The 144,179-nt window shown below is 43.3% G+C and overlaps 2 protein-coding genes across 2 annotated transcripts; both read right to left on the bottom strand.

The window, feature by feature from the left end:
* Positions 1 to 26,721: 26,721 nt before the first annotated feature.
* Positions 26,722 to 84,934, bottom strand: LOC126108344 (uncharacterized transmembrane protein DDB_G0289901-like). The gene is made up of 3 exons (XM_049913559.1): positions 84,010 to 84,934; positions 36,699 to 37,013; positions 26,722 to 26,870 (listed from the first exon to the last, which is right to left on the bottom strand). Exons 1-3 carry the CDS (start codon positions 84,932 to 84,934, stop codon positions 26,722 to 26,724), a joined length of 1,389 nt encoding a protein of 462 aa, XP_049769516.1.
* A 16-nt stretch (positions 84,935 to 84,950) lies between these two features.
* Positions 84,951 to 91,585, bottom strand: LOC126108343 (uncharacterized transmembrane protein DDB_G0289901-like). Its single transcript, XM_049913558.1, has 2 exons — positions 91,571 to 91,585; positions 84,951 to 86,564 (listed from the first exon to the last, which is right to left on the bottom strand). Exons 1-2 carry the CDS (start codon positions 91,583 to 91,585, stop codon positions 84,951 to 84,953), a joined length of 1,629 nt encoding a protein of 542 aa, XP_049769515.1.
* Positions 91,586 to 144,179: the final 52,594 nt, after the last annotated feature.

Genomic DNA, 144,179 nt, shown 5'->3' with positions numbered 1-144,179 from the left:
ACAGTTCTGTCAGAGCATTAGTGACAATGAAGCGAAGGCTAATTTCAAATGAAAAATTTAAATCTTTCATGGAAGATATCAATATTTTGTACATTAAGAAATGGCCCTGTGACATTGCAAGCCCATTGCTAGAAGTGCAAAGAAATAAGGAATATTTGAAAATTTTCAAATGTGACCAAAGGTTTTAGACATTCTGCACACCGTGGAGAGAACATTCCTGAAAACCCAAAACCAGTTTGTTTTTGGTGATGTACTCCCTGTACTACATCAGAGAAAGAGTGATTCATACAGTTTTGACAACACTGCATAATTAAATTTTTTGCAAATCTAATCTGATGTTTATTTGAGTTGTAGGACCTCTGCTACATAAAAGGAACCCCAAAAATTACATCAAAGTAGGGATGAAAACAGGCATGCTGAGGATAAGCAATGCCAAAAGGCTAATCTACATGTGCAGCAGGGAGTGATACTTTGCATCACGGGATCTTTTGGCGAGTCCTATTATTTTTAGAAACACAGCACTGCAGACAAGGTACTGAGTTAACATTAATAAGTGTTGCAGATCTGAGCACAGCAGGAACACACATTCTGCCAGCTTTCTGTGTACGAAGGGCCCAAGTTCCCTGGTATTAGCAAGCTTGTGCTCACTGAATGTTAGCCTTTGGGAAATCCTAAAACAGATGAACCGCAGTCCCAGAGTCTGATACTACTCATTCCTTACCATCGTCATCCACCTGTTGTCACATGGAAAGTGCACTCAAACCTTCGCAGCAGCTGCAACACACCCGGTTTACAGGTAATCAATTTAAGCATATCTTAAGTCTCTGTCCCCTCCTGACATTTCACAAATATGCCAATAAGTAGCTCTTTCATGGCTATACCCACACTGACGTCTAGGAGAAGCATTTTTGGCTTTACTGCAATGTGGGTTATTTCACTGTTTCAGCTATGAAGCCAACACATTTACACAGAGCCAATACAGTTAGGTTCTTTAGGAGTCACTAGTGCCATGTGTGTGGGTGATCAAGCAGCTACAGAAAGGGCAGATGGAGATAAATGCCTGTAGGTACTACTTTAGCAGGACCACATGAAAGTACCCCTACTTGATTTGGATAAGCCTGGTTTAGTTTCAGGCAGTGTCAAGCAGATGATGTGGTTGACATGGGAAAGGAAACATATGCTACCATTGCTCGACCAACTGAGCAGTTACCAAAGAAATCTATTCACAATATGTCAGCTGAAACAGTAATGAGGTCAAAAATGCAAATGACAAAATATTTGAAAAATGTAAGCACAATGAAATGTGTTTTAATTACCTGAGAGCAGCAAGTTGCATAATGTATGAGGGCAGTTCAATAAGTAATGCAACACATTTTTTTTCTGAAACAGAGGTTGTTTTATTCAGCATTGAAATACACCAGGTTATTCCCCAATCTTTTAGCTACACAACACTATTTTTCAACGTAATCTCCATTCAGTGCTACGGCCTTACGCCACCTTGAAATGAGGGCCTGTATGCCTGCACGGTACCATTCCACTGGTCGATGTTGGAGCCAACGTCGTACTGCATCAATAACTTCTTCATCATCCGCATAGTGCCTCCCACGGATTGCGTCCTTCATTGGGCCAAACATATGGAAATCCGACGGTGCGAGATCGGGGCTGTAGGGTGCATGAGGAAGAACAGTCCACTGAAGTTTTGTGAGCTCCTCTCGGATGCAAAGACTTGTGTGAGGTCTTGCGTTGTCACGAAGAAGGAGAAGTTTGTTCAGATTTTTGTGCCTACGAACACGCTGAAGTCATTTCTTCAATTTCTGAAGAATAGCACAATACACTTCAGAGTTGATCGTTTGACCGTGGGGAAGGACATCGAACAGAATAACCCCTTCAGCATCCCAGAAGACTGTAACCATGACTTAACCGGCTGAGGGTATGGCTTTAAACTTTTTCTTGGTAGGGGAGTGGGTGTGGCGCCACTCCATTGATTGCTGTTTTGTTTCAGGTTCGAAGTGATGAACCCATGTTTCATCGCCTGTAACAATCTTTGACAAGAAATTGTCACCCTCAGCCACATGACAAGCAAGCAATTCCGCACAGATGGTTCTCCTTTGTTCTTTATGGTGTTCGGTTAGACAACGAGGGACCCAGCGGGAACAAACCTTTGAGTATTCCAACTGGTGAACAATTGTGACAGCACTACTGACAGAGATGTCAAGTTGAGCACTGAGTTGTTTGATGGTGATCCGTCGATCATCTCGAACGAGTGTGTTCGCACGCTCCGCCATTGCAGGAGTCACAGCTGCGCACGGCCGGCCCGCACGTGGGAGATCAGACAGTCTTGCTCCACCTTGCGGCGATGATGACACACGCTTTGCCCAACGACTCACCGTGCTTTTGTCCACTGCCAGATCACCGTAGACATTCTGCAAGCGCCTATGAATATCTGAGATGCCCTGGTTTTCCGCCAAAAGAAACTCGATCACTGCCCGTTGTTTGCAACACACATCCGTTACAGACGCCATTTTAACAGCTCCGTACAACACTGTGACCTGTCGGAAGTCAATGAAACTATACGAGATGAAGCGGGAATGTTTGAAAATATTCCACAAGAAATTTCCGGTTTTTTTAACCAAAATTGGCCGAGAAAAAAAATGTGTTGCATTACTTATTGAACTGCCCTCGTACAAATTCCATGCATTGCTACATAGTGAATATTTTCTGACAAATGTGTGACCTACTGCAGTTTATATAGGAGGATTGTTGTTTTCTGTCCTAAGGAGAACCTTCAGGATGTGCAAGTGTCAGAAAAGAACTCACGCCACATGATATGGACCAAGATGTCAACATACTTTGACTTTTTAAGTCTACATAAGGGAAATTTTTATTCAGATATGCTATAAACTTTGTTGACTCCTCAGGCCAATGTCACTGGAGCCATGGCCCACAATTACAACAGCACACCTAACTATTCAGGTACAAGAGTTTCTGCATGCAGCAATTTTGAGACCAATAGATTGACTCTTCAGCTGCATTAAAATGGGCACAATAAGCCCAGACCTTGCCACATCAAACATCTCATTATGGGGAACAATTAAGTTCTACCTAGTCCAACATCAGTGCAAGACTAAGATTCACATCAAAGTGTACAACTTTCAGAGTAACAGATTTTCTCCAACCTCATCGAGCATGACAAGGAGATGCACAGGTATCTAAAGCACAGTTGTGCCCATACAGATCCACTGGATGTATAGCATTTTTATCCAACCATTGCAGTATACAGTATACTATCAACTTAGTGGTACAGAGGTTTATGACACCAACTAGGTATCCAGTGCTTGATCAGTCCACACTACAACTGCTAGTGCAATCAAATTAACTTACGAAATGAAAATTAAAACTTCTGCAGCCATCTCCTTTGCATGTTAATTATGAAACTAGCTCTCATGTTCCATTACATGATCTTCACTCCCCTTGACCAATGTAAACTGGGAGAAGTCCAATCCTTTGTGCAGTAACAACAGGAGCCAATATTAAATAATCCACATCTGTCAATCCCTGGTTTACATGACAAGCCCTTCATCCATCAAGGGACAACTCTTAGGACAACATTCAAACCTGAATGTCAGTTGTTGGTTGATGAACGAGGGGTAGTGTTGTGTAAGCTAGAGATCTGTGGACACCAGTTATTTAATAGCGATGCCTCTTAGGATTGTACACAAGACTGTATTCTTGTTAATTTACACTGGTCAAGGGGTCTAAATATGGGTATTATGGAACATCAGAGCCAGTTACATAAATAAAAACCTGCAGTCATCTCTTGCATTTAATTTTCATTTCATATTGTACACCTGAAGTCCTTTTAGACATCTATTACATATATGGGCATACAAAAAAAAAATTACTTACATCCAGTTGAAGCATCCTTCAACTTTCAGGTTAGCAGCATTTTGGCACTTAAAATACCAGATTCCTTTATCACAAATTTTTATAGCAATAGTGAATTGTTTATGTAGTGTGGAGAACTGAGCACTTTCCACAAAGTGCAGTTGTCTCTCACAATTACAGTGAGAGTATGAACATTTTAATTAGCTGACTATTTCAGATACCTGGTGTAAACTTTCTTTTGGGACACAGAATGGTGTTAACACACACACTGCTTTTCCTGTACCTTACAACTGGGCCTGTCTCCTAAGTGACTGCTCATAAATAGATGAGAAACATTCTACAATATTGTTGAATTGTGTGGGATCCATACTAAACACCACTAGCAGGACATTAACGTAACACAAAGAAAGGCAGCATGAACAGTTACAGATTTACTTTTATCATCCAAGAGCATTCAAAAGATGCTGAAAAACTGGCAGGATCTTGAGATACCAGCTATCCCACAAAACACTGCTTTAGAAATTTCAAGAGTAAGGAATGACAAATTTAAGAAAATATTACAGTCGTATACATATTTCACCATTGATGACCATGTGAACTGGATTATTTATTACAATATGTACAGAAGTGCTTGAGTAATCATCCATCCCAACACTGCATCAAAATACTACAGGACATAGCCAGAGCTACACAATGGGACATACTTTCTACCCTGCATTTATTAACATAAATTTGCAGACCATGGATGTAAACGTGAATGAAGTTCAGTCACAGGAAACACCTACAAATTATTAAAACCTTTTAGCCTCACTGCAGAATATTTACAGTGAAGATATGCTCAGCTTTACACCTGTAGAATAAGGAGAAGAAAGCAGTCTTGGCTGTGATGAAATTACTGTTAGTTTATTCATCAATGAATCACATCTTGCATGATTCAAGGCCTCTTCAGATTGGCTGATGTTGATAAGCAAGTTGACAGTATCTGTAATGAAACATCTACAAAAAAAAAAAAAAAAAAAAAAAAAAAAATTTGCTTCATGGGGATATTTTATTGATATCCACAACTTAACGCATATCAGCAAATCTGAAGGTGTCTTGAATTAGGCAAAATGCACATCACTGATGAATAAATAACCAGTAATTTCGACATTGCATCCAAGAATATTCTCATTCTACATACTGATTGCTACATTGGAATGCCATAAATAGTGGAAAACCTTTTGCACCTGTAGAATACTTTTGTCACTAATTTATGCAAGCCAAATTAACAGTTTAGCTATTATTACCATTATTTACCATCAGAGATAAAACTTCCTACAGTATTCTTCCCCATATCTGCCATGAAGACTCTGTCCAGGCTACTGTCATACCAGAGTGACACTAGGGCCCTGACACTTCCTCCAGCACATGGACCTGCTGTCCAGAAGTGCCCATCAGGATCTTGACCATGTCCACATGTCAAGATGAACCGAATGACACGAACATGTCCCTGCAGCAAAACACCGGCAAGTTCATGTTACTCAAGTCAATTTCTTATTTTTACAGTATGTGCAGCATTCTCACCAAAGCTAGTGGACTATACAGAACATTTAAAAAGTACAAATCATTTAAGGCAGTCTGCTTGAATCTTTTCAAACATTGCCTGCCAAATCATTTGGCTTCTACAATATTTTGAAATACACCAAAAGAGACTGCTGAATAATACAATACAGTAACAAGTACTGAGTAATGATGTTGCTTGTACCTTATTGGATTGTGCTGATTTAGTACAAACAAAAATGCTGGAAAAGGAAACACTGAACCAACCAATACCCTGTCCTCTTTATCAACTTCAAAATGGTAGACATTAACTTCTCTTGGAATTTCAGTACACATAAAGTAGGCACTATGATAATTTTAATTAAGCTCATGACCTAAAAATTTTCTTCATGAAGTTCTAACCAAATTGTCACCTATTAATATGGACACCTTGGCCCAAGCCACAGATTTGTCACTAACACCTCCACTTCACAAAATACAGGGGGAAAATTATTATCAGATATCTATCCAGTTTCTGTTTATGGGGATCAAACCACATAACCCCAAATCAGATAATGGGTTAAAGCTGAAGTTTAGTATCATGTTCAATCTACACAATAACAGTTCTGTAATCCTACGTTCACAAAACAGTGCTTGCAACATTTATGGCCAAACCCAATGAAAGTGTAAAGAGAGTTCCTGTTACTACATCCTTGCAGAATTCCAGCACTTTATATTTTCCTTTAATGCAGAGTGCTACATCAGTTATCCTATTTGCCATATAACAGTTATGACTTTCTACAAGGGCTGATCAACCGAGAGATTCTTTTCTGTTCCTTCTGTGACACTTTGCTATCTGTACTACAAATTGGAAAGAGCGGGTTTTTATGTATAATGGTCTTAGGTGGCAGCACACACTTAACATAGGTTGGTACTAATGCACTATCTTGAGGACAGTCTTTGCATTTCACAGACACCAAACAGTGGTGGTAATGGAAGAGGAGCAGTATGAGGCACTAAAATTCTGTGTTTGTTTAAACCGTACAGCCCTCAACACGTACACAAAGCTGCAGTAAGCTTACAGTCAAGATGCACTACTTTGTGCAACAATTTTTAACTATTTCAAGGACTTGAAGAAGGCCAACTTGTCTGTGCTAAACAAGGGGGCCTTGTGTTTTGGCTTGTGTTGTGACTGAAATCAACAAACCTTAGGGATCAGCAGGCAACATTGTTATGGTTGTTGTTGTTGTTGTGGTCTTCAGTCCTGAGACTGGTTTGATGCAGCTCTCCATGCTACTCTATCCTGTGCAAGCTTCTTCATCTCCCAGTACCTACTGCAACCTACATCCTTCTGAATCTGCTTAGTGTATTCATCTCTTGGTCTCCCCCTATGACTTTTACCCTCCACGCTGCCCTCCAATACTAAATTGGTGATCCCTTGATGCCTCAGAACATGTCCTACCAACCGATCCCTTCTTCTGGTCAAGTTGTGCCACAAACTTCTCTTCTCCCCAATCCTATTCAATACTTCCTCATTAGTTATGTGATCTACCCATCTAATCTTCAGCATTCTTCTGTAGCACCACATTTCGAAAGCTTCTATTCTCTTCTTGTCCAAACTATTTACCGTCCATGTTTCACTTCCATACAATGCTACACTCCATACAAATACTTTCAGAAATGACTTCCTGACACTTAAATCTATACTTGATGTTAACAAATTTCTCTTCATCAGAAACGCTTTCCTTGCCATTGCCAGTCTACATTTTATATCCTCTCTACTTCGACCATCATCAGTTATTTTGCTCCCCAAATAGCAAAACTCCTTTACTACTTTAAGTGTCTCATTTCCTAATCTAATACCCTCAACATCACCCGACTTAGTTCGACTACATTCCATTATCCTCGTTTTGCTTTTGTTGATGTTCATCTTATATCCTCCCTTCAAGACACCATCCATTCCATTCAACTGCTCTTCCAAGTCCTTTGCTGTCTCTGACAGAATTACAATGTCATCGGCGAACCTCAAAGTTTTTATTTCTTCTCCATGGATTTTAATACCTAGTCCGAATTTTTCTTTTGTTTCCTTTACTGCTTGCTCAATATACAGATTGAATAACATCGGGGAGAGGCTACAACCCTGTCTTACTCCCTTCCCAACGACTGCTTCCCTTTCATGTCCCTCGACTCTTATAACTGCCATCTGGTTTCTGTACAAATTGTAAATAGCCTTTCGCTCCCTGTATTTTACCCCTGCAACCTTTAGAATTTGAAAGAGAGTATTCCAGTCAACATTGTCAAAAGCTTTCTCTAAGTCTACAAATGCTAGAAACGTAGGTTTGCCTTTCCTTAATCTTTCTTCTAAGATAAGTCATAAGGTCAGTATTGCCTCACGTGTTCCAGTATTTCTACGGAATCCAAACTGATCTTCCCCGAGGTCGGCTTCTACTAGTTTTTCCATTCGTCTGTAAAGAATTCGTGTTAGTATTTTGCAGCTGTGGCTTATTAAACTGATTGTTCGGTAATTTTCACATCTGTCAACACCTGCTTTCTTTGGGATTGGAATTATTATATTCTTCTTGAAGTCTGAGGGTATTTCGCCTGTTTCATACATCTTGCTCACCACATGGTAGAGTTTTGTCAGGACTGGCTCACCCAAGGCCGTCAGTAGTTCCAATGGAATGTTGTCTACTCCAGGGGCCTTGTTTCGACTCAGGTCTTTCAGTGCTCTGTCAAACTCTTCACGCTGTATCGTATCTCCCATTTCATCTTCATCTACATCTTCTTCCATTTCCATAATATTGTCCTCAAGTACATCGCCCTTTTATAGACCCTCCATATACTCCTTCCACCTTTCTGCTTTTCCTTCTTTGCTTAGAACTGGGTTTCCATCTGAGCTCTTGATGTTCATACAAGTGGTTCTCTTATCTCCCAAGGTCTCTTTAATTTTCCTATAGGCAGTATCTGTCTTACCCCTAGTGAGATAAGCCTCTACATCCTTACATTTGTCGTCTAGCCATCCCTGCTTAGCCATTTTGCACTTTGTGTCGATCTCATTTTTGAGACGTTTGTATTCCTTTTTGCCTGATTCATTTATTGCATTTTTATATTTTCTCCTTTCATCAATTAAATTCAATATTTCTTCTGTTACCCAAGGATTTCTACTAGCCCTCGTCTTTTTACCTACTTGATCCTCTACTGCCTTCACTACTTCATCCCTCAAAGCTACCCATTCTTCTTCTACTGCATTTCTTTCCCCCATTCCTGTCAATTGTTCCCATATGCTCTCCCTGAAACTCTGTACAACCTCTGCTTCCTTCAGTTTATCCAGGTCCCATCTCCTTAAATTCCCACCTTTTTGCAGTTCCTTCAGGTTTAATCTACAGGTCATAACCAATAGATTGTGGTCAGAGTCCACATCTGCCCCTGGAAATGTCTTACAATTTAAAACCTGGTTCCTAAATCTCTGTCTTACCATTATAAAATCTATCTGATACCTTTTAGTATCTCCAGGGTTCTTCCATGTATACAACCTTCTATCATGATTCTTAAACCAAGTGTTAGCTATGATTAAGTTGTGCTCTGTGCAAAATTCTACCAGGCGGCTTCCTCTTTCATTTCTTAGCCCCAATCCATATTCACCTACTACGTTTCCTTCTCTCCCTTTTCCTACACTCGAATTCCAGTCACCCATGACTATTAAAATTTCGTCTCCCTTCACTGTCTGAATAATTTATTTTATTTCATCATACATTCTTCAATTTCTTCGTCATCTGCAGAGCTAGTTGGCATATAAACTTGTGCTACTGTAGTAGGTGTGGGCTTCGTATCTATCTTGGCCACAATAATGCGTTCACTATGCTGTTTGTAGTAGCTTATAGGCAACATTATGTAACTTCAAAGTATTGAAAATTTCATATGGCATTGTCTTTACAGTTATGAAAGATCATATCCCTATGACCTACACTTGTACCTGTTGGATGTCATGTCTACCAAACAAAATGCTGTGGCAGTAGAGACAGGCCATGAGGTGCTGTATCTCTTTGCTGATGGAGGAGATATGTGTCTCGAACCTAATATTGCCAGTAACTAGTCAAGGTTTGGATGCATCTTTAATGGAAATGGGCCAGCACAGTGAGAAAATTGCTCAGTTTTCCAACAGCAAAAGATTGCTGAATGTTGTTCCACCTGCAGGGAAGTCCTGGAATGATCTACCAGCATGCAGTTCCCTCACACTACTGTTACAGCAGCATATTCCCCATCAGTATTGGCTAAACTGATGGAGGAACTGCAAGGATAGCTCAGACGTTTCTCAGACTGGATGACAACTTCATGACAATGTGTGGCCTGATGTCACAAATCAAGTCTTGCAGTTTTTGGTGCTGCATCCACATTATAGCCCCAATCTTCCACCCTGTGATTTTCTTTTAAATTCCTATTGCTGAAGGCAAAACTTTGGGGATTTTGATTTGTGAACACGAAGCAGTGCTCAAGAAGTGTGCAGTGCTCAAAAAGTGAGGATTCTCAAGGACCTGACAAAAAAATTGCCTGCACTGTGTGTTTGGAGATGCTATAAAAAGTGCATTCTATATGGAGGGGCGTACTTTGAAAAAGCTGCTAATGCTGAATTGGAGTAATAAATGTGTGTGAACAAAATTAGTCTCCATCTGTTAATCAGCCCTCTTAATTCATGTGATGTGGAGTGATTCACAAGACAAACCAATAGAGTCGATACCAGCTGACATGCCAAGTGAACACAGACATTTCTGAAGTGAGGACCTTTGTGAATGAGCAGTACTAGTGTTTTGGTCTCCAACAGTGTACTGCTGACCTAAGTTCATAATTTTGTGTCAGATCAGGAGCGTACACAGAATTTTACACATCTTACTTTAATCAAACAGAAGTTGTCAAATTATTTTAACACAAACTGCCAGATGAGAGCACAACATCTGTACACCTTCAGCTGAGTGTTAGGTTTTGTTTTCGTTTGTTGTACACAAGCAAACAATAGCATTGTTATTTTAGTGTGTACTACACACCAAGTGCCACTTATTCAGCACAGTAAGGGGGCAAACTGGCATAGCAAAGCCACAGTCCTAGTTCTTAAGAATTGCACAAATCTCACAGGTAAGAATACAACCAACAAAAAATCCATCACACACTCCAGTGGTCAGCTGCAGAACAAAAAAAAACGAGCCTCTGAGGCTTTAAATTGATAGTGTCATTGTGAAGCATATAAATTCAAATGGACATCAATACAGACTAGTAAGTTAGGCCATTATAGCACTTATGATTGTGGGCACTAGAATTGTCACAGCAAGCACATAAAATTCATTTAATGCTGTGAGTGTCCTTTCCCAAAAAGAAATGTCCTGGCAATAATACAAATCCTTTTCATTCATTCATACTTCTGTCATAACTAGTAACCAAAAGAATGCAGATCATTAATGGTGTAGCATTATTTAGGGGAAAGCTTTATAATGGTGAGTGAGCAGCATCTAAGATACAAGGTACAATTAGAGGACACTTTATAAAGTACATTGTGTAAACTGGAAAATTCACACCAGGCTGAATTAATGTCAACTTTGAGGAAAATTTGGGTCCTCTAGATTTGTAGCTTCTATAGCAGCCTGTAGTAATACACGGCCATCATTAAAACCAGTCTCTGAAACATTTCTAAATTTATGAACTTGTAGAAAATTGAAAATGTCACAAAATTCATCTGCATCTCTGAGAACATATAGTTGTATGCTCTATAAACAGGTAGAAATGAAAGTGTTCTGGTTCTTCGATGTTAGATACTGTTAAGTCAGAATTCAAAGGCCCAAAGTAGTATTCAACCAGCTGCCCAAGTCAATGACAAGTCCTTATTACTGCCAGATAATAAAACAGAAATTCACTCAAGGTAAGCAGAAAGTTATGAACTTCTAACCAGAAACTGCCTTCAAGGAGACAAAATCATAACTGCCGATAGCCCTGTATACAAACACATATTATCCAAGTGAAGGTTTGTACTGGCCAACAATTTATGTGTTTAGTCACGTTCATGTTTACAGGCAGACAAAGCAAACTGCCTTGTGGACAGCTCTTTATACTGAGCCTGAATTATCCTTACAGCTGATACAACCCCTGAACTGGGATGAAGTCTACACTCAGTGGTGAGTCGGCCTCCATGGTTCTCAACAGCACAACCACCGTCTTTGTGTTCCTGCTTATTGTGAGCTCAGAGTCGCTCCAGTACACATTGTTACCATATGGATCTGCAAATGTCACTTGGTAGTCAGAATAAATTGCCATTTACTTACAATAACACAATGAAACAGTCCACCCCACTCACCATATGACAAGCTCTAAATTGTCCCAATTCCTTTCTTGAGAAGTGATCTAATTAAATTAGTAGATATTGCCATCGAGAACTATTTCTTCTCTTCACTCTCACTCATTATCAGCATGTCTAGAAACAGTAATATTAAGGTTAAATTTTTGACATTCATTTTCAGTATTTTTGTTGTCGGTTAACAGGAAAGGTTCAGGTATTTCTTGCAACACAAATTCAGTTCTTCACAGCATTCTTCTTCTTGTCTGCAGAAGATGTTGAGAATTCAGTGTTCTCGATGGTTTTATAGACTGTTTGCTTAGAGAACATAGAATTTGCCACAACAGCTGGAGACAAGAAGAACCGCATACCAGTTAAGAGTGTTGCCGCCTCTGCACTTGTTGACGGACCGTGTGGACCAGTGGATTTTGCACCCGCTGCTGTTCCCGGATATGACTCAGCCATCAGGCACTGCTGCTGTAAACAGTTTTCTTTGCCAGCTGTTAACAGTTTGCTTGTATAAGAAATTATTGTAAACTGAAATTGTTATGTACAGCTCACCTCTGATGACCCAGTAATAGAAGGCTGTCAGATTTTTTTGATGGCATGGTTGTATTGAAATTGTCAGATGTTGTAGAGTTCAGAAAATTGTGGATAGTTTTAATTAAAGTTATATACACCATTAGCTATGCAGTGTTCTCTTGAAAATTGCATGGAGTGGCGTACCAACCCTCGCTCAATTAACGTCAAGTAATTCAGTAATACGTGACGATTTCTTTCCTTACCAGTCAATTTTTGTGAGTCTTTTGACCAATTTAAATTCCTTAGTTAAACGAACTCTCTTTCTCTGTAACCATCTATTGCCACCAGCCATGCTAAAGTTGCTTAAGCAACTAGTGTTCCCTTCTCTTTTGGGTAAATGAGGTTTCAAGAGCCTCTCGCTGCTGCTCAGAATTCTCTTTTCTTAACCACTGAATGTGTAAAAGATGTCAGTTGTTGTTTAAAAATGTAAGTGAACTTTAAATTCTTACAAGTGACACTAATGTTTTGTCAGACATGCACTTACTGTGTATTAGTGAACACTGGCTAAAAGAATCAGAATTACCTTATCAGTATATTCAAAACTTCAGATTAGTCCACCACTATTCTAGGAAAAATTACAAAGGTGGTGGAACTTGTATATACATAAGAAATAGCATTAGCTGTGAACCTTTCCATCCCTGTGAAGTGTATTCCTTAGACAAAGACATTTAAATAGCTGGGATAGTACTTGCCGACCTAAATATGTATATAATGTGTGTATATAGATCACCAAAGCTTGTCACAACAACTCAAAAAATATAATAATATGTGGTGATCTCAACATTGATTTCCTTGAAGAATCTGCTCGAAAGTCCCAATTAGTAAATTTAATGATCTCATTCAACTTAAATATAAAAGTTATATGTCCTACGATATTAAACAGCTGTCTTGATCAGGTTATTACTAACACTAATTGCACTGTAAAAATTATAGATGTTGGTTTTTCAGATCACAGTGCTCTAACAATATATTCTAATCCACCACTCAATGTACCCCCAACAGGAGAAACAGTTATTAAATGTAGAAGTTATAGTGATAGCAACATAAACAACTCTGTACTTAGCTTAGAGAAAGAAGACTGGCAAAGTGTACTTACTTCCTCAACAACAAATGAAAAATATGGCAATTTTCTGCAGATATTTGAATATTACTTTAATTGCCATTTCCCACAGAAAACAAAGACTATCACTAATAAAAAAAAGAATGCTTGGGTCACTTAAGGTATTAAAACTTCATCAGAAAAGATGAGGCTGCTGCACAGACATAGCAAACGGGACAGTGGCAAATCCAGAGAGTTCAAAGTATACTATAAAAATTACAAAAACACATTCAGGAGAGTTATGAAATGGGCTAAAAAAGCTCATAATGATAAAACAATTAGGTGCTCTTCCAACAAATGTAAGACCATCTGGGGTATAGTAAATGAACAGACTGGTAGAAAGTTAAGAATAGAGGATAAAATCACACTAAATATAAAAGGACAAAAGACTGAAAATGCACATAAAATTGCCAATAAATTCAACAGCTACTTTTCAGAAATTTACACAAATCTCCTAACCAACTCTTCAAATACTGTTCACTCTCCTCCCACAAATCTCCTGACTAACTCTCCAAACACTGCACACCCTTGTCTCAAAAATAATACTCCTCTGAACTCATTTTTCCTATCTCCTACTACACCGTATGAAATTGAAGATATTATTAAAAAAAGAGTCAAAAAGATTTATTCTGCAGGGCATGATCTGATACCCTGCTTCTTACTTCATAAGTGTTCAAATTACCATCAGTGCACCCCTGTCAAATATCATAAATACTTCATTTCTAGAGGGAACATTTCCAAACCAGCTAAAACTTGCTAAAATTATACCTCTCTACGAGAACGGAGAGAAAATGGACATGACAAACTATAGGCCAATAGCTATACTATCTGCCTTCTCAAAAATATTTGAATACTGTATGTTAACTAGATTAGAAATGTGTCTAAATTCTAACAACATAATCACATCTTCCCAATATGGATTTCGGAAAAATAGGTCTACCACACATGCTCTGCATGCATTTCTAGAAAAGTGCTCAAGTTTTGTTGACCATAAACACCCTGCTGTCGGTATATTTCTTGATCAGTCCAAGGCCTTTGACATGGTCGACCACAAGCTGCTGCTTATGAAACTCCATACGTATGGGATTAGAGGTGTAGCCCACAATTGGTTCCGTAGCTACCTTAGTCAAAGAAAGCAATACGTAGAAATAAGAAAATCAGAGACATTCAGGCACTACATGTCAGATATACTACACACAACAAATGGTGTCCCTCAGGGATCTGTCCTTGCCCTGTTCTTTTCATATTGTTCATAAATGATCTCCCAGAACACATACCAAATGCCAGCTCCTTTCTGTATGCGGACGACACAAATATCCTGATAACCAGTAGAGGTGACACATTGCAAGATGCAGTTAATGAAACTACTTGTCATTTACAATCGTGGTTTGAAGCAAATAGACTACTCATAAATACTCAAAAAACTGTAAGTACGAACTTCCGTACTAGACAAAATCTAACCCCCTTCAATGCAGTTATAGTTATTGGAAAAGATGACATTACGTACAATAGGACACCAAATTTCTTGGACTTTCCATCAGTAATACACTAAATTGGAAACCACATATTGAGGCATTGTCACAAAAGCTTAATAAAACCTGCTATCGATTTCGATCATTAAAAGACACAGCAAGTTTAGATACCTTGAAGCTGGTGTACCATGCCCTGTTTGACTCTGTCTTCAGCTATGGCCTAATCTTCTGGCGAAAGAACTCTGATTCTCTCACAGTTTTCAAGCTACAAAAACAAGTAGTAAGAATAATGAAATGTAAAAAAAGAACTGAACACTGTAAACCACTATTTCAACAGCTAATAATCCTGCCACTGCCATGCCTCTATATATTGGAACTAGCTTGTTTTACAGTAAAGCACTTGGATGCCCTCGACAGAAATGCAGACCACCACACACATGACACCAGAAACAAAACACAGTTACAAATTATAGCCCACAACACAAAATTATATGCTAATGGGATTAAATATATGGGCATTAAAATATACAACCACCTCCCAACAGACATAAAAACAAGCAAAAACCCAAAAATAATGAGAACTAAATTAAAGGAATTGCTACTAAATCACTGTTTCTATTCCGTACATGAATTTCTTGAAACAAAATTTTAATTACTTGCAATAAGCTATTTATTCAGTTGTAGATGTTTCTACTTAGTAAGATAATTTAATTATTGTTTCTTATCTATATTCTGTCTGTATCTCATATAGGCCTATGTATTCTGCTATGTGAACTATGTACCACAATATTTTAATTACTTGTAATAAGCTGTCTATTCACTTGTAGATATTTCTACTTAGTAAGATAATTTAATATTGTTTGTTACTCATGTTCTGTCTGTACCTCGTATATGTATTCTGCTATGTGATCTATGTACCACAATATTTTAATTACTTGTAATAAGCTGTATATTCAGTGGTAGATATTTCTACTTAGTAAGATAATTTAATTATTGTTTGTTACTCCTATTATGTCTGTATCTCTTATATGTATTCTGCTATGTGCAGTATGCACCACTGTCATCTCTCATCACACACCACATTTTTTATATTTTGTCTATATATCCTGTATGTATTCTGCTACGTGAGTTATGTACCACTACTGTCATCTCTCATCATATACCATCTTCACATAATTTTCAAATTGACTTGTCCCATATCATGATGTGCATTGCTGTACAAATTGTATGATCTACAGGACCAATAATAAATCAAATCAAATCAAATGATGGCGTCCTCTTCGGTAAAATATTCCGGAGGTGAAATACTCGTCCATTCGTATCTCCAAGGTGAGACCACTCACGAGGATCTACATCTACATCTACATCTACATGATTACTCTGCAATTCACATTTAAGTGCTTGGCAGAGGGTCCATCGAACCACAATCATACTATCTCTCTACCATCCCACTGCCGAACAGCGCGCGGGAAAAACGAACACCTAAACCTTTCTGTTCGAGCTCTGATTTCTCTTATTTTATTTTGATGATCATTCCTACCTATGTAGGTTGGGCTCAACAAAATGTTGTCATCAGGAGGAACAAAGCTGGCATTCTACGGATCGGAACGTGGAATGCTAGGTCCCTTAATCGGGAAGGCAGGTTAGCAATTTTAAAAAGGGAAATGGGCCGGTTGAAGTTAGATATAGTGGCAATTAGTGAAGTTCCATGGCGGCAGGAACAGAACTTCTAGTCAGGTGAGTACAGGTTTCTAAACACAGAATCATACAGGGCTAACGCAGGACTAGGTGTATTAATGGATATTAGAATAGCGATGCACGTAAGCTACTACGAACAGTATGGTGAATGTATTATTGTAGCCCACGCCCACCACAGTAGTACAAATTTATATGGCAACTAGCTCTGCAGATGATGAAGAGATTGAATAAATGTATGATGAGATAAAGGAGATTATGCAGATAGTTAACGGAGACGAAACTTTAATAGTCTGGACTGGGAGGATTGGAATTCGATAGTATGAAAATGAAGAGAAGGAAAAATAGTAGGTGAATATGGAATGGGGAAGCCGTCTTGTAGAATTTTTCACAGAGCATAATTTAATCCTACCAAACAATAGGTTTAAGAATCATAAAAGAATCTGTATACGTGGAAAAGACCTGGAGACACCAAAAGGTTTCAGACTGATTATATAATGGAGAGATTTAGAAACCATATTTTAAATTCTAAGACATATGCAGAGGCAGATGTGGACTCTGATCACAATTTATTGGTTTTTAATTGTAAATTATAACCGAAGAAATTGGAAAGCGCTAGGAAATTAAGGAGATGGGACCTCGCTAAACTGAAAGAACCACAGATTGCTGAGAATTTCGGAGGGAACATCAGCCAACAGTTGACTAGAACAGGGAAAAGGAATACAGTAGAAGAATAATGGGTAGCTTTGAGAGATGAAATAGTGAAGATCAAATAGGTAAAAAAACAAGGCCTAGTAGAAATGCTCGGACAATACAAGAGATATTGAATTTAAATGATGAAAGAAGAAAATATAAAAATGCAGCAAATGAAGCAGGCGAAAGGGGATGATCAGTTCAGATTCCAAAGAAACACAGGAACACGCGCGGCAATACTGACCCTATGACTTATCTTAGAAAGTAGGTTAAGAAAAGGCAAACCTACGTTTGTAGCATTTGGGCAATGTTGACTAGAATACTCTCACTGAAATTCTGAAGTAGTAGTTGTTGTTGTGGTCTTCAGTCCTGAGAATGGTCTGATGCAGCTCTCCATGCTACACTATCCTGTGCAAGCTCCTTTATCTCCCAGTACTTACTGCAGTACATGCTTCTGAATCTGCTTAGAGTATTCATCTCTTGGTCTCCCTCTACAATTTTTACCCTCCACGCTGCCCTCCAATACTAAATTTGTGATCCCTTGATGCAACAGAGCATGTCCTGCCAACCAGTCCCTTCTTCTCGTCAAGTTGTGCCAAAAACTCCTCTACTCCCCAATTCTATTCAATACCTCCTCATTAGTTATGTGATCTACCCATCTAATCTTCAGCATTCTCCTGTAGCACCACATTTCGAAAGCTTCTATTCTCTTCTTGTCCAAACTATTTATCGTCCATGTTTCCCTTCCATACATGGCTACACTCCAACAAATACTTTCAGAAACCACTTCCTGACACTTAAATCTATACTCGATGTTAACAAATTTTTCTTCTTCAGAAACGCTTTCCTTGCCATTGCCAGTCTACATTTTACATGCTCTCTACTTTGACCATCATCAGTTATTTTGCTCCCCAAATAGCAAAACTGCTCTACTACTTTAAGTGTCTCATTTCCTAGTCTAATTCTCCCAGCATCATTCGATTTAATTCGACTACATTCCATTATCCTCATTTTGCTTTTGTTGATGTTCATCTTATATCTTCCTTTCAAGACACTGTCCATTCCGTTCAACTGCTGTTCTTAGTCTTTTGCTGTCTCTGACAGAACTACAATGTCATCAGCGAACCTCAAAGTTTTTATTTCTTCTCCATGGATTTTAATACCTACTCCGAATTTTTCTTTTGTTTCCTTTACTGCTTATAGAGATTGAATAACATCGGGGAGAGGCTACAACCCTGTCTAACTCCCTTCCCAACCACTGCTTCCCTTTCGTGCCCCTTTATTCTTATAACTGCCATCTGGTTTCTGTGTAAATTAGGAATAGCCTTTCCTTCCCTGTATTTCACCTCTGACACCTTCAGAATTTGAAAGAGAGTATTCCAATGAACATTGTCAAAAGCTTTCTCTAAGTCTACAAATGTTAGAAATGTAGGTTTGCCTTTCCTTAATCTAAGATAAGTCGTAGAGTCAGTATTGCCTCATGTGTTCCAACATTTCTACAGAATCGAAACTGATCTTCCCCGAGGTCGGCTCCTACCAGTTTTTCCATTCATCTGTAAAGAATTCGTGTTAGTATTTTGCTGCCGTGACTTATTAAACTGATAGTTCGGTAATTTTCACATCTGTGAACACCTGCTTTCTTTGGGATTGGAATTATTATATTCTTCTTGAAGTCTGGGGGTATTTCGCCTGTGTCATACATCTTGCTCACCAGATGGTACAGTTTTGTCAGGGCTGGCTCTCCCAAGGCTATCAGTAGTTCTGATGGAATGTTGTCTACTCCGGGGGCCTTGTTTCGACTCAGGTCTTTCAGTGCTCTGTCAAACTCTTCACGCAGGATCATATCTCCCATTTCATCTTCTTCTACCTCCTCTTCCATTTCCATAATATTGTCCTCAAGAACTTCGCCCTTGTATAGACCCTCTATATACTCCTTCGACCTTTCTGGTTTCCCTTCTTTGCTTCGAAATGGGTTTCCATCTGAATTCTTGATATTCATACAAGTGGTTCCTTTTTCTTCAAAGGTCTCTTTAATTTTCCTGTGCCCCAAGTGATAGAAGAAGAAACAGGAGTCGATTTAGAAGAGATAGGGGATCCAGTATTAGAATCGGAATTTAAAAGAGCTTTGGAGGACTTACGGTCAAATAAGGCAGAAGGGATAGATAACATTCCATCAGAATTTCTAAAATCATTGGGGGAAGTGGCAACAAAACGACTACTCACGTTGGTGTGTAGAATATATGAGTCTGTCGACATACCATCTGACTTTCGGAAAAGCGTCATCCACACAATTCCGAAGACGGCAAGAGCTGACAAGTGCGAGAATTATCGCACAATCAGCTTAACAGCTCATGCATTGAAGCTGCTTACAAGAATAATATACAGAAGAATGGAGAAAATTGAGAATGTGCTAGGTGACGATCAGTTTGGCTTTAGGAAAAGTAAAGGGACGAGAGAGGCAATTCTGACGTTACGGCTAGTAATGGAAGCAAGGCTAAAGAAAAATCAAGACACTTTCATAGGATTTGTCGACCTGGAAAAAGCGTTCGACAATATAAAATGGTGCAAGCTGTTCGAGATTCTGAAAAAAGTAGGGGTAAGCTATAGGGAGAGACGGGTCATATACAATATGTACAACAACCAAGAGGGAATAATAAGAGTGGACGATCAAGAACGAAGTGCTCTTATTACGAAGGGTGTAAGACAAGGCTGTAGCCTTTCGCCCCTACTTTTCAATCTGTACATCGAGGAAGCAATGATGGAAATAAAAGAAAGGTTCAGGAGTGGTATTAAAATACAAGGTGAAAGGATATCAATGATACGATTCGCTGATGGCATTGCTATCCTGAGTGAAAGTGAAGAAGAATTAAATGATCTGCTGAACGGAATGAACAGTCTAATGAGTACACAGTATGGTTTAAGAGTAAATCGGAGAAAGGCGAAGGTAATGAGAAGTAGTAGAAATGAGAACAGCGAGAAACTTAACATCAGGATTGATGGTCACGAAGTCAATGAAGTTAAGGAATTCTGCTACCTAGGCATTAAAATAACCAATGACGGACGGAGCAAGGAGGACATCAAAAGCAGACTCGCTATGGCAAAAAAGGCATTTCTGGCCAAGAGAAGTCTACTAATATCAAATACCGGGCTTAATTTGAAGAAGAAATTTCTGAGAATGTACGTCTGGAGTACAGCATTGTATGGTAGTGAAACATGGACTGTGGGAAAACCGGAACAGAAGAGAATCGAAGCATTTGAGATGTGGTGCTATAGACGAATGTTGAAAATTAGGTGGACTGATAAGGTAAGGAATGAGGTGGTTCTATGCAGAATCGGAGAGGAAAGGAATATGTGGAAAACACTGATAAGGAGAAGGGACAGGATGATAGGACATCTGCTAAGACATGAGGGAATTACTTCCATGGTACTAGAGGGAGCTGTAGAGGGCAAAAACTGTAGAGGAAGACAGAGATTGGAATACGTCAAGCAAATAATTGAGGACGTAGGTTGCAAGTGCTACTCTCAGATGAAGAGGTTAGCACAGGAAAGGAATTCGTGGCGGGTCGCATCAAACCAGTCAGTAGACTGATGACCAAAAAAAAAAAAACCCCAGTGACACATGCTTCTACATCCTTACATTTGTCCTCTAGACAACCCTGCTTAGCCATTTTGCACTTCCTGTCGATCTCATTTTTGAGACATTTGTATTCCTTTTTGCCTGCTTCATTTACTGCATTTTTGTATTTTCTCCTTTTATCAATTAAATTCAATATCTCATCTGTTACCCAAGGACTTCTATTAGCCCTCGTCTTTTTACCTACTTGACCCTCTGCTGCTTTCTTCTACTGTATTTCTTTCCCCCATTCCTATCAATCGTTCCCTAATACTCTCCCTGTAACTCTCTACAATCTCTCGTTCTTTCAGTTTATCCAGGTCCCATCTCCTTAAATTCCCACCTTTTTGCGGTTCATTCAGTTTTAATCTACAGTTCATAACCAATAGATTGTGGTCAGAGTTCACATCTGCCTCTGTAAATGTCTTACAATTTAAAACCTGGTTCCTAAATCTCTGACTTACCATTATAAAATCTATCTGACACCTTCCACTATCTCCAGGATTCTTCCATGTATACAACCTTCTGTTAGGATTCTGAAGTTACCAGGGGTAAAATATAGGGAGCGAGAGGCCCTTTATAATTTGTACAAATGCCAGACGGCAGTTATGGGAGTCGAGGGGCATGAAAGCGAAGCTGTGGTTGAGAAGGAAGAGAGACAGGGTTGTAGGCTGTCCCCTACGTTACTGGCCGGCCGCGGTGGTCTCGCGGTTCTAGGCGCGCAGTCCGGAACCGCGCGACTGCTACGGTCGCAGGTTCGAATCCTGCCTCGGGCATGGATGTGTGTGATGTCCTTAGGTTAGTTAGGTTTAAGTAGTTCTAAGTTCTAGGGGACTGATGACCACAGCTGTTAAGTCCCATAGTGCTCAGAGCCATTTGAACCGTTTAGCCTACGTTACTGAACCTGTAAATTGAACAAGCAATAAAGGAAAGGAAAGAAATTAGGAGTAGGAATTAAAGTTTAGGGAAAATAAATAAAAACTTGAGGTTTCCCGATGACATTGTAATTCTGTCAGAGACAGCAAACGTCTTGGAGGAGTAGTTAAACGGAATGGACATTGGCTTGAAACGAGGATATAAGATGAACATAATCGAAAGCAAAAGACGTATAATGCAATGTAGCCGAATTAAATCACGTGATGCTGAAGGAATTAGATTAGCAAATGAGACACTTAAAGTAGTAGACGAGTTTTGCTATTTGGGCAACAAATTAATTGATGATGCCCTAAGTAGAGAGGATATAAAAGGTAGACTGGCAATGGTCAGATATGCATTTTTGAAGAAGAGAAATCTGTTAACATCGAATATAGATTTAAATGTATGGAAGTGTTTTCGGAATCTATTTGCGTGGAGTGTGGTCATGTATGGAAGTCAAACACGGACGACAAACAGTTAAGAGAAAAAGAGAATGGAAGCTATCGAGACGTGGTGCTACAGAAGAATGCTGAAAATTAGATAGGTCGATCACGTAACTAATCAGGAGGTACTGAACAGAACTGGGGACACAAGATGTTTGTGGCACAACTTGACGAAAAGAAGGGATCGGTTGGTAGAACACATTCTGAGATATCGAGGGAACAGCAGTTTAGCACTGGAGGGAAGTGGGAGGGTAAAAATCGTAGAGGGAGACCAAGAGATGAAGGATGCAGGGCGCAGTAGTTATTCGGAGACGAAGAGGATAGAGTAGCGTGGAGAGCTGCATCGAACCGGTCCTTCAACTGAAGGCCACAACTAGAACAAAATATTGATTGACATTGTTTATTTGTATGCTCAAAGTACAGACGAGTATTGTATGTGGAATTGTTGTCAGTAAATAAAACTGTTGAATGTTGTTTGATGAGTCCGACCGGGTGGCTTTCCACACTCGGATTCTTGTACCTTACCTGTACGGACGATTGAAAACGTGAAACGTATCAGTCGGATTGCCTCAGTGCGTCAGTACGTTACATCCGTTTATGATGAGGGTCAGCTCCCAATTCCTGCACAAGCGTCGATCCTCTGCTTTGCTACAATTTTCTAGCATCACAACTTCTTTGTTGGGATACCAATTCGATTCTACACAGAGTACGCGAAAGAACTTGCCCCTCTTCTAACAGCCGTGTACCGCAAGTCTCTAGAGGAACGGAAGGTTCCAAATGATTGGAAAAGAGCACAGGTAGTCCCAGTCTTCAAGAAGGGTCGTCGAGCAGATGCGCAAAAGTATAGACCTATATCTCTGACGTCGATCTGTTGTAGAATTTTAGAACATGTTTTTTGCTCGAATATCATGTCGTTTTTGGAAACTCAGAATCTACTATGTAGGAATCAACATGGATTCCGGAAACAGCGATCGTGTGAGACCCAACTCGCTTTATTTGTTCATGAGACCCAGAAAATATTAGATACAGGCTCCCAGGTAGATGCTATTTTTCTTGACTTCCGGAAGGCGTTCGATACAGTTCCGCACTGTCGCCTGATAAACAAAGTAAGAGCCTACGGAATATCAGACCAGCTGTGTGGCTGGATTGAAGAGTTTTTAGCAAACAGAACACAGCATGTTGTTATCAACGGAGAGACGTCTGCAGACGTTAGAGTAACCTCTGGTGTGCCACAGGGGAGTGTTATGGGACCATTGCTTTTCACAATATATATAAATGACCTAGTAGATAGTGTCGGAAGTTCCATGCGGCTTTTCGCGGATGATGCTGTAGTATACAGAGAAGTTGCAGCATTAGAAAATTGTAGCGAAATGCAGGAAGATCTGCAGCGGATAGGCACTTGGTGCAGGGAGTGGCAACTGACCCTTAACATAGACAAATGTAATGTATTGCGAATACATAGAAAGAAGGATCCTTTATTGTATGATTATATGATAGCGGAACAAACACTGGTAGCAGTTACTTCTGTAAAATATCTGGGAGTATGCGTGCGGAACGATTTGAAGTGGAATGATCATATAAAATTAATTGTTGGTAAGGCGGGTACCAGGTTGAGATTCATTGGGAGAGTCCTTAGAAAATGTAGTCCATCAACAAAGGAGGTGGCTTACAAAACACTCGTTCGACCTATACTTGAGTATTGCTCATCAGTGTGGGATCCGTACCAGATCGGGTTGACGGAGGAGATAGAGAAGATTCAAAGAAGAGCGGCGCGTTTCGTCACAGGGTTATTTGGTAACCGTGATAGCGTTACGGAGATGTTTAACAAACTCAAGTGGCGGACTCTGCAAGAGAGGCGCTCTGCATCGCGGTGTAGCTTGCTCGCCAGGTTTCGAGAGGGTGCGTTTCTGGATGAGGTATCGAATATATTGCTTCCCCCTACTTATACCTCCCGAGGAGATCACGAATGTAAAATTAGAGAGATTAGAGCGCGCACAGAGGCTTTCAGACAGTCGTTCTTCCCGCGAACCATACGCGACTGGAACAGGAAAGGGAGGTAATGACTGTGGCACGTGAAGTGCCCTCCGCCACACACCGTTGGGTGGCTTGCGGAGTATAAATGTAGATGTAGATGTAGATGTTAGAACAACATCGCCCGCAAAAAGCCTCATGGAACTCCGGACGTCATCCACTAGGACATTTATACGAGTCCAGTAGCTGAGTACGCGGCGTTGCTCGGGTACGTATTTATTCCAGTCTTCCTCCTCACTCTCTTCATCTCCTCCTGCATCTCTCTCTGTCCTCCTCGACTCTCTTCTCCACTCCTCTCACTCTGTCCATCTCCTGTTCCCCTTCTCTGTCCACTTCCTCTTCACCCTACTTCTGTTCATCACCTATTGCCCTCTATCCCTCTGCTCTTCCTCCACCTCACTGTTCAACTCTTTCACATTCCACTCTTTCTTTATCTCCTCGTCACGTCAGGTCAAATGTCAAAGCCATGCTGACAGCTTTCTTTGACTTTGAAGGATTAGTTGATCACGAATTCGTACCACTTGGAAAAGCTGCTAGTCGGTGTGTGTTGCGAAGCCTGAGAAAAATGTGGGAAGGGAATGGCGTGAAATGTCGTGAGACAATTCGTTCGCGATAACGACCCGCACGTCCATCCCTGTTGGCGCGTGACTTTCGAACAAAGACGAAATCACTTTGCTGCCTGATGCTCCGTACTCTCCAGACCTGGCCCCTGCGCACATTTTTTATTTCCAAATTTGAAAACCCCGTCGAAAGGAAGAAGATTTGCAACGGTAGACGGGATAAAACAAAATTCGCGTACCGAGACTGCTCCCGAGAGTGGGAACGGCGTTGAGAGTGGTGTACTAGCTGTGGAGGAGAGTACTTCGAAGGAGACCATGCACGGTAAGTAGAAAGCAAACGTAGAGAAATGCTGTGGAAAAAATTCCGGAATTTCTGGAACGGACTTCGCGACGGTTGTGGATCGCTCCGAATAACATTCCGAAAGCTGATGAAATTAATCGCTAATTAAATGGTATCAAAATAATCCCCCACACCCACTCGTTTAGAGTTCACTGAGGCAAGCCTAATGAGTGCACTGTTGTCTCTTGGGGAGGGAGGAATTTTCCGAGCCTCGGTTTAATTATTCGTAATAGTTCCCAACATGGCGACTAGACACAAAAGCTGGTCGAGCCGTCGTTCTGAACTGCTGGCCGCGGCTTCGTGGCGCCAGCCTCTTCCTTTGGCAGGACTGCCGCCGCTGCAGCAACGCCAGCCCCTGCAGAGTGCGGCTGGGCCGCGCTGCACACAGCAGACCCCGGCTGCAGCCCTGCCCACGTCGACCACGGGAGCTCCACGGCGCCCCTCTGTGCTCAGTCGCCTGCAGCCCTTCACTGCAGTCGGTCCCTCATCTTGAGCTGCCGCTGTGTGTTAAGTCCTTCGCCGTACTTACTGTTGTCAGCAGCAGCCACGCACCTCACGGTTCGGGTTAGTGCTGTTCCGCATTCATCATGATGCAGCGGCGATTATTTCGGTCGTGAAATGACACAAATGCAACAGTTTGCATCTAAACTTCCGCGCGTGCTGAAGCTAGCGTGAGTTACAATCCGCTGTCGGCTGTTAACGGTTTTGACGAATCTCTCGGTGTGTTATTTCCTGATCAGAGGCTGCACGAGCTATCAGAGAGCTCCTTTATGTTGAAAGTAGTAGTTTCTTTTGTCTGATCCTGCAGCAAGGCCTTCCCGACTAGGCTGATCATCTCTGTATAGGCAAGTCGTAATTATGTCATAATACGCTATCTCGAATTTTCATTTTTTTTTTTTTTGGAGGATATACGCAAGTCTTTTTATCAAATTTGTCGGATTCTGGTCTGGAGAATTGCCCTGTAGCCTCCTCAAGCTATTTCCTTCAACAGGCACTAACCTCCCCCAGACGAGATGGTGGACAATCCTGGCCGCATTTGAGACATCGGTAAATTAGCAGGTAAGGCTAAATGTACCTGTTAATTGGGAATCAGACGTCAGACATCTAGACTGAGATTTTATCTCTGCTGCGGAGTGTGCGCCGATATGAAACTTGCTGGCAGATTAAAGCTGTGTGCCGTTCCGAGACTCGAACTCGGCACCTTTGGCTTTCGCGGGCAAGTGCTCGCCTCGGAAGGTAGGAGGCGAGATACTGGCAGAACTGAAGGTTTGAGGACGAGTCGTGACTCGTACTGGGGTAGCTCAGTCGCTAGAGCACTTGCCCGAGAAAGGCAAAGGTCCCGAGTTCGAGTCTCGGTCCAGCACACATTTTTAATCTGCGAGGAAGTTTCACAGTCACGCTGTTTTCACCAATCCTAGAATCAGTATCGCGACGTTCGTTCATCAGAACACAGCAGCAACTACAACTATTTCGTGAAATACAGTCCCATCATGGATGAAGACAGTAGTTTCTAACATAGTGACGATGCAGTTTTCAACCTGAGCTGTTTGGTGGTGAGCTTACTGGAGCACCGCATGCCACGTGCCAGAAGCAGCCGTCACCCTGAGCTGTCCAGGGACGGTGGGCGGGTCTGGAGAGCTCGCCGTCAGTGGCAGTCTGAGAGGCTGTCCCGCAGCGCCGCGCTTCACGTCTTGCCAAGGCTTGCTTACTGGAGGCAGGAGTACCTAGGACTGTCTTCAACAATTCACAGCAACGTATGTAGCCCCATCGTTACTCACTGAATCTACACCCAGGTCCAAAACCCTGCAAGCGACTGCGAAGTCCACTGTGCGGATACGTTCCTCTGTAGCAGTCGTTAGATCTCCTTCCCGTGCCGCTCATGAATTCAGCGTCGGGAAAATGTCCGTTTGAGGGCTGCTACGAGGGCTCCGTTTAGTCTGACACCGTCTTCAGTCTGTATGGGGGCGGCAGGTAGCGCTTTGTACCGTACTCCCAGAGTCACTACTTAACAGCTCCTCCTCGAACCTTTCTAGACAGATTACGTCTATATTCGGCCGTCTGTCGTCAGTATCTCTGTGATACCTGAGCCGTAGTGAAGTCGGCTTTGTAAAGCGTGCCGCAGCGCGTAGCGTGGAGCAGTCGCCCTCCGTTTTCTGGCGGTGGCGCCGTTGTCGCAATTGAAGGCTTCGGTGTCTCCCTCCAGCGGGAAAGGGGAAAAGTGGGCTGTTCGCGTGGGTTTAAAGAGTGGCTGTACGGGCTCTCGTGGAGGGTTGGCAGTCGCGGCATCGAGAAGAGACTTCTGCGCCGGTGCTGGGGGGACAGCACGCGGACCCCGGCATCAGCGACAGCTTCAGCTCCGTGGTGCGGGGCGCTAACTGCTCGCCGCGAAAGGAATCTCCCTGAGCGTGCGTCTGCGAGGGGAATACTCTGCAGTTGGGCCGTAGGCTGTCGACCGGCGAGGAGGTTCTGGACATCGGCGCGCCTTCCTGCGTCCGCTGAAACGACTGGCAGCGGGCGGCTCGGCACAGCATTTGGAGTAGAGTGCTGCGGTGGTTCAGTCCTGGGAGTCGTAACGCACCGCAAGTTGAGTATCGATTGTTAACAGATTTTATGAAATTTAATTGAATTCAAGTTACTTATTCTTGTTAATTATACCTGCCGTATATTTTGGGGGTTTCCGGCCATTCGTTCTCGTCTGCCCAGCCGCAGGAAGGTGAGTCGGAGTAAATCTGTGGTTCGGATTGCTTCTTTCCCCTCCCAGCTTACCTACGGGTTTACTCGACTGCCAGCCTCTGCCATGTCTGTGAAAGTCTAAGGCAGCAATGGCTGTGCTGTTTAAAATGCGAGGCACTAAGACCTGATCCATTCTCTCGCCTGCCATAACCAGTATTACTAGACTCACGTGTAAAAGGAACTCTAAGAAAGAAGGAAAATTTCTTTTGCCTCGTGGTAAGAACTAGTCAGTTGCATAACGAATTCCTGCTCGTCTGGAAGCTGTAACTTACGTAAATTTCTGTTTATGTATATTTGGCTACAATCAAGCAAGGTTGTTAATGTACGCCGTAGTGGATTTTCTATATTGTTTCTAGTCAGCAAAAACTGTTGTGTGTTTTTTTTTCCAATTGAATACCTTTTAAAGCTTTTACTCAACGTGCTTATGTGTTTTATGCAGGTAGTTGGTTGTTAGTGTGTTTCCTTCCCATGCAAAAATTTGCCATTTCATTACGGGTAGCAATTGTTGCATTGAATGTTGTAAAAGTTCGCAAGTCCTACCTTGCGAGCGTGTGTGTTTGCCGTAAGTTTACTGCCAGAAATTTGTAAACTTTTTTTTATGTTTTGGAAATGTTAATGTTATTAACTGTGAGTGTCGTCCCCCCTCCCCCCTGCGTGCATGACTCTTCACTTTGTGTTTTCTATTTTGAGAACTTTTGTAAACAGGATTGTCTTTATATGTTGCAGACAAGTTAGATTCTGCGCTATTTAATGAGACTGAGTGAGGCTGTTGTGGGCGGCCGTAGCTACGGCTGTTGTGACCAAATGGGAAATTTGTCTGCCCAAAAGTGAAGCCATATACTCAAATTGTATTCATTTATTAATGGAGGGAAATTCACTTGTAATTTAGCTGAGCTTAAAATATTATACAGCGTCACGTTCTATACGTTAAATTGCTTGCCTGCCTTGCGTTTTACTGGCGTGAAATTTTTTTATAACAATTTAATAATTTAAATGTCCTTTCTTTCCTATCGCAAATTGTGAGTTATTCGTTAAATGATTGTTGGTATTTTTTAAAATATCGTAAAGTCTTGCAACAAATTTGAATAAAGAGTGTTACTGAAAATTGTGTGTAATTTCACCATTTATTCCTTGGCACCTACTTCCACTTTACATTTTGTGTATTAATTGTGATTAATAACCTTTGCTGAACCAGTAGTAATTTTACAGTTCTATACCCCGTCACGGGTCAGATAAACTTGTAACCATTGGTGCTGCCCTTCCCTGTATACGTTCCATATCCTCTGTGGGTCCTGCTTGGTACGGGTCCCACACAACACACAGTCGACCAGTATTCTACGACGCGGTGCACTAGTCTTTCGTAAGCAGTGACTGCACTGTAGTTAGGGTATTGGGAAAATGCAAACTCTACTTTGCCTACGACTGAGGGTACAGCACCGTTCCATTTCATATCCCTACGAAGTGTTACAGCGAGTATTTGTGTGAGCTGACTGATTCCTACTACTTACTAATATTTTCGTCACTGTATACTAAGATTTTCTCGCATCCTGGAGTGCACAGATTATCTACATTTAAACGAAGGGATCAATCGCTGCAAGACACTGACATCTTCTGAAACAACAGGGAATAGTAAGCGAACAACTGAAAGACAGAAGCGCTGAGCTTGTGAAGGCACTGCCGCAATCACTCCCGCCTACTATTCAACTTGCATGTGAAAGCGTCATTTGAGTAAATACAAGGAAAATATTTAGAAGTGAGAAATCACAGTGAAAATATGTCAGTGATAAGGATCTCTAATGGCACTGCGAAGAAGAATTTCGGGACGAAAATCGACGAGAAAAATTGCCATCCTTACATCATCTACATACATAGGCCATAGTGCCGGTACACGCAGTGCACTGTTATTTAGTCGTGGACACATCTGGGGATGACTCGCTGAAGAAGAGGCTCCAGTGAGATGGCACAGCGGTCACCCATGGACAAAGCGTGGATCCTATGATCTTGTAATTCAAGCTTCCTCATGAAATTTGAGTCTCATCTTTATCTACCATAATAATCGAAGCCGAACAAATAAATTAAAATGTATGCCACGGCCAGGACTTGAACCCAGGTCTCCTTGTTTACTAGACAGAAATGGTAGCCATTAGACGACACTTGGCAGTAGTGCAGTGGTGGTGTAATTTCTAGCATTCTTATCTAGTATGGAAGGAGATCTATGTTGAAGTCCTGGCTGTAGCATGAATTTTAATTCATTTTTTCAGCTTCCATCATCGTCATAGATAAAGATGAGACTGAAATGTCTGGACGAAAATTTAATTACAGCATATGCAGATCACCTACAGGTGAGGTACAGCATTTCCTCATAACATCCAATGCTGGGGTGCTATTCCAGTGCCAGAGAACTTTGGGGATAGTGATGACCTGAGAAGGGGAAAAACGAGCTGAGGATGTGAACTGAAGTTTGTGTTGGGGACGGCAGGCATTCGACTTGGGCAGTCCATGCAGCTATGTTAGCTGTAGTGCTGCGGTAGTGCGATGGCAGCGCTGCTGCTTAGCAAGCAAGGAGACTCTGGTTCATGTCCTGACCATGGCATAAACTGTCATTCATTTCCGCAGTTTCCATTGTTATTGTAAATATCCTATGAGCCAAATATATTTGATCAGACTCTTTTGTGCGTATCAGACTCTTTTCTGGGTAATATTCAATGAGTTATTTCCAGTTGTGTCCATCACCAAATGACAGGGCTCTACAGAGAGTGGAACAATAGTCGATGTGTGTAGGTGATCTCAAGATGGCAATTTAATTTGCCGAAACTAGTTGTATGCACACTGACATTAACCGTATCCGCCGGCCCGTTTACATTTTCGCACGCGACGACCTGAATAGCTAACTTCGATGCTAATTAACTCGGCAAAGACGCAACGTACCGAATTTTTAGCAGCAATTATTTCTCTGCAACACCCTAACACGCTTTTCAAACTGTTTTTGACCACGCTGTACACATTTATTTCGATCTAGACAAATAAACACATCCAGCAGGAAGATTAAATGGTTGAAATGGCTCTGAGCACTATGGGACAACACCTGAGGTCATCAGTCGCATAAGAACTACTTAAATCTAACGAACCTAAGGACATCTCACACATCCAAGCCCGAGGTAGGATTCAAACCTGCGACCGTAGCAGCAGCGCGGTTCCAGACTGAAACGCCTAGAACCGCTCGGCCACAAAAGCCGGCGCAGGAAGATTATATTATTCATATTCAGAGATCGCTCTCCTGCTGACAGGGCAGGGAACAGTGAGATGATATGGATTGAGAGTAACTACAGAAACGGCTACGACAAATAAGATTAGGGGCAAACTTGACATCAGACTTGGGCACGATGCAGAGGACAAAATATGGGAATTCTACTACTTGGGAACAAAATAATCCATGACAGACGAAGCACGGAGGACAGATAAAGCAGAGTAACACAGACAAAGAGGGCACTGCAGAGCAAAGGAAGCCTTCCAGTATGAAAGTATTAGGAACAAATTTGTCAGAACGCACGTCTGGAGCACAGCGTTGTTTGGTAGAACATCATGGACCGTGGGAAAACAGGAAAAGATGAGAATCGACGCGTTGGAGATGAGTTGCTACTGAAGAATGTTGAAAATTAGATGGACCGATAAGGCAGGGAATGAGGAGGTTGTCCATAAAATCGGTGAAGACAGAAACATATGGAAAAACTGAGAAGGTGAAGGGACAGGCTAATGGGATGAATGGAAAGACATCAGGGAATACCTTTCTTGGTGGTAGAGGGAGCTGTGGAGGGTAAAAACTGTAGAGGAAGTTGAGACTGGATGGAATACATCCAACAAATAACTGAGGATGTAGGGTGCTTCTCCGAGATGGCGAGATGAAGAGTTGGCACAGGAGAGAAATTCGTGGCGAACTAAGAAAAAAAGGGGGATATAGAGAGATGGTGATACATACGTCTGTGAATCGGATGGAAGATGAAAGGATAGATTCTGTGGCTGATAAATGAAATTGTATGAAGCGTCGGTAAACGAGAAATGTTCAATGAGGCGCTTAGATGTGTTTTCACAAGTCTCGAATGTTATCGGATATTATAATAGCGTAGGCTTCCGCGGCCAGAGTCAGTTAACATAAAAATTTTCTGGCTATGGTACCGCGTCATAGTGTATAAGATTACTGCTCCTGGAGAAAAACCAACGTTTCGGTCAAGAAAAGAAGAAGGCCGCTGCATTCGTGGCCGAAACGTTGGTTTTTCTCCATGAGCAGTAATTTTATACATTATGACCCGGTACCATACCCAGAAAACTTTTATGTTGTTATCGGATATTGTTAGGAAACTGCTGTATCTACCACTTTAGGGATTTTATTTAAATTGTCCGAATCGCTGCGTGATCACTGCTCAGTGCAATTTCAAGTATTCCTCGCACCTGCCGTGCAACCACTAGAATAGAGGGACAACAGAAAAGCCGCTGTTGGTATGCTACCGGCCAGACTCATCAGCTCGGCGGGTCTGCCGCATTTTCAGGCGTATGCCGCAGACAGGCAGCACGCTAAAAACCATCCTAATGATGAGGGCTCAGTGCGAAAGCGACAATGGCAAACGAACAATATACGATTTAAATATTCCTTCAGATTGGTGGTTGGTATCGGTTTCACTATTTGTCTTAAGATTCAACCGTCTTTATCTATTGATAAAAGAATACGGACTGTTTCTGTGTAGTGGACGGGCAAAAAAAATCCTTTTTGCTTCTTTTTCGCCTTTCTCATATTTGGTTCACTCTTCACCCATACTTATAAATGCGAAAGTAACTCCTTCTGTCACCGTTTCACATTCACCCCATGAACGAATTGCGATGAAATTTGGTATGGAGGTAGCCTTAAGAACACAGCCAACATTCAAAGCTGTTTACTACGACATATTTTTTGATTTGAAGAATATTATATGAATAGGCAAAATATTTACTCTTTGACAAAGCTATTTACTCTTTGATTTTTGAAATATCGTATTTGTGGCAATGCATTTATTGGTTGGTGTGTTCTATTTCATACGATTCAATGCAATGAATTTAATGCTTATGTTGGTCTGATGCATAAGTTCACTGTGCTTTACCATTAGTTAAATACACAAAACAGATATGCATGAGAGAGACTTGAGTGCTCGATAATATGTTCTTCTTCACTGTTTATAATTCTGGTAAAGCTGGGTTGACTTTCATAACCCTCGACTAGGAGTTACTTCGTTTACAGTCGAGGAAATCATCGAGCCATGATAGCAGTGAGCAGTGCTTAGAGTGCGGAAGAGGTGAAAATTTGAGGGCGCAAGATCAAGTGAATATGGTGGGTCCAGAATGACTTCCCAACGGATCTCCTCTATAGTCTTCTTTTTTTCAGTCGAGCAGAATGTGGGCGGACGTCATCCTGAAGTGGCATCACTTCACGCTGTCTTCCTGGTAATTGTTTTTGGATCGCGTCTGCAAGACGTCTCATTTGTTGACAATAAATGTCAACACTGATGGATACAGCTCGCAGAAGCAATTCGTAGTACACCACACTGTCGTCATCCCACTAGATGCATGACATCATCTTTTGTCATTGTACGTGGAGTTCTGAATTTTGTTTGGGTTCAACCATTCCTTTTTTTCTTCCTTCTGTTAGCATAAAGACTGGCAGCGTAGACTGGGAATGGCAAGGGAAGCCTTTTTGAAACAGAGAAATTTTTTAACATCGAGTATAGATTTAAGCGTCAGGAAGTCTTCTCTCAAAGTATTTGTATGGAGTGTAGCCGTGTATGGATCTGAAATATGGGCGATAACTAGTGTAGGCAAGAAGAGAAACTTTCCAAGATGTGATGCTACAGAAGAATGCTGGAGATTATATGGGTAGATCTCGTAACTAATGAGGTGGAACTGAATATAATTGGGGAGAAGAGGAAATTTGTGGCACAACTTGCCTAGAAGAAGAGATCGGTTGGTAGTACAAGTTCTGAGGCAGCAAGGGATCACCACTAGAGGTCAGCGTATAGGGGAAATACCGTAGAGGGAGGCCAAGAGATGAGTACAGTAAGCAGGTTCAGAAGGATGTAGGTTGCAGTAGGTACTGGGAGATGAAGAAGCTTGCTCAGGATAGAGTAGCGTGGAGGACTGCATCAAACCAGTGTCTGGACTGAAGACCACCACAACAACAGCACAAGGACACTATTTCTCGTCACCAGTAGCGTTACGGGATAGGAATGGTCGGTGTTGTTCACGAGCCAATTGATGACGAGCAAGCAGAGATGCACATACGGTTACCTGCTGCTTAGAGTATGCCGTACGCATATATCCGATTTTTGTACCTTCCCTGTTGCATGCAAATGTCGCACGATGGTGGAATCAACACAGTTCATCACACGTGCCAGTTCTCGAGTACAATGAAGCGAATCATGGTGAACTAATGCGTTTAAACGATTTTGATCAGACACGAAATTCTTCTTGCACGTGGGGAGTCACTAATGACAAGACGGCCTTCCTTAAAACGAGAAAACCTTTTTCTTGCCGTGTTCTGCCCAGCTGCATTATCCTCACATACGGTGCAAATGTTTGTGGCAGCCTCTGCTGGTGCCACCCCTCTACTGAACTCAAGCGGAAGATATCTCGGGAAGTTGAGATTTCTTCACTCGGTACTCCATGGTTAACCCACCGTGTCTGCTCTGCACTGCTTCCTGGCGGGTACACCACCCTCCGCCCCGCGCCTCGGAGTGGTTCCAGAGCAGCACGTGCCGACCCTGGAGAACGGGCCGGAGCAGCTGGACAGTGGTCAGTGGGCTGGGGCTCTCCAGACCGGGTTACGCCGACTGGAATACGTCTCCAGTGACAACCGCCCCGTCTCGAGTGAGCCACAATCCGCACACTGCTCCCATTGGCTCTCCCCTGACTGGACGCTCCAGACTGGAAAGTGGACGGCGTCCCGGCACATTCCAGGCTGCATGCTCCAGACTGGACACTGGACAGTGCCACTCGCCAGAATTGACAGTGTGACATGTTTCTAGACGACCACTGCTCCCTCCACAGAACACGTTCCAGTTCTCACTGCTTAGGTCGAGGTCTGCGTCACCGCGCCGCACACGGGGGACAGTGACCTCTCGCCACTCGACCTGCTCTCACAGTTATTAAAATATTGCGGCCCTTTACGCTGTGGTCGAATGAATACCAGGGAGCAATACTGTATGTCGAACCTTCACAGAAGTAACTATCATCTTTGAAGATGTACTCCACAGTTGGAGACCAAGTTCAACTACACAACACAAGCTGTAGTTCTTGACTACTGAGTACAGGCTTCTACCGCCTATATTCAAATCGTTGGTTGATGTTCTACGGGCATTAGCCCTAGGTCTGATGCATGTTTCTGAGCACTGAACGAAGGCAACTGACTTTATCTGCGTCGAAAAGAAATTACAGGAGTCCTTACAGCCGCTGCAGCGTTTTAAGAGTCGAAATATTAGACATAGAAACATGCGTCTGTTCACAGTGTGAAATCTATACGATTGGAATATTTAGAGAAGTGTGTCGTTTTCCGGCTATAATAATTTACATTACTCTGACCCTTCATAAATGAAGCAGTTTAGTTACAGTCCCAAACAATCGGATAACAACAACTGCGCGAAAATTTCCATCAGAATCGACTGTACGTATACACTGAAGAGCCAAACGACGTGGCATGGACTCGACTAATGTCTGGAGTAGTGCTGGAGGGAACTGACACCACGAATCCTCCACGGCTGTCCATAAATCCATAAGAGTGTAAGACTACGAGGGATTGGCATCCCAGGTATGCTCAATAATGTTCAAATCTGGGGAGTTTGGTGGACAGCGGAAGTGTTTAAGCTCAGAAGAGTGTTCCTGGAGCCACTCTGTAGCAGTTCTGGACGTGTGGGGTGTCGCGCTGTCCTGCCTGAATTGCCCGAGTTTGTCGCAATGCACAGTGGACACGAATGGGTGCGGGTGGTCAGACAGGACGCTTACGTACGAGTCCCCTGTCACAGTCGTACCTAGACGTATCAGGGGCCCCACATCACTCCAGCTGCACACGCATCGCACCATTACAGTACCTCCACCAGGTTGAACAGTCCCCTGCTGACAGGCAGCATCCATGGATTCATCAGGTTCTCTCCACACTCGTACACGTCCATCCGCTCGATATAATTTGAAACTAGACTCATACGATCAGGCAACACGTTTCCATTCATCAACTGTCAAATGTCAGTGAGGGCGGGCCCAGACGAGGCGTAAAGCTTTCTGTCGTGCAGTCATCAAAGGTACAAGATTGGACCTTCGCCTCCGAAAGCCCATATCGATGATGTTTCATGATTTTTTCGCACGCAGACGGCCCATCATTGAAATCTGCAGCAGTTTGCGAAAGGGTTGCGCTTCTGTCCCGTTGAACGATTCTCTTCAGTCGTCGTTGGTACCGTTGTTGCAGGATCTCTTTCCGGCAGCAGCGATATCGGAGATTTGATGTTGTAACGGATTCCTGAGATTCACGCTTCACTCGTGAAATGGGTGTAGGGGAAAATGGCCGTTTCGTCGGTACGTCGCACATGCCATCTCATATCACTTGTGTGCCGACTATAACGGCGCGTCCAAACTTGATGAGCTGCCACTGAAGCAGCAGTAACCTATGTAACTGCTCCAGACACTTGTTTCTTACATAGGCTTCACTGTATAATTGTAGTACCATTCCCCGTTGCAGACACCATGTTTTTCGTCGCTGGCCAAACGATCGTACCTCGCCGTGTGAATGACTCACGCTGGAGCGGCTGCAGCTGCTCGCAGCGCGGCAGTGGGCCGCCGCTCCAGACGACCTGCTGGAGCCGGCCTCCGCCACCCCCACCCACGCCGGCCACCCACTCCCTCTCGGCAGGCACGCACACTCCTCGCTGCCGCACGGAGAGCGCGGCAGTCCGGCAGCTGCCCCACGCCGCCTCCACCCAGGCCGACCAGGGGCTCTGCCTGCTCCAGGCACCGTCGCTCAGCGGACCAACCCTTCGCTGTGGGACCTCACGTTCTGCACGTCTGGCGACTCTACTCAGGTACCGCGAGGCACGACCAGAGGTGTAACCTCCTGTCAGGGACGTGTGCCAGGGTCACCAGCAGGATGGTCTGGACACTGATTTATCGACGGGGAAAGAAGTTATTACGGGTGTCCCGCAGGGCGTGGTCTTGTGACCAGTACTATTTACAGTACGTTTTGACGAATTAGGATATAACAGTAGTCACAGTTTGAAATTTTAGCGATGGTAAAACGGAAATTAGTAATGGAGTGTTCCCCTTTTGTACTGATTAACATTTCGCCTGCTTTGTGTTTTACCTTACACTGCTCGTTTCTTGGCGACCCCCTGCTACATCCAACATGCGAATAAGCTACTTCACACATTGCAGATTTATTCTACACCCCCAATATTTGACTTTCTAGTGTCACTTTGAGCCCCAGAATTATTATTCGGAGGTAACACTGACATAGACATTTAGTCTCGTCTGTTCTGTGTAATACCTCTTCACATTCCATACAATACTGACTTGATAGTTTGTCCCGCGCGATTTTTCAAAAGTTTTGGTCTCGTTTTTACTTCAGTGCGTCTTACTCATACCTTACAGCCAAACTTCATTTACCGAGAGAGGTGAGGCAGTGGTTAGCACACTGGACTCTCATTCGGGAAGACGATGGTTCAATCCCGTGACCGGCCATCCTGATTTAGGTTTTCCGTGATTTCCCTAAACTGGTTCAGGCAAATGCCGAGGTGGTACCTTTGAGAGGGCACAGCCGACTTCCTTCCCCCATCCGTCCCTAATCCAATGAGACCGATGACCTCGCTGTTTGGTCTCTTCCCCAAACAACACAACCCATACTTCACTTGAACACTTCCACTCTCTCTCACACTCTACATCTGTTCTCGAAAATCTGGCTTACGGTGTTCGGTGAAGGGTATTTTATCTATCACTAAGACGCCATTTCGCAGCGTCTGCGAATGATACGGAGAAGACTTACGCCGCCGAAAGTAAGTACGAGCCTAATTTCTCTGATTCTGTCGTCGCGGTGAATTCGTGAGACGTAAGTGTGAGTAAATAGCAAGTCGTCTGAATGTTCTTGCGACATAAGCTCTCGGAATTTCGCGATTGGTTTGAAGAACAATCTAGACTGTTCAGCAGACTCCTCGACATGCGACCGATCGCACATCTATCGGACACAATCGGCGGGTCAGTTGGTGCAGGAAACCCTGCCTCGGGACCACTTCCGCAACTATGCGCGGCTGCAGAGGCGCCGCGGCCCAGTATTCGTGCAGGTGGCTTCTGGCGGCGTGCTGAGTCCGTGCCACGCCGAGGCGCCGCACTTCCTGCCAGCAGAGCAGCTCCGGCAGGACATCGCGAGCCGTCCCGTGCAGAGGAAGCCGCCACGGACACTCTGACGTGCTCTGGAGGGCGACCGGCAACCGAACGGCTGTCGTTGTGTTCTCATAAACTCTGGTGAATTTCAGCGCGAGATGAACCGTTAGCTGTTAAGTGTACGCCCTTGAATGACATCCAGTCTTACAGCAAATGCCATTCGCTATGCACTAGTTGTACAATGCTTTTAGATCCGTCAGTTGTGACGCTTCGTGAAAGTTGTTAACGTGAAATGTGCTCGTGGTTGGGGAATGGGACGGGACAGAACGGTATAGTGTCTCATCATGGCCAGTCCGTTTTCGATACAGTTTGATTTCGGGCTATATATTTTTCACCTGTTTTTTCCAGATGGTCTCACTTAAACAACAAGACAGATACATATTATACAAAGAAACTACCTGGACAGGACTGGATTAAGGGATTTGTTAATCGGTGTAAGGTGGCAATGGTTTTGCACCTTACATGAGTCCATTTAACGAGTGTTAGGAGTAACGGTAAATAGTTGGCTCACGTGCAATTGCTGTCCCCACAGTGATTTCACGGTACTTTCGGGTGTAGTGGTTCTTCGTATTTTACGTTTTGTGTCGATGTTGAAAGGTGGCTATACTGAGTCACAGCGCCAGAGATTGCGCCAAAGAGTATTATTCAGCCGCCTCCACTGGCAGTGCTTGTTGAGAAGTTCCCATGAGCAGTGCTTGTTCAGAAATTGTGGTAGTTAGTGCTTGCTGAGAGGATGTTGATAGCTGTACTATTTGAGGCCATGTCGTGTGCAGTTGTTTTGATGGGCTAGACAGCAGATGTTGTTCGAATGGCGATGTTGTAATGATCAGAGTGTATTTTTCGTCAATATATGAAGGTAAAAAACATTTTTTTTATTTTTTTTTAAATTTCCTAACTAACAATGTCTCTTGGTCACAGGTTCAGTCAACAAAGCATCTGGCTTGTGTTCATGTATTAGACTGTAATTCTGGTTTCTATATGCAAATATAGTATTTCTGTTTTTTTTTTAATTACTTCAGTGTAAATGGTGTTTAAAGCATCTTGTCGTATTGAGGAAGAACCCTGCCAGATGTGTACGTTGAATCACACTTCCACACACAGAACAGTTACACTTGTGCTTTGTTGTTTCGTAGCTTTTATAGTTGCTGGGGACTTAATTAATAATTGTGTTAACGGAAGTTTTGTTTCATTCTTTGTTGTTATTCTATGCAGTCAGATTGCGTACTAATACTGGTCAGGGCCAACGGGTTACGAGACTGCGTAATCGGACAAACAGCGACTAAAAATTAAAATTATTTGCATAGTATCTAATTAAGCCCCCATGCACGTGGCGACCGCTGCTTCGGATCGTCCCTTGGAATTCTTTTGATAGTAAAAATAGCAGACAGTAGTATTGTTGTAGTAATTCGTAGTTTAGTAATTGTAGTCTATATTGCATGTGTAGATTTGGTAGTGAACATTTGTAGTGTTCTTGTCTTTCTTCTAATGGTATTTTTGCAAAATTTAATTTTAGATGTCTTGTATACGGTTTGACGATTTTGTGCAATTATGAAGATTTCAATTGTTCGTTAATCGTGTTCGTCGGAAAGCATTTCGTGTGAATGGTATTGTTGGAGATAAAGTGTCATTGTGTGTAATTTTCGTATAGTGACGAGATTTGTATGTTTTGTAAATGATTACCCGATCGATGAAAAAGGCAAAAATGATGAATAGTGAGAATGACGAAATTGTTAACATGGCGAACTTGCCAACACAGGAGTATAGTATGATGATTAATGAAGTAGAAAACAATTTAATAAGTCGGGAAAATAGTCCGGAACCAGTTCAAAATTTTTCACAATCAAAAAATTTTCAGAATACGCGATTAACGACAGAAGATTCTGGAATAGTATCGAACACAGATAGCTTTACAGCTATGACGAAAGAAGTTGGTTTTGCGGGAAATGTTAGGGGTGAAAAGAATTTCGAACCAGTTAATATGGAGCAGTTGATGAGTGCAATATTAAATTTGGGATCACAGTTAGGATCTGAATTAAAAAGAGAGATGGGAACTTTGGCAACACGGTTAGAAACTGATATAGGAACAATGGAAACACGGTTAGACTCACTGGGATCACAGTTAAGGTCTGAATTAAAAACAGTGGGATCACAAATAGGAACAATTAAAACAGAGATGGAAACAATGGAAACACGGTTAGACTCACGAATAGGGACATGTTTCAAAAACATGAAAGATGAATTAAAGAAAGAAATCAGAGAAGAAATACAACCAATTTTGAATGCTCAAAATAATAGATTAATTTCAATAGAAATAAGACGAAAGGAACAGGATGGAGAACAGGAAGAAAGAGATCGCGTGATAGTACAAAAATTTTCAGAGTTAAATTTACAACGTGCACACGATAAGGAAGAAATACTTGAAAGAATCGAGGAATCTGTACCAAATGACAGAATAAATAACCTAACACAACAGTATGAACAGTTAACTACTAAATGTGTCAATACTGAATCCCGAGTCGCGACACTTACGGAAGACGTAAATAAACAGAAAGAAAAAATAGGTGACTTACCGGAAAGAGTTGAGGAGATTTCAGATAAATTGACAAGTCTTAGTTTAAATGGGAACAGAGATTCAGATGATACAGCTCCATTGCTATTTGCAGAAACCGAAGAGTACCAGAACATAAATAAACATGTTGAAAATCAGTGAAAATTTAATGTACGCGTTAAAAGGGAATTTGAGGCGTTACGAAAGCAAGTCAAACAAATTGAAGGCGAAATCGTAGGAAAAGACAGCAGAAGAAATTTAGAATTACAGATAGCAGAGGGGTTTGAAGAAAGTAATTTATTTCATTTACGAGAAGCAACAAGAGAGCGCCAGGCGCGCGAACTTGACAATAATCGACATTCGGATTGGGACAGACGCGGTAGGTCTTTGTCGCCACGAGGCGAAAACTATGACTATAAACACTTTTTAACTGTTCGGAAATTTAAGATTTTTCGCAATTGTAAGAATGACATATATCCATGTTCATGGTTACATCAATTTATGCACGCACTTCCACCAAATTGGCCACTAAGTCACAAACTGGAATTTATGTGTGGATATTTAGAAAACGAACCGGCGACGCGCATGCGCGCACTTATTAGAGATTGTAATAATCTAAATGATTTTTATCATGCATTTCTATCGGCATATTGGTCCGAAAACACGCAAGACAGAGTCAAACATAGTCTTATTATGCAGCGTAATTTTAAACAGTCTGAGTTCCGCACGCCAGCAGAATATTTTGAAGACATGATTCGAAAGAATCAGTTCCTTTCCAACCCCTATAGCCCTACTGAATTAATTCGCATTTGTTTAACTATGCTGCCACAATCGATAAGACAAATTGCTGTAGCCAGAAGATGTAAAGGAGACATTGAGACTTTTAAGACGTTGCTACAAGAACTTGAGTATGACAACGACGACGGGACTTCTTGTAATTTTTTGAGTAACAGTAATTACAATAGATTTTCAGAGAAAAGGGATAGTGATCGGAACAGACGTTATAGCGGTAATTTTGAGAATGACAGACGGAACAGACAGGATAATAAATACCAGCCTTCTGACAATAACATACGGTCTAACAGAAATTACACAGACAATTATAATAACGGAAATTCCTACCGGAATGATCAATCATACTGAAACAGTAATCGGTATCATCAAGACAGAAATTATTCATACAATAATAGGAATTCTTACTACAGAAATAACCAGGGTAGTAGATATAACAATAATTTCAGAAGTGACAGTCGAAATTACACAAGAAGTAGTCGTGCAGATAGCCAGGAAAAAAGAGATTTTAATAACAGACACAACCAAGAATTTACATGTAACAGACAGGAGGGACCTAATTGGCATCCTCCACGTGACAGAAATTCAGAGAGACAAGTGCAAATCGTAGAAATTGATCCACGAAATGACGCGAATAATCAAAGACGTGACGCAAACAATCGACAATGACTTATAGCTTCGGCTTCTGGCAGCAATATAGACGGTTCATAAAGTAATGACACTACGACTTTACACTACGTATGCCTGGAAGACATGAGAGACATTTTGCTAGACGAAAAGGAAAATAATGTAGACGCATTTTTACATCCTGTTATTGAAGTATGTGTGGGTAAGAATAAGTTCACTGCAGTTTTAGATTCTGGGAGCCCATTGAATGTCATTAGTGAATCAGTTTTTCGTATATGTGTAAGAACTATTGCTTGTCCTGTGTTACCTGTTTCTAAAACTACAATTCGAGGCGCTATTTCTGGAAAAAGTGTGGAAGTCAAACAACAGACCAACTTCAATTTCATTTGTCAAGGATACGAGTTTTCTGCTAATTTTATTATTGTTCCATTACTAAGTACACAAATTATATTAGGTATGGAGTTTCTTAACACACATAAGGCAATTTTAAACTTTAAAGAAGGAAGTGTGAATTTGACTGTTGCCGGAATGCCGAGATGTTTGAAATTTTTCGAGTGTTTAACAAAATCTGAATCAGACACAAAATGTTTAAGGTTTCTTACTTCTGATATATTATGACGACAATGTGTTCATTCATGACAGTGACAATAGATACAGAAACGCGATGGATGATATAATTAATAGCGAAGAATTAATTAATGAAAAGGTTAAGAAAGCCGAAGTGCCAGATGACGTTGCAAGAGAAGAGCTGCACCAAATTTTGTCTTCACATGCTACAGTATTTAGCCATCACACAGGAACTATACAAGGCTTACAATATTTATTAAAAGTAAAAGAACACACACCATTTCGAGGAAAAACTTACGCTATTCCTTTTAGCTTACAGAGACAAGGTTAAGAGTGAACTTCAGTACATGTTAGATCAGGGCATTATTGAGCCAGCAGTCAGTCCTTATACGAGCCCATTACACGTCGTTCTTACAAAGGATGGGTCAATTCGTTTGGTTCTGGATTCCAGACAGATAAATAATATCATCATTCCTGAAACTGACCGTCCAAAAAATTTAGATGAACTTCTTCAACATTTCCATGGAATTAAAGTTTTATCCACGATTGATATGCACGCAAGTTTTTGGCAAATAGAACTCCACCCTGATTGTAGAAAATACACTGCCTTTTTAGCCTTTGGTAACTGTTATTAATTTCGGAAATTACCGTTTAGACTTACTGTATCTTCAGCAGCATTCATTCGTAGTTTAAACGAAATTTTACCTGTTTATCTTCGTGACAATATTACTTCATATGATGACGATATTCTTATTGCTAAACGTTCTCGTAGTGAGCATAACAAAATTTTGGATTCGTTATTACGTATTTTTGCAAGAGTTGGCATTACAGTGAACTTGAGAAAATCTGAATTTGGTCGTTCGCAGGTGAAATTTCTTGGTCATATTATTTCTACAGAAGGTATTCTTCCTGATCCAGAGAAACTAGACGCTATTCGTAATTATGCTGTTCCTACTACAAAACTTGATGTTCGTAGTTTCCTTGGTGTCTGTAATTTTCTTAGACGCTTTGTTAGATTGGATAATTTGGCCACACCTCGTTTGTGTGAACTATCTGGAATGAATTTTAATTGGTGTTGGGATGAGGAAGCTCAATCAGAATTTGAACAACTTCGTGATGCTTTAGTTGCTGCTCCACTACTTTCACATCCGGATTTATCTAAAGATTTTTGTTTGGCGACAGACTCATCATACAAAGGCCTAGGTGCACACTTATTTCAAGAGATAGAAGAAAACGGCGTTGTAGTACAGAAAACTATTGCATTTGGAAGTCGTGTTCTCTCTAAATCAGAAAAGAATTATTCGATTACGGAACTTGAAGCCTTGGCTGTTGTTTGGGCTTTCACAAAATTTCGCATCTTTTTGTATGGCAGACATACTAAGGTTTACACCGATCATCGAGCTCTGGAATTTCTTATGTCAACAAAATTAACTTATGGAAGATTGTCACGATGGGCGCTGTATCTACAGGAATTTGATTTTAGTATTGTTTACATACAGGGTTCTTCAAATATTATTGCTGATGCTTTATCACGTGGACCTATAGGTTTGAAACAAAGTGCTGAAGAGGACTGCAAAGAAAACAATTATTGTTTGATGTATATTCAAGGTGTTGCGTTTGAGAATTTTATTTCGTCTTCGCTCCAGGACATCGCTAAGGAGCAAAATAAGGATCCAATCTGGAAGGACATTAAGGAGAAGTGGAGGAGAAAGGAAAGCGTAGCGATTAGACAGTAATATTTAGTTCGCAATGATATTCTTTTTAAACGAAAATCGGTTGATAACTCTGTTTGGTTAGTTTGCATTCCTGATGAGTGGGTTAATAAATTGATTTGGTACACACATTTCAGTTATGCACACTTTGGTCCCAGAAAATGCTTTCATAAATTACCAGAAAATTGCTACTTCAGTAATATGGAAAAACGTATTCGATCTGTTCTTGCCAAATGCAAATTATGTCAAAAGGCTAAGCCACCAACTATTTCTCACAGAGCACCATTGTTTCCTATCATTCCAGCGAAATTAAAGGACATGGCTGCAGTCGATTTGTTCGGTCCAGTGGTTCATTCTACTAATGGTTTTGCGTACATTTTGGTAGCAGTGGAATTGACATCAAAATATGTGTGTTTTACACCTTTACGCAAAGCAACAGCTCGTTCAGTATGTAATGCTTTCATCAAACATTTTCTTAAAGAAGTTGGTCATGTTGATAAAGTTATATCAGATAATGGATCACAGTTTCACTCTAAAATTTGGCTTCGTACTCTACGGCGTCGTAAGATTAAACCAATTTTCATTTCACTTTTTGACCCTCAATCTAACGCTTCAGAGAGATGGATGAAGGAAATCAATAAATTGTGTCGACTTTATTGTCATCAGAAACACAGAATGTGGGATCAGTATCTTCATATTTTTCAAAACATTCTGAATGAACTCCCTAATGATTCAACTTCTTTACCGCCTATATTGATATTAACAAAATAGAGCACCGACAAATCGCATTTCTGAAATAGTTCCTTTCCCGCCTACACGGAAGCTGCGGCATTCGGAAGTCGTCAACCTGGCTCTACAAAATATTGCATCTGCGGCTGCTAGAAGAGAGAAATCAGCTAAACGTCCTGGTCGTTTAAAAACCTTGTCAGTTGGTCAAAAGGTGTTAATTAAGTCTCATCGTTTGTCTCACAAAGGAAAAGGCTTGTGTCGCAAATTTTTTCTGCTTTATAACGGTCCATATAGAGTTCGCAAAATTATTCATGATAACACTGTCGAAGTAGAAACTCTTAAATCTCGGCGCTCTAAGGGAATACATCATATATCGAACGTTAAAATTTTTGTGGAATGACATACTTTTAAGAAACCAACAGTTACACGTAAACACACGGAGAGTACAAGGATACCGCGCCGTGTTCCGGCGGCGGCACATACTCAAAGCAACAGTCAAGTCTACGTGCCACACAAGGCAGTCGTTGACCGCAAACATTTACTTCCTACGTCACGCGTACCAACAGCTGATCGAGCGCTCAGTGCGAATGCACTGACAGCCGTAAACAAATACACAGTCTAATTTCTCCGAATAAATTCAGTATAAAGCTATAGTGACTTGATAAATTATGTTATTAACGTTCAGTATTTTTCAAGATACAGTTGTATAAAATATTTAAGAACTTCAGGTAAATTCTGTGTGTCTGACGTTAAGAGGACTTGCTATCGAGAAAATTTCAGGAAGAATGTCATTTCGAAGAAGCAAGTAATAAACTAAAAAGGTAACTATTAATTGAGTTTATTTTTCAGGAAACATATTTCCACTTAGGTACGTACTTTAGACGTAATTTGCTGCTCGCGATTACGTGATTTATACTTTGTGTTGACTGATTTTGACAATGATTGATTAATGAACAGGGTTGTTAATTATGTATATCATGCATCGCTTGGCTGCACTGCTTTTTTCACTGATGTCACTTTTTTTTTATTATGTCCCTGCTGTGCTTATTTATTTAAATTATAATTGTCACCTGATTAATTGTACTGATATGGTTATTTATGTAAGTTATACTTTGTGATTTATCTGCTTGCGCCTTCATGTTTACTTATTAAGATTACATATGAACATTTTTTTGCTTATGCTGATATGATGCTAATGACCTGTTTATTATATGAGATATATATTTGCTGTATTGCGTATGGATTGCATATTTACACATTTCTACTTGTTGTCATAACTATTCTTTAATTTGGTATATAGAAATGCTGATGTACAGAGTACGAACATGGAGTTTGGGTCACACTGTGGTATTAATTATAAATTGTTCCCTTGGCAGAGCCTCGTTATAGGGATTGTGCTGCATCCACTTGTTAACATTCTGTTCTCTACTGGTATATTTACTCCCTATTGCATGTTTTGCTTACGCTTAGTGCCTTATATTTTAAGATAAGAAAATGAACTGCTATAATTCTACGAACGACATTGGTACAAGAAACTTCATTAATTGAAGTCACATGAGCTGGAGGTTTTATGGAAGCTGTATAAATTTATGCTAATAGGAAGGAAGCTAACGATATGACATACCAACACTAGGTTTAGACCATTGACAGTTATTACACTGCATTCTTCGTGAGCAATTGAAATAGCAAGTGACACTTGACACAAGAAATACTCCACATGTTTGCTTCTGTTTTGCCATGATTCTTGAAGTGGTGTACACACTGTGAAATATTACGATCAGTCACACTCTGTACTCGTACTTACTTGCTGAAAGTTATTCAAACTAAAGGCTGTTAGAGGTCATGTATGCATTTCTTTTATTTAATGATGGACAAGGTAACCAAAATGTATTTTATAATTCATAATGAGTAGAAGATTTGGGTCAGATGGATTACACAGAGGTTGTGTGTCGACATTGGGTCTTCAGATTGTATGGGATGATGAATTGAAGTTTGCACTAGGATTTTATCTGTACTTGTTCGAGGAGACTGACCAGAGGAAAGAGTTGTTATGGAAGTGAAATGATATTGGTGGTAAGGTTTATATGTATCGACGTATTGAAGAGGTATTATTGAGGTACTGAGATTGTATGAAGTTGATGATTATTGGAGTTTTGGTGGGCAAGAGGTCAGGTAAACGATATTGATGATAAGGTTTATATGTATCGACGTAAGAGGTATTATTCAAGTATTAAGATTATGTGATGGTGATGATTATTGGAGTTTTGGTGGATAAGAGGTGAAGTAAGTGAGGAGCAGTTTTTTTTTTTTTTTTGTTGGTCTATATGGAACAAGGAGGATGAAGATGGCAGACTAGAACACTCAAGTGGAAAGAAGATTGTCTACACACACACTTTGTTAAATCAATAAGCAGTATATAGTTTTTTTGAAGAGAGGAAGTATATGCATATCTTGGCACACTGACAGTTGTTCAGCAACTGTACATTTTGATTTGGCTTGACAAACATTGGTCTTGACATGATGACTATGACGTTGACTAACTATTATTGACTGTTATACAGTGTACCACTACTACTTGATACACATATTGAGCATCAAATTTTGACAGAATTGCATTTACACAATTAACACTATTCAATTACACAGTAGTACTTAATATGTGGATGAGAGACTAGTGAGTGTGTTTTGTGTGTTTTCCTTTCCTATCCCAAATAATTGGTACCGATCTATCTCCTAAATATTATTTTACTTGTTTATTGTGGCCTGCACTGACACCTATAAATATTATAGGTTTACTGGCATTTGTGTATTTGTAATAGTTAATATGACAATTATCTGATTTCAATTGTGTGTTCATTAATGTCTAGTGTAAGAGCATTGAAGATAATTTTGTAAACGCAAATGAGTGTGCATTTAAACTGTTGTTCGCGCTTACATGTATTAACATTTGTGGGTGCCACTTGGAAATGTTTAATTTCTGCTGATAAACTCTGATGAACTGTTTGATTAGTGATAGTGTCACCTGCACCTGCTCAACATTGCTGGTTGCCACTGATGGACTGCTTCTACTGAACTGATGTCACTTGATCGTGTCTGCACCTGTTCAACATTGCTAGGTGCCACTGAAGGACAGCTTCTACTGAAATGATGTCACTTGTTGGTGTCTGCACCTGTTCAACATTACTGGGTGCCACTGATGGACTGCTTCTACTGAAATGACGTCACTTGTTGGTGTCTGCACCTGTTCAACATTGCTGGGTGCCACTGATGGACTGCTTCTACTGAAATGATGTCACTTGTTCGTGTCTGCACCTGTTCAACATTGCTGGGTGCCACTGATGGGCTGCTTCTACTGAGATAATGTCACTTGTTGGTGTCTGCACCTGTTCAACAATGCTGGGTGCCACTGATGGAACTGCTTCTACTGAAATGATGTCACTTGTTGGTGTCTGCACCTGCTCAACATTACTGGGTGCCACTGATGAACTGCTTCTACTGAAATGATGTCACTTGTTGGTATCTGCACCTGCTCAACATTACTGGGTGCCACTGATGGACTGCTTCTACTGAAATGATGTCACTTGTTGGTGTCTGCACCTGTTCAACATTGCTGGGTGCCACTGATGGGCTGCTTCTACTGAGATAATGTCACTTTTTGGTGTCTGCACCTGTTCAACAATGCTGGGTGCCACTGATGGAACTGCTTCTACTGAAATGATGTCACTTGTTGGTATCTGCACCTGCTCAACATTACTGGGTGCCACTTATGGACTGCTTCTACTGAAATGATGTCACTTGTTGGTGTCTGCACCTGTTTAACATTGCTGGGTGCCACTGATGGGCTGCTTCTACTGAGATAATGTCACTTGTTGGTGTCTGCACCTGTTCAACATTGCTGGGTGCCACTGATGGACTGCTTCTACTGAAATGATGTCACTTGTTGGTGTCTGCACCTGTTCAACATTGCTGGGTGCCACTGATGGGCTGCTTCTACTGAGATAATGTCACTTGTTGGTGTCTGCACCTGTTCAACAATGCTGGGTGCCACTGATGGAACTGCTTCTACTGAAATGATGTCACTTGTTGGTGTCTGCACCTGCTCAACATTGCTGGGTGCCACTGATGGAACTGCTTCTAATGAAATGTCACTTGTTGGTGTCTGCATCTGTTCAATATTCCTGGGTGCCACTGTTGGAGCTGTTTAAATACTGCTGATGAAATTTTATGAGCCTGCTATTTGCACCTGTTGATCATTGCTGGGTGCTACTGTTGGAACTGTCAACTACTCTGAGGAGTTCTACTTGTTTATTGAACTTTTGAAAGGAATTTATGTGAATACTTGTATAAACTGATTTTTGTGTGTTTACTGTTTATGAGATGTTATGAGACTCTTACCTGCAGCTATTCGTCATTGCTGACGCTATTGATTGAATTGTTTATCCACATGATACTTGTGTAAACTATTATGTAAAATCTTATGTATGCAAGCATTTGTATTCCTTACTGTATTTTATATATTAGGTTAATGAAGGGTCAGTGCAAAGCCAAAATTTATTTAGTTATGTGATATTTATTTATTAATATTACTTTTTAATTTTTGTCTGTATTTTTTGGACGAATTTGGTGGTATTTTCACCACCAATGCTGGCAAAAATACCATCAAATTCTAGCCCGTGGAGGAGGGGCATATGAAACGTGGCTACACTGAGTCACAGGCCCAGAGATTGCGCCAAAGAGTATTATTCAGCCGCCTCCACTGGCAGTGCTTGTTGAGAAGTTCCCATGAGCAGTGCTTGTTCAGAAGTTGTGGTAGTTAGTGCTTGCTGAGAGGATGTTGATAGCTGTACTATTTGAGGCCATGTCGTGTGCAGTTGTTTTGATGGGCTAGACAGCAGATGTTGTTCGAATGGGGATGTTGTAATGATCAGAGTGTATTTTTCGTCAATATATGAAGGTAAAAAACATTTTTTTTATTTTTTTTTAAATTTCCTAACTAACAATGTCTCTTGGTCACAGGTTCAGTCAACAAAGCATCTGGCTTGTGTTCATGTATTAGACTGTAATTCTGGTTTCTATATGCAAATATAGTATTTCTGTTTTTTTTAATTACTTCAGTGTAAATGGTGTTTAAAGCATCTTGTCGTATTGAGGAAGAACCCTGCCAGATGTGTACGTTGAATCACACTTCCACACACAGAACAGTTACACTTCTGCTTTGTTGTTTCGTAGCTTTTTTAGTTGCTGGGGACTTAATTTCTTTGTTGTTATTCTATGCAGTCAGATTGCGTACTAATACTGGTCAGGGCCAACCGGTTACGAGACTGCGTAATCGGACAAACGGCGACTAAAAATTAAAATTATTTGCATAATAACTAATTAAGCCCGCATGCAATGTCAGTCGGTCAGCCAAGTTATAAGAGATCGCGTTTTGGACCGATTTTAACACAGTTCACTGCCAATGCCACTTAGGAGGATAATTTGTAAATTGTTCATTGTGTTTTGTTCAGCATTGATCTGAAGGTTATAATAAAATTATTGTGATTCAGTAGAGCCTTTACTTTCAGTAGTTGATCCTGAATTCACCATTTTGCTTTATTTTATTTTTGTGTATGTGTTTGATGTCATTGAACACCCTAAGTGTTCGTGATCGTTCATGTTTGGAAGTAAGAGTACGTGTGATTTATCGTCAACACTAGCACCGGAGATTAATTAGGGGTGACAGGGCGACATTTGAATCTAGCGTTATCCATTTTTGCGTACAGTTCCACTCCCAATTTCTCTGTAAGTTGTTTGTCAGGGGCGAACACACGCAAAAATCGGACAAGCAACGGGTGCGGTGTTACATCAGCATCTTACGTTATCTATTGGGCAAGCCAGAAAATACATCTGGTGCACGAGTGCTGGGATTCAATAACGTTGACAGTAATAGTAACTAAATATCAAGCATTAAAAATAACTGTATGTTTTTCAAAATGACAGTAAAATATTTTCTGATTGTTAAGGATTTTTTCGAATAATACATTTTCTATATTCCAAATTGTGCATTAAACAACATCATGTGCTACCTTTAAGATGATATTCCTAATCAATTCAACGTTTTGCAACTGATTTCACAAAAAGTTACCTTATCGCATTCTGCTCAGTGCGAGGGCCAGAATGGCAAATATACAATCATTTCACTGGAAAAAGAAAGAAAAAAACGTAACATACATTATCAGTTAGGTTAAGCTACAAGGTGATTTTTTTATTCTCTTCGGAAATGCAAAAAAAGAACCTAACGCAATAGTTTCAAGTGGTTTTCACGTTAGGAACGCTGGCTTATACTACGAGCTGATTTTTTACACTTTTAAAAACTGTTCGAGCAGTTATTCGGTGAATTGCAGCCCGTCACTCCAGGACGTACAGCGAGTGAAGTCAGCCCGGTGTCCCACAGCTGCCCGGGATATCTCCGGACACGTCTTCGGCCCAGAATCTCGTCGACTGGAGTGGAATTGTCTGGAGTGATGAGTCCCGCTTTGAACTGAGACCGGCGAAGGCGTGTCTGCAGACAGCCCGGACGGCGGCGGGGGTCCAGTCTTACGGTCGCCCCCCGTACGACCCGACAGCCAGCAGTCTGGGGGGCCACTTCGTGTGGCAGCAGGACCGCTTTGGTTCTCATCCGCAGCACCCTTACAGCACGGCGGTACCTCGACGATATTCTGCGCCTCGCCTTGTCTCCCCTCGCGGCAGGCCACTCTGGGCCCACACTCCAGCAAGGCGGCGCTCGTCCGCAGCCGGCGACAGTGCCTGCCGCTCGTCTCCATGTTTGCCGAGCCCTACCCTGCCAGCAAGGTCGCCGGTCCTGTTCAGAATTGAGAATGTATGGAGCACTGTGGGCAGTCTCCAGATTTTGACAGTCTGATGGACAGAATTGGCAACGATATCCATCAGTGGGACATTCAACAACTCTATCAGCCAATGCCAAGCGGAATAACTGCTTCAATAAGGGTCAGAAGTGGGCAAAGCGTCATCAGATATGTATATTGTGAGTATTTAAATACGAAACAACTAATTTTATATATATATATATATATATATATATATATATATATATATGTGTGTGTGTGTGTGTGTGTGTGTGTGTGTGTGTTAACAGAATTATTTATATCCAATTGCTGTCGAAAGTTTCTTATTGCGTTATTGACTTGAATCTTAAGAAATTAATTACCAGCTGGTAAAATAAATATTGGAAAAGATATAATCTCAGGGTACACTGAGGGGTAGTGAAGGGATAGGAAAGAAGAAAGAAAAAAGAAGACTTGATTGCATTAGCAAGTGCGCAATAGGCCGCTGCAGGGGCTACGATGCAACTTGCAGAGCAAAGGTGTCCGGCGGGAAATCCAACCAGACAGTCTGGTCCGTGCCCGCAGGCAAGCAATGTACCAAGTTAGCGAGAAATCCACCAAGATTCCGCATTGTACAGCCTAATGTACAATCCACAGGGAAGAATGAGATGAATACCGAAGATTACCTGGTTAGATGGGGTAAAAAAAAAGTCATGAGAGAAACAGAAACTGAAGAAGACGAGACAGGAAGGAAAGGAAGGAAGGTTAGGTTTTAACTTCCTATCGACATCGAGGTCATTACGAATGGAGCACAGGCTCTGAAGTTTTCGGGTATGGGGAACGAAATCGGTTGCACCTTTTTAAAGGAACCATTTCCCTTGAGCGATTTACGGAGACCAAGGAAACCTAAATGTGGATGGCTCGAGGGGATTCGAACTGTCATCCTCTCGAATGCGAGTCCAGTGTGCTGACCACTGCGCGCCTCGCTCCGTTCGAGAAGTCCTGGGAAGACAGAAACCGATGGCAACAGATTTGTGGGGTACAGTGACAGCTGTAAGAGGACCATAGGAGAGAGTGTGGAACACAAAGTCGAATTAGGTTCGCCATAATGAAGTGAACAAAGAACATGGCTGATAAGTTAATCAACGTAGGATGACATGGAGGTAGAACGGAAAAGTGGGCAGTTGTGATGAATGTACGTGAGATTAAATATGTGGAACGAATTCAAACTTTGTGTAACGCCACGACTCAATCCCTCAACTCCTTCTTGTCGATGGAAGCTGCCAAACCGATGCGCCAGGGGTCCCCAGCAGCACTATGTGAATGACCGTTATGCCGCGAGTAGAGAAATATCTTGATGAACAGAGACTCCACGGGTTGTGCAAACAACGATCGTGTGAAAACTAACAATCGCAGGCCGTCCATGAGACACAGAGCGCAGTACATACATGCATCCAGGTTAATGCCGTATTGCTTCACTTCCAGAAGCCCTAAATTACAGTTCCTCACTGCCTGAATAACAAAATACCAGCCAGTGGGGTATCAGACCAACTGTGTGACTCCAGTGCAGAGTTTCTAGCAAACAGCTCACCAGGACATGCCCCACCGATAGGAATGTTCAGTTGTAAAAACGACTGCGGGGGTGCCCGAGGAGAATGTTACAGGACCATTACTTTTCGCTATATACAGTGTGGTTCATTGATCGAGACCGCACCAAATATCTCACGAAATCAGCGTCAAACGAAAAAACTACAAACAACGAAACTCGTCTAGCTTGAAGGGGGAAACTAGATGGCGCTACGGTTGGCCAGCTAGATGGCGCTGCCGTAGGTCAAACACATATTAACTGCGTTTTTTAAAATAGGAACCCCCCTTTTTTATTACATATTCGTATAGTACGTAAAGAAATATGAATGTTTTAGTTGGACCACTTTTTTCGCTTCGTGATAGATGGCGCTGTAATAGTCACAAACGTATAAGTACGTGGTACCACGTAACATTCCGCCAGTGCGGACGATATTGGCTTCGTGATACATTACCCGTGTTAAAATGGACCGTTTACCAAATTCGGAAAAGGTCTATATCGTGTTGATATATGGCTATTGTGATCAAAATGTCCAACGGGCGTGTGCTATGTACGCTGCTCGGTATCCTGGACGACATCATCCAAATTTCCGGACCGCTCGCCGGATAGTTACGTTATTTAAGGAAACAGGAAGCGTTCAGCCACATGTGAAACGTCAACCACGACCTGCAACAAATGATGATGCCCAGGTAGGTGTTTTAGCTGTTGACGCAGCTAATCCTCACATCTGAGTAGACAAATTGCGCGAGAATCAGGAACCTCAAAAACGTCGGTGTTGACAATGCTACATCAACATCGATTGCGCCCGTACCATATTTCTATGGACCAGGAACTGCACGGCGACGACTTTGAATGTCATGTACAGTTCTGCCACTGGACACAAGAGAAATTACGGTACGATGACAAATTTTTTGCACGCGTTCTACTTAGCGCCGAAGCGTCATTCACCGACAGCGGTAACGTAAACCGACATAATATGCACTATTGGGCAACGTAAAAACCACGATGGCTGCGACAAGTGGAACATCAGTGACCTTGGCTGGTTAATGTATGGTGCGGCATTATGGGAGGAAGGATAATTGGTCCCCATTTTATCGGTGGCAATCTAAATGGTGCAATGTATGCTGATTTCCAACGTAATGTTCTATCTATGTTGCTACAGGATATTTCACTACCTGACAGAATGGCGATGTACTTCCAACACGATGGATGTCCGGCACATAGCTCGCGTGCGGCTGAAGCGGTATTGAATAGCATATACACTTCTGGAAATGGAAAAAAGAACACATTGACACCGGTGTGTCAGACCCACCATACTTGCTCCGGACACTGCGAGAGGGCTGTACAAGCAATGATCACACGCACGGCACAGCGGACACACCAGGAACCGCGGTGTTGGCCGTCGAATGGCGCTAGCTGCGCAGCATTTGTGCACCGCCGCCGTCAGTGTCAGCCAGTTTGCCGTGGCATACGGAGCTCCATCGCAGTCTTTAACACTGGTAGCATGCCGCGACAGCGTGGATGTGAACCGTAGGTGCAGTTGACGGACTTTGAGCGAGGGCGTATAGTGGGCATGCGGGAGGCCGGGTGGACGTACCGCCGAATTGCTCAACACGTGGGGCGTGAGGTCTCCACAGTACATCGATGTTGTCACCAGTGGTCGGCGGAAGGTGCACGTGCCCGTCGACCTGGGACCGGACCGCAGCGACGCACGGATGCACGCCAAGACCGTAGGATCCTACGCAGTGCCGTAGGGGACCGCACCGCCACTTCCCAGCAAATTAGGGACACTGTTGCTCCTGGGGTATCGGCGAGGACCATTCGCAACCGTCTCCATGAAGCTGAGCTACGGTCCCGCACACCGTTAGGCCGTCTTCCGCTCACGCCCCAACATCGTGCAGCCCGCCTCCAGTGGTGTCGCGACAGGCGTGAATGGAGGGACGAATGGAGACGTGTCGTCTTCAGCGATGAGAGTCGCTTCTGCCTTGGTGCCAATGATGGTCGTATGCGTGTTTGGCACCGTGCAGGTGAGCGCCACAATCAGGACTGCATACGACCGAGGCACACAGGGCCAACACCCGGCATCATGGTGTGGGGAGCGATCTCCTACACTGGCCGTACACCACTGGTGATCGTCGAGGGGACACTGAATAGTGCACGGTACATCCAAACCGTCATCGAACCCATCGTTCTACCATTCCTAGACCGGCAAGGGAACTTGCTGTTCCAACAGGACAATGCACGTCCGCATGTATCCCGTGCCACCCAACGTGCTCTAGAAGGTGTAAGTCAACTACCCTGGCCAGCAAGATCTCCGGATCTGTCCCCCATTGAGCATGTTTGGGACTGGATGAAGCGTCGTCTCACGCGGTCTGCACGTCCAGCACGAACGTTGGTCCAACTGAGGCGCCAGGTGGAAATGGCATGGCAAGCCGTTCCACAGGACTACATCCAGCATCTCTACGATCGTCTCCATGGGAGAATAGCAGCCTGCATTGCTGCGAAAGGTGGATACACACTGTACTAGTGCCGACATTGTGCATGCTCTGTTGCCTGTGTCTAAGTGCCTGTGGTTCTGTCAGTGTGATCATGTGATGTATCTGACCCCAGGAATGTGTCAATAAAGTTTCCCCTTCCTGGGACAATGAATTCACGGTGTTCTTATTTCAATTTCCAGGAGTGTAGATCAATGGACCACCCTGTATAGGCGTTGCGGACCGCAGCGCCATATTCTGCCTGTTTACGTATCCTTGTATTTGAATACGTACGCCTGTACCAGTTTCTTTGGCGCTTCAGCTTCCTTGGACCACAGTTGTCGATTCTCTTGTCTCTGTCGAACTGGGGTCTGTCACTTAAGAAGTCTTGGAGCCAGTCACGTGTCGAGGTTAACAACTTGCAGAGGAGCTCCGTGGCAAACGTTCTCCGGAAATCTAAAAGTACAGAATCAGCCCGTCGTACCTGGTCCGTGGTTCGCCGCATCTCGTGTCAGAAACGGGCAGGCCGGGTCTGGCACGGGCGGTGCTTTCTAGAGCCGTGCTCATTTGTGGACGGAAGCTTCACTACTTCAAGGAATTTTTGTATTCTAATTGGGAAAAATGTTCGAAAATTCTGCAACAAACCAATGTTAAGGGTACTGGGGAGTAATTTTGTGAATCCGTTCCTTTATCGTTAGACGCAGGAGTCACCTGCTTTTTTTTTTTTTCAATTCGCTTGGGACAATGCGCTGGGCGAAATATTCGCGATAAATGCGAGGTAAATAAGAGGCTAGTGCCTTGAAAACCAAATTGGTATCCTATCCGGACCTAGGGACTCAATTGTTTTCCACTGTTTCGGTTTCCTTCTCCTCGCCAGGGATGGCTACTGCTATAGGACAGTCTGTGCGGCTGCCAAAGGACGGCATGTTTATGCAGTCTTCCTGCGTGAATGTTCTTTTTTTTTTTTTTTGTTTTTTAAACTTGAGCTCTGCTTTTGTTCTACTTCCATACCACAGCCTGGTCAACGAGTGACGGTATGTGTCAACTCCATTAGATATACACTACTGGTCATTAAAATTGCTACATCAAGAAGAAATGCAGATGATAAACGTGTATTCATTGGACAAATATATTATTCTAGAACTGACATGTGATTACATTTTGACGTAATCTGGGTGCATAGATCCTGAGAAATCAGAACCCAGAGCAATCACCTCCGGCCGTAATAACGGCCTTGATACGCCTGGGCATTGCATCAAACAGAGCTTGGATGGCGTGCCCATGCAGCTTCGAAACGATAGAAAAGTTCATCAAGAGTAGTGACTGGCGTATTGTGATGAGCCAGTTCCTCGGCCACCATTGACCAGACGTTTTCAATTGGTGAGAGATCTGGAGAATGTGCTGGTCACGGCAGCAGTCCAACATTTTCTGTATCCAGAAAGGCCCGTACAGGACCTGCAAAAAGCGGTGGTGCATTATCCTGCTGAAATGTAGGGTTTCGCAGGGATCGAATGAAGGGTACAGCCACGGGTCGTAACACATCTGAAATGTAACGTCCACTGTTCAAAGTGCCGTCAATGCGAACAAGAGGTGACCGAGACGTGTAACCAATGGCACCCCACATCATCACGCGGGGTGATACACCGGTATGCCGATGACGAATACGCCCTTCCAATGTGCGTTCACCGCGATGTCGCCAAACACGGATGCGACCATCGTGAGGCTGTAAACAGAACCTGGATTCATCCGAAAAAATGACGTTTTGTCATTCGTGCACCCAGGCTCGCAGGCGCTCCTGTCTGTGATGCAGCGTCAAGGGTAGCCGCAGCCAAGGTCTCTGAGCTGATGGTCCATGCTGCTGCAAACGTCGTCGAACTGTTCGTGCAGATGGTTGTTGTCTTGCAAATATCTCGATCTGTTGGCTCAGGGATCGAGACGTGGGTGCACGATCCGTTACAGCCATGCGGATAAGATGCCTGTCATCCCGACTGCTAGTGATACGAGGGCGTTGGGATCCAGCACGGCGTTCCGTATTACCCTACTGAACCCACCGATTGCATATTCTGCTGGCAGTCATTGGATCTCGTCCGACGCGAGCAGCAATGTCGCGATACGATAAACCGCAATCGCGATAGGCTACAATCCGACCTTCATCAAAGTCGGAAACGTGATGGTACGCATTTCTCCTCCTTACACGAGGCATCACAAGAACGTTTTACCAGGCAACGTCGGTCAACTGCTGTTTGTGTATGAGAAATCGGTTGGAAACTTTCCTCATGTCAGCACGTTGTAGGTGTCGCCACCGGCGCCAGCCTTGTGTGAATGCTCTGAAAAGCTAATCATTTGCATATCACAGTATCTTCTTCCTGTCGGTTAAATTTCACGTCTGTAGCACGTCATCTTCGTGGTGTAGCAATTTTAATGGCCAGTAGTGTAATAGGCACAAGTCGAAATTGATACGATAAGAAATGCAGCCGTCGTTTGGTGAATGCTAATATTTGTTATTTTTTAGACGACCAGAGATACAGCTTTACGTAATCTGTTATAATGATCCGTACGGAAATTAAGCACTGAACCAAAATCCTGTGGACACACCTCGTCTGAGAAGCCTCCACCGCAGTTGGCTGGAGAAGGACATTGGTACAAATTCAATACTGTTTTCTTTGGGCCGGAGAACCTGCTTTCCTAAAATCATTTCGCTATCCAGTTGTACGTTTTTAATTGATTCCTGTCCAGATAAACCTCACTTTAAACCATTCGCTTAATTATTTATTTATCAGTTCCGTGTTTTGATTTAATAAATGTTTCGCCGTTATTCATCCACAGCTCACTCCACATAACGCAGTGGCAGAAGATTGTTCAAGGGAGATCATACCCTTCACTCTCCCACTCGGCCGTTAGGAGCTGTTTTGGCATTCTTGGTGCATGTGGTTCAAAATGGTTCAAATGGCTCAGAGCACTATGGGACTTAACTTCTGAGGTCATCAGTCCCCTAGAGCTTAGAACTACTTAAACCTAACGAACCTAAAGACATCACACACATCCATGCCCGAGGCAGGATTCGAACCTCCAGCCGTAGCGGTTGCGTGGTTCCTGACTGTAGCGCCTAGAACCGCTAGGCCACTTCGGCCGGCACACTGCTAGTGGTGTTGATACGAAGCAGAGCAATGGCAACGATAACAAAGCAAACATCGCCAAGAAACTGGTATAGGCATGCGTATTCAAATACAGAGATATGTAAACAGCAGAATATGGTGCTTGGGTTGGCAACGCCGATATAAGACAACAAGTGTCTGGCGCAGTGGTTCGATCGGTTACTGCTGAAACAATCACACATTATCAAGATTTAAGTACGTTTGAACGCGGTGTAATAGAAGGTGCACGAGCGATCCCCAATTCTCCCTAGTAGCGATGAATTGGGAATTTTCCCGTACGACCTTTTTACGAGTGTACCGTCAGTATCAGGAGTCCGGTAAAACATCAAATCTCCAACATCACTGCGGCCAGAAAAAGATCCTACAGGAACGGGACCAACGACGAGCGAAGAGAATCGTTCGACGTAACAGAAGTGTAGCCCTGCCGCAAACTGCTGCAGATTTCAATGTTGGGCCATCAACAACTGCCAGCGTGCGAACCATTCAAGGAAGCATCATCGATATGGGCTTTCGGAGCCGAAGGCCCACTCGTGTACCCTTGGTGAATGCACGACACAAAGCTTTACGCCTCGCCTGGGTCCGTCAACACCAACATTGGACTGTTGACTGGAAAAATGTTGCATGGTCGGACGAGTCGCGTACAAATTTTAAAGAGCAGATGGATGTCTACGGGTATGGAGGCACCTCTTGAATCCATCGACCCTACATGTCAGCAGGCGACTGTTAAAGCTGGTGGTGGCTCTGGAACGGTGTGTGGCGCGTGCAGTTTGAGTGATATGGGACCCCTGATATGTCTAGATAGAAGTCTGACAGGTCACAAGTACGTAAGCATCCTGTCTGATCACCCACATCCATTCGTGTCCATTGTGCATTCCGGCGGACCTGGTTAATTCCAGCAGGACAATGCGACACCCCACACGTCCAGAATTGCTACGGAGTGGCTCCAGGAACGCTCTTCTGAGTTTCAACACTTCCGCTGCCTTTCATACTCGCCAGACATGAACATTGTTGAGCATATCTGGGATGTGTTGTAACGTGCTGTCCAGAAGAGATCTCCACCCAATCGTACTCTTACAGCCCTGCACGATTCATGGCCTCAATTCCCTCCAGCACAACTTCAGACGTTAGACGAATTCACGCCACGTCGTGTAGCGGCACTTCTGCGCGCTCGCGGGGGCCCTACACGACATTAACGAGGAGTACCAGTTGGACAAACAGCACTGTTGGAATCTTGCACCATCGTGGATATATTTCTGTAGACGCGCTCGCTTCCCGCACCCCTGTTGTTAAACGGAGTGATTTGGGTTGTCTTCCGTTGGCGAGACAGCAGTCATTACTTTGCACTTCTCTCTTTCCCTTTCGCTGTTGTACGCTTGAAGCAAGCTAGTCGTCGTTTCGGTTTTCCCTTTATCCAGCACCAGGCTGCGTTTGGATATTTACGTACTTCTCTAATTTGCCCCGTCACAGCCACCATTCTTCGTCTATAAGTGTTTTGTTCCAGTCCACATTCCTTCATCTTAAACTGGCTTTTATCGAGTCAGTCCATCTTGCTATAGCTCTCTCTCTTGCCTTCTTACCCTCAAACGTAGCCTCTGTCATTCGTTTTGGCATTCTTCCATCTTCCACCCTCTTTACATTTCCGAGCCACTTCAATCTGTTCTTCTCAATTTTCTCATCCACATTTTCTACACGAATTTCCCTCCTAGCATGCTTCACCCCAGGTGTCTTGTCTTTTTCCCTGATTTACTTCTTTGGAACTTCATTTCACTAGCTTGGAGTGTACTGCCCTCTCTTCTCGTCAATACCCAGGTCTCAGAAGCGTATGTTAAAATGTCTGTTATCTTGTACAGAACTTCCTTTCATCTCATTAGCAACTCTCTTCCTCAGACTGATTCCCTCACACACTGGTAAAATGCATTGCCCTGTTGCACCCTTTTGCTACCTTCTTCCCCTAACCTGGCATTTTCCATCATCACCTTTCCTAGATATTAAAAGTCATCCACGATGTTGACATCGTTCCCTTTGAAAGTCTCTGTGTCGGTTTCAACAAAGCTGCTGTGCAGTAGTTGCTGCAGGCGCTGTGATGCAACCTGCAGCACTCATCTGTAATGCGGAAAATCCAAGTGGACAGGAGGCGCCGAGAACGGAAGCTAGGAGTTGCGAAGAATGCGTCAACTGGAATACAAACGGCCGAAGAAAATCTCATGCACTGTCCTCAGGTAAGAAGGAGAAGGCTAAGAGGACCGAAGATTACCTGATTAGATGGGGTAACTGAGGTTATGAGAAAGAGAGAAGAAGACGAGGAACGGAGAAAAGGCATTAAGATTAGGTTTTAACGGCCCGTCGACATCGAGGTCATTGGAGACGGAGTACGAGCTCAGATTGTTTCATGGATGGGGAAGGAAATGGGCCGCACCCTTCCAGAGGAACTAATCCGCCATTTGCCTGGGGCGATTTAGGGAAATCACGGAGAAGCTAATTCTTGATAGCCGGGCCCGGATTTGAACCGGCGTCCTCCCGAATGCAAGCCCATTGTGCTGACCACAGCACTATCTTCCCCCGTACGAGGTGGTGTGAGAAGACAGAAATCTATGCCTATAGATTTGTGGCATGCGGTGACAGATGGAAGAACCCGACAAGAGAGAGAGAAGGATACAAACGTAACAGGGCGTGCTGGAGAGCAATGGCTCCCAATTTTCTATGCTTCTCTGAATACCGGTGAGGTATTAAATGCCAGGCACACAACTCGGTCGACTTTCCGACTGCGCTGACGGAACTCGGAACACTCTGCCGCTAGAGGGCTCCGAGCTGTAAGCGCGAAGCACGGCGGTGTCTAACATATCAGTGTCAGCGAGCGATAAACAGCGTGATGTCATCAAGTTTCCAACTGCAGAACACGTGCCTCCAATTGAAATCCGTAGAAGACTGAAAGCTGCGTACAGTGGGTTGTTCGTGCTAGTAGTGAAGGAAAAGGTGGTGTCAAAGTTCAGCACGTGCGAGAGAGTTGGGAGTGATTCCGGAACTTAAAGAACACATCCGAGGACTTCACTCGGATAGTGATGGAGCGATGCAAGCATAGGTTGTAGCGCCGTCAACAAATTCAAACATTTTGCTGTGACGGCATCTACGAACTTGTCTCTTGTTTGGAGAAGTTGCCGCTGTGACTTTGTTGGGTAATAGACATGCAGACATGACGTTCCGAACAAGCCTAGGAAGGCTTAACGGTACCGACCCACCGCCGTGTCATCCTTTAGTGGACAGGCGTCACTGCGTGCAGATACGGAGGGCCATGTGGTCAGCGCAGCCAGTTTTGGCGACCAGAGCCGCTGCCTCTCAGCCAATCAGCTCCTCAGCTCCTCAGCCGACCTCTCACGGTCTGAGTGCGGCCCGCTTGCCAACAGCGCAAGGCAGAGCCGGACGGTCACCCATCCAAGTGTCGGCCAAGCCCGACATCGCTTCAGTTATGAGGCTGGGAATTAGTGTTACCACTGGGGCAATGGCGTTGGCATGACGAATAAAGAAGTAGAATATTAATACAGTTTGTTTTTACTTAAAAAGCTTTAAGAGTTTTTACATTAAAAATTTTTGGAGGGCTTACTTTGCATCACGCTCTCATAGACGCTTGTACCAATCGGATAACGTTGGCTGAAAAAATGTGAACGTAGAGAATGGATGGTAAGTTAATCAACGTGGAATGACACGTAGAGATGATGGAGAAGCGTCCAGATGTGCCGAACTACGTCTGATTGTATGCCTGGCGATAGTTCAAAATGTGTTTATCAGCCGGACTCCAACCCAGGACTGCTGCTTCTCGCTGCCGGCTGCCAGACCACTACACCGGTGGTGTGCGCGACCTCCGTGCATGAAGCCTTAGATGGCTTCCGCAGTAGAATACTGACAAATGACGTTCCACAAAACCCGAGGAAATTCTGGTCGTATGTAAAGGCACCACATTCACACGGACAAGACGCGAACTGAAACTGAAAGTAGCAAAGGAAAAGCACAGATGCTTAACTCTGTTCTCAGATGTGCCTTTACAGATGAAGCACTGTTTCACGCCCACAGCACTGCAGAGATAGTGATGTGGATATTAGTCTCAGTGGTGTTGAGAAACAGATGAAATCCGTAAAACTGAACGGAGCTCCTCATCAGAGACTGTACTCAATTTGTCGCTGATTCAGCCACTTTTTATGGTTCTGTACCTCAATCGTTAAAAACGGAACGCTTTATATGATCACTTTGTTGTTTGTCTGTCTGTCTCTTCACATCTCTTCTTCTCGGGAAGGGAGAGACGTAACAAGTACTGAGGTGTGACTATGTGCAACAGTGAAGCTTCTAAGTCAGTACAGTCAGAAGACACGGCCATTTACGTCACATACCTTGATACCTATCTACAGCCCACTTCCCGTTGGTCTAGAATCATAAAATATGCAGAGAATCAAGGATTTACTGTACAAGTAAAGGAAAAAAAATCCGAAAACTATGAATTTGTAGTTACACTACTGGCCATTAAAATTGCAACACCAAGAATAAATGCAAATGATAAACGGGTATTCATTGGACAAACATATTATACTAGAACTGACATGTGACTACATTTTCACGCAATTTGAGTGCATAGATCCTGAGAAATCAGTACCCAGAACAACTACCTTTGGCCGTAATAACGGCCTCAATACGCCTGGGCATTGAGTCAAACAGAGCTCGAATGGCGTGTACAGGTACAGCTGCCCATGCAGCTTCAATGCGATACCGCAGTTCATCAAGAACAGTGACTGGTCTATTGTGACGAGCCAGTTGCTCGGCCACCATTGACCAGACGTTTTCAAATGGTGAGAGATCTGGAGAATGTGCTGGCCAGGGCAGCAGCCGAACATTTTCTGTATCCAGAAAGGGCCGTACAGGACCTGCAACATGCGGTCGTGCATTATCCTTCTGAAATGTAGGGTTTCGCAGGGATCGAATGGAGGGTAAAGCCACGGGTCTGAAATGTAACGTCCACTGTTGAAAGTGCCGCCAATGCGAAGAAGAGGTGACCGAGACCTGTAGCCAATGGCACTCCATACCATTGCGTCGCGTGATACGCCAGTATGGCGATGACAAACACACGCTTCTAATGTGCGTTCACCGAGATGTTGCCAAGCACGGATGCGACCATCATGATGCTGTAAAGAGATCCTGGATTCATTCATGAACCCAGGTTCGTCGTCGAGTACACCATCGCAGGTGGTCCTGTCTGTGATGCACCGTCAAGGGTAACCGCAACAACGGTCTCCGAGCTGATAGCCGATGCTGCTGCTAAACATCGTCGAACTTTTCGTACAGATGGTTGTTGTCTTGAAACGCCCCCATCCGTTGACTCAGGGATCGAGACGTGGGTGCACGATCCGTTACAGCCATGGCTGACATCTCGACTGCTAGTGATACGAGGCCGTTGGGATCCAGCACGGCGTTCTGTATTACCCTCCTGAACCCACCGATTCCGTATTCTGCTAACAATCATTGGATCTCGACCAACGCAAGCAGCAATGTCGCGATACGATAAACCACAGTCGCGATAGGCTACAATCCGACCTTTATCAAAGTCGGAAACGTGATGGTACGCATTTCTCCTCCTTACACGAGGCATCACAACAACGTTTCAGCAGGCAACGCCGGTCAGCTGCTGTTTGTGTATGAGAAATCGGTTGGAAACTTCTTTCACGTCAGCACGTTGTAGGTGTCGCTACTGGCGCCAATCTTGTGTGAACGCTCTGAAAAGCTAATCATTTGCATATCACAGCATGTTCTTCCTGTCGGTTAAATTTCTCGTCTGCAGCACTTCATCTTCGTGGTGTATCTATTGTAATGGCCAGTAGTGTACATCTGAAAGGTGATGTGTATTGTAATTTTGCCCCACTCGCATAAGAGTGGCGCGAGCAGCGCAATTTTGAGGTTGGAGGTCGGGTTTGCTTGAGATTAACGGTCGCGAACGTCACTTACCTTTGAGATTGGGCGCCGCCTTTCAGGCGTCAAAGACGGCATTAGCAACTCCTCGCTCAGATCGGACGAGGTCGTGTAATACGGCTACGAGAAAGCTGGACGTTCCTTTTGTAATACTGTAGAAAGGCTCGGCAGGAATTTCGCCACTGTACGTGACTGCTGGCAGCGGTGGTCGCGAGAATGTACGGCCGCATGAAAGACGGGGCTGCGGACGGACACGTGGCACTACCGGCTCTGGCGCGTCGTGCTGCGTCTGCAGCAGCAGTTTGAGCGGCAGCTGGCTCCACTGGGACACAACCAGCTGTTACTATCGGATACTCCGAGCCAGACGCGCTGTAGCGTGCATTCCACTGGCCCCAAACGACCGCCACTTGCGACGTCTGTGGCCTCAAGCGAGAGCTGATCGGAGGCCGGGGTGGACGCCTGTCGTGAGCTGGTTGTGCCTGGGCGCCGGTGCCGGCGGTGCGTCGGCTGGGAGGGGCCGGCTGGGCGCTGCAGCCAGCCTGCCTGCGTGCCGCAGCTCCACCTGCTGTTAAGGGGCTCCGCAAAGGCTCAAAATCATGAAAAGTTCAATTTTTACTTTTTTGCGTTTTCTGAATCTGCAGACTATTACCTTTTAATACGTAGATATATAATTTATTCAATTCCGAAGACTACAACTATTTTTAAATTTTTTTTGAAATGTGTTCTACATGGGCGTGACCCACTGTGGCGCTGTTAAACTGCTGTCAAATGGTGTTATTATTAACGTCCGTGTTCATCAGGTACATTTTAGTGATGTGAGATAAAGTATGTGTTGTGGCTAACCTGTGATGGTTCAATATATATCGCTGGTGTGATTGTCGATTGTTTCATGTTTATTTATTTTTTTATTATTTACTCTGTCGTTATCTCGAAAATATTCGTAATTAATTCTGTTTCTTGAGTCTCTGTTTTGTTGAAGTATAATAATGAGTAAAAGTAAAGTTATTAGAAATCCTCTGAAGGCTTTTAAGAAAAGAAGAAATGTTGGAATCTTTTTTTTTCATACTTCTTCAACCGATGAAAATCCCCAACATAGCTTGTGTCCCAAAGAAGAAGACAAAAAAAACGGCTCTGAGCACTATGGGACTCAACTGCTGTGGTCATCAGTCTCCCAGAACTCAGAACTACTTAAACCTAACTAACCTAAGGACAGCACACAACACCCAGCCATCACGAGGCAGAGAAAATCCCTGACCACGCCGGGAATCAAACCCGGGAACCCGGGCGTGGGAAGCGAGAACGCTACCGCACGACCACGAGATGCGGGCAAAGAAGAAGACAGTTGGTGTAAATATAACAAAGGATTGCTAACTGGTGAAGTGTACACTCATAAGCATAGTCTGCCTCATGCAATAATGGAGGTGATAAAACCTATTTTCAGAGACTTAGCAGCACCTGAACTGTTGAAAAAGTGTATTCACGGAAAAACTGAAAACCCCAATGAAAGTGAAAATAGTGTTATATGGTCGAGAATCCCCAAGACTGTATTTGTTGGAATAGAAACACTTCACTTTGGTGTGTATGATGCTGTTGCGACTTTCAATGATGGCAACATTGTAAGGTGCAAGGTATTTAGAAATATGGGAATGAAGATAGGTTCTAACATGGTACGAGCGATGCTTGCTTTAGACAAGGAACGCCTTCGGGCTGCAGACAGGGCTGTAAAGAGTCTAGAAATACAAGCAAGAGTAAACAGGTGGAGGAACAAGAGGAAGCTGGAGGAGGAGTTTGCAGAGGATGAAGATAATCCATCCTATGGACCTGGAATGCACTAAAAAGTTAATCCAATCTTTGTCGCTCGATTCCCAAAACTTTTATTTTCTCATACTAATTACATGTTTTCTAAGGATCTTCCAAACATATTTGTTTCAAACTTTCAGTAAATGTTACACAGTACCTTCTGCATAATTTAACACAGCCTTTTTCCAAAAAACTGTATATTTTTGAATATATAAATAAAAAATTACAAAAAAATGTGAATTTTCATTACAATTGAAAAAAAAATCACCTTTAATAACTGAACTAAAATTTTGTAAAATCCCTGTGTTAAGTTGTAGCCCATATTCCAATAAATAATCTGTAAAAAGTTCAACTTCCTACCTCAAATACTTTGTGAGGAAAGATGTAATTTATAAGCGTTATTTTAACATTGCAAGTATAGGGCGTTCCGGAGCCCCTTAAGGCGTGTGGCAGCAGGAGCGCTCCTGGCTCTCCCACGCGCCCTCACCTCAGTCTGCTGGACCTGTTCTACTGCCACTGACGAACTGCGTCCCAGGGTCTGTCTTCCAACGCGATAACGCTCGACCACATACGGCTGCTGTAACCCGACGTGCTCTACACAGTGTCGGCATGTTGCCTCGGCCTGCTCGGCCGCCAGATCGAGCATTTGAGGGACGTCAGCGGGCAATAACTCTAGCGTCATCCACAACCGGCATTACCTGTCGCTGTGTTGGGTGGACCCGTGATCTAATATACGGTAAAGTGAACTGGAAGTGACCAACGAACGAAAGAAAAGTGACACTCGTGGTCTACAAGGACCAAACATTAAGTAGTGTGTTCCTTGTAGCCCAGGGGGCCGTGTAGTGTCTTTTTTGCAATATTCACCTTATCGAGGTGAAACGTAAATAAAAACGACTGTATGTGACTCAAAATGAGCTGCAAACATCGGTTTATCTGCGAAAGGTAATAGCACTAACTGTAAAAACATACAATATAGATCGATAGATGCAGAAAAGTGATTATTTTTAGTGTATGAGATTATAATGTGTAAGTAATTAAAAAAAGGACTATTACCTTTGTAAGGGTATAAAACACAATGCAATGCTCATTCTTCTGTCTAGTCTGTTTTGCCCTGTATTGACCGACCAAGCGCGACAGGCGCGGAACTGCGTGCCACAAACTGACCTCCGGCACCTGTGCAACACAACGCATGCATGTTTGTATGCTTGCATTCAACACTCTGGTGGTTCCACCGGTTACTACTGTAGCACCACATCACGTTTGATAATGGCATGTCTCACGCTTGCATTAACCTCTGATCTTGCATCGTTAATCACTTAAATACGTTACATACACAAATGTATTCCCAAAATTTCAATGCGCTAGTTACCATTTGGTGTTGCGATTTCATTTCCGTCTATATATTCACCCCTTTCTGTGCTGGTCGTTATGCAATGAATGGGAATTATTATATTAAGAAGGGTGTAAAACGGGGTGCAGTCTTCCGTCTCTCCTGTTCAATCTATACGTCGAAGAAGCAATGACGGAGATGAAAGAGAGGTTCGGGAGTGGAATTAAAATTCAAGGTGAAAGGATATGAGTGATAAGATTCGCTGATGTCATCGCTATCCTGAGTGAAATTGTTCAAGAATTACAGGATCTGGTAAACAGAATGAAGAGTTTAATGAGTAGAGAATATGGATTGAGGGTAAATCGAAGAAAGATGGAAATAACGAGGAGTAACAGGAATGAGAACAGCGGGAAACTTGACATCGGGATTGATGGTCACGAAGTAGATGAACTAAAGGAGTTGTTATTTAGGCAGCTAAAAAAGCAATGACGGACGGAGTGGGGAGGACGTACATAGCAGACTAGCACTGCCAGAAAGGGCATTTCTGTCTGGGAGAAGTCTACTAGCCTCAAACACTGGTCCCTATTTGAGGAAGAAACTTCTGAGAATATGCATTTGAGCGTAGCGTTGTATGTCAGTCAAACGTGCACCGTGTGGAAACCACAACAGAAGAGAGTCAAGGCATCTGAGTTGTGGTGCTAGAGAAGAACGTTGAAAAGTAGCTCGATTGATAGGGCAAGAAACGAGGAGGTTCTGCAGAGAATTGATGAAGAAAAGAATATACAGAAAACACTGACATGAAGAAGGGGAGGATGTTGGAACAGGGAATAAACTCCGTGGTACTAGAGAGAGCTGAAGAACGTAAGAACTAAAAAGGAAAATAGAGACTGGAATACATCCACGTAATAACTGAGGACATGGGTTCCAATTTTTACTTTAGGATGAAAAGGTTGGCACAGGAGACGAACTGGAGACGGACCGCATCAAACAAGTCATAAGAATGATGACCCAAAAAGAAAAATATATTTCTGATAACTCTATTTTAACTACATATTGTAACAAAGATGGAATTATACTTCAATCTTTAATTGCAAGAATTTCATACCACATAGAATAATAAGACGGCATCAGTTACGCTGATGCCTACAAACAAAGCAGAAAAAATGTTTTATCTATCCTTATTACACGTGAAAGTACACGTACACTGGTGTGCGAAACTTAATGACTGGAGTTAGTTTGGAATACTGTGTGACTGCCAAGTAACATACGTCGATGAAACTCTCACCGAGCATACAAAGAACTGCTACAGTGTAGTGCGCGAGGCGAAGTACGCAATGAGACAAACGGAAATGACACTTTTATTCAAAAACAATAAATAAATTGAACCTACCACGATTCGTGGTCGTCCCCTGGACATTACATAGGCGGGAAATGGTTGTTAATGGGGTCCGTGTTTACCACGGACGGAGCCCGCCCGGCTAGCCGCGCGGTCTAACGCGCTGCTTCCCGAGCGGGAAGGCGTGCCGGTCCCCGGCGGGTCAGTGTCGAGGTCCGGTGTGCCGGCCAGCCTGGCGACGGTTTTTAGGCGGTTTTCCATGTGCCTCGCCGAATGCGGGCTAGTTCCCTTTATTCCGCCTCAGTTACACTGTGTCGGCGATTCGGCGATTGCTGAGCAAACACTGTCTCCACGTACGCGTACTCCATAATTGCTCTACCACACAAATATTGGGGTTAGACTCGTCCGGTATGAGACGTTCCCGGGGGGGGGGGGGAGGGGGGGGACGGTTCCACTGGGGGCTGAGCCGCACAATAACCCTGGGTTCGGTGTGGGGCGGTGGTGGAGTGGGTGGACTGCTGTGGCCTGTTGTGGGGTTGTGGACCACTCAGGGCTACGGCGGGACGAAGCCTCTCCGTTGTCTCTAGGTCTCAGGTTCAATGCCCAATACACACACACACACACACACACACACACAGCACGGACGGCGATGCCTGCCCCCCCATTCTGGCCACAACGTAGATGAGATGAGGAGCACCTTTGGCAGGACGGTCCATTCCTGCACAGCTGCCGGATGGTAATTGGTGGATGTGGACGCGCTGCAGTATGTCTGCCCAACGTGTTCCGCATGTGCTCAGTGGGATTTAAACCGGGGAGGATGGGCAGACCAGTCGACTGGTCGAATACCCTCCAGATACAAGGGTGCCTCCACCTGCTGTCCACGGTCGAATGTACCCTGAAAAGACGCACGTGGTGAAGAAATCAGACCAGTGAGAGCACTGCCTTCAGAGTTTGGGACGCCCGTGCAATGCTGTGCCCCCCCCCCCCCCCCCAACACCTCAACACCTGGGCCACCACGACGACCGTCCTGGACTTCCACAGGACAGGAAATCAGTGCTCATCAGGTTGTCAGGCCGTCACAGAACACGGCCGTAAACAGGAACACAAAGAAAGGTAAGTAACACGTGTCCGGGGAAGTAACGAGGAATTTCAATTTTTATCATGTGACTGTTGGTAGCCGTGGATTTTTCATGTTTGTTAGCTGCGGTCCGTATTAGTACCCTGGTAGCTTTTTTGTCGTGAGCATTGTCGTTTGGTGTTTATATTCGTCATAGAGCAGATGGCAACAGAGCAACGTATCCAAGTGATAAAAAGTTATTACAAAAACAGTAAAGTAATGCTGCTGCACCCGAATCATCATTTCGGAAGTTGATCCGGAAGTCTGACACCAGGGGTTCCGTTTCAAACGTTAAGAGAACGGGACGACCGCATTCTGTTCGAAAACAGGAAAATATTGCTGTCGTGCTTGACGTTGTGACGGTAAGCCCCAGAAAATCGGTTCGTAAACGAGCTCAACAATCGAATGTATCAGCAAGTTCACTGCATGAAATCCTCTGAAAAGATCTGAAAATGCATGCGTAAAAGATTCACCTTATGCAAGAGCTGAAGCGTGCCCAATGAGTGTCGGCTCGACAAGCGGAGAGCGACAACTTGACAAAAATGAATAATTTTCTGAGATGAGGCGCCCTTCCAGCTCAGTGCGTAGGCCAACAAGCGGAAGTGCAGCATCTGGGGTAAGGGAGGTCCGCAAGTGAGTGTGGAAGGTGAGATGCCGTCTGGGCAGGAGCAGTGATCGGCCCGTATTGTTTTGAAAACAATGAGGGAGCTGCCTTCACTGTGTTCGACGACATTTACCGAAACACGCTCTCTGGTCGGTTTTTGCCTCTTGTCGATGGAAATGACGATTTTTGGTTTCGACTACTCTTCTGAATGGAAACTTTTCTCAAAGAATTATCTCCTTGGGTGGCGACCAGGAAAAGTCTGCCAGATCATGCGATCTAACGCTTCGTGACTTTTTTTTTTTACGGGATTTGCAAACAAACCACATACAATAAATCAAATTAAGCATCAAATTAGAAGGGTTATTAACGGCATCCCACCAGATATTTGTGGACGCGTCATCGAGAACTTCAATGAACGTGCGGCTCATTGCCGCGCTCCCTTGGGTGCTAATATCAGGGATATAATTTTGCATACTTAAATCGGAGAAGTTACTTAATGTGTTTGTAAAAGAAACATTCCATTTCCAATAAAGTCGGTATATCCTATAGCACTTTATATTCGTTCCTACTTCCAGGACATCCTCTGGAGCTTTCTGTTTAGCAACACCAACTAGATTCAGATGTCAGATTACCCGGCAGGACATCACGACAATTTCATTTCCAGCAATGACGATGTTGAACTTCAATTAAGAAAGTGCGAGAGGATCCTAGAATACGCTTCAGACAAGTATGTGCCGAGCGAAATTGTGAGAGGAGGAAAAATCCACAGTAGTTCGACAACCGTATCAGGAAGCTGCTACGAAAGCGTTGCCAACTTGACGGCTATTTTAAACGTAGCCACAGCCTCACAGACAGAAGAAAACTACACCAGTAAAACGGATCGAAGCCATCTGTCTGGACACATTGTCACCAAAATGGCACTGAAACGGAGGGTGACACAGAAGAGACCGAAACACTAAAGGTCGTTTTTCCGAAACTGTTTCAGGTAGAAAAATTGTAACACCGAAAATGCAGGTAACATACCCTCTGCACCATCCAAAATTTTTTTTCGCCGTTTGACATCTGCCGATAACTTGTACTGTATTGCTAACTGTGAATCTGTAAGCCTTATTAGAGACCCTATAGTTAATATGTAATGGATGTAATAATGTATTCACACTGAAGAGCCGAAGAAACTGGTACACCCGCCTAATATCGTGCAGAGCTCCCGCGAGCAGGCAGAAGTGCCGCAACACCAAGTGGCCTGCCCTCGACTAATGTCTGCCGAGGAGAACTGACACCGCGAATCCTACGCGGCTGTCCATAAATCCGTATGAGGGGTGGAGATGTGAACAGCACGGTGCAAGGCATCCCACATATGCTCAATCATTTTCATGTCTGGCGAGTTTGATGGCCAGCGAAAGTGTTTAAACTCGGAAGAGTGTTCCTGGAATCACTCTGTAGCAATTCCGCATGTTTCAGGTGTCGCATTGTCCTGCTGGAATTGCCCGTCGGAATGCACAATGGATATGAGTGGATGCAGGTGACCACACAGGACACTTACGTTCGTGTCACCTGTCAGGGTTGCATCTAGACGTATCAGGGGTCCCATATCACGCCAGCTGCACACGTCCACACCATTACAGAGTCTCGACCAGCTTCAACAGTCACCTGCTGACATGGAGGGTCAATGGATTCATGTAGGTGTCTCCATTTCAGTACACGCCCATCCTCTCGATACAATTTGAAACAAGACTCGTCCGACCAGGCAGCATGTTTCCAGTCGTCAACATTCCAATGTCGGTGCTGAAGGACCCAGGCGAGGCGAAAAGCAGTGCAGTCATCAAGGGTACAAGAGTGGGCCTTCGGCTCCGAAAGCCCATATCGATGATGCTCCGTTGAATGGGTCGCACGCTGACACTTGTTGATGATCCAGCATTGATATCTGCAGCAAATTGCAGAAGGATTGAACTTTTGTCACGTTGACTCATTCTCTTCAGTCTTCGTTAGTGATGTTCTTGCAGGATCTTCTTCGGCCGAAGCCATGTCTACCGGATTCCTGATATTCACGCTACACCCGTGAAATGCCCGTACGGGAAAATCTCCAATTCATCGCTACCTCGGAAATGCTGTGTGCCATCACTCATGCTCCTACTGTAACACCACGTTCAAAGTCACTTAAATCTTGATAACCTGCCGTTGTAGCAGCAGTAACCGACCTAACAACTGCGCCTCACGCTTGTCTTAGCATATAGGCATTGCCGACCGCAGCGCCGTATCCTGCCTGTTTACGTATCTCTGTATCTGAACGGACATGCCTATACCTGTTTCTTTGACTTTAGTGCAGTTAAATCGCGTATACTTACAGCGAGTAAAGCTATCGTTACAGAAGGAAAATAATACCTGTTAGTAGGAGGACTGTGTACAACAGACTCTACTGAAGGATGAATCTGATCTGAATACTGGAAATTTAGTGCAATCACTCACTAACCACACAGGGCGGACATTGGTACCCCGTAATACGTAATTCAAAGGTAATAACGGTCAGAAAAAAAAAAAAAATGACAATTGAACGGTCGCCAGCCCGCTAGGGCAATGAACCCCCAGTATCTTAAGCAAGGTTACGGCAAAGAAAACTAAGCTGATAATCACAGGCGTGGCAACAGGAGTTTGCCACGCTTCTCCACAACACAACGGTTGACGGGAAAGCTAATGAGTCAGACGGCAGTGGGTTTCCAGTTACTTGTACTAGTAGTGGTATGGTAGTCTGCCTTACGACAGGTCTTGTCATGGCGTAAGGCTCTTCCACTTTTGTCTGTCCACAGCCAATACTTTCATTTCTGAATATTTGTGTCCTTTGATATTGTCCAGCATTTTATATCTTCTTTTTCCTCTTCCCCTTTGTAACGTCTCCTAACAAAACACATATTATATGTGGTAAAAAAGGAGAAAAGAATAATTGAACTGGATGATTGTAATTGTGTGGACAACGATTGTGTGAACTTTATGTGATAAAGAGAAACCATTATGTGCCATGCTTTATACTCGTATATAATTATGTACCAATTTATTTTAAAGATAATATCTGTGTCGGTGAGCACTGAAACCGCCACAGACGATACTTATTAAATATCAAACAAAGATGAGAATATGTCACGACGAGTCTTCTTGGAGTTACGTGAGTAGGAAGAGCCTGTGACGTTATATTGTATGCTTGTGTAGCATTCTTTTGTCAAGATTGAGAGAAGTACGCCATTAGGTACTGATTTGTAAAGGTGTGTAATAATTTAATTTCTCTACATATTTTGAATAGAGTTACTTAGTGAAAACTTGCATTATGATTTGTAATAAGCTTACCTGGTATTTTACCCCATCCCTTTAAGGCATTTTCAGCTGTTTAAGTATTATTCGTGGTGCAGAGCTGAGCTACGAACGAACGAGCCGCTGCCGCGGCGCATTCAAACTGCATCAAATGAAACCAGCCATACCGCAAAGAAGCGGACAGGGAACAGTGGACTAAAACTATTTGTTTCAGCTTTCGGGATTGCAGGGCAGAGCAGCAGATCTTATGATGTGTTTTACAGGTGGACGCGGGCTGCGGATGATATATTATTAACAGTGCAAGAAGATAATTTATCTTCATAACATACAAGAAATCTTGCTGTGCGCAGTTCTGGTCTGGCAAACATTATAGTAAAAAGATATTTTTCTCTGATAATAGTCTCATGTTCTCGTGTTATCGTGGTACTTATCGGTGTTTTACTGTTAACAAAAATCCACTGCAAAATTTTGATGTTGAACAAACATTGCGTACTGTAACATCAGTATTGATAACGAAATAATTTTCAGTAACCTTTTCAATAACTGTAAAGTAAGGGAGATATGTTGAACTTTATAGCGAGTTACAGTAACGAAACAATGTTCCTATAATAGAAAGACAGATCCAGAATAATAAGAACATAATATATTTTGTTTTGTTGAAAATTAATGATCCAAAGAAAGTCACAGCACAGCATTCCTGAAAAGTATTTCAGGGCTCTTTTCGTAGCAACATATTTTACCTCATATATTAGTTGTTACGCCAGCAATAACAAAGCAGAGAGACAGCTAAACTGCCGCACAAAAGCGTGGGGGCAGAATTTGCAGTGGCCACGAAAATGACAACTGTTTTGTGTGTTTTCTTTCACTGTCTATTGTTGTATATATATATATATATATATATATATATATATATATATATATATATATATATATATATATATATATAGTGATAAATGTATGTATGTGTCTCATGATTAATGCTATGAATTAATTAATGTACAAAAATTCTTTCATGAAAAATGCACCACTGCAAGCGAGTCAGAGGAAAACATCCTGATAGTACTGAGAAACTGTAACGCCTACATAATCCGGGGGCGGCCGATCCCCGAAATCAGATAAACTAAAGGTAAGACTACAGTGTAGTTGTCCTGTTCGTAGAAGCTTAACTCCAGTGAAGTGATCTCATATCGCTAGTGGTGTGCGTAGTTTGGCGTTAGTATTTATGACAGGGCAAAATTGAGTGTAGATAGTAATTTTTATTGCGCAGTGTATTGTAGATAAATTACCATATTTTAAGTGCAAGTGGCAAAACTGTGAGATCCTGTGTTCGAGTAGGTAATTTATGAATATGGTTAAATTGCGTAGTCAACGTCCGAGCAATATGGATACTGAGGGGCAGCCATTAGTTGGTGCAGGAAATGTAGAGACGGGTGCATTAAGCAGTACAGGTACTCTCTTTGAGGATATACCACGTGAAAATGTGGAGGCGGGGCACAGGAAGTGGTGCCACCGCCCACCAGTGCTCAAGGAGATGCAGATAAAGAAATTGCACCAGCCCCAGAAAGGCAGGAACCAGAGAGTGGTAATCTGCCTGGTGGATATTCACTTCAGGCGATATTAGAGCGCGTGCTGGATTACCAGTCAAAATTTGCGCAACAACAGCTGAAAAGGACGAAAAAGTTGAAAGCTTTCTCACACAGCGAGCTGAGCGGGATCGCCCGCATGCTGAGCGTGACCGGCAACTCGTGCAACTCGTGCAATCGTTAGAAATTATGAAAAAAGAGACTGCCTGTATGAAACAGAATTATGAGTCGATACCCAAGGCCGTGCAGGAGTTGACTGTACAGGTCAACAACCTGCAAATAGCAAACACTAACATTGTAGACGAGATAGGTGTCTTGGCCAACCGATTAGAAAAGCTAGAAACAGAATCCACACAGCTTGTAGAGCAGAAGTGGAACGAACAAGCGACTAAAATTGCAACCGAATTCAACTCGTGGCTAGAAGCTAGGGATAGCGAGATCGACAAAAATATTAATACAAGCAGCCAAGGCAGATAGAGATTCCGAATCGTTCCGTACCGCAGCAAATAGTCAAGTACAGAACGACGTGCAAACCATCAAACAAATACTCAGTGAGGATATTACGCAGAGCCAAGTGAATATCAGCAAACTGATATACGACTTGGAAAAGGGCTTAGCACAAAGCAGCAAACATGAAACTATGTCGCCAACAGCCAGCGTTTTTGGCAACGCACCAACTTATGCGCGACCCAACAATGGTGAATCTTTAGGCGATAATGCAAAGAGCTGTAGCTTCGGTTCGGAGCACACAGCCTACGTCCCAGGAGCAAACCAGTATAGGCCAAAAATATTGGTTGAAGAAAGTTTGATCAAAAATAGGCAGTTTGAAACGTTTACTACGGAACGAAAGTCGGTAAACCCAGTTGTTCTGACAAAAAGCTTTAAAAATATCTTGCCTAGTGTGCGGAACGAAGCACAGAAAATTCAATACGCAATGTCATACATTCAGGGTGATGCAGCGTTGTGGGCTACGGAAGTAGCAGACAGCTGCATGACGTATGAACAGTTCGAAAGGGCGTTTTTGTCGAAGTACTGGTCGCCTTGTATACAAGAGCGGCTCAGAAAAGAAGTATACAATCCCGAACCGTACTCACCCCGTGTTGGGAATCTGAGACGGTATTTCGAGAAGTATATAAACAAGACGCGCTACTGGGATGAGCCCATCCCACCAAGAGACATAATAAGACTCCTAAAATCACATCTACCCATTCTTATCAAAGTGAAACTAATACACCTACCAGAGAACGACATGGAACATTTCGTGTCTGTTCTAGATTCGATAAACTTAATCCAGGAAGACGCAAAAGCAGCGTGTGATCACTCACGGAACAATGGACCAGGGTGTAAAAATGACAGGAATAATAGTGCAACAAACCACAACCATGGAAATGGTGGGGGCGGTAACAAGCGGCAAGTGCACTCGCAAAATGGTAATAATGGTAGAAGTCAGCCGGTTGGTGTGGCCGTGCGGTTCCAGGCGCTTCAGTCTGGAACCGCGTGACCGCTACGGTCGCAGGTTCGAATCCTGCCTCGGGCATGGATATGTGTGATGTCCTTAGGTTAGTTAGGTTTAAGTAGTTCTAAGTTCTAGGGAACTGATGACCTCAGAAGTTGAGTCCCATAGTGCTCAGAGCCATTTGAACCATTTTTGAACCGGTTAATAATTGCAAGGTGTCTGGAGTTATAAGTGCACAGAGCCAATTAGTTAAGCACCAGGTGCAGGTGGAGATTTGTAAGGAGGGCGAAGCGATAGTGAGCTGGTTCCTCATTGTTAAAGGGTTAAAGGTGGCCTGCATTCTGGGAGCAGATTTTCTCCGTGGGAGGGACGCTGTGATCGACCTCTCCTCGGGAAAACTAAGCATAGTCAATAAAGATAGGAGGACTGAGTTGTCTATCTTGAAATCGAAGGAGGTACTTGTGCCATGTTGTAACCGAATTAATATCAAATGTAGGAACCCCTGGGTACTACACCTAGATGATTATTCACGTGTGACATCTTTATTATCCTAGTGTGGAAGATAGAAATTTTGAAACAAATGTTGATGCATTTCAAACCAAAGTACAGGAATCTGAAAGTTTAAGCAACGTACAAAAGCAACAGTTAACGCAGCTGCTGTCGGAATATACCATGGTATTTACCGACCGACCAGGTATAATGAAGGGGAATCACTATCACATAGAGGTGATGCCCCACAAAACGTACTGTCGCGCATCTTACTCCATCCCTTGGTCGAGGAGGGAAGTAGTGGCTAAAGAGATTCGGAAGATGTCAGACTGGGATACCATTGAGCCCTCTCTCTCCCCGTACAGTAGTCCTCTTGTAGCACTGGCGAAAGCCAACGGAAAAATCCGGCTAGTGTTAGATGCACGGGACATCAATGAAATTATTATACCTGTCAGAACTCGTCCAGAAAATGTAGATGAGCAGATACAAAAATTTCACGGAGTGCAGTACTTGACCTCGGTCGATCTTAAAAGTTCGTACTGCAAATCCCACTTACGCCAGAATCGAGGAAGTATACAGCCTTCATATTCGGAAGACGAAGTTACCAATTCTAGGTACTTCCCTTAGGGTTGAGTGTAAGTGCTGGAATATTTATTACTGCTGCGCACACGGTACTGGGTCCAGACTTGTTAGAAAAAATCACAGTATATGTTGATGACCTGGTAATCGCTACTGCTACTTGGGACGAACATCTGGAATTGCTGCATAGAGAAAGAAATTTAAACAGGCAGGCGTGACAGCAAATTTAGAAAGGTCAAAATTCGGACGCAATAAAATTAAATTTCTTGGACACGTTATCACGCCGCTTGGTATCAGCCCAGACAACAAAAAACTAGAGGCGATCCGAGAATTCCCGAGCCCCCGAACTAAGAGACAATTGAAAGCGTTCATTGGACTTGCGTCTTTTTTCAGGAGGTTTGTACCCAATCAGTTGTTAAATGACGAGTCATTGTTAAATCTACTGCGAAAAAATGTGCAGTGGGTTTGGGCAGACAGGTGTCAGCAAGCTTTTGAAGCAATTAAAATCGCCCTCCTGAATGCAAATATTTTGCAGCACCCGGACCTATCAAAAGATTTTTGTCTGGCGCCGACTCGTGTTCCTATGGCTTGGGAGCGCGCCTGTTGCAGTGGGGGGAAGGCAACGACCCGGCCACAGTAGAGACTATCGGCTTCGCCAGCAGGACTCTAACTAGCTGCGGGAGAGCCAACTCGGCAACCGAACTGGAAGCGCTCGCCGTAGTCTGGGCTGTGAAAAAGTTTAATTACTATCTGTATGGAAAAGAGATTAAAGTGTATAGCGACCACCAGGCGTTAAGTTTTTTGATGCCATGCAAGCTATTCCATACCCCACTAAGGAGATGGATGATTACATTACAAGAATACCGAATAAAGATTATGTATATAAAAGGCCCAGATAACATAGTAGCGGATGCTTTGTCGCGACTGCCGGTAGGATTACCGCAGTTAGCAGAAATGCTAGAACAATCCGCTGAGTATAAAGTGCTTCTGGTACGAGACAATGCGTACAGGAAGGATTTTCTATACATGTGTAAAAATGTGTCTGAACTACAGAGATCAGATCCGATGTGAGCAAAAATCATTAGTAACGCTGAAAATGGTGCTAACAATAGAGATGAGCAAGGTTTTAAAACTGTGGACAACCTTTTCTACCATAAACTTAGCACGAAAGAAGACTGCTGGGCAGTATGCATACCTAACCAGTCCGTCAAAGTCGTAATATGGCACACGCACTTGGCATGGGGCCATGCAGGGATTGGGAAGTGCTCAGAACTGGTTGCCAGATACTGCTGCTTTCCCTGAATGAAACACCAAATTCAAGTAACATTTAGGACTTGCGCTATATGCCAGAAAGCAAAACACTATATTAGGTCCACAAAATTTGAACTTCATCCCATAGTTCCACTCTGGCCACTTCAATTACTATCTTTGGACGTAGCTGGTCCCTATTCCATGGCCAGGGGAGGTATGAACTATATACTGGCAGTGTACGATATTTTTTCCAAATACTTGACAATTTATTGTATCAAATCAGCTACTGCCAAAGGCATAGTCATACGGATCAATCAAGAATACTTGCCTCAAGTGGGGAAACCTGAAGCCATAACAACTGACAATGCCACTTATTTCACGGGTCGCAATTCGAAAAATTATCTACAGGAACAAGGTATACAGCATATTCTGGTATCCTGGTTTCACCCAGAAGCGAGTTCAGTCGAAAGAGCATTCAGAGAATTGAATAAGTTCCTTAGAATTTACATTGGAAACCGACACACAAAATAGTCTGAGTTGGTACCTAAATTTGTCGAAATCCACAATTTAACAGCCCACTCAAGTACAGGATACCCACCGGTAGAGATATTGAAAGGGGTTGATGAGACAGGGAATGAATGGCTCGCGCCTCTCCCGAGACTACCAGCCAGGGCGGAAACAAGAGAGGTAAAAGATAAAAAAGGTATGGGACAACTTAACCTGTTGTGCCGCAAAGAGAAAAAAGAAGTACGACCGAGGTGTAACTAACAAACAGAAATACAATGTAGGGGACATGGTGCTTATTCGTAACCACCCCAAATCCTCAGCCACCATAAAGCAAAATAGTAAGTGGCAATTGATATATTCAGGGAAGTAATAAAGGTGCCACACGAATGTAGGTGTTTGTTAGCGCACCCTCAGACGGGGAAAATAAAAAGGTTGTATCCACGTAAAGATGTGAAATTATTTATTCAGTGACCTGTCAGATGTAAATAGTAGCAGTAAGAAGATTTCAATTGTGCTTTAGAGCATAAGTATGTTAGCTTTAAGAAAGAATTTGCGTGTATTTAAAATTTTTAGAAAGCAAAACATTTAATAGATAAGCTTAGCATGAAATCAGAATCAATACACTGAGCAATAGCATGCAAACTGAAGATTTTGTTTACAGACAATTAGTGTCAGTAAAATACTATATGATCATCAAGCAATGAACAATCTGTTTTTAAGGTAATGAATAATTTCTTTAATCATTTTTCATTTGCAGTCAGTATGTACAATTAATGATGAGATTTCATATAGTAATGTAACAGGTGTAATTGTGTTTGAATTAAGGAACCCTGAGAGAGTCTCTACCGGACAAAGAATGACTTTGTAGTACAAAACAATTATGTGATGTAATGTTACTGCCAATAGTGATCTGAGAACGACACTGGAGCGGAATTCAATCAAAGACAAACCCGTTCCGTGTAACCTACGCTTTGTATGTATCGATGCTTCAATTGAAGCCTGTGTACTTGGTACACGTTCTTGAATATTAATTACGCGGTACGCGAATCGAGTCAATCTATGCGGAAACTACACCATAGTCCTATAGGACAGATCATTAAAAAAATTCTAAAACTAAATGAAGTATTTATTGAGCAATATGCCCAAGTCCAGCTGTCATGCACGTGGTAAAATCTGTTTGCTAGATGAGTGATAACCCGGCAAGCAACACCGAAAAAGGAAAAGAAAACTATGTACCAAAAATTACACACCTTTAAATAATTACAAAATAGCCATATATGTCTAGTAACAATACTAAAAGTGTGTAATGACATGGTAAACACAATGGACTCAATATTGATGAGAGTCATTATGCAAAGAACAGTTGATATGCATTAAAAATAAACTGTGTGCCTAAATAATCTAGGAAAGGACGGAATATTGAGTGTAGCAGGGACAGAAAATGACTGTTGTATCAGCACCAATATATACGTCGGAATAAGTCGAGTGTTGAGTGACTAACTGTCATAGTGCAGTGCTCAATGAACAATAAATTTACTGTGTGTAAAAACGGCAGTTAGTGATCCGTTCGGAGTCGATTCAAACGAACATCGCTCGACGGAAACATTTAGTGTGTGTGATCCGAAACATTTTCGCGTGTTGAGAGACGCTCTGGCAGCGTATGGACCGTTTTACTGCAAACCAGGCGAGATGACCATGGCTCCGGCGCAGTTTTCCCAGGTTTCCTGACCGCCCGAATGGGGGAGCCAGAAAACTGTAATGACCCTGGCACTAGGTTTACGGTCACCTCGCAAAGTGTGAGAAAACCATAAACAGTGCAAATAAAACTATAGTGCAAAAGAGCAAACAAGTGAATAGTGAATATTCGAAATAAGGTGAGAAACAATGACGAAGCTGACGTTAGTGGCAGAATATTGCCGAACATTCTTAACGTTAGTCAATTGCTGCCTGGGGGCATTGAACGTCTCCTAACAAAACACATATTATATGTGGTAAAGAAGGAGAAAAGAATAAATGAACTGGATGATTGTAATTGCGTGCACAACGATTGTGTGAACTTTATGTAGTAGAAAGAAACCGTAGTGTGCCATGTTTTATACTCGTATATAATTATGTACCAATTTTTTTTAAAGATAATATCAGTGTCGGCGAGTACTGAAACCGCCACAGACGATACTTATAAAATATCAAACAAAGATGAGAATATGTCACGACGAGTATAAATACTAGTGACCGAACATTAACTTCTCTGTCGTCGTCTTGGAGTTACGTGAGTAGGCAGAGCCTGTGACGTTATATTGTATGCTTGTGTAGCATTCTTTTGTCAAGATTGAGAGAAGCACGCCATTAGGTACTGATTTGTAAAGGTATGTAATAATTTAATTTCTCTAAATATTTTGAATAGAGTTACTTAGTGAAAACTTGCATTATGATTTGTAATAAGCTTGCCTGGTATTTTACCCCATCCCTTTAAGGCATTTTCAGCTATTTAAGTATTATTCGTGGTGCAGAGCTGAGCTACGAACGAACGAGCCGCTGCCGCGGCGCATTCAAACTGCATCAAATGAAACCAGCCATACCGCAAAGAAGCGGACAGGTAACAGTGGACTAAAATTATTTGTTTCAGCTTTCGGGATTGCAGAGCAGAGCAGCAGATCTTATGATGTGTTTTACAGGTGGACGCGGGCTGCGGATGATATATTATTAACAGTGCAAGAAGATAATTTACCTTCATAACGTAAAAGAAATCTTGCTGTGCGCAGTTCTGGTCTGGCAAACATTATAGTAAAAAGATATTTTTCTCTGATAATAGTCTCATGTTCTCGTGTTAGTCGTGGTACTTATTGGTGTTTTACTGTTAACAAAAATCCACTGCAAAATTTTGATGTTGAACAAACATTGCGTACTGTAACATCAGTATTGATAACGAAATAATTTTCAGTAACCTTTTCAATAACTGTAAAGTAAGGGAGATATGTTGAACTTTAGAGCGAGTTACAGTAACGAAACAAGTTCCCTTAATAGAAAACCAGATCCAGAATAATAAGAACATAATATATTTTGTTTTGTTGAAAATTAATGATCCAAAGAAAGTCACAGCACAGCATCCCTGAAAAGTATTTCAGGTCTCTTTTCGTAGCAACATATTTTACCTCATATATTAGTTGTTACGCGAGGAATAACAAAGCAGAGAGCAAGCGAAACCTTTTTCTCTCCACCATTCCTTTTATTCCTTCCTTCAATAAAGAGTGCCTCCTCAATGTCCAATCCAGTTCCGTTTTCTCTTTCTGATGACTTTCAGGACTTGTTCTGAAATACAAAATTTTTAAAGTACAGTTAAACGAAGTTTCTGGTTAAATAAATTACTCATTGTAACTGAAACTTTCTTGCGCCATCCACTCCTGCCGCGGCTCCCTCCGCCGTCCACTCCTGCCGCAGCTCCCTCCGCCGTCCACTCCTGCCGCGGCTCCCTCCGCCGTCCACTCCTGCCGCGGCTCGCTCCGCCATCCACTCCTGCCGCGGCTCCCTCCGCCGTCCTCTCCTGCTGCGGCTCGCTCCGCCGTCCACTCCTGCCGCGGGCCGCTCCGCCGTCCACTCCTGCCGCAGCTCCCTCCGCCGTCCACTCCTGCCGCGGCTCGCTCCGCCGTCCACTCCTGCCGCAGGCCGCTCCACCGTCCACTCCTGCCGCAGCTCCCTCCGCCGTCCACTCCTGCTGCGGCTCGCTCCGCCGTCCACTCCTGCCGTGGGCCGCTCCGCCGTCCACTCCTGCCGCAGCTCCCTCCGCCGTCCACTCCTGCCGCGGCTCCCTCCGCCGTCCACTCCTGCCGCGGCTCGCTCCGCCGTCCACTCCTGCCGCAGCTCCCTCCGCCGTCCACTCCTGCCGCGGCTCGCTCCGCCGTCCACTCCTGCCGCGGCTCCCTCCGCCGTCCACTCCTGCTGCGGCTCGCTCCGCCGTCCACTCCTGCTGCGGGCCGCTCCGCCGTCCACTCCTGCCACAGCTCCCTCCGCCGTCCACTCCTGCCGCGGGCCGCTCCGCCGTCCACTCCTGCCGCAGCTCCCTCCGCCGTCCACTCCTTCCGCGGCTCGCTCCGCCATCCACTCCTGCCGCAGCTCCCTCCGCCGTCCACTCCTGCCGCGGCTCGCTCCGCCGTCCACTCCTGCGGCGGCTCGCTCCGCCGTCCACTCCTGCCGCGGCTCGCTCCGCCGTCCACTCCTGCCGCGGGCCGCTCCGCCATCCACTCCTGCCGCAGCTCCCTCCGCCGTCCACTCCTGCCGCGGCTCGCTCCGCCATCCACTCCTGCCGCAGCTCACTCCGCCGTCCACTCCTGCCGCGGCTCGCTCCGCTGTCCACTCCTGCCGCGGCTCGCCTTGCCGTCCACTCCTGCCCCGGCTCCCTCCACCGTCCACTCCTGCTGCGGCTCGCTCCGCCGTCCACTCCTGCCGCGGCTCGCTCCGCCGTCCACTCCTGCTGCAGCTCCCTCCGCCGTCCACTCCTGCCGCGGCTCCCTCCGCCGTCCACTCCTGCCGCGGCTCCCTCCGCCGTCCACTCCTGCCGCGGCTCGCTCCGCCGTCCACTCCTGCCGCGGCTCCCTCCGCCGTCCACTCCTGCTGCGGCTCGCTCCGCCGTCCACTCCTGCCGCGGGCCGCTCCGCCGTCCACTCCTGCCGCAGCTCCCTCCGCCGTCCACTCCTGCTGCGGCTCGCTCCGCCATCCACTCCTGCCGCAGCTCCCTCCGCCGTCCACTCCTGCCGCGGCTCGCTCCGCCGTCCACTCCTGCCGCGGCTCGCTCTGCCGTCCACTCCTGCCGTGGCTCCCTCCGCCGTCCACTCCTGCTGCGGCTCGCTCCGCCGTCCACTCCTGCCGCAGCTCCCTCCGCCGTCCACTCCTGCCACGGCTCGCTCCGCCATCCACTCCTGCCGCAGCTCCCTCCGCCGTCCACTCTTGCCGCGGCTCGCTCCGCCGTCCACTCCTGCCGCGGGCCGCTCCGCCGTCCACTCCTGCCGCAGCTCTCTCCGCCGTCCACTCCTGCCGTGGCTCGCTCCGCCATCCACTCCTGCCGCAGCTCCCTCCGCCGTCCACTCCTGCCGTGGCTCGCTCCGCCATCCACTCCTGCCGCAGCTCCCTCCGCCGTCCACTCCTGCCGCGGCTCGCTCCGCCGCCCACTCCTGCCGCGGGCCGCTCCGCCGTCCACTCCTGCCGCAGCTCCCTCCGCCGTCCACTCCTGCCACGGCTCGCTCCGCCATCCACTCCTGCCGCAGCTCCCTCCGCCGTCCACTCCTGCCGCGGCTCGCTCCGCCGTCCACTCCTGCCGCGGCTCGCTCCGCCGTCCACTCCTGCCGCGGCTCCCTCCGCCGTCCACTCCTGCTGCGGCTCGCTCCGCCGTCCACTCCTGCCGCGGGCCGCTCCGCCGTCCACTCCTGCCGCAGCTCCCTCCGCCGTCCACTCCTGCCGCGGCTCGCTCCGCCATCCACTCCTGCCGCAGCTCCCTCCGCCGTCCACTCCTGCCGCGGCTCGCTCCGCCGTCCACTCCTGCCGCGGCTCGCTCCGCCGTCCACTCCTGCCGCGGCTCCCTCCGCCGTCCACTCCTGCTGCGGCTCGCTCCGCTGTCCACTCCTGCAGCGGGCCGCTCCGCCGTCCACTCCTGCTGCAGCTCCCTCCGCCGTCCACTCCTGCCGCGGCTCGCTCCGCCATCCACTCCTGCCGCAGCTCCCTCCGCCGTCCACTCCTGCCGCGGCTCCCTCCGCCGTCCACTCCTGCCGCAGCTCGCTCCGCCGTCCACTCCTGCCACGGCTCGCTCCGCCGTCCACTCCTGCCGCGGCTCCCTCCGCCGTCCACTCCTGCCGCGGCTCCCTCCGCCGTCCACTCCTGCCGCGGCTCGCTCCGCCGTCCACTCCTGCCGCGGCTCCCTCCGCCGTCCACTCCTGCCGCGGCTCCCTCCGCCGTCCACTCCTGTGGCGGCTCGCTCAGGCGGGCCCGCAGTGGTGCGGGCCGAGCACAGTCGCCTCCGCACTCTTTCCTCACTCGAGCTGCTCTGCCTCCCGACTCTGCGACACAGACTCTATATGCGCAAAGATAAGCAGCGGCACAGCTACTGCCATTTCGTCGTTGCTATCGATACAGGGGAGTAAAGTTCCAGCAATTGACTGTAATTACATTACAATTAGTATCTACTGTATACTGTGGGAAACATACTGAAGCGCCAAAGAAACGTCTATAGGCATACATATTCGAATACAGAGACATGTAAACAGGCAGAACACGGCGCTGCGGTCGGCAACGCCTGGATAAGACAACAAGTGTCTGGCGCAGTTGTCAGACCGCTTACTGCTGCTACAGCGGCAGCTTATGAAGATGTAACTGAGTCTGAACGTGGCGTTATACTCGGCGGACGAGGGTACACCCACTCGCGTACCCTCATTGGCTGCAGGGTGCAAAGCTTTACATCTCGTCTCGGGCCGCCGTCACCGACACTGGACTGTTGACGACTGCGAACAATTTACCCGATCGGACGAGTGTCGTTTCAACCTGTATCGAGCGGATGGAAGTGTACGGGTATGGAGACAACCTCACGAATGCGTGGATCCTTCATGTCAGCGGACGACTGTTCGTGCTGGTCGATGCTCTCTAATGGTATGGACGTGTGCAGTTGGCGTGATATGGGACCCCTGTAACGTCTAGATACGACTGTGACAGGTGAAACGTACGTAAGCATGCTGTCTGATCACCTGCATACATTCATGTCCATTGTGCATTCCGACGGACTCTGGCAATTCCAGGAGAACAATGCGACAGCCCACACGTCCAAAGTTGGTACAGAGTGGCTCCAGGAACACTCTTCTGAGTTTAAACATATTCGTTGACCACGAAACTCCCTAGACATGGACATTATTGAGCGTATCTGGGACTCCTTCCAAAGTGCTGTTCAGAAGAGATCTCCACTCCCTCGTACTCTAACCGATATATCGACAGTCCTGCAGGATTCATGACGTCAGTTGCCTCCAGCACTACTTCAGACGTTAGGCGAGTTGCGGCTCTTCTGCGTGCTCGCCGCAGCCCTACACGATATGACGCAGGTGTACCTGTTTCTTTAGCTCCTCAGTGTCGTATGGCAAGTCATAACCTTCGGGTCTTTGAACAAGGTACGCTTACAGGTCAGTATCGTTGTGTCACTGCACTTCTTTCCCGTGCCTGATTTTTCAGCGCTGCATTCGGACCTGACTTTATTTTTGCGGATGACAATGCGTGACCGCACGGAACAACTCAATCGGCGGAGCTGGACTGTATATGTTAAACTGCGATATAGTCGCTAAGAAAGGTGCTTCTAACAAATACGAGCTACACTTTTTTTACTTGTGACCTATCGAATTTAGAGCAGGTGTACACCAAAGAAATTTCCTATGTACACATCTGTAGATTTGCAAAGACTTATCTTGCATTTATTTCTCTGCATTCATAGTGAGAATTATATATATATACAGCGTGTTACAAAAAGGTACGGCCAAACTTTCAGGAAACATTCCTCACACACAAAGAAAGAAAATATGTTATATGGGCATGTGTCCGGAAACGCTTACTTTCCATGTTAGAGCTCATTTTATTACTTCAAATCACATTAATCTGGAATAGAAGACACAGCAACAGAGCGTACCAGCGCGACTTGAAACACTTTGTTACAGCAAATGTTCAAAATGTCCTCCGTTAGCGAGGATACGTGCATCCACCCTCCGTCGCACGGAATCCCTGATGCCCTGATGCAGCCCTGGAGAATGGCGTATTGTTTCACAGCTGTGCACAATACGAGCACGAAGAGTCTCTACATTTGGTACCGGGGTTGCGTAGACGAGAGCTTTCAAATGCCTCCATAAATGAAAGTCAAGAGGGTTGAAGTCAGGAGAGCGTGGAGGCCACGGAATTGGTCCGCCTCTACCAATCCGTCGGTCACCGAATCTGTTGTGGAGAAGCGTACGAACACTTCGACTGAAATGTGCAGGAGCTCCATCGTGCACGAACCACATGTTGTGTCGTACTTGTAAAGGCACGTGTTCTAGCAGCACAGGTAGAGTATGCGGTATGAAATCGTGGCGGTGAATCGAGGAAGTACAGTACATAATGACGAAACTAAAATGAGCTCTGACATGGAAATTAAGCGTTTCCGAACACATGTCCACATACCATCTTTTCTTTATTTGTGTGTGAGGAATGTTTCCTGAAAGTTTGGCCGTACCTTTTAGTAGTAATTGAATAACACCCAATAGAGAGAAGGAAAAGTAATCTAGAAACCTTTGGGTCCAAACTATACTGCAGAAGGGACACCCGTATCAGTTGCATGTTGCCTATCTAAGTGCTTCTAAGGGCAACAAAAATATTGTCGTCAATATTTCGCGTAACTATAAACCGAATCGAAAAATTTAAAATACAGGGCTATTACAAATGATTGAAGCGATTTCATAAATTCACTGTAGCTCCATTCATTGACATATGGTCACGACACACTACAGATACGTAGAAAAAGTCATAAAGTTTTGTTCGGCTGAAGCCGCACTTCAGGTTTCTGCCGTCAGAGCGCTCGAGAGCGCAGTGAGACAAAACGGCGACAGGAGCCGAGAAAGCGTATGTGGTGCTCGAAATGCACTCACATCAGTCAGTCATAACAGTGCAACGACACTTCAGGACGAAGTTCAACAAAGATCCACCAACTGCTAACTCCATTCGGCGATGGTATGCACAGTGTAAAGCTTCTGGATGCCTCTGTAAGGGGAAATCAACGGGTCGGCCTGCAGTGAGCGAAGAAACGGTTGAACGCGTGCGGGCAAGTTTCACGCGTAGCCCGCGTAAAATTGGCTCATGCCAGAACTGGAGACCCACAGCGCCGACTTGATCTTTCAACAGGATGGTGCTCCACCGCACTTCTATCATGATGTTCGGCATTTCTTAAACAGGAGATTGGAAAACCGATGGATCGGTCGTGGTGGAGATCATGAACAGCAATTCATGTCATGGCCTCCACGCTCTCCCGACTTAACCCCATGAGATTTCTTTCTGTGGGGTTATGTGAAAGGTTCAGTGTTTAAACCTCCTCTACCAAGAAACGTGCCAGAACTGCGAGCTCGCATCAATGATGCTTTCGAACTCATTGATGGGGACATGCTGTGCCGAGTGTGGGAGGAACTTGATTATCGGCTTGATGTCTGCCGAATCACTAAAGGGGCACATATCGAACATTTGTGAATGCCTAAAAAAAGTTTTTGAGTTTTTGTATGTGTGTGCAAAGCATTGTGAAAATATCTCAAATAATAAAGTTACTGTAGAGCTGTGAAATCGCTTCAATCATTTGTAATAACCCTGTACTGCCAGTATCTACTCGCTAAGGGGTACAAAGTTGTGTTGAACGTTTAACACAGTAGAAGGAGTGTCACAGTTGTAAACTGTCTCAGTGTTTTGAGACAGTGTAGCCGGCAGCGCGCAAATACCCACAGCTCCTCCATCGACGCCGCCGGCCCAGCCGCGGTGCTAACGCCGCTTCCCGTCACACCGCACAGCTTCAGTGCTGTGGAGCTCAGCCAGCCCTCGCGTGGGTGGCCGGACCGGGCAGCCGAGTGCTTTGGGCAGTCGGTGTGCAGTCAGCCCTGCTGAGGCAAACCGAGGAGCTTCTCCACTGAGAAGTAGCGGTTCCGGTGCCGGAAACTGGCAGAGGTCGGGGGTGTGTGCTGTGTGGTATGGACAGCAACGACGCCACGGCTTAGGTGCAAGTTATTAAGTGACCACAGACACCGACGACAGCGCAGTCTGGCCGGAGCGGGAGAGGTCTACGAGCTCCGCTACAGATTTCCGCCCATTTGATGACGGGCAGACGGCCGGGACACTTCGCTTCGGCTTCGCACCTCAATACTGATGTTACAGTACGCAATGTTTGTTCAACATCAAAATTTTGCAGTGGATTTTTGTTAAGAGTGAAACCCCAATAAGTACCACCACTAACACGAGAACATGAGACTATTATCAGAGAAAAATATCCTTTTACTATAATGTTTGCCAGACCAGAACTGCGCACAGCAGGATTTCTTGTATGTTATGAAGGTAAATTATCTTCTTGCACTGTCAATAATATATCATCCTCAGCCCGCGCCCACCTGTAAAACACATCATAAGATCTGCTGCCCTGCCCTGCAATCGCGAAAGCTGAAACAAATAATTTCAGTCCACTGTTACCTGTCCGCTTCTGTGCGGTATGGCTGGTTTCATTTGATGCAGTTTGAATGCGCCGCGGCAGCGGCTCGTTCGTTCGTAGCGCAGCTCTGCACCACGAATAATACTTAAATAGCTGAAAATGTCTTAAAGGGATGGGGTAAAATACCAGGCAAGCATATTACAAATCATAAGCAAAGTTAAGTATTACTCTTGATTGCTAAAGTAAAGGTGGTTTTAATTCACTCTGCAGTACCGAGAGATTTTCATCTTTTCCTGCTGCTACCCCCGCGCCGCCTTCCAGGAGGGATACAGAGCAGACAAAAATCATTCATCTGAAAAAGACCAAGTCATTTAAATAATTAGCTGTTGTTGTAGAACTTTTAGTATGTTCCTGATACTGACTTGCTCATTTATTTATTGTATGATCATTAAGTGATTGTGAATATTTTATAACTTAACAATACAGGAAACTACTAATATACTTATTGTTTTCTTTCACAATAATTTAAAACAATTTTAATGGGCATTTTAGTGACTGCGACAGTAGGGGGATTTTTGTTAGTGGTTTTCTGGTGGTTTCTGCATTTGAAAGTGATGAGGAGCTCATTTTGGCAACGTTGGTCGAATCTTAATTTGTTGCTCAAATTCAGAGCGACAAGAATGCCGAGAGCATGTGTCATCAGAATGTCGCTGCGAGAAACGCCGTTCCGAGTCGTAACAGAATGTTTGCGCCCCAAACCTGTTTCCGCGGCATTTCCTATACCGCACATCTTTGTTATTAATTGCTGGTTTATCTTTTTCTGAAGAACTGAAAACCTGTGAACTGAGGAGAAGTGTAATTACGACGAAGAGTTGACGAAACATTTAGCTTCCTTGAGTGATCGATTATGGAAAATTTTGTCGCTTATATCATTTGTCAGTGACGGATGCGGTAGCTACTTTCTGTCGGGATGAACGACGACTTTTGCGATTCGCTCTCCACTCCCTGCGTGCGAGTTTCAGCCGCTGTCGCAGGACAGCGAGTCGTTATCACTGCACGTGAAGAAACCGATGGTCGACCGCCACACGGCGTGTGTGATTGCGAACGTGATAATTACGAAGCCTGAAGGTGACATTTTTTATATGTCCTCCGTTACTACACCGACAGCTACTGAACTGTTTCTATACGTGGACAGAGTCCATAATAAAGCACACGTCATCAGATGTGGGAAGGTGGAAGTGTTATGCAAACACGACGCCACAAGTGGTTAGTGGAAGGCAGTATCATTTTCCAGTAAAGAACACGATAGGCAACTTCATTTGGGAAAAAAAGATAACTTTTGCGAGTTTGTCTGTGGATGCATAAGTGTAAATGTGACTTTATGTAGCGTAATCACAGTTACGTGCGGGCCACCGACGTAATTTATCGTTTACAAGTTTACTGGCTTATTACCGTGCTAAATGTAAAGTCTGACTGCTACCTTTTTCATTTACGTCAGAAAAGAGCCATTACTCGCGAGAGAGTTAAACTGCCGACATTTCGGAGCGCTAGCAGCGGCAGCGATAAAGCTCTGTGGGCTGCAGGAGACGGAGGAATAGCAGGAAGATAAATTCTACATCACTGATATGTCAAGGTGCGATTAGATGTGTTCAGAGTCAATGCAGTGTCATTATGCGAAACCGAAGACGGTTTCACGATTCTGTGTAATCCGTGCTTTCGTTGGAGAAGTATCGGAACATAAGCCGAAGTATGATGTTTCGGCGGGTTCTGTCTCACTTTTGGCTCACTAGCTCACCCACTCCGCTCGCTATTTCGCCAAAACTTAGCCAGAACCCACTGAAACGTCCTACAATACCATTGTTTTCAGGTCTAACTCACTCAATTTCTCATCTTGGAGAACGTAAGAAAATGATGGTGAGCTACAGTAAATGACTCGGTGAACGTAAGAAAAAAAGTGCAAAACACCTGCTATGGAACGCTTTCCACTTCGTCCTCCACTGAGCTTCAGGCCTCTGCCTTCTGTACGTCACCGCATCACGGAGACCCGCCTCTGAGTTAACAGAGTGCTCGAGAGTGAGCCGAAATAAGCCAACACCCACCAGAATTTCTTATAAAAGGAGAATATGGCAATACATTCCATGCCTAAAATTTTCCTAATTCTTTCTTCTTCACCAGCGATAGGATTTTTATGAACTGCTGATTTTTTATGTTGTTTGAGTGATTTCTTCAATACAGTTCTACCACATTCACAAGTAACTTCAATTTTCTGATGTTCGTTTCTACATTCTATACACATTCTACAATATCCTCCTTTCCTATATTCATCCTTGTAAAATTCACCAACGTTCTTTTTCTCTAGACACATACCACATTCCTTTAGCTGTTCCATTTAAAGAATAGAGAATTCAATAGGAAGAAAATAAATAAAATGAATTGGTGAACGAGAGTAAAACGAGTCACTTGCGTGGGTGAACGTAAGAAAAAACTGCAAATGGGCGCACACCCGAGCCCGGCGGGACTCTGACCGACACCCCCGGGATAACAAGGCCGTCCAACAGTGTTAGTGACGTCACACTAAGCGGCCCATAGCCGACGCAGCAGTCCACGGACACCTCCGTACAGACGCGCCTGATGCTAACGATCTTCTGTCCGTCATACAGAGAGGAGCGAACTATAATTCGAACCAAAGACCAAATTATATATATTCTTGTAAACAGCATAAAGGTTCATAACGAAATATCAAATATATATACGGGCAGGAATAGTGTTTATCTTCAGTACCAGAATGAACATCAAATTGTCAGGTTTTCTAAACAGAAAAGCACTTTGTTAGTAACAGACAGCAATAATGAGACTTGCAGTTGGTGATTTCTACGTGGAAAAGGAAATAAGCTGTAGAGAGATTGAAAATGGTAAGTAAAGAGAGCCTCAGCCTTTTGCTCACATTCTTACATGTAATGCACTTGGTTGTTTTTCATTTCCTTACCTTTCATAACATTTTTACTATTGTTTGAAGAAGTGTATCTTCAATAGCAGAGTGAACTTCAAATTGTCAGGCTTTTCTTAAAGGAAAGAGCAGTGCAAGACAGAATCTTGTGTTCAGTGATGTCTATGTTAAAGGAGAATATTTGATATCTATCTTTTGTTTCCATTCTTTATTACTGGGGATACACTTGTAAAAGTTCTTGAAAAGGGCTGTCACCGTGAACATGTGAGTAAATTCACAATAGTCATGTGTTTTATGAGATAAAGCGAACTCTTGTTACCTTATTGTAAACGAAAGTTGTGAGGGTTTTGCTATGAATGACAGTGCTTAAGATAATTTACTTTCAGTGTAATAGCTTGAAAATGTTAAGTCCTGCTGTCAGTTGGCATTTGTCACCACCTGTATGCGAGTTTTGAAGCTAAATAGTGTTCTGACAATTATAAGATAGTGGCAAAGTTCCTCAATCGATTAAACTTATTCCTGCCCGTATATGTAATCGGTATTTCGTTATGAACCTTTATGCTGTTTACAAGAATATATATAATTTGGTCTTTGGTTCGAATTATAGTTGGCTCCTTTCTGTATGACGGACAGAAGATCGTTAGCATCAGGCGCGGCTGTACGGAGGTGTCCGTGGACTGCTGCGTCGGCTATGGGCCGCTTAGTGTGACGTCACTAACACTGTTGGACGGCCTTGTTATCCCGGGGTGTCGCTCTGACGGTGCCCGGCTGCCCGCAGCGGGCTCTGCCGCCCAGCCGCCCACGCACCTCGGCCTCCTCTGCAGCCTGTGGGCGGCAGCTGGTGCAGGTGGTCAGCTGCTGGCGGCAGGCGCTGGCGCCTTCCTCTCGCCGGGACTCGACCACTGGACGCCGAAAGCGAACGACAGTTGCGTTGCCTGGCCACGGCAGTATCGATGGCTATTCAGCTTTGCCCCACAGGGCGAGTTAGCAGCATTCATAAAGTGTATACAGGGTGGTCCATAAATAGTGACCGGGCCAAATATCTCAAGAAATAAGCATCAGACGAAAAAAAACTACAAAGAACGAAACTCGTCTAGCTTCAAGGGGGAAACCAGATGGCGCTGCCATAGGTCAAACGGATATCGACTGCGTATTTTTAAATAGGATCCCCCGTTTCTTCTTACATACTCGTGTAGTAAGTAAATAAATATTAATGTTTTAGTTGGACCATTTCTTTCACTTTGTGATAGATGGCACTGTAATAGTCACAAACGTATAAGTACGTGGTATCACGTAACATTCCGCCAGTGCGGACGGTATTTGCTTCGTGATACATTACCTGTGTTAAAATCGACCGTTTACCAATTGCGGAAAAGGTCGATATCGTGTTGATGCATGGCTATTGTGATCAAAATACCCAACGGGCGTGTGCTATGTATGCTGCTCGGTATCCTGGACGACATCATCCAAGTGTCCGGACCGTTCGCCGGGTAGTTACGTTATTTAAGGAAACAGGAAGTGTTCAGCCACATGTGAAACGTCAACCACGACCTGCAACAAATGATGATGCCCAAGTAGGTGTTTCAGCTGCTGTCGCGGCTAATCCGCACATCAGTAGCAGACAAGTTCCGCGAGAATCGGGAATCTCAATAACGTCAGTGTTGAGAATGCTACATCAACATCGATTGCACCCGTACCATATTTCTATGCACTGGGAATTGCATGGCGACGACTTTGAACGTCGTGTACAGTTCTGCCACTGGGCATAAGAGAAATTACGGGACGATGACAGATTTTTTGGACGCGTTCTATTTAGCGACGAAATGTCATTCACCGACAGCGGTAACGTAAACCGGCATAATATCCACTGTAAGACGTGTATATTTCTATTGTCTATTGTCAAACCACAATTCATGAAAAATGTTTATATTTTATTAATAGGATTAAGTAGGAATAATTAATATTTGTCATGCTGGAAATAATTGTGGTACCAGGGAAAGTCTGCAACAAAGTGTTGCTGGCAAAAGATATAATTTCAAAAAGGGTGGGGAAGACCGCGCATTGATACATTTTGTAATGGTAGCAGGGATTGTCTGCACCAGAAAGCATTGTTGGCGGGAGAGACCGAACTTTATTGTTCGTAGGAAGTCAGTAGTAAGTGAGATGTGAAGCGAGTCGGTAGCAGGTCTGAAGCGAGAGGTTGAGAGGAGCGGTGTGCCTGCCAGCCACCAGCTACGATTTACAAGAGATTATAAAAGGATGTACAGAAAAACCAGCTAACTAGTATCATAAGAGGAACTAACATTATTAAATTATTTTTTTGAGAAACTCAAGACTACTGAAGGTATGTTTGCGCAATGCTAGTGGTAAGATTATTGTAAAAAGTAAGTCCCATTTGAACGTTTGTAAAATCATATCATTCAGAATATAATTAATTCTTGCCAGCAATATTCCATTACTGATTATAATCCATCCCAAAAACCATCGACGTAAAACTTTGCAAAATTTCACTCTTGTCAAGAAAAAGTATAACTATGAATTGCGTAACTTCAGTCAAATTAATTAAAGAATAACGTCAGCTTTGCCATTAAAGAATAACGTCAGCTTCGGTAATAAATACAGCCAGTTATTATGACAGCCCACCAGCAGCTAATGGAATGTAGTAAAACACAGTAAGTATATTCGTGTCTCAGTTCGATGTAGCAGTCAGATGGCGATCCAGCAACAGTAAAAAAGGTAAGGAACAGTTTTGGGTTATTGCAGGTAACGACTGAGGGCCACGACGACGACACATTCTATGTTTCGTCGAAATAATCAGAAAATCACTTTTAATAAGCAGCAATTAAATTTGTATGCGAAGATTGAGAAAGAGAATTAATTTCAAAGGGAAGATTTCATTTGTTTATTAAGCAAGAGATAGAAATCCTAAGGGAAGGTTTCATAGGTTATTGTAGAAGGGAAGGTTGCGTAACAAAAAAAAAAAAAAAGAGATATATACGAGACGGGAGGGTTTCACTGGGCGACATCAAATCAGTAAGACTCTCTAGTGAATGTACTGTGGAAATGAATATACTGACTCTGACAATTGTATGAATAAGCTGGTGTTAAGTGGTGCAACCCTTATACTAAACTGTACACCTTTAATTCACAGCCCATTGGTAATTCTGTTTGCTCTATTGATTCTGCGTTGAAAAGTGTTTGTTCAGTGTTGAATCCGCTTTAAACAGTGATATATTTTGTTGCGTGTGCTAATTATAGACAATGTCCTGCAGAATAATTACTCGTTCTCAAAGTGATAAAAGTGTAGAAATTACTGACGAGAAATTCTTTTCACGAATAGACAGGAATAATACGTGTGAAAAACCCGACAGTGAAACGTTAGCTGAAGAGACATTCGAGAGTAGTAATAATATGGAGTCTTTTGACGAACAATCCACTTCAGAAATGCCAACTGATGTTGAGACATTAGTGCAAAATAATTTGTTTTTAAATACAACAGACGCTACACAGCCACAAATTACGCGTAGCAGACATAATAGTTACAGTAACGAAACCACTATAATGCAATCAAACAGTGTGACTCCATTACGTACCGAAACAGATTCAAACGGTACACAGCTACACAATCTGCGTAACAGATACCACAGTTTTATTGACAAAAATTCCGAAACCGCGGAAGAGGTGACACGATTACTATCGCCTGAGGATGTTCAAATGAACACAGACGTACAACCTTTAACAAAGAATGCAAATACACACAGAAGTCAATCCGATACGGATCCAATAATGGCATTTTTGCTACTAATGAGACAAGACATGAATCAAAACTTTAATAGAAGGGCACAAGAATCAGCAGACCTAAAAATCGAAATCAAGGTAGTCGTTGAAAAATGTTCACAATCAAACCAAGAATTACGTGCCAAGATTCAAGAAATAACAGATAAACAAGAAGCGTTCGCAGTTAGCATACGAGAAACAATGACAGAGAACTTTTCTAAACAAAACGCTCACATTGATGAACGTCTTAACAATCACACAAAAACTGTTTGATACGTCACCGTAAACTGGTGCGATCCCAGGATAAAGAACGAAAAGACCTATTACAAACAATTACTAAACAGCGACAGGACGACAAAAAGAAAGTATTTGCTCAGGGAAAAACTTACGTGGACAATCACATACACTCGATTTCGGAAATGGTTAAGGAGACAAATATTCAAATGCAAGAGAGGCTCACGGAAATCCAATCACACATAAATCCAGAATATTGGGGATAAATTAACAGAAGAAGTCCAGACACTAACTGACAAAATATAACACATAGAAATCAATCAAGACCCAGAAAATTTGAAAGCAGATTTTAAGAAAGTAGCCAAAAGTAATCGTAAATTACGAAACGAACTGACAGAAAAGATGAACAAACTCACTACAAGAATAGACCTGTTACATACAGCAATGACAGTAAATCAGATTACACTACACCAGTCTCAGTTCAACAGATTTCTAATAGTAAAGATACGCAAATTACAAATGTGCAACAAACAATTGCAGACCTAGAATCATATAATAATTTGTTACATCTGAAAATCAATTCTTTACAGCAAGGGATAGCTGACACACAAGAAACAACTGCAAACAATCAATTCCAACAGGACACACACCATTACGAGATGCCTCAGATGCACAATACATATAATGTAGGTATTCAGAGAGTAAGAGATCTTAACCAGGCAGAAATATATATAAATTCATATTCACAACATTACTAAAGTAATTACACACAAAGACACGACAGTTTCAACCACAAGCATTTCCTTTCATTGAGAAAGTTTAAAACATTTAAAAACGACAGGACGCAAATACAACCACTGGACTGGATCCAACAATTCAATGCGGCACTCCCACCACCATGGCCAGCTCAACATAAGCTAGAATTTGTTATCAGTTTCCTTGAAGGGGAACCAACGAGAAGAATGCGACCAATTGCTAGACAGTGTTTTTCAGTAGAAGCATTCCAGGAAGCATTTCTAGCAGCATATTGGTCAGATACCACACAGAGTAGCATTAAAGATCTGCTAATTAGTCTGTTGGAAAGTAGTAGTCTCGAAATTTGACAATCACACAATTTTTCGAGTATATGTCTGAAGAAAACCAATACCTCAATGAGCCATACAGTCAATCTGCATTAATACAGCTGTGTATTTCAAAACTCCCCATAGCACTAAAAGTGTCATTATTAACAGGCCAGCAAAAGGACAGCGTGTACACATTTAGAGACATCCTGCAATTGCTAGAGGCACACCAGGCAGATTATGCGTTTGTTAATAAGAACTTTTCACGACATAACGCAAACCAGACAAACAATGCTGACTTTGAGCAAACACGATTTGGCAATAACAATCATAATAAACGCTTTTGCAGCACAAATGAAAACTTAACTCGAGAATACACACAGGGATTTAATAAACAGCAGTATAACAACAATGTACATTACAATTCAAGACAGCAACAAAGCTGTCCAAATAACGCAACACATATACGACAGGAAATACCAATCCGGTCAAACTTTCACATGACTCATCGCCTAGAAAATGCGTCAGGTGCAAGCAATTACACGGGTTAGCCGCAAAATACACAAAAAGGACAAAGACAGCCTTTTCAGAGAAACACGTGTGCATCGCCGTATAACCACAGTTATAACGACAGAAGGAGAGAAAACGAACACCGACCGCAAAGGACATTCTGCAATGATAATTTTCATAGATATTCAAACAGTGCACAACAACCAAGTCATCGTATGAATGTACCAGACACAAGATTTCATCCGCCACCTACCGCTAATAATGAAAACGGTAGAACAGTGCAGCTCAAAGAAAACACACAACTCCCCGACAGAAAATGAAATGTCAGAACATTTATGATTAGAGACAGCCTGTGATGAATCTCTAAATGACGACACTATGTATAAGGACAGAGAAAAGGTAACGATAGAGAATGCCATTACATTGGACGACGTGCAAGACACATTATTATACGAAAAACTGATCATGCAGAAAACTATATGCCACCCAATAATCCAGATAAATTTAAAGTCACAAAATTGATTCAGGCCCACCAATGTGCGTAATTAACGAATACACATTTAACAGATGCAATAGAAATAATGAGTACCCAGTTTTCCCGTTACGCAGAACTAAAGTTAAGGGAGCATTTCCAGAAAAAAGCATTGAAGTCAAAAGACAGACACAATTAACATTTGTTTTTGCAGGGCAAACTTTCCACAGCAATTGTTGGATGGTTCCACATTTAACAACTGATGTAATGTTAGGAATGAATTTTCTCGTACAGTACAACGCAAAGATTGACTTTAAATCGTCATACCTAACATCATAGAAGGAAGACAGTGAAGTGGTAGTGAGATTCCAAAACACAGTATCCTCAGAAGAACAAAATATGCACAGGATCGAGATTATTGCAGATTCTAAAGATAACGATTGTTATCTCACACAATACACGAATACACATAATAACGACATGGCACAGGAACAGGTGTATAATGTATTAGAGACAATTACACGCAAGGTTGGAGACAGTATAGCAAAAGACGACACAGAACGCACAGAATTAGAAAATAATCTTGTACAACATAAAACAGTTTTTAACAATGTTCCAGGAACTATGACAGGTTTTATGTACGAATTTCAGGTGAAACCACACGAGACTTTCAAAGCAAAACACTATCCAATCCCGCATATATACACAGAAGCAGTTAAGAAAGAGTTACAAGCAATGATTGATCAGGGTATAATTGAACAAGCAGCGAGCCAATATACAAATACATTACACATCGTTGAAAAGAAGGATGGATCACTCCGTTTAGTTATAGATTCACGTCAGGTTAACAAAACAATCATTACAGAAACTGACCGACCATAGATGTTAGAAGAGTCACTGCAAAAGTTTCATGGCACCTCTAACCATACCACCCTCGATCTCAAATCAGGATTTTGGCAAATCCAGCTGCATCCAAATTGCCGAAAGTATACGGCATTCCTTTGCTTTGGTGAATGTTACCAATTTTGTAAACTTCCGTTTGGACTAACGATTTCGTTTGCAGCCTTTATAAGAGGCATGAATACAATTCTCCAACAGGATCTTAAAAACAAAGTTACTACATATGTAGATCACATTCTAATCGCAGCAGAAAACTGGGAACAGCACAATCACACCCTTCAACAATTACTGAATACATTCGAGCAGAATGGTGCAACTATAAACCTCCATAAATCTGAATTTGGAAAAGTCTCAATAAAATTTCTGGGTCATATCATTTCACAAACAGGTATTGCACCAGACTCTGACAAATTGCAAGCATTGAAAGATATCGACGTGCCAACAAATAAGAAGGAACTTCGGAGCTTCTTAGGCCTTGTTAATTATTTTAGGAACTTCATTCATTGTAAAACATTAGACACACCCTTGGTATACCAGCTCACAAGTAAAAACACAATTTGGTCATGGAATGAAGACGCTGAAGCTGAATTCGAGAATTTGAAAGAAGCTTTACTAAGGGCACCTTTGTCATCACATCCTGACCCAACACAAAACTTTTCCATTGCAACAGATAGTTCAACTACAGCACTAGGAGTACATATTTTCCATGAAGTAGAGGAGGACGGTAAGACAATCGATAAACATATTGCGTTTGCAAGCAGGATACTTTCTCCAGCAGAGCGCAATTATTCTGTAACAGAATTAGAGACGCTATGCGTAGTATGGGCATTGAAGAGATTCCGTCATTATCTATATGGAAGACACACCACACTACATCTACATTTATACTCCGCAAGCCACCCAACGGTGTGTGGCGGAGGGCACTTTACGTGCCACTGTCATTACCTCCCTTTTCTGTTCCAGTCGCGTATGGTTCGCGGGAAGAACGACTGTCTGAAAGCCTCCGTGCGCGCTCGAATCTCTCTAATTTTACATTCGTGATCTCCTCGGGAGGTATAAGTAGGGGGAAGCAATATATTCGATATCTCATCCAGAAACGCACCCTCTAGAAACCTGGCGAGCAAGCTACACCACGATGCAGAGCGCCTCTCTTGCAGAGTCTGCTACTCGAGTTTGCTAAACATCTCCGTAACGCTATCACGCTTACCAAATAACCCTGTGACGAAACGCGGCGCTCTTCTTTGGATCTTCTCTATCTCCTCCGTCAACCCGATCTGGTACGGATCCCACACTGATGAGCAATACTCAAGTATAGGTCGAACGAGTGTTTTGTAAGCCACCTCCTTTGTTGATGGACTACATTATCTAAGGACTCTCCCAATGAATCGCAACCTGGTACCCGCCTTACCAACAGTTAGTTTTATATGATCACTCCACTCCAAATCGTTCCGCACGCATACTCCCAGATATTTTACAGAAGTAACTGCTACCAGTGTTTGTTTCGCTATCATATAATCATACAATAAAGGATCCTTCTTTCTTTGTATTCGCAATACATTACATTTTTCTATGTTAAGGGTCAGTTGTCACTCCCTGCACCAAGTGCCTATCCGCTGCAGATCTTCCTGCATTTCGCTGCAATTTTCTAATGCTGCAACGTCTCTGTATATTACAGCATCATCCGCGAAAAGCCGCATGGCACTTCCGACACTATCTACTAGGTCATTTATATACACTCCTGGAAATGGAAAAAAGAACACATTGACACCGGTGTGTCAGACCCACCATACTTGCTCCGGACACTGCGAGAGGGCTGTACAAGCAATGATCACACGCACGGCACAGCGGACACACCAGGAACCGCGGTGTTGGCCGTCGAATGGCGCTAGCTGCGCAGCATTTGTGCACCGCCGCCGTCAGTGTCAGCCAGTTTGCCGTGGCATACGGAGCTCCATCGCAGTCTTTAACACTGGTAGCATGCCGCGACAGCGTAGACGTGAACCGTATGTGCAGCTGACGGACTTTGAGCGAGGGCGTATAGTGGGCATGCGGGAGGCCGGGTGGACGTACCGCCGAATTGCTCAACACGTGGGGCGTGAGGTCTCCACAGTACATCGATGTTGTCGCCAGTGGTCGGCGGAAGGTGCACATGCCCGTCGACCTGGGACCGGACCGCAGCGACGCACGGATGCACGCCAAGACCGTAGGATCCTATGCAGTGCCGTAGGGGACCGCACCGCCACTTCCCAGCAAATTAGGGACACTGTTGCTCCTGGGGTATCGGCGAGGACCATTCGCAACCGTCTCCATGAAGCTGGGCTACGGTCCCACACACCGTTAGGCCGTCTTCCGCTCACGCCCCAACATCGTGCAGCCCGCCTCCAGTGGTGTCGCGACAGGCGTGAATGGAGGGACGAATGGAGACGTGTCGTCTTCAGCGATGAGAGTCGCTTCTGCCTTGGTGCCAATGATGGTCGTATGCGTGTTTGGCGCCGTGCAGGTGAGCGCCACAATCAGGACTGCATACGACCGAGGCACACATGGCCAACACCCGGCATCATGGTGTGGGGAGCGATCTCCTGCACTGGCCGTACACCACTGGTGATCGTCGAGGGGACACTGAATAGTGCACGGTACATCCAAACCGTCATCGAACCCATCGTTCTACCATTCCTAGAACGGCAAGGGAACTTGCTGTTCCAACAGGACAATGCACGTCCGCATGTATCCCGTGCCACCCAACGTGCTCTAGAAGGTGTAAGTCAACTACCCTGGCCAGCAAGATCTCCGGATCTGTCCCCCATTGAGCATGTTTGGGACTGGATGAAGCGTCGTCTCACGCGGTCTGCACGTCCAGCACGAACGCTGGTCCAACTGGGGCGCCAGGTGGAAATGGCATGGCAAACCGTTCCACAGGACTACATCCAGCATCTCTACGATCGTCTCCATGTGAGAATAGGAGCCTGCATTGCTGCGAAAGGTGGATATACACTGTACTAGTGCCGACATTGTGCATGCTCTGTTGCCTGTGTCTATGTGCCTGTGGTTCTGTCAGTGTGATCATGTGATGTATCTGACCCCAGGAATGTGTGAATAAAGTTTCCCCTTCCTGAGACAATGAATTCACGGTGTTCTTATTTCAATTTCCAGGAGTGTATATGGTGAAAAGCAATGGTCCCATAACACTCCCCTGTGGGACGCCAGAGGTTACTTTAACGTCTGTAAACGTCTCTCCATTGAGAACAACATGCTGTGTTCTGTTTGCTAAAAACTCTTCAATCCAGTCACACAGCTGGTCTGATATTCCGTAGGCTCATAATTCGTTTACCAGGCGACAGTGCGGAACTGTATCGGACGGCTTCCGGAAGTCAAGAAAAATAGCATCTACCTGGGAGCCTGTATCTAATATTTTCTGGGTCTTATGAACAAATAAAGCGAGTTGCGTCTTACACGATCGCTGTTTCCGGATTCCATATTGATTCCTGCAGAGTAGATTCTGGGTTTCCAGAAATGACATTACGCGAGCAGAAATCATGTTCTAAAATTCTACAACAGATCGATGTCAGAGATATAGGTCTATAGTTTTGCGCAACTGCTCGACGACCCTTCTCGAAGACTGGGACTACTTGTGCTCTTTTCCAATCATTTGGAACCTTCCGTTCCTCTAGAGACTTGCGGTACACTGCTGTTAGAAGGGGGGCAAGTTCTTTCGCGTACTCTGTGTAGAATCGAAATGGTATCCCGTCAGGTCCAGTGGACTTCCCTCTCTTGAGTGATTTCAGTTGCTTTTCTATTCCTTGGGCACTTATTTCGATGTCAGCCATTCTTTCGTTTGTGCGAGGATTTAGAGACGGAACTGCAGTGCGGTCTTCCTCTGTGAAACAGCTTTGGAAAAAGGTGTTTAGTATTTCAGCTTTACGCGTGTCATCCTCTGTTTCAATGCCATCATCATCCCGGAGTGTCTGGATATGCTGTTTCGAGCCACTTACTGTTTTAACGTAAGACCAGAACTTCCTACGATTTTCTGTCAAGTCGGTACATAGAATTTGACTTTCGAATTCACTGAACGCTTCACGCATAGCCCTCCTTACGCTAACTTTGACATCGTTTAGCTTCTGTTTGTCTGAGATGTTTTGGCTGCGTTTAAACTTGGAGTGAAGCTCTCTTTGCTTTTGCAGTAGTTTGCTAACTTTGTTGTTGAACCATGGTGGGTTTTTCCCGTCCCTCTCAGTTTTACTCGGTACGTACCTGTCTTAAACGCATTTTACGATTGCCTTGAACTTTTTCCATAAACACTCAACATTGTCAATGTCGGAACAGAAATTTTCATTTTGATCTGTTAGGGAGTCTGAAATCTGCCTTCTTTTACTCTTGCTAAACAGATAAACCTTCCTCCCATTTTTTATATTCCTATTAACTTCCATATTCAAGGATGCTGCAACGGCCTTATGATCAGTGATTCCCTGTTCTGCACCTTTTTTTTTTTTTTTTTTTTTTTTTTTGTCATCAGTCTACTGACTGGTTTGGTGCGAATGTGACCCTCCACGAATTCCTTTCCTGTGCTAACCTCTTCACCTCAGAGTAGCACTTCCAAACTACGTCCTCAATTATTTGCTTGACGTATTCCAATCTCTGTCTTCCTCTACAGTTTTTGCCCTCTGCAGCTCCCTCTAGTACCATGGAAGTCATTCCCTCATGTCTTAGCAGATGTCCTATCATCCTGTCCCTTCTCCTTATCAGTGTTTTCCACATATTCCTTTCCTCTCCGATTCTGCGTAGAACCTCCTCATTCCTTATCTTATCAGTCCACCTAATTTTCAACATTCGTCTATAGCACCACATCTCAAATGCTTCGATTCTCTTCTGTTCCGGTTTTCCCACTACCATACAATGCTGTACTCCAAACGTACATCCTCAGAAATTTCTTCCTCAAATTAGGGCCAGTATTTGATATTATTAGACTTCTCTTGGCCAGAAATGCCTTTTTTGCCATAGCAAGTCTGCTTTTGATGTCCTCCTTGCTCCGTCCGTCATTGGTTATTTTACTGCCTAGGTAGCAGAATTCCTTAACTTCACTGACTTCGTGACCATCAATCCTGATGTTAAGTTTCTCGCTGTTCTCATTTCTACTACTTCTCATTACCTTCGTCTTTCCCCGATTTACTCTCAAACCATAATGTGTACTCATTAGACTGTTCATTCCGTTCAGCAGGTCATTTAATTCTTCTTCCCTTTCACTAAGGATAGCAATGTCATCAGCGAATCGTATCTTTGATATCCTTTCACCTTGTATTTTAATTCCACTCCTGAACCTATCTTTTATTTCCATCATTGCTTCCTCGATGTACAGATTGAAGAGTAGGGGCGAAGGGCTACAGCCTTGTCTTACACCCTTCTTAATACGAGCACTTCGTTCTTGATCGTCCACTCTTATTATTCCCTCTTGGTTGTTGTACATATTGTATATGACCCGTCTCTCCCTGTAGCTTACCCCTACTTTTTTCAGAATCTCGAACAGCTTGCACCATTTTATATTGTCGAAGGCTTTTTCCAGGTCGACAAATCCTATGAAAGGGTCTCGATTTTTCTTTAGCCTTGCTTCCATTATTAGCCGGAACGTCAGAATTGCCTCTCTCGTGCCTTTACTTTTCCTAAAGCCAAACTGATCGTCACCTAGCGCATTCTCAATTTTCTTTTCCATTCTTCATTATTATTGCAAGCAGTTTCGATGCATGAGCTGTTAAGCTGATTGTGCGATAATTCTCGCACTTGTCAGCTCTTGCCGTCTTCGGAATTGTGTGGATGCTTTTCCGAAAGCCACATGGTATATCGCCAGACCCATATATTCTACACACCAACATGAATAGTCGCTTTGTTGCCACTTCCCCCAATGATTTTAGAAATTCTGATGGAAAGTTATCTATCCCTCCTGCCTTATTTGACCGTAAGTCCTCCAAAGCTCTTTTAAATTCCGATTCTAATACTGGATCCCCTATCTCTTCTAGCCGGCCGTGGTGGTCTAGCGGTTCTAGGCGCGCAGTCCGGAACCGCGCGACTGCTACGGTCGCAGGTTCGAATCCTGCCTCGGGCATGGATGTGTGTGATGTCCTTAGGTTAGTTAGGTTTAAGTAGTTCTAAGTTCTAGGGGACTGATGACCACAGATGTTAAGTCCCATAGTGCTCAGGGCCATTTTTTTTATCTCTTCTAAATCGACTCCTGTTTCTTCTTCTATCACATCAGACAAATCTTCACCCTCATAGAGGCTTTCAATGTATTCTTTCCACCTATCTGCTCTCTCCTCTGCATTTAACAGTGGAATTCCCGTTGCACTGTTAATGTTACCACCGTTGCTTTTAATGTCACCAAAGGTGGTTTTGACTTTCCTGTATGCTAAGTCTGTCCTTCCGACAATCATATCTTTTTCGATGTCTTCACATTTTTCCTGCAGCCATTTCGTCTTAGCTTCCCTGCACTTCCTATTTATTTCATTCCTCAGCGACTTGTATTTCTGTATTCCTGATTTTCCCGGAACATGTCTGTACTTCCTCCTTTCATCATTCAACCGAAGTATTTCTTCTGTTACCCATGGTTTCTTCGCAGCTACCTTCTTTGTACCTATGTTTTCCTTCCCAACTTCTGTGATGGCCCTTTTTAGAGATGTCCATTCCTCTTCAACTGTACTGCCTACTGCGCTATTCCTTATTGCTGTATCTATAGCGTTAGAGAACTTCAGACGTATCTCGTCATTCCTTAGTACTTCCGTATCCCACTTCTTTGCATATTGATTCTTCCTGACTAATGTCTTGAACTTCAGCCTACTCTTCATCACTACTATATTGTGATCTGAGTCTATATCTGCTCCTGGGTACGCCTTACAATCCAGTATCTGATTTCGGAATCTCTGTCTGACCATAATGTAATCTAATTGAAATCTTCCCGTATCTCCCGGCCTTTTCCAAGTTCTGCACTTACAGAGTCGAAAAGTTCGGGTCTGTTTGTTATCAGTAGGTCCAAGATATTATCTCCACGAGTCGGTTCTCTGTTTAATTGCTCGAGGTAATTTTTGGATAGTGCACTCAGTATAATGTCATTCGATGCTCTGTCCCTACCACCCGTCCTAAACATCTGAGTGTGCCAGTCTACAACTGGTAAATTGAAATCTCCACCTAAGATTATAACATGCTGGGAAAATTTATGTGAAATGTATTCCAAATTTTCTCTCAGTTGTTCTGCCACTAATGCTGGAGGTCGGTAAAAGGAGACAATTATTAACCTAGCTCGGTTGTTGAGTGTAACCTCCACCCATAATAATTCACAGGAACTATCCACTTCTACTTCACTACAGGATAAACTACTACTAACAGCGACAAACACTCCACCACCGGTGGCATGCAATCTATCCTTTCTAAACACCGTCTGTGCCTTTGTAAAAATTTCGGCAGAATTTATATCTGGCTGCAGCCAGCTTTCTGTACCTATAACGATTTCAGCTTCGGTGCTTTCTATCAGCGCTTGAAGTTCCGGTACTTTACCAATGCAGCTTCGACAGTTTACAATTGCAATACCGATTGCTGCTTGGTCCCCGCATGTCCTGACTTTGCCCCACACCCTTTGAGGCTGTTGCCCTTTCTGTACTTGCCCGAGGCCATCTAACCTAAAAAACCGCCCAGTCCACGCCACACAACCCCTGCTACCCGTGTAGCCGCTTGCCGCGTGTAGTAGATTCCTGACCTATCCAGCGGAACCCGAAACCTCACCACCCTTCGGCGCAAGTCGAGGAATCTGCAGCCCACACGGTCGCAGAACCGTCTCAGCCTCTGATTCAGACCCTCCACTCGGCTCTGTACCAAAGGTCCACAGTCAGTCCTGTCGACGATGCTGCAGATGGTGAGCTCTGCTTTCATCCCGCTAGCGAGACTGGCAGTCTTCACCAAATCAGATAGCCGCCGGAAGCCAGAGAGAATATCCTCCGATCCATAGCGACACACATCATTGGTGCCGACATGAGCGACCACCTGCAGATGGGCGCACCCTGTAGCCTTCATGACATCCGGAAGGACCCTTTCCACATCTGGAATGACTCGCCCCGGTATGCACACGGAGTGCACATTGGTTTTCTTCCCCTCTCTTGCTGCCATATCCCTAAGGGGCCCCATTACGCGCCTGACGTTGGAGCTCCCAACTACCAGTAAGTCCACCCTCTGTGACCGCTCGGATCTTAAAGACTGAGAGGCAATCTCTGGAACAGGACAAGCAGCCATGTCCGGCCGAAGATCATTATCAGCCTGAGAGCCTGAAACCGGTTCGTCAGACAAACTGGAGAGGCCTTCCGTTCAGCCCTCCGGAATGTCTTTCGCCCCCTGGCACACCTCGAGACGACCTCCCACTCTACCACATGTGAGGGATCAGCCTCAAATTGGGCAGTATCCCGGGCAGCCACAGTCGTAGTCCAATCGGGGGATGCGTGGGACGAGCTGGCCGTCCTCGACAAACCCCCATCCGGACCCCCACAGTGAGGCAACAGCCTCAAGCTGTGTGACCGAAGCCAACACTGCCTGAAGCTGGGAGCGAAGGGATGCCAACTCAGCCTGCATCCGAACACAGCAGTTGCAGTCCCTATCCATGCTACAAAATGTTGTGCAAAGAACGTCTGAACTAATCTACAGAGAGCGCAAACAAATCGACACAAAATTTAAACGGTTATTAAAATACGAGGTTGCCTAGTAAATGTAGTAATGCTGCTACTTGCGCACTGCTGACACACTGCTCGGCGGCGGAAGGAGACTACGCGATTTTACACTATTCAGGTACTAAAACGCGATGCTACAACTCTCAAATACTATAATACGCCCGAAATTTATGAATTAAACAATGCAAGTACCAAAAACACGCAAAGAAATTAGGAATTAAACTATGTAACAAATAAGTGAGCTAAGAGTATACGACTTGCTGCTGGCAGCTCCTTATCCAACGGCGGCAGGGAGCACATAGAGATTACCGAGCAATACAGTTTTTATTATCAGCAAAACTTACGCATGACAGATTAAGCCGTTGGAAATTATATCTACAAGAGTTCGACATTACTATTGCACGCATTCCAGGCACGCAGAATATTGCTGCCGACGCACTATCGAGATCTATTTACCATAAACGACTAGAGGAAAAAAATACCTTCTGCCACAACAACCATAGTATTATGTATATCAAACAAATAGCTTTAAAAAACTTTATATCATCAGCATTGCAGGACATAAAGAGAGAACAGCAGAAAGGTGAAACACTAAAAGAGATTGTAACGCTTTGGCGAGACAAGAGCAACGCAAAAATGAGACATAATTACACTACACATCAAAATATTCTGTTTATTCGCTCGTACCCAGACGGCAACAATTGGCTTTTATGCATTGCAGAAGGGATCAGAAACAAGTTGATATGGCATATGCACCTAAGCTATGCACATTACAGAGCTAGGAAATGCTTTCTAATTCTCCGACATAATTGTCACTTCAACAATATGGAAAAACACATTCGCAAAGTTACAGCATCCTGCAAGATATGTCAGAAAGCTAAATCATCTACGGATCACATATTCAACCACTGTATCCCATCATACCGGTTAAGTTAAGACACATGGCAGCAGTAGATCTTTTCGGTCAAATCCCCAGAACAAGTAAAGGTTATAGTTATATTCTAGTAGCTGTAGAACTGACATCCAAATTTGTAACATTTTCTCCACTAAGGAAAGCAACAGCTAGATCAGTACCAAGAGCATTTGTATGAGATTTTCTATCAATAGTAGGACATGTACAGAAGGTTATTTCAGATAACGGACTGCAGTTTAGGTCAGACATATGGAGAGTAAGAACATAACACCAGTTTACATATCAAGATATCACTGTTCTTCTAACCCGTGAGAAAGAATAATGAAAGAGATCGGGAAACTATGTAGAATTTATTGCCACAGAAAGCATACAACATGGGATGAATACATTTCACAGTTTCAGAAAGTAATAAATGCAATACCTAATGAGTCAATGATGCTCTCACCAACTGTAATACTGACAAAGAAAGACCCACCGAATAAACTTACTGAAATGATTACTTTTCCAAAGAAGCGTAGACTTCAATGCGAAATAATAGACATGGCACTGTTTTTTTTTTTTTTTTTTTGGATCAATCTACTGACTGGTTTGATGTGGCCCACCACGAATTCCTTTCCTGTGCTAACCTCTTCATCTCAGAGTAGCACTTGCAACCTACGTCCTCAATTATTTGCTTGATGTATTCCAATCTCTGTCTTCCTCTACAGTTTTTGCCCTCTGCAGCTCCCTCTAGTACCATGGAAGTCATTCCCTCATGTCTTAGCAGATGTCCTATCATCCTGTCCCTTCTCCTTATCAGTGTTTTCCACATATTCCTTTCCTCTCCGATTCTGCGTAGAACCTCCTCATTCCTTACCTTATCAGTCCACCTAATATTCAACATTCGTCTATAGCACCACATCTCAAATGCTTCGATTCTCTTCTGTTCCGGTTTTCCCACTACCATACAATGCTGTACTCCAAACGTACATCCTCAGAAATTTCTTCCTCAAATTAGGGCCGGTATTTGATATTATTGGACTTCTCTTGGCCAGAAATGCCTTTTATGCCATAGCGAGTCTGCTTTTGATGTCCTCCTCGCTCCGTCCGTCATTGGTTATTTTACTGCCTAGGTAGCAGAATTCCTTAACTTCATTGACTTCGTGACCATCAATCCTGATGTTAAGTTTCTCGCTGGTCTCATTTCTACTAATTCTCATTACCTTCGTCTTTCCCCGATTTACTCTCAAACCGTAATGTGTACTCATTAGACTGTTCATTCCGTTCAGCAGGTCATTTAATTCTTCTTCACTTTCACTCAGGATAGCAATGTCCTCAGCGAATCGTATCATTGATATCCTTTCACCTTGTATTTTAATTCCACTCCTGAACCTTTCTTTTATTTCCATCATTGCTTCCTCGATCGTCACCTTGCGCATTCTCAATTTTCTTTTCCATTCTTCATTATTTTTGTAAGCAGCTTCGATGCATGAGCTGTTAAGCTGATTGTGCGATAATTCTCGCACTTGTCAGCTCTTGCCGTCTTCAGAATTGTGTGGATGATGATGCTTTTCCGAAAGTCATATGGTATATCGCCAGACTCATATATTCTACACACCAACGTGAATAGTCGCTTTGTTGCCACTTCCCCCAATGATTTTAGAAATTCTGATGGAATGTTATCTATCTCTCCTGCCTTACTTGACCGTAAGTCCTCCAAAGCTCTTTTAAATTCCGATTCTAATACTGGGTCCCCTATCTCTTCTAAATCGACTCCTGTTTCTTCTTCTAGCACATCAGACAAATCTTCACCCTCATAGAGGCTTTCAATGTATTCTTTCCACCTATCTGCTCTCTCCTCTGCATTTAACAGTGGAATTCCCGTTGCACTGTTAATGTTACCACCGTTGCTTTTAATGTCACCAAAGGTTGTTTTGACTTTCCTGTATGCTGAGTCTGTCCTTCCGACAATCATATCTTTTTCGATGTCTTCACATTTTTCCTGCAGCCATTTCGTCTTAGCTTCCCTGCACTTCCTATTTATTTCATTCCTCAGCGACTTGTATTTCTGTATTCCTGATTTTCCCGGAACATGTCTGTACTTCCTCCTTTCATCATTCAACCGAAGTATTTCTTCTGTTACCCATGGTTTCTTCGCAGCTACCTTCTTTGTACCTATGTTTTCCTTCCCAACTTCTGTGATGGCCCTTTTTAGAGATGTCCATTCCTCTTCAACTGTACTGCCTACTGCGCTATTCCTTATTGCTGTATCTATAGCGTTAGAGAACTTCAGACGTATCTCGTCATTCCTTAGTACTTCCGTATCCGACTTCTTTGCGTATAGATTCTTCCTGGCTAATATCTTGAACTTCAGCCTACTCTTCATCACTACTATATTGTGATCTGAGTCTATATCTGCCCCTGGGATCGCCTTACAATCCAGTATCTGATTTCGGAATCTCTGTCTGACCATAATGTAATCTAATTGAAATCTTCCCGTATCTCCCGGCATTTTCCAAGTATACCTCCTCCTCTTGTGATTCTTGAACAGGGTATTCGCTATTACTAGCTGAAAGTTGTTACACAACTCAATTATTCTTTCTCCTCTTTCATTCCTTGTCCCAAGCCCATATTCGCCTGTAACCTACTCCTTCCCCTACAACAGCGTTCCAGTCGCCCATGACTATTAGATTTTCGTCCCCCTTTACATACTGCATTACCGTTTCAGTATCCTCATACACTTTCTCTATCTGCTCATCTTCAACTTGCGACGTCGGCATGTATCCCTGAACTATCGTTGTCGGTGTTGGTCTGCTGTCGATTCTGATTAGAACAACCCGGTCACTGAACTGTTCACAGTAACACACCCTCCGCCCTACCTTCCTCTTCATAACGAATCCTACACCTGTTATACCATTTTCTGCTGCTGTTGATATTACCCGATACTCATCTGACCAGAAATCCTTGTCTTCCTTCCACTTCACTTCACTGACCGCTACTATATCTAGACTGAGCCTTTGCATTTCCCTTTTCAGATTTTCTAGTTTCCCTACCACATTCAAGCTTCTGACATTCCACGCCCCGACTCGTAGAACGTTATCCTTTCGTTGATTATTCAATCATTTTCTCATGGTAACCTCCCCCTTGGCAGTCCCCTCCCGGAGATCCGAAAGGGGGACTATTCCGGAATGTTTTGCCAATGGAGAGATCATCATGACATTTCTTCAATTACAGGCCACATGACCTGTGGATACACGTTACGTGTCTTTAATGCAGTGGTTTCCATTGCCTTCTGCATCCTCATGTCGTTGATCATTGCTGATTCTTCCGCCTTTAGGGGCAATTTCCCACCCCTAGGACAAGAGAGTGCCCTGAACCTCTATCTGCTCCTCCGCACTCTTTGACAAGGCCGTAGGCAGAATGAGGCTGACTTCTTATGCCGGAAGTCTTCGGCCGCCAATGCTGATTATTTATCAAAATTTAGGCAGTGGCGGGGATCGAACCCGGGACCGAAGACGTTTTGATTATGAATCAAAGACGCTACCCCTTTTTTTTTCGTTCGTTGCCCCTGCTCGGGGCGGACGTCGTAAGACATCCGTTTAAGTTCGTTGTTGATCGGTTAGCTCAGTTGTTTTATTACAGAGGGCTGCTCACCCTCTGACCGAACACGCTGAGCTGCCGTGCCGGCTTACCACGGGTGATACGGCACCAGCGAACATCGCTGCAAATCGTTGGAACAGACAGCAGAAGCAGGTAAGTAGATTACGCAAGTACGAGACTGGCGATAAGGTACTAGTCCGTACCCATTATCTGTCACATAAAGGGAAGAACCGATGCAAAAAATTTGAACTTCTATATGCAGGACCGTACAGAATTCGAAACATTCCGCAAGTTAATGTAGTACACATTGAGACATTCAGAAAAAAAATCGAGAGGAAACCATCATATGTCAAACATAAAGAAATTCTTAATATAGAAAAACCTTACAGGGATACGTATAGACAGAATATAACAATGAGCTTTTTGAGACATTCCAGCAAGCCCGAACACAATGAGCTACTTACTAATGGGTTATTTACGTGCACAACAGGTCACCTCGATTCGACCGCAGATAAATACACTGAACATTAGTAGCAGTCTTAGAAGCGTTCTCGCAGGGCAATTATTTCACATTATGTAAGGTAAGTGAAGCAATTAACAGGGCTACTTTAAAAGTAAACGTATAACACGTACAAATAATTTTCATACAGTAGTAGCAATTAGATGTATTCTTTAACCCGTGCACGCAACATTGTTGTCATAATTCACCAAAATAAGCGTAGTTTTAATTATAAGTATTGAATATGGAGAAATGTGGATAAACGCTTTACAGGTCATGCTGAGAGCTGACGCGATTTTCCAGATGCAGAGAGATGTTGAAGTCATGCTGTGCGCTGACGATTATTAACCATGAATACTTTATTATAGATAATAAGAGAGATATTGAAGTCATGCTGTGCGCTAATAATTATTAACAATGAATATTTTGTTATAGGTAATACAGAGAGATGACACGAGGTACAGAGGAGAGAAGAGAATGAAGATGTTAGTATGTAAGGAATATAATTTAGTAATGGTTTATTTTGATAACAGGTGACACAGCGCAGCGCAGCACTACGGATGGAGAAACCACATTAAATTGCTTACTATGTGTACTTTGCTATTCGAAAAATTCTTTTCTGCATTGAACATGATATCTTTTACAACAGATACATACATAGGAAAAACAGATCACACCAAATGTCAGCATACCGATTCGCACTCTGCGTAAAATACAAATGTTTTCTCTTAAATAACAATGACGTTGTGTGCTATACAACTCAATCATAATATATAGTCGACTGACAATATGACTCGTAACTGACGAACACATTACCGAACATACTGAAGTCACAGAAAGTGACATAGTTTGTCAAAATGTACTTTCGTATTTCAAAAACTGTGAATTCACTACCTGTGAAGTAATATAACAGTGTCTTTGTGTAATTATTTATATGAGCACCAGATTATGATTTACTTAGAGGAAATGTATCTGCTAAAGTCACAGAAAGTGACATAGTTTGTATAAACGTACTTGTCTATTTTATTTAAAATGTTGATCCCTAAATGTACTACTAAATTCCATTTACAGGAATATTTGTTTATGTTATTGACTGTCACGTAATGTCATATGTACTGTAGGCTGAATTCACTACAGATGGAAAATGTGTTTCTTATGTAATCGCTTAAAACTATAAACTTTTTCTACAGTCACACAAGATGACATATTTTGTCCTTTCGAACGTAAAATAAGAATACGGTAAAGATAATTTTTACTAGCACAGACGAAAGAGACGATGTAAAAATGTAAAATTTGGTAATAACGGTAACAACCATATCCTTGAACCTTTTGACACAATGATTATACCTGTACTTTAATTTCTGTGCATCCCCATGGCTATGGAGCACAAACAAAGTGAATAGTGAACCACGTTGCTTCAACCTACGGTGTTTTCTATGAGGTGTCGGCATACCTAGATGCACACCACAGTCATGATTTACGTCAATAGGTGCTTGCATGCCAAGATGCACACCATCACTACCATTGGACAGTTGGAGTTGGAACTCGTACTTGATGTAGCTGCGGCAACTCAGGCAATTCGACGGTTAACTTAGTGTTTGGTTACACTAAAAATATGGATCAAAGAGACGACGGAACCACATGGCGAAACCTGGTGTCGTGCTATGTGAGGGAAAGAAACGGACTTTTGAGTGCATTCACCGACAGTTGCCAGTGCTTTGACCACGCTATCCAGTTCCTTTTCTTCCTTCCTTGAATATGGTACTAATAGATGCCAATTTTACCACAGAAACAAATTTGTAATAAAACATAAACTATATTCTAATTTTTGCCATCCATCACCATTAGAGATATAAATAACTTTTACTACGTGATGTACACTTCCAACTTACTGACTCATATTATTTGTGTATTTTAATGTATACTCTTTTGAATATTCTCTTTGTTAGACTTAGGAAAACAAATTATTATGACAATATATGTATGTGCTTTGTTGAAAGAAATATTCTATCATTAACTTACATAATACTACACATATTTCTATAATCAAATTTTCTCCTTACGTCAAGTCCAAATGTCTTAACGGCATAGGAAAATTTTAAGGAATCCCAGTGGAGAGTTATGTAAGACATGTATATTTCTGTTGTCTATTGTCAAACCACAATTTATGAAAGATGTTTATATTTTATTAATAGCATTAAGTAGGAATAATTAATATTTGTCATGCTGGAAATAATTGTGGTACCAGGGAATGTCTGCAACAAAGTGTTGTTGGCAAGAGAGACCGCACATTGATATAATTTCAAAAAGGGTGGGAAAGACCGCTCAGAGATACATTTTGTAACGGTAGCAGGGACTGTCTGCACCAGAAAGCATTGTTGGCGGGAGAGACCGAACTTTATTGTTCGTAGGAAGTCAGTAGTAAGCAAGAAGTGAAGCGAGTCGGTAGCAGGTCTGAAGCGAGAGGTTGAGAGGAGCGGTGTGCCTGCCAGCCACCAGCTGTGATTTACGAGAGATTATAAACGGATGTACAGAGACAGCAGCTAACTATTATCATAAGAGGAACCAATATTATTGAATTATTTTTTTGAGAAACTCAAGAATACTGAAGGTATGTTTGCGCAATGCTAGTTGTAAGATTATTGTAAAAAGTAAGTCCCATTTGAACGTTTGTAAAATCATTTGATTCAGAATATAATTAATTTTTGCCAGCAATATTGCATTACTGATTATAATCCATCCCAAAAACCATGAATGTAAAACTTTGCAAAATTTTATTGTTGTCAAGAAAAAGTTTAACTACGAATTACGTAACTTCAGTCAAATTAATTAAAGAATAACGTCAGCTTTGCTATTAAAGAATAACGTCAGCTTTGCTATTAAAGAATAACGTCAGCTATAGATTTATAGAGGAGACGGGAAGGTTTCAACTACTTAAGACTTGTTGCTCAAAATGTTGCATAAAAATGTCGGCTGCAACTGGCGAAATGGGTGAGCCCACAGCAAGGCAGTCAGCCTGTTAATAGAATTCATCATCGTACTTCAAATGGCTCGAACGAAGACATAATTCAATTAAGTCACAAACATCTGGAGCAACATTATCTCGTATGATCTCCATTGTATCTGATACTGGGATGTTAGAAATAACGATGCCACATCGAAGCTAACAAGAATGTCACCTGCAGATATCTTCAGTGTGCGTATAATTTCTAAAAAATGTTTCGAATCTTTTGTAAAAGTATTAGTTTTACCAACTAGATGTCTCCGTTTACCAGATATATGACGTGCTACGAAATAATTCGGCGAGTTAATCCCACTGACTATAGGCCTCAAAGGAAACGATTCTTTATGAATTTTCGGTAGTCCGTACATTCTGGGTGAGACAGGTATTCGAGGTGTTAGATTATTTGTAGTAGAGCTGTCCAGTCCGGTGTCTGATATCAGGTTTTTCACTTTTCGAACGATTCTGTTCGTCGGATCGCTTTTTAACTTGCGATACACAGGATCAGCTAGTAGTTGTTCCATCTTCCTGTGATAAACCAGAGCGTCCAAAACAACAGTAGCATTCCCCTTATCCGATTTTGCTACAACGATGCTTTCGTTTCTCATGAGTTCAATAAGAGATTTCCCTTCCTGCACCGATATGTTGCTTTTCAGAGGTTTCGATTTCCGTAGAACTCTCGACACATCCTGTCTTACTTCTTCGGCCTGCACCTTCGGAAGACGAAACAAGGATGCTTCGACGGCAGTTACGATTTCTTCAACAGTGTCGTCGTAACTGCCATCTGCTTCACGTCTGCTGTGCAGCGAGCTACCTTAATTTAAGTATTAACGGTATTTTTCTTACTTGTCACTTCTTCTTCCGTGTGTATTTGCTTTCAGGAAGCTTTAATTGTCGAGTGCTAGCAATAGTGTTCCATAGATTTCGTGTTTGTTTTGAATACAGTCAGAGAGAGTCCCTTTAGTCAGCCATAGTGCCAGTAGTGCTAGTGTTTGTTTTGAATACAGTGCAGAGGCAGGTAGTGCTATTTTCATTGTTTCCTACAAGAAGTGTCTAGCAACCACAGTTTAGTCAACTATCAGCCGCCTCTAGTGAATTAGCAGTCTAGTAAAAAGTTGATTAACTCTCTTCAGTAAATTGATTCCTTAGGATGCATAGGATGTGTGACTGCTGTGTACGGACGCAGGGGGAGCTGGCCACTGTTCGCGAACAGCTGAGCGTGTTGATGGCCGCGGTCAGCCGTCTTCAGGCTGCTGCCTCGGAGTGTAGCAGCAGTGGGGAGTCTGGTGCGTCGCAAGGTACACCCCGGGTGTTACACGCTTCACCCACTGTCCCTGCTGTCGAGACGTCTTCGCTGGTACCGGGCGCGGTTGGGCCACCCTCTCCCCAAGGGGAGTGGCGGGTTCAGCGGCGTTCGCGGCGCACGAGGCGGAGGGTCAATGTGGAGGCTGGCCGCGTGGCATCGCCCGCTCTGCCTGTGAGTGGACATGTGGCCGCTCCTTCAGCAAGGTCCGTGCAGGCACACGGGGGGAGGGGTTTATTAGTTATTGGGAGCTCCAACGTTAGGCGGGTGATGGAGCCCCTTAGGGAAATAGCGGGAAGGTCGGGGAAGAAGGCCAGTGTTCACTCTGTCTGCTTGCCGGGGGGTCTCATCCGAGATGTGGCGGAGGCCCTACCGGCGGCGATAGAGAGCACTGGGTGCACCCGACTGCAAATTGTTGCTCATGTCGTCACCGATGACTCCTGCCGTCTGGGTTCAGAGGTCATCCTCAGTTCGTACAGGCGGTTGGCGGAATTGGTGAAGGCGGAAAGCCTCGCTCGCGGGGTGGAATCAGAGCTAACTATTTGTAGTATCGTTCTCAGAACCGATCGCGGTCCTCCGGTTTGGAGCCGAGTGGAAGGCTTAAACCAGAGGCTCAGACGATTCTGCGGAGATCTGGGGTGCACATTTCTCGACCTCCGCTATCGGGTGGAGAAATGTAGGGTCCCCCTGAATAGGTCAGGCGTGCACTACACGCCGGAAGCGGCTACAAGGGTAGCGGAGTACGTGTGGAGTGCACATGTGGGGTTTTTAGGTTAGAGAATTCCCTCCCTAGGCCCGACAAGATGCCTCCTGAGACGCGGCAAGGTAGGAGTAGGCAAAATGCAACAGGGAATAACAATATTAATGTGCTAATAGTAAACTGCAGGAGCGTCTGTCGAAAGGTCCCAGATCTGCTCTCATTAATAAACGGTCACAACGCCCATATAGTACTAGGGACAGAAAGTTGGCTGAAGCCAGATGTAAACAGTAATGCAATCCTAAACTCAGATTGGAATGTATACCGCAGAGACAGGCTGGACAGTGAAGGGGGAGGCGTGTTTATAGCGATAAGAAGTGCAATAGTGTCGAAGGAAATTGACGGAGATCTGGAATGTGAAATAATTTGGGTGACGGAGGTTTCAAATGGTTCAAATGGCTCTGAGCACTATGGGACTCAACATCTTAGGTCATAAGTCCCCTAGAACTTAGAACTAATTAAACCTAACTAACCTAAGGACATCACACACACCCATGCCCGAGGCAGGATTCGAACCTGCGACCGTAGCAGTCCCGCGGTTCCGGACTGCAGCGCCAGAACCGCTAGACCACCGCGGCCGGCGACGGAGGTTTCCCCACCATGTTAGTTCTGGGTGGAGATTTTAATTTGCCAGATATAGACTGGGAGACTCAAACGTTCATAACGGGTGGCAGGGACAAAGAATCCAGTGAAATTTTTTTAAGTGCTTTATCTGAAAACTACCTTGAGCAGTTAACCAGAGAACCGACTCGTGGCGATAACATATTAGACCTTCTGGTGACAAACAGACCCGAACTATTTGAAACAGTTAACACAGAACAGGGAATCAGCGATCATAAAATGGTTACTGCATCGATGATTTCAGCCGTAAATAGAAATATTAAAAAAGGTAGGAAGATTTTTCTGTTTAGCAAAAGTGACAAAAAGCAGATTACAGAGTACCTGACGGCTCAACACAAAAGTTTTGTTTCAAGTAGAAATAGTGTTGAGGATCAGTGGACAAAGTTCAAAACCATCGTACAATATGCGTTAGATGAGTATGTGCCAAGCAAGATCGTAAGAGATGGAAAAGAGCCACCGTGGTACAACAACCGAGTTAGGAAACTGCTGCCGAAGCAAAGGGAACTTCACAGCAAACATAAACATAGCCAAAGGCTTGCAGAAAAACAAAAATTACGCGAAGCGAAATGTAGTGTGAGGAAGGCTATGCGAGAGGCGTTCAATGAATTCGAAAGTAATGTTCTATGTACTAACTTGGCAGAAAATCCTAAGAAATTTTGGTCTTATGTCAAAGCAGTAGTGTGAGGAAGGCTATGCGAGAGGCGTTCAATGAATTCGAAAGTAATGTTCTATGTACTAACTTGGCAGAAAATCCTAAGAAATTTTGGTCTTATGTCAAAGCAGTAGGTGGATCAAAACAAAATGTCCAGACACAATGTGACCAAAATGGTACTGAAACAGGGGATGACAGACTAAAGGCCGAAATACTAAATGTCTTTTTCCAAAGCTGTTTCACAGAGGAAGACTGCACTGTAGTTCCTTCTCTAGATTGTCGCACAGATTACAAAATGGTAGATATCGAAATAGACGACAGAGGGATAGAGAAACAATTAAAATCGCTGAAAAGAGGAAAGGCTGCTGAACCTGATGGGATACCAGTTCGATTTTACACAGAGTACGTGAAGGAACTTGCCCCCCTTCTTGCAGCGGTGTACCGTAGGTCTCTAGAAGAGCGTAGCGTTCCGAAGGATTCGAAAAGGGCACAGGTCATCCCCGTTTTCAAGAAGGGACGTCGAACAGATGTGCAGAACTATAGACCTATATCGTCGATCAGTTGTAGAATTTTGGAACACGTATTGTGTTCGAGTATAATGACTTTTCTGGAGACTAGAAATCTACTCTGTAGGAATCAGCATGGGTTTCGAAAAAGACGGTCGTGTGAAACCCAGCTCGCGCTATTCGTCCACGAGACTCAGAGGGCCACAGACACGGGTTCCCAGGTAGATGCCGTGCTTCTTGACCTCCGCGAGGCGTTCGATACAGTTCCCCACAGTCGTTTAATGAACAAAGTAAGAGCATAAGGACTATCAGACCAATTGTGTGATTGGATTGAAGAGTTCCTAGGTAGCAGAACGCAGCGTGTCATTCTCAATGGAGAGAAGTCTTCCGAAGTAAGAGAGATTTCAGGTGTGCCGCAGGGGAGCGTCATAGGACCGTTTGTAAGTAGGCTGTTTATATTTTCTTATTGGCAACGTTACGTAGCGCTCTGTATGAAAATCACTGGCTGTGCTGTGTGCAGTCTGTGGCTAGTTAGCATTGTTGTATGCCATTGTAGTGTTGGACAGCTGGATGTTAACAGCGCGTAGCGTTGCGCAGTTGGAGGTGAGCCGCCAGCAGTGGTGGATGTGGGGAGAGAAATGGCGGAGATTTGAAATTTGTAAGACTGGATGGCATGAACTGCTATATATATTATGATTATTAGGGTAAATACATTGTTTGTTCTCTATTAAAATCTTTCATTTGCTAACTATGCCTATCAGTAGTTAGTGCCTTCCGTAGTTTGAATCTTTTATTTAGCTGGCAGTAGTGGCGTTCGCTGTATTGCAGTAGTTCGAGTAACGAAGATTTTTGTGAGGTAAGTGATTTGTGAAATGTATAGCTTAATGTTAGTCAGGGCCATTCTTTTGTAGGGATTTTTGAAAGTCAGATTGCGTTGCGCTAAAAATATTGTGTATCAGTTTAAGCACAGTCATGTATAAATTTTTCCAAGGGGACGTTTCACGTTGCTATTCACAATATATATAAATGACCTGGTGGATGACATCGGAAATTCACTGAGGCTTTTTGCAGATGATGCTGTGGTGTATCGAGAGGTTGTAAGAATGGAAAATTGTACTGAAATGCAGGAGGATCTGCAGCGAATTGACGCATGGTGCAGGGAATGGCAATTGAATCTCAATGTAGACAAGTGCAATGTGCTGCGAATTCATAGAAAGATAGTTCCCTTATCATTTAGCTACAAAATAGCAGGTCAGCAACTGGAAGCAGTTAATTCCATAAATTATCTGGGAGTACAGTGATTTAAAATGGAATGATCATATAAAGTTGATCGTCGGTAAAGCAGATGCCAGACTGAGATTCATTGGAAGAATCCTAAGGAAATGCAATCCGAAAACAAAGGAAGTAGGTTACAGTACGCTTGTTCGCCCACTGCTTGAATACTGCTCAGCAGTGTGGGATCCGTACCAGATAGGATTGATAGAAGATATAGAGAAGATCCAACGGAGAGCAGCGCGCTTCGTTACAGGATCATTTAGTAATCGCGAAAGCGTTACGGAGATGATAGATAAACTCCAGTGGAAGACTCTGCGGGAGAGAAGCTCAGTAGCTCGGTACGGGCTTTTGTTAAAGTTTCGAGAACATACCTTCACCGAAGAGTCAAGCAGTATATTGCTCCCTCCTACGTATATCTCGCGAAGAGACCATGAGGATAAAATCAGAGAGATTAGAGCCCACACAGAGGCATACCGACAATCCTTCTTTCCAAGAACAATACGAGACTGGAATAGAAGGGAGAACCGGTAGAGGTACTCAAGGTACCCTCCGCCAAACACCGTCAGGTAGCTTGCGGAGTATGGATGTAGATGTAGATGTAGATATTCTCTTCGGAACACCGAGATATTGCTCTCCCTTGTTGCAGTCTTGCCCCCAAATATCGGCCGATGGTCCATTGTGAGATACGTACTCTGCCTCTAATTAGCCGGTGACGTAAGCGCTACGGGAACTGTGCCTAGTTGTCCTTCCAGTTCAGTTTGTTGTCGTCAGTTTTAAAACTAACACACACGCAGCCTAGCAGCCAGCCCCAGGTGTCCAGTGTCACATGTTAACGTTGAGCGTTCCGACTACTTACAGCGTTATTAATATACATCATTGTGTTTTTATTTTCCTTTCAATTTATGTCATTGTGTTTAATTATGTCATTATGCTAGCACTAGTGATTTATAGTTCATGATTTTCATTTTATGTAGTGTTATGTACTGCGCGCACAAAAAGTGACGCTATTTATGCACGTATGCTATTCTAGCTTCAGAGCTATTTTTATTGCTTGAACAGTCGACATTTTCCTAGTACAGCAGGTCGCTAATAAAGCCGCTGATACTTTTATTACATGTATCGCAGGAGACCCGTGTGCCTACACTAATTCCTTATTAAGTCAGACGGACGCCCTTAGGTCCGCTGAACCACGGTATCGCAGACAGCTACAATGCACTGCCTACCCCTCAATTATTAGACAGGTTGCCTTAGCACTGTCCGCAGGTTGCTCCATTGCCCTGCAAATCATATAATCATCAATCCAAGTCTGCAGATTGCACTAATGCACTGCTGAAATTAATAGTCGAGTCACTCGCAGGTAGCTCATACGCACCGCGAACTTGTACTTACACGTCACCGAATCCTAGGCTCCTCGGTTGACCACAAAACAATTTATACATTAATTACCCTGAGATAATTTGCGCTCACACTACGCCTTTAGCACTCAACCACAAATGAACTGAGCCCCAGACGCTCTTTTATTACATTTTATACAACGCCACTTTCTTCTAGATGGCAATTCCATTGCAAAATCATCGGATTCTGCCAAAGATTCAGATACCGTTCCCCAGATGGCAGCCTTTTCCGCTGCTGAACGGATTAGTTGCTTTTCACCATCTGACAGTGCAAACTGCACTTTCAAGAACAATGTTGTTATATACACACACTGTCGGATTCTACTGACGTAGTACCTTATGCACTTCGTCAACCGACAAAAAAAAAAAACAACATCCCCTGACGGATTTCGGAAGTTATGTTCGGGAAATATTCCCTTTATTTTATTTCTTGTCAATTATTATTACTTCAATGTCACGTTTTATTGTATCAATTTATAGTTATGATTAATGTTAGTACACTTTATGGTTATACGTTATTTTTGTGTGCTATTCGGTATTCCCTTTTAACTTTCATTGTTTCTGGACTGGAACTGTCTCTGATAGCACCTATTGGCCTTCAATTCGTATCCGCCATCAGCTACCATTAGTCACACATTTACACAATACTTCATACGCCCAATAACAACTCACAACACACTCACACTGTTCATATCCACACTACCTTGGTCTAACTTGTTGATGTTACCAGACCCCTATTGTCATATACTAAGTACATGAACAAGGCTTTTATCGTTTATGCCCTCCGCTCTTCGGAAGGGGAAAGGGAAGTACGTACGTATGTACGTTATGTTCAGTAGCAGTTTCTTTTAATCAACGACGTAATCAATTTACCTGTTGAACACTTAAGTTGTTCTGTTAAAATGGAATCAAACGTCTTTGTGACATCAGCTATTCGTTTATTATTGCTTTGCAATAGACTGTTACTTTTAAGCTGCACTTACAATATCTTAGTCTCGGACGCAGAGCCACTAGCGCTCTCCGACGCTGTTATCTGAGCTCAGCTCAGCGCTCTGCCGGCTCAGCGCTGATAAAGCTGCGCTGCGCCGCCTCCACTGCTTCACGCCCAGCCTCTGTATTCACGAGCAACAGACTCGCTCTAGCTAACATTCATTTCCAACTTCAGTACAGTTAATTTCTCTATTGACCACTTCTGTAAGTAAAGATCCTATGATTATTGAGTTAACTTGAGTTGTCCTACCCTCATTCGGGTTTTCTACAGCTGAAAAACCACTCAACATTATTTCTGAAATTTATGAAGTACTTCACCTGTCCCGCCGTGTCGAGCCTTAGCGGGGTGGGTGCCCCTGCGTAGTGGCCAATGCGTGGGAGGTACCTAGGCTGTGCAGGTTTACACCGCGATCACAGGATTCCTTTTCATTTTATTCATTTAAAAAAAAATAAAAACTTTCTTCGTACAAAATCTCCAATTAACTAACGACACTTGGCCTTCGTCCCGTAGCAGGTTGAAAAATTTTTCCAGCGAGTTACGCTTAGTCTGCGCTGCGTAGTACTGCCTCCGCGTTCAGCTTCTTTTTTGCTGACGCGTGATTGATCAGCGGATACTCACTGTTGAATTACACCGTTGTCTTGCCGCCTTGCTACCCCCACGGCTGCCAAACTGTTGGTTGCATGCCGTGATTCTACTTTGTGGCCTTCTTCAGCAGTAAGCGTGACTGAACGGGTCCATCGTCGCTACTTACCAGGTAATTATTGCTACAACGTTGTACCCCCTCTGTCATCTCTGAATTACTCATCATGTAAGCCAGGAAATTTTTACTTCTAGGGTCACTAATACTTTCTCTCGCAGTCGACCGTTATCAACATTGGAAGCTGAAAGCAACCTCCGTTAAAATGGCTGTCAATTCATCATCCGCAATGGGCAGCATGTTAATCTCAATGGTTGTCGTCGTCGCCGTTAAGGCGCCTCCATTTCACGTCTACCCTCCCACGTCTGGCGTGCTTTTTGGACGTCGTCATAATCTGGTGCATACTCCACATTATGCTGTTGTGTTAGCTGATGTCAACTTAACATTATTAGAAGAGGAAGACCGTGCTTTATATGATACAGCTCAGCAATTGTCAAAATATGAAACCTTCTTGACGCAGACGAAGGAACATGAGTTTCTCCGATCTTTGTGTGACTAGAATTATTTCAACCCTTCGAAGTCAATTGAACAGTATTAGGGATGCAGTACCACTGCCTCGTTTCAAACGAGCCTGGTTGCCCGTTGGAGGAACATTATTAAAATCTGTCTTTGGGACTCCTGACGAAACAGGCGCAAAACGCTGGGATTTGGACACACAGCAAGCGCTTTCGGAAACACAAGTTAATCACGAAGTGTTGGTACATCAACAGGTGCGCCTGACACATCTTGAGAATAACCTGTTAGCCACAACTAGACAAATACAAGTTGTAGCCGACAGATTGACACGACACTATGGTGCACTTGAACAATCCTTTAACCAAGAGTGGACTCATCTTCGCTCGGGATTACGTAATCTGACTATCACATTGGACATTGTGAAGACCACGAAGATTCTTTTCTTTAATATACACACAGCACAGTTACACGTGCACATGTTACACTCGGCCATTCAACTCGGACTGCAAGGAAAGCTCAGTCCACATCTGTTACCGTCAGAGCCCTTCTTGCACATCCTACACAATGTGTCGTCGCAAATTTTGGCCCCTAAACAAATGCTTTATGCCGTGCGGGAAAGCAACCTCCCCTTTTACTATGCTGCGTTGGAGGTACGACTTACCCGTAATTCGGACGGTATTCGGATGCGAATGAGGTTGCCAATCACGTGCGCAAATTGCGAACACGAGTGCTATCAGATACACACTTTGCCAGTCTCTTGGGCCACCCTTCACCACCATGTTGTTTGGCAGACTCAAGAATTTTTAACAGTTAGTCGGGATCGACAAACCCACGCCACTCTCCCTCGCGCTGAACTAACCAGTTGCTTCCACACAACACATTACTTATGCTCCACGCTAATTTTACACACTAACACTACTGAGTGCGAGATGTCACTGTTTTTAGCTGAAACTACTACACCTCCATGTCCTCGTGTACTAGTCTCACTTCGTCAACCAATAATTCAGCCTGTTGGCAACAGTTTTCTGTTCGCTGTTCCACAGACTGTCACCGCCACCCTGGTGTGCCACCGTTCAATGTCAGAGACTGAATCGTACCGGGCAACACTGAATAATAGTGGCCTAGTGTATAATAGTTCAAGATGTGACGTATGCGCTGCTTCTATGAGGATATCATCTCAATTGCACTCCACCTTTCATGTCACCATTCCCACATTTACCTTATACCTTCCTGAACTCTCTTTTAAAATCCATCACCATGAGAAGCTAAAGAATTTACCGAATACCAATGATTCAGATCTACTCCAATCGATCAATCATCTCCTTACCCAGGAACACAACCAAGTTGCTCTTGACCGAGTGGTCTCACATATTGCTGATTGGCACCAAACCAAGCGATTAACCACCGTTGTATTACCCAGCGCTGGTTCGGTAATAATCATTGTAATGATTCTGATTATAGTATCCTGGATACTCTGTAAAAGAGGGTTTTGCAAATGTTTCACTTCCTTCCGAGAAGTAGTACCACCCCCACAACCTGAAGGTGAATATCACACCTGAAACTACCTGCCAACATTGGTGCATGCGATCAGGCATGACCCCCCCTTAGAATTAAGTTGTAGTCTAGGTGTCAGGTCAATGAACTAATTTTGTAATGGATTTGTATTTCAATGTAAAGTCTATGGAATCAATATTTAACTGTCGAGTTTTAACCCTCATGTAAGTCATTTTGTTTTCTCTTTAAATTTTTGTCATTTTGTAATGTTCTCATTCACCCCCTTGGGCAATTACCATTGTAATCCTAGATTTAAGAACTCAAAGTAATATTACGGGGAAAAACCCCCTTGTGACTGTTAGGCCTGGGAGCATTCTTTCACCCCCACGAGGGTGGAGTGTTTCAGTGTGCGGTGCTCCGGTGCCCCTCACCATCGCCTGGGTACCCACCACCACTGACACCGCCGACACACACTCACAGCATGGCGCCACCTCACTGCCGTCGCACCACAAGTTCGTTATTCAAGAGCCTTCCTTCAGGCCCTTCAGGCCACTTTGTAACTTTTGCACATATTGATCATATATTTTTTAAAATGGAATAATCAACTAGAATAGGCTCATTCATTTTCATTCAGGGAGCCTTCTTCGGAAGGGGAAAGGATGTGCAGGGAAGAGACCCCCCCAAGAGGGATCATTGCCGACAAAATTTTATTAAGTAAATTTTCAATGCACAATGTTCGGCCGTAGGCGGCTTTGGCGTACTGTGGTGGAAGGTGCTAGCCGGAAGACCATGGTCGGCACATTCCTGCCACGTGATCCTCGGTTAGACTCAAGTCCCACGGGTTGGTTGCGCTGACGGGGGTACGCTACTAGCAAGGCGCTTTGGCGGAATCAACCCTCCAATCAGAGACTAATCATGTGATCACGTGGGGACGCGGCCGAGAGCGGCGAGGGCGGCTTGGAAACAGCTCCGCGCTCTCTTAGCTTCTGACCTCGGCCCCGAGTAGTCGCTCATCTAGCCTCTGCCTCACTGATGAGCAGACGGCAACCCCTTTTGGGGCTGCTCAGCCCTACGTAGGCACCCCTGTAAAATCATAACCAGAATAAATTGGGTCCATTCCACTCAATCAATTGTCATTTTACAACGCCCTCCGCTCCTGACTTCTATCCTAACGAACAATTAGAAGAGTTACTCCTCTTGTAAATAAGCCGACATTTTGCCTTTTGTATTCAATATCGATGCAATTTCTGTGTTTCATCGTTGATTTGAAGGTCCAAGGGATACAGTAAACCTGCAATGGTGCATCGGAATCTGATACTGCTGTCCCAGGAAAGGCTCAAAGCACGAACTATTAGAAGAGTTACTCCTCTTATAAATAAGTCGATATTTTGCCTTTTGTATTCAATGTCGATGCAATTTCTGTGTTTCATCGTTGATTTGAACGTCCAAGGGATACAGTAAACCTGCAATGGTGCATCGGAATCTGATACTGCTGTCCCAGGAAAGGCTCAAAGCACGAACTATTAGAAGAGTTACTCCTCTTATAAATAAGTCGATATTTTGCCTTTTGTATTCAATGTCGATGCAATTTCTGTGTTTCATCGTTGATTTGAACGTCCAAGGGATACAGTAAACCTGCAATGGTGCATCGGAATCTAATACTGCTGTCCCAGGAAATGCTCAAGCCACGAATTATTAGAAGAGTTACTCCTCTTATGAATAAGACGACATTTTGCCTTTTGTATTCAATATCGATGCAATTTCTGTGTTTCATCGTTGATTTGAAGGTACAAGGGATACAGTAAACCTGCAATGGTGCATCGGAATCTAATACTGCAGTCCCAGGAAAGGCTCAAAGCACGAACTATTAGAAGAGTTACTCCTCTTATAAATAAGTCGATATTTTGCCTTTTGTATTCAATGTCGATGCAATTTCTGTGTTTCATCGTTGATTTGAACGTCCAAGGGATACAGTAAACCTGCAATGGTGCATCGGATTCTAATACTGCTGTCCCAGGGAAGGCTCAAAGCACAACCTATTAGACGAGTTACTCCTCTAGTAAATAAGTCGAAATTATGCCTTTTGCATTCAATATAGATGAAATTTCTGTGTTTCATCGTTGATTTGAAGGTCCAAGGGATACAGTAAACCTGCAATGGTGCATCGGAATCTAATACTGCTGTCCCAGGAAAGGCTCAAAGCACGAACTATTAGAAGAGTTACTCCTCTTGTAAATAAGTCGACATTTTGCTTTTGTATTCAATATCGATGCAATTTCTGTGTTTCATCGTTGATTTGAAGGTCCAAGGGATACAGTAGACCTGCAATGGTGCATCGGAATCTAATACTGCTGTCCCAGGAAAGGCTCAAAGCACTAACTATTAGAAAAGTTACTCCTCTTGTAAATAAGCCGACATTTTGCCTTTTGTATTCAAGATCGATGCAATTTCTGTGTTTCATCGTTGATTTGAAAGTCCAAGGGATACAGTAAATCTGCAATGGTGCATCGGAAACTAATACTGCTGTCACAGGAAAGGCTCAAAGCACGAACTCTTAGAAGAGTTACTCCTCTTGTAAATATGTCGAAATTTTGCCTTTTGTATTCAATATCGATGCAATTTCTGTGTTTCATCGTTGATTTGAAGGTCCAAGGGATACAGTAAACCTGCAATGGTGCATCGGAAACTAATACTGCTGTCACAGGAAAGGCTCAAAGCACGAACTCTTAGAAGAGTTACTCCTCTCGTAAATATGTCGACATTTTGCCTTTTGTATTCAATATCGATGCAATTTCTGTGTTTCATCGTTGATTTGAAGGTCCAAGGGATACAGTAAACCTGCAATGGTGTATCGGAATCTAATACTGCTGTCCCAGGAAAGGCTCAAAGCACGAACTATTAGAAGAGTTACTCCTCTTATAAATATGTCGACATTTTGCCTCTTGTATTCAATATCGATGCTATTTCTGTGTTTCATCGTTGATTTGAACGTCCAAGGGATACAGTAAACCTGCAATGGTGCATCGGAATCTAATACTGCAGTCCCAGGAAAGGCTCAAAGCACGAACTATTAGAAGAGTTACTCCTCTTGTAAATAAGTCGACATTTTGCCTTTTGTATTCAATATCGATGCAATTTCTGTGTTTCATCGTTGATTTGAACGTCAAAAGGATACAGTAAACCTGCAATGGTGCATCGGAAGCTAATACTGCTGTCCCAGGAAAGGCTCAAAGCACGAACTATTAGAAGAGTTACTCCTCTTGTAAATAGGTCGACATTTTGCCTTTTGTATTCAATATCGATGCAATTTCTGTGTTTGATCGTTGATTTGAACGTCCAAGGGATACAGTAAAATGGCGATGGTGCATCGGAAGCTAATACTGCTGTCCCAGGAAAGGCTCAAAGCACGAACTATTAGAAGAGATACTCCTCTTGTAAATAAGTCAACATCTTGCCTTTTGAATTCAATATCGATGCAATTTCTGTGTTTAATCGTTGATTTGAAGGTCCGACGGATACAGTAAACCTGCAATGGTGCATCATAACCTAATACTGCTGTCCCAGGAAAGCCTCAAAGCACTAACAATTAGAAGGGTTACTCCTCTTATAAATAAGTCGACATTTTGCCTTTTCTATTCAATATCCATGCAATTTCTGTGTTTCATCGTTGATTTGAAGGTCCAAGGGATACAGTAAACCTGCAATGGTGCATCGGAATGTAATACTGCTGTCCCAGGGAAGGCTCAAAGCACAACCTATTAGACGAGTTACTCCTCTAGTAAATAAGTCGACATTTTGCCTTTTGTATTCAATATAGATGCAATTTCTGTGTTTCATCGTTGATTTGAAGGTCCAAGGGATACAGTAAACCTGCAATGGTGCATCGGAATCTAATACTGCTGTCCCAGGAAGGGCTCAAAGGACGAACTATTAGAAGAGTTACTCCTCCTGTAAGTAAGTCGACATTTTGCTTTTGTATTCAATATCGATGCAATTTCTGTGTTTCATCGTTGATTTGAAGGTCCAAGGGATACAGTAGACCTGCAATGGTGCATCGGAATCTAATACTGCTGTCCCAGGGAAGGCTCAAAGCACGAACTATTAGAAGAGTTACTACTCTTGTAAATAAGTCGACAATTTGCCTTTTGTATTCAATATCGATGCAATTTCTGTATTTCATCCTTGATTTGAAGGTCCAAATGATACAGTAAACCTGCAATGGTGCATCGGAAACTAATACTGCTGTCCCAGGAAAGGCTCAAAGCACGAACTCACATAAGAGTTACTCCTCTTGTAAATATGTCGACATTTTGCGTTTGTATTCATTATCGATGCAATTTCTGTCTTTCATCGTTGATTTGATGGTCCAAGGGATACAGTAAACCTGCAATGGTGTATCGGAATCTAATACTGCTGTCCCAGGAAAGGCTCAAAGCACGAACAATTAGAAGAGTTACTCCCCTTATAAATATGTCGACATTTTGCCTCTTGTATTCAATATCGATGCTATTTCTGTGTTTCATCGTTGATTTGAACGTCCAAGGGATACAGTAAACCTGCAATGATGCATCGGAATCTAATACTGCTGTCCCAGGAAAGGCTCAAAGCACGAACTATTAGAAGAGTTACTCCTCTTGTAAATAAGTCGACAGTTTGCATTTTGTATTCAATATCGATGCAATTTCTGTGTTTCATCGTTGATTTGAAGGTCCAAGGGATACAGTAAACCTGCAATGGTGCATCGGAAGCTAATACTGCTGTCCCAGGAAAGGCTCAAAGCACGAACTATTAGAAGAGTTACTCCTCTTGTAAATAAGTGAACATTTTGCCTTTTGTATTCAATATCGATGCAATTTCTGTGTTTCATCGTTGATTTGAACGTCCAAGGGATACAGTAAACCTGCAATGGTGCATCGGAAACTAATACTGCTGTCACAGGAAAGGCTCAAAGCACGAACTCTTAGAAGAGTTACTCCTCTCGTAAATATGTCGACATTTTGCCTTTTGTATTCAATATCGATGCAATTTCTGTGTTTCATCGTTGATTTGAAGGTCCAAGGGATACAGTAAACCTGCAATGGTGTATCGGAATCTAATACTGCTGTCCCAGGAAAGGCTCAAAGCACGAACTATTAGAAGAGTTACTCCTCTTATAAAAATGTCGACATTTTGCCTCTTGTATTCAATATCGATGCTATTTCTGTGTTTCATCGTTGATTTGAACGTCCAAGGGATACAGTAAACCTGCAATGGTGCATCGGAATCTAATACTGCAGTCCCAGGAAAGGCTCAAAGCACGAACTATTAGAAGAGTTACTCCTCTTGTAAATAAGTCGACATTTTGCCTTTTGTATTCAATATCGATGCAATTTCTGTGTTTCATCGTTGATTTGAACGTCAAAAGGATACAGTAAACCTGCAATGGTGCATCGGAAGCTAATACTGCTTTCCCAGGAAAGGCTCAAAGCACGAACTATTAGAAGAGTTACTCCTCTTGTAAATAGGTCGACATTTTGCCTTTTGTATTCAATATCGATGCAATTTCTGTGTTTGATCGTTGATTTGAACGTCCAAGGGATACAGTAAAATGGCGATGGTGCATCGGAAGCTAATACTGCTGTCCCAGGAAAGGCTCAAAGCACGAACTATTAGAAGAGTTACTCCTCTTGTAAATAAGTCGAGATTTTGCCTTTTGTATTCAATATCGATGCAATTTCTGTGTTTCATCGTTGATTTGAACGTCAAAGGGATACAGTAAAGCTGCAATGGTGCATCGGAAGCTAATACTGCTGTCCCAGGAAAGGCTGAAAGCACGAACTATTAGAAGAGTTACTCCTCTTGTAAATAGGTCGACATTTTGCCTCTTGTATTCAATATCGATGCAATTTCTGTGTTTGATCGTTGATTTGAACGTCCAAGGGATACAGTAAAATGGCGATGGTGCATCGGAAGCTAATACTGCTGTCCCAGGAAAGGCTCAAAGCACGAACTATTAGAAGAGATACTCCTCTTGTAAAAAAGTCAACATCTTGTCTTTTGTATTCAATATCGATGCAATATCTGTGTTTCATCGTTGATTTGAAGGTCCGAGGGATACAGTAAACCTGCAATGGTGCATCAGAACCTAATACTGCTGTCCCAGGAAAGCCTCAAAGCACTAACAATTAGAAGAGTTACTCCTCTTATGAATAAGTCGACATTTTGCCTTTTCTATTCAATATCCATGCAATTTCTGTGTTTCATCGTTGAATTGAAGGTCCAAGGGATACAGTAAACCTGCAATGGTGCATCGGAATGTAATACTGCTGTCCCAGGGAAGGCTCAAAGCGCAACCTATTAGACGAGTTACTCCTCTAGTAAATAAGTCGACATTTTGCCTTTGTATTCAATATAGATGCAATTTCTGTGTTTCATCGTTGATTTGAAGGTCCAAGGGATACAGTAACCCTGCAATGGTGCATCGGAATCTAATACTGCTGTCCCAGGAAAGGCTCAAAGGACGAACTATTAGAAGAGTTACTCCTCTTGTAAGTAAGTCGACATTTTGCTTTTGTATTCAATATCGATGCAATTTCTGTGTTTCATCGTTGATTTGAAGGTCCAAGGGATACAGTAGACCTGCAATGGTGCATCGGAATCTAATACTGCTGTCCCAGGAAAGGCTCAAAGCACGAACTATTAGAAGAGTTACTACTCTTGTAAATAAGTCGACAATTTGCCTTTTGTATTCAATATCGATGCAATTTCTGTATTTCATCCTTGATTTGAAGGTCCAAATGATACAGTAAACCTGCAATGGTGCATCGCAAACTAATACTGCTGTCCCAGGAAGGGCTCAAAGCACGAACTCTTAGAAGAGTTACTCCTCTTGTAATTATGTCGACATTTTGCGTTTGTATTCATTATCGATGCAATTTCTGTCTTTCATCGTTGATTTGAAGGTCCAAGGGATACAGTAAACCTGAAATGGTGTATCGGAATCTAATACTGCTGTCCCAGGAAAGGCTCAAAGCACGAACAATTAGAAGAGTTACTCCCCTTATAAATATGTCGACATTATGCCTCTTGTATTCAATATCGATGCTATTTCTGTGTTTCATCGTTGATTTGAACGTCCAAGGGATACAGTAAACCTGCAATGATGCATCGGAATCTAATACTGCTGTCCCAGGAAAGGCTCAAAGCACGAACTATTAGAAGAGTTACTCCTCTTGTAAATAGGTCGACATTTTGCCTTTTATATACAATATCGATGCAATTTCTGTGTTTCATCGTTGATTTGAACGTCCAAGGGATACAGTAAAATGGTGATGGTGCATCGGAAGCTAATACTGCTGTCCCAGGAAAGGCTCAAAGCACGAACTATTAGAAGAGTTACTCCTGTTGTAAATAAGTGAACATTTTGCCTTTTGTATTCAATATCGATGCAATTTCTGTGTTTCATCGTTGATTTGAAGGTCCAAGGGATACAGTAAACCTGCAATGGTGCATCGGAACCTAATACTGCTGTCCCAGGAAAGCCTCAAAGCACTAACAATTAGAAGAGTTACTCCTCTTATAAATAAGTCGACATTTTGCCTTTTGTATTCAATATCGATGGAATTTCTGTGTTTCATCGTTGATTTGAATGTCCAAGGGATACAGTAAACCTGCAATGGTGCAACGGAATCTAATACTGCTGTCCCAGGAAAGGCTCAAAACACGAACTATTAGAAGAGTTACTCCTTGTGTAAGTAAGTCGCCGTTATTCATTTTGTATTCTATATCGATGCAATTTCTGTGTTTCATCGTTGATTTGAAGGTCCAAGGGATACAGTAAACCTGCAATGGTCCATCGGAATCGAATACTGCTGTCCAAGGGAAGGCTCAAAGCACAACCTATTAGACGAGTTACTCCTCTTGTAAATAGGTCGACATTTTGCCTTTTGTATTCAATATCGATGCAATTTCTGTGTTTCATCGGTGATTTGAAGGTCCAAGGGATACAGTATACCTGCAATGGTCCATCGGAATCTAATACTGCTGTCCCAGGAAAGACTCAAAGCACGAACTATTAGAAGAGTTACTCCTCTTGTAAATAAGTCGACATTTTGCCTTTTGTATTCAATATCGATGCTATTTCTGTGTTTAATCGTTGATTTGAAGGTCGAAGGGATACAGTAGACCTGCAATGGTGCATCGGAATCTAATACTGTTGTCCCAGGAAAGGCTCAAAGCACGAACTATTAGAAGAGTTACTCCTCTTGTTAATAAGTCGACATTTTGCCTTTTGTATTCAATATCGATGCAATTTCTGTGTTTCATCGTTGATTTGAAGGTCTAAGGGATACAGTAAACCTGCAATGGTGCATCGGAATCTAATACTCCTGTCCCAGGAAAGGCTCAAAGCACGAACTATTAGAAGAGTTACTCCTCTTATAAATAAGACGATATTTTGCCTTTTGTATTCAATGTCGATGCAATTTCTGTGTTTCATCGTTGATTTGAACGTCCAAGGGATACAGTAAACCTGCAATGGTGCATCGGAATCTAATACTGCTGTCCCAGGAAATGCTCAAGCCACGAATTATTAGAAGAGTTACTCCTCTTATAAATAGGACGACATTTTGCCTTTTGTATTCAATATCGATGCTATTTCTGTGTTTCATCGTTGATTTGAAGGTCCAAGGGATAGTGTAAACCTGCAATGGTGCATCGGAATCTAATACTGCTGTCCCAGGGAAGGCTCAAAGCACAACTTATTAGACGAGTTACTCCTCTAGTAAATAAGTCGAAATTATGCCATTTGTATTCAATATAGATGCAATTTCTGTGTTTCATCGTTGATTTGAAGGTCCAAGGGATACAGTAAACCTGCAATGGTGCATCGGAATCTAATACTGCTGTCCCAGGAAAGCCTCAAAGCACGAACTATTAGAAGAGTTACTCCTCTTGTAAATAAGTCGACATTTTGCTTTTGTATTCAATATCGATGCAATTTCTGTGTTTCATCGTTGATTTGAAGGTCCAAGGGTTACAGTAGACCTGCAATGGTGCATCGGAATCTAATACTGCTGTCCCAGGAAAGGCTCGAAGCACGAACTATTAGAAGAGTTACTCCTCTTGTAAATAAGTCGACAATTTGCCTTTTGTATTCAATATCGATGCAATTTCTGTGTTTCATCGTTGATTTGAAGGTCCAAGGGATACAGTAAACCTGCAATGGTGCATCGGAAACTAATACTGCTGTCACAGGAAAGGCTCAAAGCACGAACTCTTAGAAGAGTTACTCCTCTTGTAAATATGTCGACATTTTGCCTTTTGTATTCAATATCGATGCAATTTTTGTGTTTCATCGTTGATTTGAAGGTCCAAGGAATACAGTAAACCTGCAATGGTGTATCGGAATCTAATACTGCTGTCCCAGGAAAGGCTCAAAGCACGAACTATTAGAAGAGTTACTCTTCTTATAATTATGTCGACATTTTGCCTCTTGTATTCAATATCGATGCTATTTCTGTGTTTCATCGTTGATTTGAAGGTCCAAGGGATACAGTAAACCTGCAATGATGCATCGGAATCTAATACTGCAGTCCCAGGAAAGGCTCAAAGCACGAACTATTAGAAGAGTTACTCCTCTTGTAAATAAGTCGACATTTTGCCTTTTGTATTCAATATCGATGCAATTTCTGTGTTTCATCGTTGATTTGAACGTCAAAGGGATACAGTAAACCTGCAATGGTGCATCGGAAGCTAATACTGCTGTCCCAGGAAAGGCTCAAAGCACGAACTATTAGAAGAGTTACTCCTCTTGTAAATAGGTCGACATTTTGCCTTTTGTATTCAATATCGATGCAATTTCTGTGTTTGATCGTTGATTTGAACGTCCAAGGGATACAGTAAAATGGCGATGGTGCATCGGAAGCTAATACTGCTGTCCCAGGAAAAGCTCAAAGCACGAACTATTAGAAGAGATACTCCTCTTGTAAATAAGTCAACATCTTGCCTTTTGTATTCAATATCGATGCAATATCTGTGTTTCATCGTTGATTTGAAGGTCCGAGGGATACAGTAAACCTGCAATGGTGCATCGGAATGTAATACTGCTGTCCCAGGGAAGGCTCAAAGCACAACCTATTAGACGAGTTACTCCTCTAGTAAATAAGTCGACATTTAGCCTTTTGTGTTCAATATAGTTGCAATTTCTGTGTTTCATCGTTGATTTGAAGGTCCAAGGGATACAGTAAACCTGCAATGGTGCATCGGAATCTAATACTGCTGTCCCAGGAAAGGCTCAAAGGACGAACTATTAGAAGAGTTACTCCTCTTGTAAGTAAGTCGACATTTTGCTTTTGTATTCAATATCGACGCAATTACTGTGTTTCATCGTCGATTTGAAGGTCCAAGGGATACAGTAGACCTGCAATGGTGCATCGGAATCTAATACTGCTGTCCCAGGAAAGGCTCAAAGCACGAACTCTTAGAAGAGTTACTCCTCTTGTAAATATGTCGACATTTTGCGTTTGTATTCATTATCGATGCAATTTCTGTCTTTCATCGATGATTTGAAGGTCCAAGGGATACAGTAAACCTGCAATGGTGTATCGGAATCTAATACTGCCGTCCCAGGAAAGGCTCAAAGCACGAACAATTAGAAGAGTTACTCCCCTTATAAATATGTCGACATTTTGCCTCTTGTATTCAATATCGATGCTATTTCTGTGTTTCATCGTTGATTTCAACGTCCAAGGGATACAGTAAACCTGCAATGATGCATCGGAATCTAATACTGCTGTCCCAGGAAAGGCTCAAAGCACGAACTATTAGAAGAGTTACTCCTCTTGTAAATAGGTCGACATTTTGCCTTTTATATTAACTAATCGATGCAATTTCTGTGTTTCATCGTTGATTTGAACGTCCAAGGGATACCGTAAAATGGTGATGGTTTATCGGAAGCTAATACTGCTGTCCCAGGAAAGGCTCAAAGCACGAACTATTAGAAGAGTTACTCCTCTTATAAATAGGACGACATTTTGCCTTTTGTATTCAATATCGATGCAATTTCTGTGTTTCATCGTTGATTTGAAGGTCCAAGGGATACAGTAAACCTGCAATGGTGCATCGGAATCTAATACTGCTGTCCCAGGAAAGCCTCAAAGCACGAACTATTAGAAGAGTTACTCCTCTTGTAAATATGTCGACATTTTGCCTTTTGTATTCAATATCGATGCAATTTCTGTGTTTCATCGTTGATTTGAAGGTCCAAGGAATACAGTAAACCTGCAATGGTGTATCGGAATCTAATACTGCTGTCCCAGGAAAGGCTCAAAGCACGAACTATTAGAAGAGTTACTCCTCTTATAATTATGTCGACATTTTGCCTCTTGTATTCAATATCGATGCTATTTCTGTGTTTCATCGTTGATTTGAACGTCCAAGGGATACAGTAAACCTGCAATGATGCATCGGAATCTAATACTGCAGTCCCAGGAAAGGCTCAAAGCACGAACTATTAGAAGAGTTACTCCTCTTGTAAATAGGTCGACATTTTGCCTTTTGTATTCAATATCGATGCAATTTCTGTGTTTCATCGTTGATTTGAACGTCAAAGGGATACAGTAAACCTGCAATGGTGCATCGGAAGCTAATACTGCTGTCCCAGGAAAGGCTCAAAGCACGAACTATTAGAAGAGTTACTCCTCTTGTAAATAGGTCGACATTTTGCCTTTTGTATTCAATATCGATGCAATTTCTGTGTTTGATCGTTGATTTGAACGTCCAAGGGATACAGTAAAATGGCGATGGTGCATCGGAAGCTAATACTGCTGTCCCAGGAAAAGCTCAAAGCACGAACTATTAGAAGAGATACTCCTCTTGTAAATAAGTCAACATCTTGCCTTTTGTATTCAATATCGATGCAATATCTGTGTTTCATCGTTGATTTGAAGGTCCGAGGGATACAGTAAACCTGCAATGGTGCATCGGAATGTAATACTGCTGTCCCAGGGAAGGCTCAAAGCACAACCTATTAGACGAGTTACTCCTCTAGTAAATAAGTCGACATTTAGCCTTTTGTGTTCAATATAGTTGCAATTTCTGTGTTTCATCGTTGATTTGAAGGTCCAAGGGATACAGTAAACCTGCAATGGTGCATCGGAGTCTAATACTGCTGTCCCAGGAAAGGCTCAAAGGACGAACTATTAGAAGAGTTACTCCTCTTGTAAGTAAGTCGACATTTTGCATTTGTATTCAATATCGATGCAATTTTTGTGTTTCATCGTCGATTTGAAGGTCCAAGGGATACAGTAGACCTGCAATGGTGCATCGCAAACTAATACTGCTGTCCCAGGAAAGGCTCAAAGCACGAACTCTTAGAAGAGTTACTCCTCTTGTAAATATGTCGACAATTTGCGTTTGTATTCATTATCGATGCAATTTCTGTCTTTCATCGATGATTTGAAGGTCCAAGGGATACAGTAAACCTGCAATGGTGTATCGGAATCTAATACTGCTGTCCCAGGAAAGGCTCAAAGCAAGAACAATTAGAAGAGTTACTCCCCTTATAAATATGTCGACATTTTGCCTCTTGTATTCAATATCGATGCTATTTCTGTGTTTCATCGTTGATTTCAACGTCCAAGGGATACAGTAAACCTGCAATGATGCATCGGAATCTAATACTGCTGTCCCAGGAAAGGCTCAAAGCACGAACTATTAGAAGAGTTACTCCTCTTGTAAATAAGTCGACAGTTTGCATTTTGTATTCAATATCGATGCAATTTCTGTGTTTCATCGTTGATTTGAAGGTCCAAGGGATACAGTAAACCTGCAATGGTGCATCGGAAGCTAATACTGCTGTCCCAGGAAAGGCTCAAAGCACGAACTATTAGAAGAGTTACTCCTCTTGTAAATAGGTCGACATTTTGCCTTTTATATTAACTAATCGATGCAATTTCTGTGTTTCATCGTTGATTTGAACGTCCAAGGGATACCGTAAAATGGTGATGGTTTATCGGAAGCTAATACTGCTGTCCCAGGAAAGGCTCAAAGCACGAACTATTAGAAGAGTTACTCCTCTTGTAAATAAGTGAACATTTTGCCTTTTGTATTCAATATCGATGCAATTTCTGTGTTTCATCGTTGATTTGAAGGTCCAAGGGATACAGTAAACCTGCAATGGTGGATCGTAACCTAATACTGCTGTCCCAGGAAAGCCTCAAAGCACTAACAATTAGAAGAGTTACTCCTCTTATAAATAAGTCGACATTTTGCCTTTTGTATTCAATATCGATGGAATTTCTGTGTTTCATCGTTGATTTGAATGTCCAATTGATACAGTAAACCTGCAATGGTGCAACGGAATCTAATACTGCTGTCCCAGGAAAGGCTCAAAACACGAACTATTAGAAGAGTTACTCCTTGGGTAAGTAAGTCGCCGTTATTCATTTTGTATTCTATATCGATGCAATTTCTGTGTCTCATCGTTGATTTGAAGGTCCAAGGGATACAGTAAACCTGCAATGGTCCATCGGAATCTAATACTGCTGTCCAAGGGAAGGGTCAAAGCACAACCTATTAGACGAGTTACTCCTCTTGTAAATAGGTCGACATTTTGCCTTTTGTATTCAATATCGATGCAATTTCTGTGTTTCATCGGTGATTTGAAGGTCCAAGGGATACAGTATACCTGCAATGGTCCATCGGAATCTAATACTGCTGTCCCAGGAAACGCTCAAAGCACGAACTATTAGAAGAGTTACTCCTCTTGTAAATAAGTCGAAATTTTGCCTTTTGTATTCAATATCGATGCAATTTCTGTGTTTAATCGTTGATTTGAAGGTCGAAGGGTTACAGAAAACCTGCAATGGTGCATCGGAATCTAATACTGCTGTCCCAGGAAAGGCTCAAAGCACGAACTATTAGAAGAGTTACTCCTCTTATAATTAAGTCGAAATTTTGCCTTTTGTATTCAATATCGATGCAATATCTGTGTTTCATCGTTGATTTGAAGGTCCAAGGGATACAGTAAACCTGCAATGGTGCATCGGAATCTAATACTCCTGTCCCAGGAAAGGCTCAAAGCACGAACTATTAGAAGAGTTACTCCTCTTATAAATAAGTCGAAATTTTGCCTTTTGTATTCAATATCGATGCAATTTCTGTGTTTCATCGTTGATTTGAAGGTCCAAGGGATACAGTAAACCTGCAATGGTGTATCGGAATCTAATACTGCTCTCCCAGGAAAGGCTCAAAGCACGAACTATTAGAAGAGTTACTACTCCTATAAATATGTCGACATTTTGCCTCTTGTATTCAATATCGATGCTATTTCTGTGTTTCATCGTTGATTTGAACGTCCAAGTGATACAGTAAACCTGCAATGATGCATCGGAATCTAATACTGCAGTCCCAGGAAAGGCTCAAAGCACGAACTATTAGAAGACTTACTCCTCTTGTAAATAAGTCGACATTTTGCCTTTTGTATTTAATATCGATGCAATTTCTGTGTTTCATCGTTGATTAGAACGTCAAAGGGATACAGTAAACCTGCAATGGTGCATCGGAAGCTAATACTGCTGTCCCAGGAAAGGCTCAAAGCACGAACTATTAGAAGAGTTACTCCTCTTGTAAATAGGTCGACATTTTGCCTTTTGTATTCAATATCGATGCAATTTCTGTGTTGATCGTTGATTTGAACGTCCAAGGGATACAGTAAAATGGCGATGGTGCATCGGAAGCTAATACTGCTGTCCCAGGAAAGGCTCAAAGCACGAACTATTAGAAGAGATACTCCTCTTGTAAATAAGTCAACATCTTGCCTTTTGTATTCAATATCGATGCAATTTCTGTGTTTCATCATTGATTTGAAGGTCCGAGGGATACAGTAAACCTGCAATGGTGCATCAGAACCTAATACTGCTGTCCCAGGAAAGCCTCAAACCACTAACAAATAGAAGAGTTACTCCTCTTATAAATAAGTCGACATTTTGCCTTTTCTATTCAATATCGATGGAATTTCTGTGTTTCATCGTTGATTTGAAGGTCCAAGCGATACAGTAAACCTGCAATGGTGCATCGGAATGTAATACTGCTGTCCCAGGGAAGGCTCAAAGCACAACCTATTAGACGAGTTACTCCTCTAGTAAATAATTCGACATTTTGCCTTTTGTATTCAATATAGATGCAATTTCTGTGTTTCATCGTTGATTTGAAGGTCCAAGGGATACAGTAAACCTGCAATGGTGCATCGGAATCTAATACTGCTGTCCCAGGAAAGGCTCAAAGGACGAACTATTAGAAGAGTTACTCCTCTTGTAAGTAAGTCGACATTTTGCTTTTGTATTCAATATCGATGCAATTTCTGTGTTTCATCGTTGATTTGAAGGTCCAAGGGATACAGTAGACCTGCAATGGTGCATCGGAATCTAATACTGCTGTCCCAGGAAAGGCTCAAAGCACGAACTATTAGAAGAGTTACTACTCTTGTAAATAAGTCGACAACTTGCCTTTTGTATTCAATATCGATGCAATTTCTGTGTTTCATCGTTGATTTGAAGGTCCAAGTGATACAGTAAACCTGCAATGGTGCATCGGAAACTAATACTGCTGTCCCAGGAAAGGCTCAAAGCACGAACTCTTAGAAGAGTTACTCCTCTTGTAAATATGTCGACATTTTGCGTTTGTATTCATTATCGATGCAATTTCTGTCTTTCATCGTTGATTTGAAGGTCCAAGGGATACAGTAAACCTGCAATGATGTATTGGAATCTAATACTGCTGTCCCAGGAAAGGCCCAAAGCACGAACAATTAGAAGAGTTACTTTCCTTGTAAATATGTCGACATTTTGCCTCTTTTATTCAATATCGATGCTATTTCTGTGTTTCATCGTTGACTTGAACGTCCAAGGGATACAGTAAACCTGCAATGATGCATCGGAATCTAATACTGCTGTCCCAGGAAAGGCTCAAAGCACGAACTATTAGAAGAGTTACTCCTCTTGTAAATAAGTCGACAGTTTGCACTTTGTATCCAATATCGATGCAATTTCTGTGTTTCATCGTTGATTTGAAGGTCCAAGGGATACAGTAAACCTGCAATGGTGCATCGGAATCTAATACTGCTGTCCCAGGAAAGGCTCAAAGCACGAACTATTAGAAGAGTTACTCCTCTTGTAAATAGGTCGACATTTTGCCTTTTATATTCAATATCGATGCAATTTCTGTGTTTGATCGTTGATTTGAAGGTCCAAGGGATACAGTAAACCTGCAATGATGCATCGGAACCTAATACTGCTGTCCCAGGAAAGCCTCAAAGCACTAACAATTAGAAGAGTTACTCCTCTTATAAATAAGTCGACATTTTGCCTTTTGTATTCAATATCGATGCAATTTCTGTGTTTCATCGTTGATATGAAGGTCCAAGGGATACAGTAAACCTGCAATGGTGCATCGGAAACTAATACTGCTGTCCCAGGAAAGGCTCAAAGCACGAACTATTAGAAGAGATACTCCTCTTGTAAATAAGTCAACATCTTGCCTTTTGTATTCAATATCGATGCAATTTCTGTGTTTCATCATTGATTTGAACGTCCAAGGGATACAGTAAAATGGTGATGGTGCATCGGAAGCTAATACTGCTGTCCCAGGAAAGGCTCAAAGC

Source organism: Schistocerca cancellata, chromosome 11 (assembly GCF_023864275.1).
Source record: "Schistocerca cancellata isolate TAMUIC-IGC-003103 chromosome 11, iqSchCanc2.1, whole genome shotgun sequence".
NCBI classification, from domain to species: domain Eukaryota; kingdom Metazoa; phylum Arthropoda; class Insecta; order Orthoptera; family Acrididae; genus Schistocerca; species Schistocerca cancellata.
Note: the sequence above shows the minus strand (reverse complement) of the source record. Positions and strands in the feature narration are given on the sequence as shown.

Coding starts and splice junctions, on each gene's coding strand:
- LOC126108344 (XM_049913559.1), bottom strand. CDS start 84,934: ATGGCGGAGCGAGCCGCGGCAGGAGTGGACGGCGGAGGGAGCTGCGGC. Junction 37,014..84,009: donor GAAAGTTTCAGTTACAATGA/GTAATTTATTTA, acceptor CGTCCCTGACAG/GAGGTTACACCTCTGGTCGT. Junction 26,871..36,698: donor GCAGCTGCAGCCGCTCCAGC/GTGAGTCATTCA, acceptor TCCTGCCTCCAG/TAAGCAAGCCTTGGCAAGAC.